The sequence below is a fragment of the Haemaphysalis longicornis genome, unplaced genomic scaffold (genome assembly GCF_048455015.1).
Source record: "Haemaphysalis longicornis isolate Haplotype H1 unplaced genomic scaffold, Haemaphysalis longicornis Haplotype H1 scaffold_7, whole genome shotgun sequence".
Taxonomy (NCBI): Eukaryota; Metazoa; Arthropoda; class Arachnida; order Ixodida; family Ixodidae; genus Haemaphysalis; species Haemaphysalis longicornis.
In genome coordinates, this window is record NW_027526422.1 from 165,027,448 (window position 1) to 165,171,626 (window position 144,179).

At 45.9% G+C, this 144,179-nt stretch overlaps 1 protein-coding gene across 3 annotated transcripts; it reads left to right on the forward strand.

The window, feature by feature from the left end:
• The first annotated feature begins 20,820 nt into the window (after nucleotides 1–20,820).
• LOC144147188 (cytochrome P450 3A31-like) lies at nucleotides 20,821–109,845 on the forward strand. Of its 3 annotated transcripts, none has more exons than XM_077679259.1 (14): nucleotides 20,821–21,120; nucleotides 34,655–34,760; nucleotides 38,437–38,489; nucleotides 50,970–51,066; nucleotides 55,730–55,855; nucleotides 58,513–58,756; nucleotides 64,754–64,881; nucleotides 70,151–70,241; nucleotides 71,488–71,557; nucleotides 87,172–87,280; nucleotides 88,249–88,337; nucleotides 97,450–97,590; nucleotides 108,048–108,213; nucleotides 109,626–109,845. In XM_077679259.1, the coding sequence occupies exons 1-14, from the start codon at nucleotides 21,068–21,070 to the stop codon at nucleotides 109,758–109,760; spliced, it is 1,608 nt and encodes a 535-aa protein (XP_077535385.1). In that variant the 5' UTR covers nucleotides 20,821–21,067; the 3' UTR covers nucleotides 109,761–109,845. The 3 variants fall into 3 exon arrangements, with proteins under 3 accessions (XP_077535385.1, XP_077535386.1, XP_077535387.1); XM_077679260.1 differs by lacking the exon at nucleotides 20,821–21,120 and adding an exon at nucleotides 29,528–29,584; XM_077679261.1 differs by lacking the exon at nucleotides 20,821–21,120 and adding an exon at nucleotides 31,456–31,769.
• Nucleotides 109,846–144,179: the final 34,334 nt, after the last annotated feature.

Here is a 144,179-nt window from a genome sequence, read left to right on the forward strand (position 1 = left end):
GGGACTTCTTTTTGATTGCGGCGTTCGCAGCTGGGGTCTCATAGGTTGTCTTAAGAAAAAAAAACATGAAGTCCTTGTCGACACCAGCGTACATTTCCCTACGGTAGCTCGCCACTTCATACGCGCAGATGATTTTCAAGAAGGTTCAGAACAAAATCTGTCAAAAGAAACGAAGCAACTGGTTTACAACATGTACGCCCAAGTAAGAATGATGAAGCCGGGTTTCTCTGTCGTTTCCGCATTTCGTTCCGTTAGCCGGCTTGCCAGAGTGAGCGAGCGTACTGCCGCACGGCTCAAGGCGAAGGTTCTTAGTGGTCCCCTGAAATCCCGAAAGCGTAAATCGGCTTCGTTTGCCGATTGGAGGCGCGGAGGTTGATGAGGAACAAATTTTATCGCACACGGTGCCATGCGACATTAGATCTTTAGTGTAGTAGTTCATGTGCCGTATTCGTCAGAGCAGCTCTTCTTCACCAGAAAAGCCTGGTCAGAAAAATGCGAGCTAGGCAGCATAATCTGCCACTTCTTCGTGTAGGGGTACGGGTGGGGGGTCCTTGCCCTGTGGGCTGTCCTTGCACTCCCAGATAAGGCGAGGTAGTGTGCCTGGTTGTTCAGGCACACTCCATTTAAGTTACGCCCAAAGTTACGCCTAAACTTAGGGGAAGACAAGAGTGAAGCGGTGCCATAGTTACACGATTCAACGCCGTCAACGTGATACAAATTTGATTTGACATCGCGCCGTAGTATGAGCGTGCTTTTCTTTCGGTATACCACGCCCGCGCTATTTGAGCACGCTACATCCGTCCATGGTGCTACCGTTTTTTCAGTTCCAGAGGGCTTAGTTATCAGTAATGCATGCCCTCAAAACTGCAGTGCTGACAAAATTAGTCCTTTCAGGACGATACAACGCTATCCGGTATAGTAATCGGTATAATTTATAAGTCGGTGCGAATCCTCCAGTAGAAGCATAGCTTGCTTTGTCAAACGGAAGAAGAGTATACAAATATTCAAATAGCCTGAGTGATCGGTATTCGTGGTTCAGCGCACTCAAGCGCGCAGCACGAGCCAAGATATGGTAACGTGGCGGCAGAGCAAATGACTCGAACCATGGTTGAAGATGAAGCGATGTATTAAAAGGTAGAACAATCTATGTATAGTATTTACGTGGAGGCCATTATTAAAGAACCAGCCCGGCCTGGCTGTGCTGCGCACACAGCTCTTCTTCGTCGTCATCCTTCGTGGTGGGCCATCGCGCAACAGGGATTGTTCTGTCCCGTGACAATATGAACCGTAGCAAATGCGTATATATCCAAAGGTATACCGAAATTGCAATCCAGACCAGCTTATCGGGAAATACTTTGGCGCAGTAAGACAAAGCAGTTAACTCCACCCTCCCCTCGTAGCTATGTCTTCGTCGCCATAAAAAGTTGTTACCGAGTATACATATTGTACATAGTTGGTGTCGGCTTGATTGCTCAGCGCCGGCTGGGGCATCTGTGGCTGCACTGCAGCGCAAGGGAACCATGTGGCAAGCTGAGTGATTAAAGACTGGTTTCCGGGCGCTTGTTCTTTCAGCCTCGACATTGATGGCGCCCCGGTTGCGCTGTCTGTGCGTGCCCTTCACCGCAAGCGAAAAGATGAATACAATAATCGAGTACAGCCGGTAAAACGCTTGTCTATAACAGCGATTTCAACTTCAACCGGCTACATCCGAAAACTGCCGAAACATACTCGTTCCAAACATGTCGGAGGCAAAAGCGAAGGGCTAAGACTTAAGAATTCCGCAGTAGTTTTATTCAAATCCCGCTCCGGCGGGGCAGGATAGGGCTGAGAGTACGAACGCTGTGTTATAGACAACCCTTTAACCGGCTGTACGTATAGCTAGACACAAGCTCCGAAACCTAGAGCAACCCCAACTTTCACGCAATATTATTTGCGTAGGCTTTACTTTGCCTCATGATAATTATGTTTATAAGGGTGAAACCTGAGTCGTTTTTTGATCACCTCGCACTTGTAAGGGCCTCCTGCGGAAGTTCTAGCGCAGACGCCTCGCGGAATTGTCAGTCAATATGCAGTGCCTTGCAATAAACGAAAAAATGGCGTAGAACTTTTGGCTTAGAATAGTATTCACAGAAACCTAGCACGAGGCATGTTAGGGCGTAATGTGAGCGGCCGACATGCTTTTGTTGTCTTCCATAGGTTCTGCTGCCGACGACTCATATGCCGTGGTCAGCATCCGGCACTGTGTCACTTCGGTGATCTTCTCGATGAACGGGACGGCGGTGCGAGTTGTGCGCTGGCGAAGATGTTGGCAAGCAATACTGGTAGGCATTACTTCGACAGCCGTGAAAATCCTCCTGAAGAAACAGCCCCAGATTGCTTCGCGTATGCCTGAGTAGTACTTCAATACGTCGTGAGTGACCTTTACAAGTACGCTTTGTCGGTGGGAAGCATTGCACTGTCATCAAAGTTGCGAACGACCATACTGTGCCCGCCTTTATTGATCCATTCTATCGCTTCTACAAATCATGGTTACATATCTTAGTAACCTGATAGTGGCATCATTTTCGTTCAAAAGTTGTGATCCGATAATAGCATTGACAGAGGTGCCCACCTTCGTTAAGTTTTGTTTTACTGGGTAAGGTGTGGTACGTGGTATGAGGTGTACTGTCGGGTGTGGCGCAGCACAGCATTAGATATTTGGCCGAGCAGGGTTGTGGTACAGGTGCGAAATCTTGCCGCGCGAAAAGTTTGTGCCTTCATCGAGCTAAATACTACGCGGAAGATGAGGAAAAATACAAGAATAATACAGGATGAGCTTGTCCGCTCTTCCCGTACAAGTGCATAAGTGCCCCGTACATTGCATTGTCAAAAAAAAATCGCGCCAATCGACCCGTGAATGTGGTTGGAAAGCAGAGCTGTAAACGGCACCCATAACGATTACCCAGGGGACGTCACTTAAATTCACTCACATCGCTCTACAAATAGTAAAACCAGAGAAAAGTGAAATGCACTTAACCACACCATTTATTACTTCAAAGAGATATTCTTGGTAAGGTTAAATCAATGCATGATGCATGAACGGTGTTTGGTAGAGTAGTATTGGTGTAGCACAAGAGTGGAAACTTTTTTTATTAAAGCTCCAACCCGGTTTTAGACGATCTGACTTCGTCTCTGAGCTGCGGACAGAGGCGACGAGATTTGCGGCAGAGAAGGAGCAGGAGGAAGGAATACTTCTGTTCAGATTTCTGAACGGGCCAGAGTGCAGCCCTGGGGCGTGATTCCTTCTTCTGTGGGGTCCATATGCAGTCCTCGCGGCCTGTGTTCTGTCCACCCGCTGAAGCTGGGTAAATAGAGACGGCCTGGACAGCCGCATTTCCCATTGCTCTTGTTGGGTAGTTGACGGAAAGAGAGGAGGGTGCTCAAAGGTTAAGTCGCACACCCCGATTACGTAGGTACTTTGTTGTTCTATGGAAAGGTCAGGGTAGGGCGAAGGTACGGTCTGTCTAAGAAGGCGATAATGCTGGGTTATCTACCTGAACGTGACAAGCGGGTGACTGTCCTCGTGCAGCTCCATAGCACAGGAGGTTAAAGCGCAGGCTTGTTGGGTGAGCGTATTTGTTGCCCGCCATTGAAGCGTGAGATGGGTGTCCAGATGAGCTGAATGGAACCGTTTGGGGAGTGGTTTTTTAGCACGCGCAGTGCAGGTCAGGACACCCAACTCGACTGGTAATTCCAGTAGGCTTGCTGGGAATCGGTGACTCCCCTCCGAACCCCTGTTTGAGTGAAACCCAAGGTGATGGCTGCCTGTTCTGCTGCCGTCATTTCTCGGGTCCTAAGGTACACACAAGGAGGTTGGTTCTGGAGGTAGCCACGATGATGGCGTATTGCTGCCCTCGATGTTTGGAGGCGTCCGTGTAGATAACTGCATGATCCCCACCGAGGGTGGTGTTTAGCGCTTGAGGCCGTGCTTTTCCTTGACCCTCGTCATGTGAGGGGTTCATATTTCTAAGCAAAGGAAGCATCTCTAGTTTTAGTTGCCAAGAGTGTGGGAGTACTTCAAGCGGAGTGACATTCTGGGCTGCCAAGCCAATCTGGTGAAGCATGCGGTTACCCACGCAGCTCTGAGTCAGACCTTCTGGTTAGAAAGATGGCCTTCTATCAGCTCTTCCACCGTGTTGTGGAGCCCCGTGCTAAGCAGCCTCTGTGTGGACGCACCCATTAGAAGACCAATGGCTTGCTCGAACGCCTTTCTAATCATTACATAAAGCATCTCTATGTCTTCCTTGTTGAGAAGAAGACAGGGGGTTGACGTAAGTGACTATCCAGAGGACAAAAGCTTCAATTAATCGAAATGTAGCGGATTCCTTTAGGCCTCGCTTCTTCGTGGCAACTCGCCTGATCATGTGTATGATTTGATTAAAGCTGTTTTTGAGACGCTGCAAGGAGACGTCACTCTTGGTGTTAGCCTCGAGATGTAGGCCCAGGATCTTGATGCTGGGACTTTGAGTCATGGCCTGGCCATCAAGGAGTATTTGAATGTATTCCTTGATTTGGCGTGAGGGCGGACGACAAGGAGCTGTGATTTTTTACGTGAACACTGGAGGCCTCAGGCGTTAGCACATTGGCGTACCAGAAGTGAGATGCCATGCATTGGTGTGAGCTTCCTTTAATTTTTGTAACTCTTAGCACGTGAGCAAGGTGCGCACAGGTCCGCTAGACGGGCGTGAGTTGTCGCGTGACGCTTTCACGTGGCATTCAGCGAGAACGCAGGGGGTAAACCCATAGATGTGGTTGGTGAATACACCACCTGTCTTCCTCGTCTTTGCGTGGACTCGTAGCTAAATCGGCAAGACAACGGGCTCTTGCTTTGTTAGTCTATTAGTTCCAGGTTCGATTCCCGGCGGTGCCATTGAATTCTTTTATTTGTTCGCTGGAGTTTTCTGGTGACACCAACGGTCGCGAAAGAACCTTTGGGGGGTAGAGGTAAAAAGCTTTGCTTTAAAAATGAGAAGTTATTTAGGCAAGCGATTGTGAACATTCCCATGACTGATCGCTTTGTTGTCATTTGCTTTGGTTCTACGTCTGCCGACAGCGGGTTTTATTCTGTTTTTGCATATGTGGCTGTTTTGCAGCCATCTTATCTGCCATAACGCTGCGTCAGAATGTGGATTTGGGTGTGAGTTTTGTTTCCATTAAAATTATTTGGAACTCAGTACTTTTTGTAGCCCCTCTTCGTGTTGTACCTAGTCCTTTTTGTCGCTGTAAAGCTCATGGATTACCTACTAGCCGGTATCCTCGCTGTTTTAAATCTCACTCCTGTTTTGCACCATTTTGCTCTCAGTATTTCGTCCTTTGTCATGCACCAACTAGCCAGAAAACAAGTTTATTGTTCCCCCTCCTCATGGTTCTTCAGCTGGCACTTCCCTCTGCAGAGCTTCTTCCCTGATGACAATGGCTATTGATACGTTGGGTCGTGACACCTGATCCTTAAGCGTGCTAGTAGGTATTAGGTTATTAGGCTAATAAATATTCCTCTGCTATTCACTTTTTTCGGACACTGTCTTTTCGTTTCAAGCTCAACCTGGCCCGTTTATTCGTGATCGATGATTCTACACCCACGAACTGCTCCTTGCAAAAATCAGCCCAGATTTGTGGTTTAAAGCACATCAGCGCTGATTTTTGTGGAGCAGCGTAGACGTGGTACAACTCGAAGAACTAATGCAGAACTTGCTGAACTTGAAGAACTTCGTAAAAGAACTGCTCATTCGAAACATTGAACGTGAATATGCGCTCAAACAGATCTAGCCATTCCTCGTCATAAAAGCATTTCACTTCTCAGAGCTGGTGAATGACGTACTCAATGGCGTGGTATTGTCAGAAGATAATGGCGGACTGGTGTCTGTTTGATTCAGTTTAGGTGTTCGATGAAACTGGTCTCAGTACGCAATGTAAGTATAAGTGAGTGGTGGCTTGTCGCTGGTGAACGGGAGTCACTTAAGTGCCTTGACAGCTGTTAAAAGACATTCTTATTCAGATATCATGTATGATTCGCCTGCACCCCTTGTGCCACGGTTAAAAACCGTACCAAAAAATTGTTTACATAAATGGGAGAAACTGCCCCGCCAAGCAAGTTGTCGTCTCTAGATTAGACCAATCTTTGGATGGCGCCGCTTGTTTTGATTCACTCTTGGGTGTGCTGCGCAAATGATTGTTGTTAAAATCTCCTTGTGCGGTAGTTCTCCCCTAATTATGCACGCGCTGTTGTAGTAGAGGGTTCTGGTGCTTGCGTGTTCGTCATTGTAAAAATCAAGTAGGAATGTTTGTTTACTGTTATGACGGTTTTGTTTTCGTTGCACAGGACAGAGTCGTGTCAAACTGTTCCCGCTTTGTGTTGTTACTCGGTGTACGTGCTTCATGAACCACACACATTTTCAACGGAGTGTTGTGTAGTGTACATGTACAAGAAAAATAATGGGCATTTCGTTAGCCCAATTTAGAAAAAAGTACTGATGAAACGAACATTTTAGCAGGGAGGAGGGCTCTGTTAGGGGTATTCTCATAATAGGAAGGTGGTTGTATATCAATATATATGCCGCCTGCAGTTAGAGATTGAGGCAATGGGAAGTGATAGCTATAAACACCTCAAATATTATGGTAATTTTTTTCTCTACCTAATTTATTGCGGGTGTAAGCTCGCTCAGCGAATAGTGGGGCTCGGAAATACGATTTCGCCTGAATCTGAATCTTAAGCCTAAAAAAATAATTGCAATATACATAAGGCGCAGAACGGAACTATCACTGTCTTAGCCGTATTTTGTAAGCGTAGGGTGCCATGCCGAGCGGTAAACAAAACAGTACTTCAACTTATGAGTTTCCCTGCACCAAAACACGCAGATTAATATATGCGCCATGTGTAATATACCATTAGAACTTTGGACTTACAGAGGTCAAGCATAGTTGAAGACAGACAATACGAAAACAGTTTCTGCGCGTTGACGATGTCACTTGTATGTGAAGCACAGAGACCCGCAAGTAGTGCTTTGGAATTTCAAGCCCAAAGATGCCTTGTTGTAATAAACCTCAAGTAGAAAGCAGCAATACCGAATCATACTCTCATTAGGCGATCGATAAAAGCAATAAAGTGCTAGAAGTTGCCAAATTTATTCGTTTTGTCAAATTTTTAGTTTTGACACAAACCACGAGAAAGAACTGAGGCGTTGATTTTATCCAAAGGGGGGACTTGCGGGCGAGGGCTAAAATAGCAGCAGGAGTTATACGCAAGCAGAACCTAAAGGGCCGTACTACTTTTTTCACAACACAAGTCACAAGCACACTGACTTGGCTATTGCTTGATGATGTCACTATTCATACGCATTGAACTGCGGGCACACACGCACCATACGATGCAAGACACCGTGACGTAAGACTAGGGTTAGGCAGCTCCGTCTCTTACATAGGAAAATTCTAACTCTCCCGGGAGTGGTTCAAATTTTTTTCCGTAGGCGGAAACGTCTTTGTAACGGCAAAAGAAATATAATATTTTAACTTAATTTTTGGTGGAGTGCAGAGCTAACATTACACCAAGCACGCCAACCTGTTGTGTTTCAGGCCATAAGTTGTCAAGAGTGATCAAATCGATGAGTACCGCACGCTCCATAAAGACGAGATATTCGTTACGGGAACTTGTGAACGGAACGAGCGTTTTCAGCTACTGCAAAGGAACTGTGTCCCTACCACAATACGAATGCGGTACGAAATGAGGCCTTCGCCTACTGCTTCTAAATCGGCATGCCCTAGTGCAGAGTTGCGCAGCGTTATTGACAGCTGTGTATACTCAAAAGAAAACAACCTGGTGTATGCAGTTCATGCAGAAGTCTGATAGATCAGGGAACCATTTCACGACTTTGCTTGTTGATTGTAAACTTCTTTATTCAGAAATATGAATAACTGAATAACTTCTTTATTATAAGCGTCTGTATAACTTCCTTATTCAGATTGTTAACCGCTTTTTGCTTACAGTAAAGCCCCGTTAAACAGTACATAACGGAGACGTAAAAAAAGTACGTACTATTGGGCCCTACGGTATACTGGAAAGTGAGAAGTGGACAATTACCTGCTCGTAAAATCAAGCATATTTAGCACGAAAACCATGAAAACGTTTTCTTCTCGGGTAATAAGCCGCCTAAAATCTCTCACTCTCATTTGCCCCTTTTCAGACCTCAAAGCGACAAGTGCAGTTTCAAAGCCATCCTAGCGGGAGGCCAATGTGTTCATCATTCCCTTTTTTTTCAGCAAACAGCCGTATCAAGTCCAGTGCTTGCGCTGTTGCTGCAACTGACGGACACCGCACATCATCCAGCTCGGCGTTCTCGTCGTCGTCCTCAGCGTCGCTTGCGCTAGATACCTGGCACTGACAGAGTTTAGAATATAACTGGCAGGCAAATCTTCACGCTATTCGACATCACCAAAGGAAGAAAGCGGCGCTCTGTCGCCGCTCCCCTTTCGCACCATAACTTCTGCGATTAGCTCCTTGCAGTCGCTGTCATCGGTGGTTTCTTCGTTTCCATCACAAGAGGCTGTGTGTGCATCCGCTTCACTTAATCGGATTTGTTGGGTAGGTACAACGAACTGTGCACACGCGAAGCAGTTCTGAACAGTCGCAGCTTTTACTTGTTGCCTAGAATGCGCCAGAACATGGATTGCGGTTAGCATGTTGATGTACGTCTTGCCACTTTCCATGGCAAGAAGCATTCTGAGCAGGAAGTTTTTTCGGTACAGATGCTTCCCACATTGAATAACCTCCTTCTCAATGGGCTGGGGCTGCGCCGTTCTATTTCCTTCCAGGAACTCGAGTTTCAAATTGGAGAGGTTCTCAAGTTCCACGTGAGCCGGTGCGTTATTCAGAACCATCACCCTAAACGACGGTCTAGCAGTCGCACATATTTCTCAAATAGCTTCGAGGTCATCCTTGGAGTTGCTTCGATACAACACGCCTGTGGGAAGTCAACGACCCTTGAAGCATCTAGGCTTCGTGGACTTGCCAATTACAAGGAGGGGCAGTTTTACAGCCTCTGTCATGTTGACCGCAAATGCGACAGATGATATTTTCTTTGCTTGCTTACCTTCCGTGCATGTTTCCCCTTTTTAAAGTCAGTTAGGTTCAGCAACTTTTTAGAAAAAGCACCGATTTGTATATTTTAATACGTCTTCTGAGGCATACTCCCGCAAGATAGGTTGCAGCTTGCGGCGTCTTTGTCTTCCCTTACACCTTCACCCGAAACATGCTTCGTGGTTATATTGTATCGCGTCTTAAATCTAGCGAGACAGCCGCTCCAGCAGGCAAAACAGTCGAGGGCTGTCTGTGTGGCCAAGCACTGGCAAGTTTCTTCCTCTCGCATTTTTCAGTCATCGCACTAACGCCTCCACGATTTCCGGGTAGCTTGAACCACTTACGCGACAACGCTCGAAGTTGTACGGTCCGCCATTTTCCAAATGCCGCAAACTGGTGACAGTGGTAAGCCTCTCTCCCATGCAAACACGGAGTTCTCTCCATTTTGAATGACATTCACGATGGTGAGTTTTTCCTGGATCATTAGCACGCGATGCTTCGCTTGCCTATTCGACATTGTACTATCCTGTCACAATGACACCGCGTCCGGAGATGCGCAATTAATTAAACTGCACACAAAGCTCAGCACCAATTCAACGCGGCCGACGATTATCTTTGATATAGTTTGATGTGGATCTCTCAGTAGCCAGCCCGATATTTTGAGTCGCTATTTTTGAAGAGCGAGTGAGCCATGGCTCAGTAAAAGTGCTCGGCAGTTCTTGTAAAAAGAGGTAGCTCCTTCTCGTCCGCTCCGTGATCGTTGTCGAACCACCCCACGCAGAGCAGTGCCAGTAAGCCCGGTGTCGCCGAGTTAGGAATCAATTTCGTCAGACGAGCAAAAAGTCGCCAACAGTAACCATTTTCAGCTTGCCACACCAGATATTTACAGCAATAAAAAAAATTTCATTGCAGTTTTTATTACCCTATGGAATACACAACCACCCAAAACGACAGCTTTATGGATCGCGTGAATAAAGCACCAGTAGCAGCAGTGTCCGAAAAAAGTTGGGCTTGGGGGGCTCATGTGTTTGGCCGATAATTGGACGTAACAAATACCTCCGATGGCACCGTCCCTTGAACGCCAACACTAAAAGAATTGTCTCTGGTTAGATGTGTTATGTTACCCGTATTTGAATTCACTTTGTGCTCTTATTCTTGCCATTAAAGGCGTAACTCATAGCTGGATTAAGGCCTTATCCGAGCATCGTTAGAATTTCGGCGCCGCGCTATATATGATTTTAGGTTGCCACGAGCCTTTCAAATTCTTTACTTGGGCGAAAAGTAGCCACCAGTGGCCGCCCTTACTGAGCAAACTGAAACGGCGTTTCAACTGGGCCGAAGAGGCGGATCGGTAGCCTGAATAATCGGCGTCTTCGGTTCGAGCTTGGCGCCATCGATTATTGGTGCGAGGAAACTCCACCGCCGGGCCAGGTGCTGTTCATTTTACAAATTCCTCTAGCGCCATCTCTCGCGCCCGTCACGTGAACAGACAGCCCAGTCAGGAGCGAGCGGGAGGTTCTTAGGCGCTCATTTGGAGCGCGGCTCTCAGCTCTCGCAGTTCTTTGAGAAACCACTCCTAGGATGTGCTCCTTTGTGAAGAGCGGCGCCCCCAAAGAACAACGCTCAGCGGGCCCTTGCTCGATGAGAGAACAGCGCTGAACCAGGTGGCTTTAAATGAATTGTGTCGGCACGTTCCGGAGGAGTCAGTAGCGGCGTATCGGCTGACTCAGCCGGGTCTTGTGTGCAAGTGTCGCGTCATCTATTATAGGTGTACAAAATTGCAGCTGTCTCACTTGGGACAAAGTGAGAAGAGTTGTTCATAAACGTAAACCACAATCTACATTTCTTGTAGTAAAGTTACATCCTTGTACCTTGTTTTCAAAAAGATTTTCATATCGCGTACCAGCCCACTAGTAGAAGGCGTGTTTGTGAGCTAATGAAGCTGATAGAAAATTTCCATTTTTTGTTCGTGTTTCGACTAGGAGTGACCGAAAATACTTTAAAGAAATTTAAAAGTTTCGTAATGACAACAAAGGCAATTTTTATGTACAAATGCAGCGAATGCTGTCCCAAAACAAAGGTGTCAATAACAAAGAAAAGTTGCCGTATTTAAATTAGTATAATTTGCAATATGTGTAACATAGGTTGCAGACTTAAATGAGCTGCTGAGGCGTTCAAACGAACCGGTTCACTACAGTAAATGGGCCGTTCTGAGCAGCTCACTGAAGTGAGCCGTTTTCTCCATCTCTAGGTATAGGCCATTGCGAAACTCTGAAAGTCTGGTCGTCCAGCGCGGCATGTCGGAGAGTAAGGCTCCGCCGCCTAGAAGGGCAACGCCAAAGCAAACTGTGTATTTACTTTTGTCTTCTAAAGATGGCGCCACTATACGGTATCACCCAAACCAGTGGCGCAATGTAGTGCGGCTTTTTGACTCCGTGCACAATTGGTTGTCCTTTGGAGCGTGAGCCCTGCAACTGAGTGCTGTGATTGGCAGTAGCGAAGTGAATAGTGCACATTAAACGACATGTACACGATATACCCTGTTCCCGAAGAGGCCTGCGGCAACCCAACGGGAAGTCTTCGCTTATCTGCTTCAGTTCCTCGAGACGACCGGCCTTACGCAGCGGCTGTAGCGCGGAGTGCAGTGATTGACGGATGTGCCCGGACTGACCGCTTTCTAGGACTGACAGCTCTCTTTATACGTTTCTCTCTCTCTCTCTCTCTCTCTCTCTCTCTCTCTCTCTCTCTCTCTCTCTCTCTCTCTCTCTCTTTCTACTTTATCCTACTTTATCCTATTACTCCCCCTCTATTTCCCTTCTCCTGCACTGGGTTGTAAGCAGGTGAACCCTCTGCCGAGCTCAAAATATCCCCATTGAGTTTCCTTTCCTTTTCCAGTCGCAAACCACAACCACCACCACCACACGATATAGCACTACAGCTTTAGTGGGTAATAAATGCATCAAGCTAAGGGAAACGGATTCGGCGATTCGTTTTACTACGTATGAAAATAAACTACGGCTTAGGCGTGTACGGTTCAATGGGCTTTCACTGTTTGTCAAATCACCACAGCTAAGAAACATGGTAATTAAATAAAAAACAGGCTTTCATCTCTTGCCTGCCACCTTTATTGTGAATTTTAAAGGGTTTTTGCCGCCCAGGATTTATTGTTTTCGCAGAAGCAGAGCAAACGCTCCTGAGGCAAGCGATCACAGCTGCATGTGTTTGCTGCAGGTACTGCTGTTTTGCTCCGGTTTTCATTCTACAGAACCGGTGTGTCGCACTTAAAACGTCCACCGGAAGCGATGTCACTGTTTTGCTTCCTGCTCGTACGACAGCTGATGCCACATTCTGCCTCGTGGTAGACCTGCTGTGACGCGAAGAGCGTCACAGTTCTGGAATTCAAGCTTTTAGAGAGCTTTTTTAGTTGACGAGTACGCAATAGAGTACATTGTTACAATTCGATAGCGTTACGTAAACACGTTGGTCAATTTTCCCAAAAATACAGCCAAACGTTCAAAGTCTCTGTGGTAACTTCGTCTCTAAGGGCTCCGGGAGTTTCTTTCTTTTTTGTATTTCTCGTACAGACATGGGCACGTCACCGGCCTTCACCCATTCGTTCATGCATAGGGTGGTGGGGCGGTCTGCCACGTGGCAGAAATCCACACGAAAGCTACGATTACACCATTAGCAATAGAAAATAGCAACGTGTGTCCCCGCTAAGTCACGTCTTTTTAATGCGAATGCGGATGTGTTCTCATTCATAGTAGCAAAACAAGACAAAAGACGCAGGAGGCAAAAAATAGTGATAATATTGAGAGGGCACATGAGTGTTTTGCAAAGTGGCACTCATGCTTTCACTATCCCCGCTTCTTAAGCACCGCGTAGCTACCCTCGTATTTTTTTAAAAGCATCAAAATTTTCATTAGCAAAGGTATACAGAGAGTGCTCGTGACTTCTCCATGATTACGATGTGTAGCGTAATGAGCTGGGCTCTACTCCCCCACATGCAGATAAGCTTCGACTTACATGTACCGCACACGCCACCATATTCAGCAGAAAATCCTAAATTTGCGCATTTTCGGTTCGCCAATGGTTTAAATAAGCCAAAGAAAATATCAGTCTTGTCTTTGAAGCTTTCCTCTGAACACGGGACAGGACCATCATTCAAAGGGCCATCGTTTTCGGAATAGGCGGGAGACCCATTTTCTCGAGATAGTGATGCGTGGTTTCCAATCTTTGGGGCAGAACATTTGTTTTCGCGTAGCGAGCCACCAGCTGACAGATGGGGGTATGTTTGGCGTAAAGGGTGTTATATATGCCTGAGTAATGTTGAGCGTGGCTGGGAAGTTAGTAATGATTGTATTCGTATGAATTGCAACAACAATGCCTCCTGTGATGCGCCTATTGGGTTTGCTGTTTTTTTTTCTAAGGGAAAGGCGCTCCTTGACACGGGCGCTTCTTTCATACGGGAAAGGACGTATGAACCACCGGATCTTCCCAAAAGACGTCTAGATATCCTTCTCCTTTCAAGATCTCTCTCTATATTAATTGCCATTAATAATATTTGGTCGAATAGCATACGGCTTTGCTGCAGCTTTTGCAGCAAATATTGATTTTAAATTGAACTACATTATTTCCATCCTTGTTTTGATTAGTATTGTTACGGAGCAGGATTGCGTTCAGCGCTAAACATACAGTATATTTACGGTAGTTTTACAATATGGGTTGCGGCAGTCTATCCAGAGAGATACCCGGCACGGTGGCTCAGTGGCTAAGGCGTTACTCTGCTGAGCACGAGGTCGGGGGTTCGATTCCCGGCCGCGGCAGCCGCTTTTCTGATGGAGGCGAAAAACAAAAACGCCCGTGTGTATGATATTTCGGTGCAAGATAAACATCTCCAGGTGGTCAAAATTAATCCGGAGCACTCTACTACGGCGCGCCTCATCGCCTGCGTTACGTCGGCGCGTTAAACCCTACAATCAATCAATCATTTTTAGAGAGAGAGAGTGAGAGAGAGAAAGAAAATGTGTGTGTGTGTGTTGTGCGTGCGTGCGCCTGTGTGTGGGTGCGCATGTGTGCGCGTGCGTGTGTGTGCGCGTGCGTCTGTGTGCGTGCATCTGTATGTGTGTGCGTGTGTAGGCGTGCGTGTGTGTGCGCATGTGCGTGCGCGCATGCGTGCGTGCGTGCGTACGTGCGTGCGCGCGTGCATCGCGTTTTTCGGAGGCTGTAGCAGGGGGTTGTCGTCCTCTTCCTGTTTGGCCGGCTGTCATTCCCACATGTTTTACTGGACGCGCTTTCTAACATCTTTTCCAATCCGAAACATCGCAACAACCAAGTTTTCCCAATAGACTATCACTTATGTATCGCTATTTTCCCGAAAAGGGCGGACAGTTGGGCTAATTGGTTTAAATTCGTGATGGCAAGAAACAGCGCTAAGTTAAGAGGGAGGAGCGACGGTATGATGGTGAACTGAGAACTGACAGTTTATTAGAAAGAAACATTTGTGCAAGAACCCATACAATCCCGTGTAGACATGTTGTGGCAAAATTGCAAAGTTACCCGTAGCAACCCAGCAAAAAATAGCAGGGTGCGATGCACTACACCCGACAACTGAGTCCACTTGGTTGGAAGCCGAGAAATTAAGTTCCCTTTCGAGTAGCGACACAGACAGAGCACTTAAGCTGTTACCATCATTTCTCTTAATATAGAACGCATCAATTATCATGCTGACTATTCGTTTTGCTGTCGAAGCAGATACACTGTTAAGGGAAAGAGTATCTGAGAATTACACGTGCCATTCGTGCTTGTCTGCATACCTGGAGGAGAAATTCAGTTATTTGTAGGGAAGGACCCTGTCGGTCTGTGGAATTTTCGAGCAGTTGTAATATCGCAAGGAACGTAATACTGCCACGGTCGAGATGTTACGCGTGGATTTCAAAGACCAGTTCTACGTCATCACGCACCAAAAAATTTCGGCAAATGTCAAGTCTTGCATAAAAAGTAGACAACGCGGAATTAAAGTTCATAAAGATTTGTATAAGTCAGTGAGCAGTTATTGTAAAGCTCTCATTTTATATAAACTCAATCATTGAAACCGCCAAAGTAAATTGCTCAGGCAGAAAATTGGAATATACAGAGTTTCAAATGTAGTAGCCGCCGTGAGTAGAATTTTTTGAGCCAAGGTTGTCGGAAATTGGGAGAGCAGCCCTCGTGGATTGTGTGCTATCGTTAGGGGATAAACATGTTGTTCTCGTCACCAAACATATTATGCAGAGACTTTAGCTTTGTTGGTAACAAGTTGCAAAAAACAGCTACGCATGTTCTGTGGAAGTTTAAACATGTGTCGCAATAGGTGCCCTGTAATGTTGCTGTGGTGTATTTGGTACCATTTTTGTGCGGCAGAACTATATATCGCTCAAACGGGCCGACACCTGAACATACGAAATATGAAAACAAGAGTTCTTTTCAGTAAGAGCAGTATTCGCATATTCCGGAGCATCGTAGATAGTTTGGTTCCTTTTATGTTTGTAGAGACATACCCGCCACGGTGGCTCCATGACAAGGCCCTTGCGGTGCTTGGCCCAAGGACGCGAATTCAATTCCCAGCACCCGCGGACGCGTTTACGAAGGAGGCGAAAAGCGAATAACGTCCGTGGGTTGGAGATTGAAGTTGATGTTTATTGAAGGGTAAACATACAAATAAATGAACAAATAAGCGGAGTACTTGAGGAGGTCCTAGAGTAAACGCTGTAGGGGGGACATCCTAACACTTCGTGGATTAGATGATGCATAATTTGCAGCAGACAATGGGCGTTATTACAAAGCTTTAAATACCATGTGTAGCGTTATCAAAGGGAACAAAAACACTTAAAACAATTTTCGAAAATAACAAAGATAACAAGTAAAGTACTTATAAGAGCCGGACTTAACACCATATATAAAACAACGTTTCCGTTAGCGGTTGTGTATATCCACACTTTTCGCAATAGGAGCAGCGACACTCTTAGTACACACATAACATACAACTCAACAAAACAGTGTGAAACAAGCAGAAAGTAAAAAAATGAACCAATTTCATTTTGTTAATTACGACTATATATAACATGGTCTAGTTCGTTCAGTAATTAGGTATTTTTTGGTTCGTCGGCAATATGAGCCCACGGTAAAAGACTGATTTCAGGAGGAATTGAGTTCCACACGGAGAGACCAGCGAATGTCGCAGTCATTTTCTAGTAGTTTGTGCGAACTTTGGGTAAAAGGAAATTCTCACGCGCAGAGAACCTAGTTCTATTATTATTGGTAACTAGTTTAGGGGTGAAACTTTCGATGCGCACATTATGATGAATCACGCGAAACATGATGACTGTATACTTGCAAGTAAATAATTCAATAAGGGAAGTATGTTTAGGTCAACGTATAGGGGGATAGATCGACAAAGGTAAAGACTGAACGTCATAGACGCACAGCTTGGTTTTGGAGACGTCGTAGATTATCTAGATGTGCGTTGTACGTGTTTCCCTAAGATGATAAGCAATATGAAAGATGCCTGTGAATGTAAGAATAGTATTGGCCGCGAGTTCCACCACTCTAGAGGCCGGCGCTGCGATCATTTTGACGTCACTTGTAGGATCATCGTTCCTACCTTCTGACTTGCAGCGCGTGACACTTCGTTTAGGACACGCGTTCTAAATTATTTTTGGGTTAATTTCGTCGTTTCAAGTTCATTTTTAGCGCGTCAAGCGCAGTGTGCCCTTATGGGGACTTTATAACCGTATTAACTGATGTACATTATCTGGAAACAACTTGAGCGCGGTGGTGTATGACGTATGTGACCGAAGCGTAAGCTACGGCTTGTTTCCCCGATCAACAATGTGTAGTACGAAAATCGCCGAGATAAGTTTGTAGAATTCCCTTGTTTGCAAGAAATGTAAAGCAGGAAATCATGAAGCGTTTACTGCCCGCAGAAACGCTCCGCACACGCACCCGCTGTACCTGCGCGCACGGCCGACGGAGCGGCTCGAACCGACGCAGGTAGCGGCAGCAACAACTTCTCGCCGCTATTTAAAATCACACAAGTTGTTGAAAAGAAGTTCCAGATTGCTGAAAGTCGATATTAGTGTGGTGAAAAATTGTGCTAGGTAGTGTTGTCAGCTGTTGTTTTCAAAGCGATGCTCTAATATCAACCGCGACTTGTCCCAACACCGCCGGCCTGTTCACGCATGGTGTGGAGAGTGGACGAAGGATGGCGAAGACTGCGAGCGAGAAACGCCCGAGGCCGTGGCAAGCATCTTGATCATCGATCGCTGAAACGGCAATAAACGCGGATACAGAGTTTCACATACGAGAAGGGGGGTGGCAGTGCGGTGAAAAGTTGTGTTAGGGACTGTCATTCGCAACTGAAACGATAGCGGTGATGAAATACCTGCCGCGACTCTAAGCCTAAGGTTCCCAACACTCGATTACGTGCATACGAAGCCGGCTGCGAGCTATTGAAGACTCGGTCGTCGCGCGCGCGCGTGTTGCGTTTGGGTTCCCTTAAGTTCTTGGGTTCCCCCAATGCTCAGTTCTCCTATTCCAAAACTCCCCATTACCCCAAACCCTGAACGACGTGTTTCGCCTTTACACAGCCGCGCCTTCGGTGAATTCCCACGCCGATGTCGTAAGAAAAACTAAATATAGCCTTCTCCAAACCCGTTCGAAGGCCTTGAAAACTCACGTTCATACCATTCAAACATTGCGGACAAAAAAAGTTGTCGCGAAATGTAAACAAATCAGCCGTGCAAAGTAGAGGCTACGGCAATGATCTTTAATCAAAGCTGGGCATTGTAGGGTAAATAGGCACTGTTTAGGCCAAACTGCAGATCATAACATAACTTTCAAGCATGTGCGGCGAAGCAATCCGATCACCGTTCTCGCGTAATCATTCATTTACAAGGCAATGCGAGGAGTACGCGCGGTGAGATCACAAGTGAGAGACGCGTTTCCGTCGCTGTTACAAGGTGTTTCCGTGCACACACAGTCTCGTACATGCCCTGTGCGAAGTATTTCATAAAGAATTTACAGCGAATTTTTTTCGGCATCAGTTTCATTGTGCTTGGCGTTAGCTGGCTGAGTACGAGCTGTGGGTCGCGATGGTAGCAACTACCTCAATGCGGCGGTGTCGCCGGAAACAAGTGAGTCGTTGATTGCTTGGCCGGATTTTCCGGGCTGCAGACCACCTTTTTTGGGTAATTTGCATCAAATCCACAAGAAGTCACATAAAAAGAAGAAACACGCGATCGCACACGCACAGAAAATTTGTTGTAGCAGACGACAACACGACCCGGCGTCTTTCAAGTGACGCCATTCGTAGGTGGCGCCACGGTATGTCCTCAAGGCCCATAGTCACAGGTTAACATGTTGTGGAAAGTATGGTCGGGCTTTCAGAATGACATGAATACCGAAAGAAACCTTTTTAAGAAGCGACTGCGCATAGGCATGAAACTTTAAATGTTTATTCAAAATGACGCCAAGAAACCGAGTGCTCTCTGAAGTAGGTATTGTGTGATCGCTTAATACAACCGAAAGAGAGAAGATAACCGTTTTGTGTGGAGAATGAAATGCCCTAAATGTTGTTTATGTAGCATTCGTTTACAGTTGATTATTTACGTACTTCTGGTGAAGGCGGATAATGCCCGTGTTTTGTGCATTTTGAAGTGCGATTGGATTGCTGCTGACGTAAATATAGTGGTATCATCCACATATAACAGACATTTAGAGATTTAAAGCCCACTAGGCAAATCATTATTAAATAACAAGGAAAGTAGCGTACCCAGAATTGAACCCTGAGGAACTCCCCTGGTAACTGTTTTTGAGGAGGGAAGGTGACCATTATTTACACTATTTGACATGGATCGATCAAATAAGAGGGAATGAGTTCAAGAGGAGGGCCAGAAATTCCAAAGGATTCAAGTTTCTGTAGTAGGATTGAGTGGTTTATTATATCAAATGCTTTAGTGAGGTTAATTTTTAAATTTTTATCACCCTTTTGATTTTGCGTCATTTCTATCTCACATTTATGACCGGGTACCCCACCAATCTCCGTTGTTAAGCCTACATTTTATGTTCAATTGAGGCAGCCTTAGCCTTAAGCTCAACAAGGTGCGAAGCAACGTCACCCATTGTTCGCCAAGGTGACGACACTGCATCTTGACTGGAATCAACAGGGCGTAACGTTAGCCCTGCCGTCAGGTCGGCGCACAGGGCCTCCCCGCTTCTCCTCCGATGACATCAGTTGGGATTGCTACATCAACACGCATCCCACGAAAAATTGTTCCTATTTAATCTCGCGATTTGGCAGCCTGTTGACTTCGTAAATTATGAAAGGGTAGCGTTCCCGAGGCCTGCTGGGCTGCCAGACGTTCGGCTGGCTTATGAAAACGATAATCATGTCACTAAGTGCCCAGAATTTCTAGCACCATTTCGCTGCTACCGACGGTACCGTCCAACATTTCCGCTGAGCATACAATAAATTTCTCTAGCAATTAGAACACATTTCTGTTATCACGTTTTCTTGTTCAGGGTGTGTCGTACTCATACACGCACCTTTCCGGTGCAAGTAGCACCCGCTTAACGCAAAATAAAATTCTTTAGCAGTTTCGAGCTCCAGGTGGCCACGACATTCCGGACTAGGGAAGCCACCCACCATGGATGACCGACCACCATCCCGCGCTCCTTTTTTCCCGTTAAATGGGAGCAATAAACGTTTTTTTCCTCCTTTACCAATTAAAAAAACTACTGTTATCACGTTTGATTAGTCAAGGTTTGTTGTTGTCATACACCCGGACTCTAACTAGGAGCAGATACATTTGTCTTCATTTGTGCGGTTTTTCATAGCCCGTTCTGGTATAACAGGCTCTTTATCTTCCATTCGAAGCTAGAGAAATGCGTTGTTTCATCCAGGCAAGGCAAAAGGTAGCAATGGATGACACGCAGAAATTTTTCATGAGTGTTCCTCTCCCGCTCAGATATAAAGAGGGAATCTCGCTCGCACGTGTCCATGCAATTACGTCCATAAGTAGAGTTTTTTTTCTGATGTACAACAAAAATTGGTTTAGTGGAAACTTCAGAAGACAACGTTTTACCACAAGTATAATGATGCTTCAAAAATAAATGATTCCTTGTGGGGTAGCTGATAGTCAGCCAAAATAGACAAAACAACGTAGAAAATGTACGTCCACCAGCAGCCCTTTTCTTGACTGTCTCATCTGTCAGTTTACTTTTCGAACGTTCTCACTTGGTTAGCTATCAAGCGTGTGCATGAGTGGTTGTTTTTTACCCGTACTACCACGTCCTGTACGAGTTTGTGTTTTAGATCATGGGCGAGACTTCAACAGCAGAAACGTCATTTGAAATTAACCTAAACGCAATTTCTCAAGCTTAACCACCTACCTGTCGTGTGCTGTATGCGGAAAAATAGAGCAAAAGCGGGAAAACATTGACACGGAAGGGTGTGCCATGCTAGTTCGTGAAATCCTGTACAGCTCGAATGGTGCGCATGGTGCACACCGGATGGGGCGGATATCGTCCAATGGATACGGCATTCCGACAGATAAGAAATAACATCACCTAGGACGGCGCACGTGCCCCTCGTTCTGTTCGTTCGAAAATACGGGCGAGAACGTGGTAAAAGCAATAAACAAGTGGCAGGATGCCTCGTGCGAATATATAAACCCATCTGGCTACAGCGGAGCGCTGCGTAGAGCTCGGAACATTTGTCGGGATAAATCTGTGCCGCACCTACGTAGTCTGCCCTATATGAAGGGCTGTTAGTGGAATCAGCCGTCATTTCTCACAGAAATATTTCTCGCGAAAACAAGTTTTTGCTAAGTTTCTGCTAAAAGAGAATCGTATTTTCTATTACGAGAGACAATTTTTAAATCCACCTTGAACAAGCTGAAATTTACAGAAAGGCAGCCTATGGGTCCTGTATTCATCGCAGTCGGAGTGGTACTTGCCACATTTTTGTTCTGGTGAGTTTTGAACGCTTTGCTGCGCAATACTATATTTTGCAAAATACACTGGGTGCTGCAAAGTCATGTACATTGCAGACTACCAGACCTTGGTTAGCAATTGAGAACGATTCTTTGTATGTTTTCTTTCCAAGCACCTTCAACCAATTCACCGAAGTAGTAAAGGAAAGTTACAGTTTGCATATTGTCTTTTTTATGATGACGCAGTGAAGGTGATTTACAAAATGTCACCCTTCGATGAGAGCCCAAGAGAGTAAAGTAGAACAGGAGACCTGGTGTCTAACGCCAGTAGAGGTATACATCGTTTCACAGCATCTATATTTGGCACTCAACACGGTTAACAATTTTTTGTCTTTTTCACGAAGAAACATATTTCAGAAGACATTATTTCCCTAAGCGTTCTTCGTCATAAATGTCTGGTAGGCGTCATTGCTTCTGGGTGGTAAATATTAACTCTTTACCTATACTTTCGCTTCAGTTAAGGAACCATTCTTCTTCACTGCTACTTTGAAATTTCCAGCTTACACATTTAGACGGAGTATTCTTCACGACAGCCCAAAATGTTATTGACATCAACATAGCTATCAATGGGTAGTCTGAAAATGCGTTAGTTTTAGGTTCATGCATGAGTCTATGCAACGAGGTTCACCTTCTTAAGTTGTTCACTCTAAGCGACTATTCACAATGTGCTGATTTGATTGATATTCAGTTTTGCTGTGATTTTCTATCGGAAAATGTGATTTTCTATCAAAACATTCTCGACGCTGCAATGTGAGCCTGTCTGAAAATTTGTTGGTGCGGAGCAACATTTTACGATTCCTTAACTGATTGTTACTTTGTTAGTTCCCGTTTACATCTACTTTCAAAACGCACCGCAATCGTCCCTACCTTTCTCAATAACCCACAGTTTAGCGAGGTACGGGAACAATATATGGAGGAGTCTATTGACGTGGTTCAACGCGTGAATGCAAGTGGTTCCTTGATAGAACAACTTTGTACAAACACATATAAATGCGAATAAATCTGAGTGAAGATTAAGTGCGAACACTCGTGAGTACAGATTGAGTATGAATACCAATAAGTACAGAATTGGTGAGTCCAATTTAGTACAGATTGAGTACGAGTAATGGTGAGCACAGATAGAATATGAGTAAGAGTGAGTACAGATGAGTTTTGCATGTGTGAGTTCAGAGCGAGTACGTTACTTGTGACTACACATTAGGTGCGAGTACTCATGAGCGCAGATTGAGTGTAAGTACGAGTGAGTACAGATGAGTTCAGTACTAGTGAGTATGGTTTGAGTACTAGTACTCGCACGGACATGTAAATTTTAGTATAGGGCAGTAAAATTAGAAATTATTTCATTGTGATTTAGTGCGAGTTGTTTAGACTAACGATGAGCTTTTTGAGTCTAAGTTTGAGGAAATACATCGCAAAGTAAAAGAGTGATGGAGTTTCAGCAAGTTGTTTCCGTTTTGCCGACCCATGCAACCACCATGCAGGTCACGCTGATTCCCTCCATACATGTAACCTCACATCTAACTCGACCTTACTTTAAGGTTACGCGGTTTATTCATTGATTGAAATATTAGTTTATTATAGCCAGCATAATACAGGGATAAGTGGCTGTAACACAAAATACGAAGAAATAGTATGCACTGAAAATAACATGGCCGTACGCAACTTTTCAAATAACACACGGCGGAAACATAAGAAGTATACCAGAGAAAACACCGCTTGTTAATTTGCCCAGTAACTGAATATAGAGTCAACAAAGAAGCAAAAATACTAAAGTAATTGGCTAAGCTAAAATTAGAAGTTTTATTCCAAAGATGACTTCGAAATGATCTAAGCAAGCATAGGGCAGTGGCGAAGGCCCCACTCTCTCATCGTAATTTCTGGCTTCACGCAGATGCACGGACGTGGTCGAATAACTACTGCATGTAATTATAGTGCGTAAACTTCTTTGCCGATTACCCCACGGACGCAACCCTGGTGCCCCAAGCATTTGTGAAAAAATACAGAATTTTTAGAGCTCACATCTTAATCATTTTGATAGGGGTAATAGAGACAATCGGTCGAACAGAATTTTCACAACATAAAACCTAAATGAAAACGAAAATATTATAACGAGAATAAACAAGTCATGTTATAAAATGACGCCTGAAAACCAAGGCAAAGTTTTAAAACAGCTAGTGGAGAACGACGTCAATACAAAACAAAAATCAATACCCCTTTCTAAAGGAAGGATGGTTAAAACGTGAAGCTGCTTCGACTGAGTAGGAATGGCGGAGTCGGAAAGACGCCGGCTTCATAACGCGAACGACGCAGGTTTGATTCCGGCCATGGGAACCGTTCTAAAGCGAAACTTTCGTGCTCTTATTGATGGCGGTGTCGTAACAAAAACTTACTGCAGGAAAGCACACGTTACACAATTGCAGGGCAAACGCTGATGGCGATGATGATAATGGAAAAGGAAAACACGCTTCCCGTGGTCAGCATCAAAGCTATGTCCCTCGCGTTATGAAGCCGACGTCTATGCTGTTGCGCCATCGTCACATTTTGGTCACTAACCGTTTTCTTTCGGTTCGTTCTGCGGGCCTTGGACTCTCTTTCAAATTTTCGATGACCACGATGGTTTAACGACAAAGATTGGCAAGGGGGACGCTCAGCTTTGTAAGCTTTCTCGTGTTGGAGTCATTTGCTGTAATTTGAGTTTGGACATTGACTCGTAGGCAGTTTGAACTTTGATCGTTGACGCTGGGACTGTGACTCTCAGGCAGTTCGCACTTTCATCACTGGCACTTTGTCTTTGGCCGTAGCGGCTTTGTTGTTGGCACTTCGCTACGTGATTTTCGCCCAAAAGAAAGTTTGGCGTTTCAGCCATCGTCATCTTTAGACGGAGGAACTTCATCGCCTTGACTTATCATTATCGTTCTGTGAAACTTATTGTTTAGACTTGGCTTTTAAGCAGTTGGTTATATACTGATATCGTAAGCCACCAGCGACGCATAGAAAGAGTTACATTAATAAAGCAAGCAGGAAAACTGCCAACCGCGTCGTGTACTACATTTCCACAAAATGCCAAGTTTGCGTGGTAATGAACATTACCAGCAGAGCGGCCTAGACCAGCACAAATCGCTGTCGTAGACCGAAAATCCCTAAGCGCCGAGAAAAATTGTGGTTAGGGAGGTTTCAGTAATCGAAACCGGTACGTCAACGCCGCCAAGCCTACTTGCAAACTAACCACTGGGAAAGTGCAAAGTCCCAAGGGGTACGGGTTACCACAGGTGGGGAACAGTATCATGTGCAGACAGTAGGAAACAAAAGCAATCGCTTTCCGTGGTCGGAATCGAACCTAGTTCCCTCGTGCTATAAAAGCGGTGACTATCCGATTGAGATATCGTCGCATTCCGGGTACAGAGGATTTCCGTTGTGTTCGTAGTGCAGCTGTTCGTAGCGCATGCCGCGGGTTTAGCGCGTGCTAACGCCGTCCACTTTAGAACAGCTGTGACGAAAGAATCCATGATTGCAAGTAATGGAGAACTTTCCGCTGGAAGTACGAAACTAAATCTGAGGTATTGCCATATGCAGCGCAAACGTGGCACCTTACTTAACAACTTGCCAGCAAACGTCGGCCGGCTCAATGTGCCATTGAACCAATGATGATTGGAAGAACACGTAAAGACCGGAAACAAGTATGCTGGATCAGAGAGACACCGGGAGTATAAAATATCATAGTTAAAATAAAAATAAATGAACTTGGGCTGGCCACTAAATAGGTGAAATGAGAATCGGTGGACTGCCAGCGTGACAGGCTGGACACTGACAAACAGGTCTAGAAAGTAAGGAAGGCTAATTACTCCATGTAAGAAAAAAGTAAATTCCCAGGCAAAGAACAGACTGGAGCGCCGCGGCACAGGAGCGGTTGGAGGCCAATGGGAGATGCCCCCGCCGTGTTACAGTGGCTTGCCGTGCTGTGCATAGAGTTGAGAAACGCCATGGTGCTGTGGACCTGGTGGGCTGCTTCTAAAGATGACGATGCAACAGCCTGGTCTCCCACGAAAGTAGAGGGGCCGCCAAATCTGCTGTTTCTCCAGCCTCATACCACTTGTGCATATTCGCCAATTTTTCATCTTATATTAAGTGCGAATGCACTTCATAAGCTACCCTGAATTCCGTTGACCGCCGTCTGTCCACAAAGCAACAGCTGTAGGTGCGCGCGCTCCTCCTCTTCCTTGGCAACGGGGGGAGATGGGCGCGCGCTGCCTGGCCGCTGACATGGCACATACCCACGTGGGGGATTGGCCAGGAATCGGGCGTGATAAGGGCTAATGCACCCACTTAAAGGAGTACTGACACGAAATTTCAAAGCTGAGATCCGCTCTAGCAATCAAGTACAACGACAACACAAATAGGTGTCTGTGCATGGCACATACCCACGTGGGGGATTGGCCAGGAATCGGGCGTGAGAAGGGCTAATGCACCCGCTTAAAGGAGTACTGACACGAAATTTCAAAGCTGAGATCCGCTCTAGCAATCAAGTACAACGACAACACAAATAGGTGTCTGTGAATAAATGCATCTTTCTTTCTTTGTAGTTGTGTGTGTGTGTGTGATCTCTCTTTCGCGAACATTACCGAACCGCGCAAAATCAACTTCTGCATTCGCACTTTCACATTCTTCCCCTCGGGGAAATGCGGGGAAATTTTTCAAAGAAATGGGGACAATTAGTTTAAAGAATAAAAAAAACCAATCCAAAACAATAATTACAAAAATACACATTGAGAAGAAGGTGACAAAGTGAAACGTATGTAATTTATACTCCGCCCCCATAAAACGCTGACTTGAAAATCGACATTAACACGTATAAACAATTCTACAAACGAACCAGCCATATAACGAACCACGTTTGCCCAAAAATTCCGATTAGCCTGAGTTAACGCATTTCTTTGTTCCAACAGCGCAAATATAAATGTTTAGTCATCAATACAAGAAACATAAATCTTAAACATAAGAAAAGAAAGCTAGCAAGAACGAAGAACCCAAATAAAGAAGCATTCTAGGCACGATCCCCAAAAGAAACCGAAAATTTGAAAGCCGCGATAAAAAATAGTGAACTGCGAATGAAAAAGAAAATAATGAGACGGAACCAACCCTACAGCGCTTACTGCGTGCAAAAAATTGCTTTTTGGTGGAGTGGCCGATTTATTCGTTCCCAACGCGTAAGTGGAGATAGTTCGGCAGAACAAACGTTTTTCAGAAAAGGAAAAAAATGTAAAAATAAATAATTAGAAGAATGGAGCAAAGAAATACAAATGAGCAACGAGAACTCAAAATAAAATAGGATCCACCAAATCACGGTGATAACAACATAAATAATCGGCAAGACGGACTAACCTTGGAACGCGAGGCGTTTGCAGAGAATACACAATTAGGAAAGCAGCACATTAATTTCTTACAATAGCATGAATAGAAGTTTTTTGTCAAAGGTTTGTTACAAACACTGCAGCTGTAGAAGAGAAAATTTTGGTCGAGTGTAACTTTATATTGTCCAAGTTTTATAGCTTTAGCATGAATAAGACAGAAAACTATAACACATAAAAGCAACGTACATAGCTACTATAGCCGAAAAAAAATATCATCATTTCGCGATAAAGACACGCATCATAAGAATGCTTCAGCATTGGTCGACGTTATGATAATTGTGTTTTTGCCTCTACCTTGATGCGTTAATCTTACATGGCTCTGAGGCGTGCTGTCCCCATGACGTGGAACTATTCTAGTGCTACCTTGAAACAAAGCAAGAACAAAATTATTCTTGGTTTACGTACATCACATCAACGCAATTTTTTCCTTTGATTTGAATAGCGTGTTTTGGTCTTTCTAACTCAGTTCTTTTCATGCCCCAGCCCTCCTTTTCATGAAAGAGTGTGCAGGGGTGTCGTCCGTCTCTTACTACAAAATCAAAGTTTGTACATGCGAATGCAAGGTGACCAGAAATCGTATTTATGCAGCGTTATTATTGCAGGTTCAGGCAGAATGTGTGATTGCAGGTTCAGGCAGAATGTGTGATGCTAAGGTTTTCACGAAGAAAAGAAAGTGAACTCTTCTCTAATTCATTTGAACCTCTGCGGCAACCCCAAGCTCACCCTACATCAAACTGGTCAGCTGAGCTTTTGGTCGAAAACACGAAATAGCTCAGCACATCCTAGCCTTTGCCGTAGTCTCAACCTCGCCTCTTCTGGAGATGTTGGAATCCGTTTGAGGTTGAAGTCGCCCTTATTAGGTACAAGCCTCATAAGGTTGCCCACCCCTGCTCAAGGCTGTGCCTTCATGGTTGCAAGAAAAGCAAAAAGCAGCGAATTTCACGCATAAGTGCTATTGCATTCTGTAGAAGAACTGCGGCTACCGCTCCTTTAGTATACAGCGACAAATTCTGCGTGCCGTACGGGCGAACCAAACACAATGGCGGACCCAAATAAAAAATTGTCAGGTTTTTGTCTGGATCAGGAGGATTAAAAGCTACGGTTGCGGGATAGCGGAAGCTAACTTTGTTGCGCCAGCGCGATTTGTTTGAAGACGTTCCGGTGTAACACAGACGTTTCGCCTAAAGCCTTCTGTTCAAGGGTGATCAATAGAAGTTCGGACGCTATTATTAAGAAAAAAAGTGAAACCCCGCAACAATACGGATAGAGCAGTCGTTTGTTCGAAATCTACACTGTTCGTTAGCTGCCAATGCAGTTACACAAAACCGCGGCAACCGGGAGACTCTAAAAAGGTTATGTAACAGTGTGGCGCACACACGCAATCAACGAGGTAGTATAGAAGCCGAAGGTGTAAAATAAATTTTTGTGACTTGGAAATTATACACTAAAAGAAAATAATTTATTCAGTAGAATCACACGAAGTGTAAAAAGCTTCGAGTAAGTACACAGTTAAACAGACTTACACAGAGGTGCCGGAATACGTAAAAATGCGTCAGCCGTTTTATATTTCATAGAGAAAGTGTAAAGTTCCCAATCCACAATCGTGTCAGGAAAGGAGACATCATCGTTTCAAAGTTTTTGTAGCTGGCCTGAATTGGGTCTTCATGAAGCTTGATTAAGAGGTAAAGTAATGTGTAGCAGTACACGGAAAATGTTGGAGCCTTTTGAAAAAGGCACGGAGCGTTTTTTTTTCAATGATTGAAGTAAACGCCTGCAAAAAATGCTAGAGAGAGTGTCCTCAAAAAATTCTTTGATAACTTCAATACTGAATGAGTCGAAACCAAAACTTATGCTAAACCGCCATGAAGAAACATTCCACTCACCTATTCCCCAGGTTATATTGTCCTTCAAGTGGTGAAATGTCCTACCTTCCTTATTGTCTTTAAATGCTTACACAAAGCAGCGAGAAACATCACGCGTAGAATTAGCATGATTAGGAATGAGCTCGCCAAGAACATTCAAGTAGGGAAAAGCATACCAGTGCTGTGTATGTAAGCATAGGGAACAATAGCATACTGCCCATCATTCCTTTGAAAAATAACCCTTGTTCCAGATAAATGTATTTTGAGAAAATGTAAGTGAGCCTAATATGGCACGCGCCAAAAATGATACAAGTGACAATCAGTGATAGGAAACACGCGCAAAAATATGCAGAAAACCTGAAGGAGCGCATCATTGCCGAAAAGGAATAAAATAAGTGGGCATGGCAGAGTAGGTAAGAATGGCAGCGATGGCCGGTGGAGCTTACGGGTCACACAGTAGCTGGCGAGAGACGGGCTAGCAGTAGAGAAAAAAGTGCCTCAAGGGCGTGATTCCTTTTAAAAATGCCCCCAAGAATGAGTTTGGTTATCGAAAGCATGTGGGGTTAGATGTTCCTGGGGGAAGCCTGCCGTCGTCGTGTGGTGGATTGTGGTGGATTTTGAAATCTCTAAGATAAACTTTCCTCGTATTGCAGCTTACTGATGGATGGCAATGTATGGCTCAATATCTTTACAGCGAATCTATTCATAAATATGTATGGGTTACCGAATACCCCAGTGTGGCGTATAAAAGTAGTTGCTAACCGCTGGTAAACATAGCAGTTTTTTAGCTATATTATTGATTTGCTCCAAAAACCAATGAGTAGGTTCAGAGTGAGGGCAGGAAATGTTTATATTTCTTGAATATATTTTCAGAATCACTCGATACACGTTTACGGAAAGTAGCGACCGTCTTCTTACAGCTGGTTACATTACACCTCTCAAAGCTCTAACCGCCTGTTTTGTGGCTTGCTCATGTATGTCGATACCGCGTGATGTGCCTTCCCTTCCCATGTAAGGTTTAAGAGTAAAGACTTACACTTTGCAAAGAAAACCATATTCTGGCCTGTTGATCTCTGCCGTCGTTCCTTTTAAGTGCCTTTACAAGTAAGGAGTCACTAGGGTGTATTTGCGGCGTCTGGCCTGGAACTCTGAGACCTTCGAAAAGTAACAAGAGTACGATTTCTTGGCAATTCCATAAATGCTGGTTTGATCAAAAACATTTGAGATACGACTGATTTTAGCTACGAGTGACGCCGGTCAAATAAGTGCTGTGCAGAATACGTGACATACGGTTCGCAGCTGAAACTAACGTAGGCCACCATGTTGAAATTACAATTTGTCTTGTGTTCTTTTTAACGTTTTAAATTTTATTGGGAGACTACTCTATTAGTTTTATTCAACAAAAAAATTCTGCGTTATTTTTGCTGCAATTTAATTCATTGGTTTATGTAAAACGGCCTAAAACAAATATTTGTCTGACCCTTGAGGAGACTTTTGACTGTGGAACCGGGCACTTTTGAGTCACGGTTAGGGTGGCGCTGATATTGAAACGATAGTTATCTATCCCACAGTAGCGTGGGGATGATGCATATCTCGCAATTTCATTTTGTTAACACGAAAGTGTTTCAAGACCGGGTACACAAAATCTCACTGACGTCATATCTGTCACGGAAGTGACGTGGCCAGAAAAATGGCTCTTGACGTGGCAGAGCCCGGATTCAATCCCCCGACTCTCTCGCCACAACAGGAGGTACGTGGCGCTCTGCCCACTGCACTATGAATAGCGACGTGGACAAGCTCGACGAACGCGCCTTATGTCCTTCACTATGAGTCATCCAGGTGGTGCTGCAGCATAGGAGAGGCGAAGGGAAGTAGCGCACCATGACGCTAATGAGCGCCGACAGTAGGCTCCTCGACGCCAGCGCCTTCGTGTACCCGGGACGCGCGTGAATTGAGGCACCCTCCGCTGTCCCGTTGTTCGCATGACCGTTATGTTTGTCAAGCTGCTGTTTCTGTGCATGTCATTTTTGGTTTGGTTGTCCCGGAATAAACCAGCTATTTTCTGTTTCTTGCGTGTCGGCGTGACCACGGAGCAAGATATAAAGAGGAGCGCCGACTGTGGCCCAGAAAAAATCTTTTGCTCGGGCCGATAATATCCACGCGCCGCCGGCCGCCAAGCTTTCCCTTTGCTCTCTTCCTCCTTCGTTTGCCCTCTCGTTGTGTGCCTCTGTACATGGCTCTTCGCTTCTTCGCTCTCCCCAGAGGCGTTTTTTAAGTGCGAATGCACTTTATAAGCGACCCTAAACCTTCCACCGCCGGCTGCGGCGGCGGCGGCGTCTGCAGTCCTCCTCTCCCCTAGCAACGGCGCGGAGCGGAGAGGAGCGTCCCTAGCAACGGCGCATGACGTCACTCACCCATGTGACGCCACGCCTCACCGCTCCTCGCGGTGCGGCGGTGTGCGCCGCGCGCATCCCTCTCCCTCCCCCGCGCCGTGACGTCACGCACCCCACCTCCTCTGCCGGCAGCTGCCGTGTGCCGCTGCGCGCGTCCCTCCCCCTTCGCTCGCTCCTCCGCTCTCCTCGCTGGCTGCAGCTGCGCGCGCACCCCTCTCTCTCGCGCGCCCGCCTCCTCTCTCAGCCACCTGGCTCGGCGCGCTCGGCGCGGCGTACCCCCCTATATATGCAGCGATAAACCGCCAGACCTCCGTGGGTCGGCTCGCGGGCGCTCACACACGGATCACACGGGGGAGTTTACGTTAACTCACTGGCGAATGCCAACGGATTTTTACTTTACCCCCCTCATAGCATCACCCCGTGCATTCGCACTTAACCATGTTCACCCTCGGGGAAATGCTTGGGAGTTTTTTCTTTCGCAACGACGTCTGTCGTATGCCTGTCCTACTATGCAGGCGGAACGCCTGCACGCGCAGTATTCCAACACCCGTGTGCAGAAAATAGACGGCGCAGATTATCGCACGCCACCGCATACGTGGCGATCGCTTATTCCCTATCAGGGGCCGTTTATTCCGACGTTATGAAGACCCGCTAAATATATTGTACTAACCCAGCAGATCTAAGACGCAACTGAACGACGACGACTTCAGAAGCACCAAAGAATGAGCAAGAGTAATATGAAACGCCACAACATGCAGTCTACCGTGATTCTGCTTACGACAAACCGATGAAGCGCAAAAATTACCCTCTGTTGTTGGCCCGCTCTCCGGCCGCCTGCTTAATTATTTATGCCGCTTCTGCGCATGAACAACGCTTACAAGCGTCGCCCGGAGTCTCCATCGGCAAACGGCAATGAGACACACATTTCTGTGCCAATGACTGAATTGGGCGGCTGCCCTGTTGTAGTAAGTATACAAAAACACTGTCATCTTAATTAGGCACCCAAGAATATCAAAGGCAACCTTCATTGTAACTCACACCGCAACTTACCGCCCGATGTTCACTGTCGCTCTACGGTTGTGTTATCTCGTCGATAACGTAGTGGACTCCAAATAAAATGCTGCGATTTGTACGGCTGCAATTTTCGGCCTACGAGGGTTCCCAGCGTTTTTTTTTTCCTTTAAGCGGCTGACCAGCAAAACAACCGGCTCGTCAAACCTTTTCTTTTAGCGAGTCATCACCATAGAGATATAGGGTCCGAACGAATTCAAATATCGTGAAATGAAGGCTTGTGAAAAGACCGCACTGGCAGGACCTCGATCTTGAGCAGATTGCTACGTCGCGGGCAGTCGCGGGTGAAGTTATCGCGTTTTTGTTATTTTCTGATGAGTGTGTGAGTGCCGGTCCGTGTTCTAGGCACACTCTGTTTTGGACGTAAGTTGGAGAACGGCGATAAAGCTAAGGCAACTTTTATAATCGCTAGTGATCAGAACCAGTTGCTCCTTTCGCCTTTTCTAAAAGCTGTTAAAACACACCGAATTGGTGTTCACAAATTTACAAAACGGAGTCACATTTTCGGAAAGCACTGCGGAAAAGGTAGTGTTTGTATAGCAGCCATATGTCTATATGTGCCCTCTACATTTTGTTTTCCCGCCATGCAAACCAATCCTTAACGTACCTTTGCCGTGCCGTACGACAACTCAATTCCTTCGGGTTCGGGTTACCTAGAAGGTGCTGTCGAACAAGTTAATCAAGCCGTGCGAAGGAGGAGCTCAATGAACGCGAAGCGGCGCCAACGCAGGCCCAAAGCACTCCGTGCCCAAAACTACCGTCACCGAAGCAGACGACAAAAGCCGACGGAATGCGTTCCGTCAACGCGCCCGCCGGCGCACGGGGAACGCCGGCCCCTTGACCATTCGCTGCGCCATCTACATTGTGCTCGGCGAGTGATGGACATTAAGAGCCCGCAGGAGAGAGCGAAGTCGGCGCTCCTGTTTATCTTGCTCCGTGCGCGTGACTTCGTCTGGTGGGGTCAAGCCGCGAACCCTTTGCACATGAAGGTGGTTCCTTTAACATTTACTGCTCCTGTGAAGGCAAATTTCACTTTCGTGTTTTACCAATTCCTATGAAAGAGGGATCAACCACAATTTTTTATATTAGTTCTGGATTCATGGTAATGGGGGTTTTCTCAATGCAGAAGTCCCTGGGCGGTCGGTGCCAGGCGGGCCCTTTCAACCAGCCGAAGCTGATCGCCGGGGTCCGGGCTGGCTAGCATGCCTTCCCACTGCTCTTTGTTGGGGGAGGGGATAGGGGGAGGGATAGTGTGTGGGAGCCGGCCCAAATGATATGATAAAGTTTGCTGGGTTGGGGACAGTACTTGCAGGTGACGGAGTAGGAGATGCGGTGTATGGCAGGGAATTGGGTGCCGTGCCAACTTCCAGTCGATGTTGGCGGTGCGGGTATGTGTTGCTTTGAAGGCGGCGGTAGGTGGCGGAGTCTTGCTTTGTAGGAGTGTATGATTTTTTTGAGCAGGAGGTCAATGGAATAGCGCTCGCAGTGACATTACACATGTAAAGTGGGGCTCTGTGCAGCGATTCGTTTGGAAACACCCGCCCCGGACAGGGGCTTCGCAAGTGCTTTGAAGGCGGGGACACGGCCGCTCGATGAAAAGGGGGTCCGCCCAGCCGAATGCGCCTATCCGCAAGGATGGCGCTAGTTTCCTTTCCCGCAACAGCGTCAGCCCTGGCGATGTTCATTGGGGAAAGACCTAGTATTTAAGGGTAGCACAGAGACAGTTAGTAACAAAGGGTGTCGAGGAGACGAAAAGAAGATTAAAATGCCGGTCGACGAAAAGCAGATATATTGCCTGGGACAGCTACCTCCTGTAAAAGAAAAAGTATTTTTGTCAATTTATTTTAAATTTCTCTTATCTCTTATTGTATACTTAACCAGTGGCGACAGGTTTGTCGCATTTCAAAACTCAGCTAGATGATCCTCTAATTTTGCGTACGTAATTCTGGTTGTGCCTTCTCATGTCGGAAGACTTTCTCGGAACTTTTTCTGGGATATTTTTGTGTTTCTCGATATTGATTGGTTTAATCTCATTTCAGTATTGAGACATTTGTGGTGAGATTTAGGCCGATTTCTCAACAATCTCTGATTGGGATTTCACAATATCTTCAAGTTTCATAATGATTTTGCTAATGTTTTGTGCGTGAAATCCACAATTGCTTGATGTGCTGCCCGTGCAGCCTCATATTCCCCTACGAAAATTCCGGGATCTTTAAATATACCTATCCTAGAAATCCAGGAAAATGGCCGGTATGATTGATCCTGGTCTGTATATAAGTGAGTAGTGATATTGTTGCCACCACAATAAGGAACGTAACAATCTGCTGGAAGCAACACAGGATCATCACGCACCGTATTTTAAACAAGAAATGTGGCTTCACGGTCATCAAAAGCAAAAACGCCCGTGTGTACGAGATTTCGGCGCACGTTAAAGATCCCCAGGTGGTCAAAATTAATCCGGAGCCCTCCACTACGGCGCGCCTCATCGCCTGCGTTGCGTCGGCGCGTTAAAGCCTACAATCAATCAAACAACTTCGCGGTCATCGCATGGCAGGTGGGAACATAAATAAGGTTAGGTGGGGACCCACGTGGGGATTGTGGAGATTTCTGCGCATGAAACATGGCGATACCAAGTACGATCTCAAGGAAGCCGATTCGTAATTTTACACAGTAGAAATTTGCATAACAATGTCTTGCAGGCCCGTCTAGCAGTGTCTATATTTTTTACGTTGATAGCACGTTGGTTGCAAATTAACACCACATTGTGATTTTTTTTCAGGTTCTTCATTCAGCGTGTACGCACCTTTACACTGTTCAAGCGGTTGGGAATTCCAGGACCTCCTCCATGTTTCATTTTCGGAAACCTTCGAGAACTTCAAGAACAGGTATTTATGAGGCTTTGTTTTAGGGCTTAATTATCCTCCGTCCCGATACTGAAAAGTAAATTGCACACGAGGGACCCAGGTTCCATTCTGACCACGGGAAACGTATTAGGAGCAGGGCACTTTATTGGCCCGGTTTGTCGTCGTAGCTCGTCTGACGTCACGCTACCTACCCACCGCATTCGCGGCGTCACAGACCCAAACAGAGTGCCGAGCCGTAAAGCACCCACACGAAGGCTATGAGAAGATACCCGGTTGTCCCTACGTTCAGCCTTCCGGCCAAAAGTGAAGGGTATTTTTGAACAAGACGTTTGTCTCCGCAGAACCACGCGAAACTCATGTAATCGCTGGCACTTGTCATACATGTCCTCATTATTTAGTGCAAACAAAACTGCAGGTACATTCGATGCAACATAAATGACATTAACCGGCAGTCCACGCGTGAATTTAGTTAGGCATGCCCATTTGGTTGGTTTTTAGGATAGTAAGCAAAAAAAGAGGCTGCCGAAGAAAAAAACCTACGCGTTGAAGAAACGCGTTCTGAATGACGCAGGAAGGCTACAGTACGTGCGAGATGAAACCAAGAACAAATACAACAGAACTGCCTGTCATGCGGTTCTAGAGATGAGAAACATAAGATAAAGAAAATGGTGCGAGCAGTCCCAGGAGGAGGCGCGCGAGCACTGTGAAGGCGGGAAAACTGAATTGAATTGAACAAAGCTCTGTTCAGCTTATTATGGGAGGCGTGAGACAGAAAGGGAAAGAGCGTGAGGTTTGGTACCAAAATGGTGGTGCAGCCCCGGTGGTTCACCACTGCTCTGTGCTTCCGACAGCTTTTACATTGACTGGAACGGCTTTCACTCTTTTTTTTTTTGTGCGCACTCAAAAAACGTGCTGGTGAGCCCCTTTCACCCTCGGGACTTTCCCTTACACTCCGCGTTTTCAGGGTGCGAACGGCAGACAAATCTCGGCGTAAACAGCTGCGCTGTTAAAAAGAACCGGAAACTCGTGCATCGTCCTATTGTACTAATCCCTTGCTCAGCCGGAAATCTCCCACGTGAGCCGTTCACAACAGCGGAAATTGAGCACTCGTGGCAGACAGAAGTGACTAATGTCCACAATTTCTCATTTCCAGATGGGAAACCATAAAATGTACAGCCCAAACAATGAGCTGCAGGGTAAAGCAATACATGTCACCCAAGGAACCCGGAAAAACGTGATGCCGTATCATGAACAGAAAAAACTCCTGGAATAAAAGCTGTCGTAAACAATTCAATACGTTAAAATACCCGTCAAACCGAAATCACACGTCATTTCATCGGCAATAAATATTTAGGGAAACAGGGTTTTTTTTAGAAACTCGGGGAACCTTTGCAATTGTAATGCTGGCCAATAATTAAAGTTGGTTTTAGAATTTTCGTCTCAGTCCGCGAGAATGACTGGTTTGACAGGGACACGTTTTATACACTCAGGCAAAAAAAAAGTTGAAGTTTTTAGTTCTCTATGGCATCTCTGGAGGTGTTTGCAGCCGAGAAGTCTTCGACATGACCACTCGGGATACCGGGCGTGTTGCCATTGTTTCACACACCCTGCCAAACGTTGGAGCTAACTTAGAGCTAACTGGAGCTAACTTAGAGCTTGGAGCTAACTGTTCACTCTGTAATCCGCATCATTACGGTTGTATAGAATCTCAGCAGGCCGTTATTGTCTGCTTACCAACTTTATTCACTCCAAGGATAAAAAACGTTCAAACAAAGACATATATAACAGACGTATTTGAGTTAGAACTTGTGTTATATTTGTGCTAACGATACGTTATACTATATGTCGCGACTTTGACAACGATACGTTATACTATATCGAGCAGCTCCACGCCACCTAACTGAAAATAACAAAATTCTGGCTCTACGTCGCACTTCCCTGCGATTGAAAACAAATTTGGTGGTACTATTTCAAGCTCAGGAGCACATGGAAATATGAAAATTTCTGGATACAAAGCGTCCACCAAGAGCGTTTTGCTGCAATCGTGAACTGGCAGTCAGGGCAAAGGTTCCTTAGACAGCCAGTCATATCCTTCTATTATCTGGCTGTTAGCCTCGATTTTATACGCACTGTGCGCAATGTTAGGCGTTTTTGTGTTTACTACTTTCATTTCAATATCTGAACGTTACCATTATACATTCCCCCACAAGCACATAAATATCAGCCTGTAAGATATCGAGCTGCCTGGTTTTCTTTTTGAATGAATCTTTTCAACCCTAAATTGAACCCTAAATTGAATCCAATATTGAATGAACCATACAGGAGGTTAGTATTTCATATTGATTACACGTAACCTACTGTTTCTTATTTTTTCCTTTCCTCGGTTCGTCATTTGTGTATCAGCATTTGTATAGCATCGCCATCCTGCAGGTAGAGAGTAGGCGTGTCAACTGCCCTCAACGTGTGTGTCGTTTAAAACACATCACCTGTTGCACCTTATAACTAATGGTGGTTTCAAATATATTTATTCTGATTGTGGCCGTATAATATACCCAATGTTTATTCTTTCTTCATTCACTCGGTTTTCTTTTACAATTGGGCATCAGGTATCACGCCATATTCCACCCGGTCTGTACCCTTAAACTTTTTTTGGCGGTATTGTGAATAATAAAGGCTAAAATGAAGGCTTTTTAGGCTGTGTGCTTTGCAATGCTAAGATCGAAAAGGAAATAACATGGGCGTGCATACACGTCTTGATGAAGTGTAACTCCCTGGGATCACATGTCCATTGGGAGAGAGAGAGATAGAGAGAGAGAGAGAGAGAGAGAGAGAGAGAGATAATGAGGGGGAAAGAGGCCAAGAAAGGGGGTGCAGGACTGCATTTGATTTGTATTGTTGGGCAAGCAAAGCATGCGACCCGAACGATTTTCAGCCTCTTCCATCATCCCCATCAAACAGCGCATGTGAAGTAGGCGTCGTCTTAGGTTTGCGCACGACCCACCACTAAAAAAAAAGTTTGTAACCGGAGCCGTTTGGAATCATGAATGTTTGAACGTCAAGGAAGAACAGCCTGTGCTTTGCGGCAGAAACGGCATATTTTTTTCTAAAAAAAACTTGAGCTCATCGAAGCATGTCAGACGTTGAAACGGACGCCAAGGCTCCTAAATGCGCTCCGCGCTTGTATTGAGCGCGTAATTTGAAATAACGGGTGATTACTCCTACGTGGAGCTGTGTGAGACCACATAGTGGGCAAGGAATGAGTCAACTCGCAATTTAGTGTCTACGCCGTGTTTTCTTAAATCTACGACATATTGGAGGAAGAGCGCATACTATCCTTTTGTGAAATTGAATTGTAGTAGGTCATGGAGCTCAGGCAATCAGCACTCCTGATGATAGTTGATGGTTATGATGCGTAAATAACCAGCGGGGAGGGGTAGTTTTGCAATTCATGTAGCAAAATATAACGATACATGCGTGCATGAAAATTTCATACTTTTCCTTGTTTTCCTTGCTTCAGAAAATAAAAGCCCCGAAAAAAGAAAAACAGATAAATAAGCACGACATTTCTCGTTCTCATTGCTTGTTGCAATTCCTGGCAAGTCTTGGCATTTCTAAAACTAAATCACGTAGACCACGATAAAATTCCGCAAATATTTTAGTAGATGATACAAAACACTAATATATAGAACGTTTGCAGGGCATGGCTGCTACGTTTGACAAGTGGATATCCAAATACGGAGATATTGTTGGGTGAGTGACTATTTCATTTTTGCTATTGTGGGGTGCGAGTTAAGAACACGATAGCTCATGTAGTGTATCACTCCGACGAAGGGAAAAACCTGTCTACCAAAGCGCGCGCTTTTTTAAATGAGATCATCCCTAGTGCGTGATATCTGAGTTTTTCGAACGTAGTTTGTAGTCGCTGCAGTAGAACAAAACCAGATCAAGTCCGAAAAATACGCAAACGACTCGTGTCACTTCGAAAATAATTGCAGTGACTCGCCTTTCTGAGCCGCGTTGAGGAGCAGCCAGCTTCGGTGATGAGGTGCAGTGGTAACTGCCATTTTCGTTTTCAAGTGGCACCCAAGACTACGCTCCTTTCCAATGTAACAGAATTCCTGCCCTACCACCCAATTTGTGTGCGTAAAGCGAGCTTGGTGAAGTATTAACTGTTTATGCATTGTGGCGCTTACCGAAAAATTACACAATCTTACCGTGGGGAGCCATGAGCAAGATGCGAAGCATCATGGTTTTTCCGTGTAGGTTCCATTGTGTTGCCGTTATGTTGTTTCATTTATCGGAGCACGAATGGGAGCGTAGTGTGAACTCCCGTGTAGAGACAGAGAAATGTATAGAAATGTAGATAATGCGGAGAGACCAACACCCGCGTTACCTGATTGAACACCTCCTGGTTCTCATCTTTATGGCGTGCTCGCGCTCCTACCCCGCTGCCCACCCTCTTCGTCCTCTTCTCTGGTTGAGCTGCAAGGCGCGTGGCACTTCTCGCCACAGCTTTCCCACGGGAAATTCCACATCCTCCTCTAACAATTTTAAATTCATCGTTTCCGTTGACGTTCAGCTTCGCGTGCCTTCATTGTATCAGTAGCTTCTTTACGTAGTTTGAATGAGTGAAGGACATAGGCGCGTTCGTAGCACATGCTCCGGTCTCGGTTTGTAGCGCAGTGGGAAGACTGAGCGCCACGTACCTCCCGTTGCGGCCAGAGAGTCGTGGGATCGAAACCGGCGCCGCCTAACTATTTGTTTTCATAGTGGACTGCGCTGACGTCAGCCCAAACGCTGACGGGGATAAAGAGAAGCGCATGCGCAGTAGAGTGCGAACGGTGGACAACAAAGGAAGAAGGGACACAGCCCCGAGCATGAGATGCTTCGTATCTAAAACTGTATAATTTCACTATTTAGCGCAACTCCACCTTTTGTTTAGCTACAATCCGGTGTTATCAAGTAAAAAGCGTACACCGCGTCTGGCGGCCGCAAGAGCTGGAGCAATTACCTTCGTTAGCAGTGTGGTTAAAAGTAATCTCAGCAATTCAAATATTGATTTTACCATATTGTAGGGCTTATGTCAGCTGTTGGTACGAACATATCAAACCAGAGAGGAATCGAGGGGTACAGTGTTTTGAATGGAGCACTTGATGCTATCGAAGCCATTGTTTTCCACCTTGCTACCCAAGCTGAGAAATACACGAGCCTAGAAATTATTCATAAAAAGCCGTGTGGAGAGTGCAGCGTGCCGATATAGTCCACCTCGCCAATACTTTTCAACGGTGAGGGGCTGAAAGTGTTTTCTCACACGCACGTTCTTGGCGAAAGTTTGTGTACATTATTCTAAAAAAGACATAACACAGCTCATTGATTTCCATTTCGGGATGTTCAGTTAATTTGACGATGTTTTCACCGCCCTTAAATTCATCATAGTAGGCAAGAAAAGATAAACACTTTTCGCAACTTTATATAGAAAGAGATGGACACTGATAACCGTCGTCCATCCTCATATGGATACAATGAGATACGCCGAGAGCGCGTTTTCGTTATTCTGCATCCCAATTCTTTTAGCTGCACAAATCGGTGAAGAGAAAACTCAAAATAGGGACGTTTCCTGCGCAATAAGACGCTCCATCAACGTCAAAAGTGGCCCGCATATTTTAACATTTTGCTGGCCGCTCTTATGCTAGCGGCCCGTATAAACATTCGCATTAATACCCCGTTTTTCGGGCCGCACTTGCTCAAGAGAGTGACTCTGCCAGAACCTGTAGTGGCGAAATAGTGACATATACTTTTAAGATTGTAGAAGGGACTCTCATTAAATTTGCAAGGTTTCGGAAGCATATTACCGGTAGCGTTCTGCAGTAAAAGGACACAACTGCATTTTTGGGTAAGTGTTCCTAAGGCTAATTATAAACCATCGGTCGTTGCCTCGGGTTTGCCTGAATTAGAATTCGTAATTTGTTTAACAAACTGGAATGACTAGTGACGCCCGCTATACTGATAATGGCACCTGAACTAACAACACTACCAACAACAGAGTGTTTAACTGACCGTTTTACACGGTTCGCCTCGTTATTGGCGGCCCGCTCAGCACATCCGCAGGGTCAGCAGCAGAAAGGCTTTTAGGTCAGCGATAACCGTACCTTCCTCGACAGGGAATCATTCACGTCACTGGTCGTGCCCTGTGCGTGTGTAAACAAGTACTTCATCCCAAAGTAAAGATAACAATTGGTATTTTGGTCACTCACATACAGTAAAATACTGTGTTTTCTGCCTCAATTTTAATTTTTAATATCATGTAGTCGCTGACACGTCATAATGGTCTTAAATATTCTAAAAGAACCGTTGAACGTTCGTATAGCCAATAAAAAGCTGTCTTTCTCGGCGCTGCATAGAAGCACGCTAGAGCTTCGTCAACATTTTCGACGCCGTTGTAAACCTCGTTGAGGTGTGTGACACCTTTGCCTACTCGTAAGCTCTTTCACGGTTTCGTCGCTCGTGTTTCGCGGTAACGGGCTCGCCTCCCGGGGGGAAGCCATGTCGGAATTACGCGCGGTAGTGTTAGATGCCGCGACCGTCCGCTAAGAGACCCCAGCTAGTGGAGGGGGTCCCAGCTCCGGTATCGCCGCTAGCGTTTTTAGGGCGCCACGCTTGCGCAATGGAGCTCCCGCTTGCTGTCAGAGTGGAGCGGACCGACAGAAGCGTCAGCTAAAACTCTACAATGTGCATTGTTGACAAAGGGCTCTAAAATGCTTTACGAGACCGTTTGTTTTTTGTGTGTGTGGACGTAACTTTATTAGGGTGCTGCTTTGCACTCTGAGTCAGAGCCTCTGTTTTCACATCTTCGATGATGCTCATTTTTCTTGTGAGACATACTGCCGCATGTTCGTGCTGCGATGTGTGCAGTTCTTTGAGACCAGCCTTGGATATCCCTAGAACTACGCAGGCTATAAGCAGCGTTTGCATTGTTAAAGCTAAACATTTCACAGTGGGGCCGTAGGCATCCAGTTAGGAAAGTAATGCATTTCCCCTAAGACCGTTTGGTCGAACAAAAAGCCGTGATAATGACTGTGGACACATGACGTGTCCGTTAAATGGGCCTTCCATTGTGTCAAAACAGATACTTGAAAATCGCGAAAGAGGAACGGTTCTAGATAACACGATACACACACGAAGGCAAGAAACATCGCCGCATGGGTTCCTTCATAGTTTGAGAATTGAATCTCTCAAGGTGTTAGGATTTATTGGCCGCAATTTTAGGGGAGATTGTACGCACTTTTAGCTAATGTTTTGACGCACGTTTGACGCAGTGTTGATGTGGGAAAGTTGTCGAGACTCTCTAAACGTCAGTTTCGAAGAGATGGTAGAGTTTTAGACTTTCTGCCCACTCTTTCTTTCACTTTACTTGTTTTGTCGTCACTGCTCTCAATGATAAAGTGCTTTTTCTTCATAATCAACCACACTCGTATTTTGTGGTATTTTATACGCACATTGAAACTATTGAAAGGCTGCGAGCTAACTACACCAGGCTATTTTTAGGTCAGCCAAAGCAGCAAGTATTCTTTTGAAATGGAATCGTGCGTAAACAACCGCGGACAGAAGAAAATGAAGTGAAATACAGCAATCTACCCAGTAGGATCGACATCCCAGTATCACCAATTTCGTGGAGCTCCTCAGGGGTCAGTTCTTTATCCTGTTATTTTTCACTTACTTCAAAGTTCTATCCCAATGAAGAACGGCATATCTACTAATGTGTATGCCGATGATATTGCTTTTTTCTTGCCTGAAAGGGATATACAAGCGTTGTATAAGTCACTGCAGGACTATTTGGTTGTCCTGAATAATTGGCTCAGCACGTTACACCTCTCACTAAAGTCAGTAAATGTGCAGTTATAGTATTTCTCTGCAATAACCCTAAATCATTATGTTTAACAAACCGGTTGAAATCTATCCCTCAGGTCTCGGAAATTAAATATTTGGGTGTAACTTATGACGACCACCTGAAATGGCGTCCTCATATTTCCCACATTGCTGCCAAAGGTGAAAAAGCTGCTGGGGTGCTGCGTAGGCTTTGCAATCATAAATTCGGTATGCGTAGAGACGCCCTGCTAATGATTTATCGTTGATATGTTCGCCCTGTATTGGAATTTGGTTGCGTGTTAATTTCTGGCTGCGCGGCGTACAAACTCCATCCCCTATTTCTGATTCAGAGATTGGCTTTGCGTTTATGTTTAGGGTTGCCAAAGTATGTAGCTAACTCTGTATTGTACTTTGAGGCACGGTCGCCTTCACTTCTGTATCGATTTAAATTGCTAACTGTTGTAACATTTCCAAAATTGTTTGAATGTCTATTGTATGAGGCTCAACCCGGTTTACTCTTGAGGCCTGACCTTTTTAGAGGATTTACGTGGCCCCGATTCCAGCGTCCTCAATTGAATTGCGTACAGGCATGGCTGCAGCCTCTTCATGCAGATCTTTTTCTACTCCAGCCCTATTCTGATAATTTGTCGCCTGTCGACATAAGCTTGTACAACATTTTTTCCTCGCATGTGAAATTATTGCCGGCCCGATTACTCAATAATTTACTTGAAGATCATTTGGCTACTCTTCATACTCATGTCGTCATTGCCACAGATGCCTCGCAAAGTGATAAGAAGGCTGGGGTAGGAATATATTCTCAGTCTCTAGATTGGTCCTTCTCAATCAGGCTGCCAAACTGTACCCCGATTTTTCAGGCAGAATTATTGGCGATAATCTTAGCCCTTAAACTACAGCATAGATTTGCGGGGGTGGTTATCCTTTCGGATTCTCTCTCCGTGTGCACCACTCTAACAAGTGATAAAGACTCTTCCCTTCTCCGATCATTCGGTTCATTCGTTCCTTACTAGCTTCGTGAGATCAGATTAGTGTGGGTCCCTGGTCACACAGGGAATTAGTCAATTTGGCTCTTGGGGGTCCTGCCTTCGTGAATTGCGCAATTGACAGTTTTCGTTTGGGGGCGAGGTGCAGGCGCCTTCAATTTTTGCAAATTAATCGGCAGGATGCCCTTCGTTCATGCTCCAACTATATTCACCCATCTCACTTATGGAAGCCTAAATTCTGCGAATCTCGTAAATGTGAGGTAACAATCACAAAATTGTGCTGCAGAATCCCCCCTTTAAATTTTTATCTACACAAAGCTGGTCAAGCTTTATCTCCCCAATGCTCTTCCTGCAAGGCCCCCCAAAGTATCAAACACTTTTTTTAACTTGCCGCAGCTTTTCCTCGATGCGACGCACGCACCTTGAATACACGTTTAATAGGCTGAATCTCCCTTTATCATTAACCGTTATTCTTTCCCTGGGTGCTTCCGTCCTAGGATATTGCCACAGGGATGTTGTGATCGCCTTTCACTCCTTTGTTGCGGCGACAGGCCGGATGCTCTGCTAGACAGCTGTGTATACATGCGCAATTTTTATGTGCGAATGCACTTCTTAAGCGAGCCTGAATCGTCCGCCGCCGTAGTCCGCATAGCAACAGCTGCGGGTGCGCGCGCTCCTCTTCTTCCTCCTCGTCTTCCCTAGCAACGGGGGGAGATGGGCGCGCGCTACTCTCCTCCTCCTCTCTCCGCTCAGTGACTGCGGGTGTTGGGCGCCTCCTCATGGCACATACCCACGTGAGGGATTGACCAGGAATCGGGAGTGAGAAGGGCTAATGCACCCGCTTAAAGGAGTACTGACACGAAATTTCAAAGCTGAGATAACTATGTAAAACGCTTCCTTTTAAGTGCGAATGCACTTCTTAAGCGAACCTGAATCGTCCGCCTGAATCTTCCGCCTGAATCGTCGTAGGCGTGCGCGTCGACTGGGGTAAGCTCGAGACCTTCGACCAAGGGGACGACGACCGAGTTGACGAAGAAGGAGAAGAGGCGGTGGTGCGGCCGTCGACGACGGGGACATCGAAACCGTCCCGGCCGACTTCGACTTGGACGACCCGCTGCAGCTGGCGATCGCCCTCAACGCCGTGTCCAAGACCATGTTCTTCAACGCGGAGGGCGACTGGGGGCCGAGGCGAGTCGAACTGGGCAGATCGGACGAAGGAGGAGAAGGAGCGAAGCGACCGCGCGTGTTCGTGTTGAGCGACGACGGCAGCGAGCGGAGGAGCGACTTGGACGCGGCCGACGCCGCGCTCAAGTTGGTCGACCAGTCTCACAGCCTGCACGTGGCTCCGGGCGAGAATCGCGTTCCCATAAGTGCGAATGCAACCGTGCATTCGCACTTACACACTCTCCCCCTCGGGGAAGTGCGAGGGAATTTTTTCCTGACTATCCTGCTCTACCCAATGATTTGCTTTTCCTTCTCTCAACATTTTTCTCGTACTTCACTTTTTTTCTCTCTCTCTCTGAAATAAACCGGGTCACAGCCTAATCGTTAAAGGCAGCTTCTTGGCCGATCTCCCTCGTGGGTACGTGCCATGACTTAAGGATCAAACCAACCAACCAACCAAACTGCTATCTGTTCTTCCTAATATCAGCACGGCTTTCATAAACGCTTATATCTTGAAGGTATTTAAAAACCATAAAAAAAGAGTGGATTCCAAGACAGGAGGGTAGCGATGAAACGGAAAGCTTTGAAGCCACACCGCACGTCTTTCATCGGCGCTGCGAGTTGTTGTTCAGCTGCGCGCTTCTAAGCGTGTGGCTGACCGCGCTTCTATTTTTTTATGGCGTCCACCAGTCGTTGCCTTGTCTCACGTATTCCAGGGAACACACATTAGTGGTGAGTGCCACGTTCAGCTCCATGGGGAAGACGTTCTTTATCCTGGCAATTCTTGCTGGCCTATGTTATCACGGCCCGTCATGAACGCTCCGGAACGATTTTCCTGGGGCGTGTTTACGAGCTTCTGTTTTATTCCTGGCCATCACGCTGTTAATGCGCCAGGTGCAAGTGCACAGCACAAGCTATACAATCGATGTGATATGCTCACCAGGATGCGGGGAAGCGAGAGCCATCCGGTGCTATTTTAGGAAGCTTAGCGAGTGTTAGCACGACTGAAACAGTGCTCTGAAAGTGACGAGAACAGCCAGGGACATTGTTACGTTTCTAAAACCATAGCAAATAGCAACAACCCGAAAACGTATCCTCACCAGTGTACCTTAACTATTGATGAAAATATTGTCGAGGAGTTTGTGAGCAAAACATATCCTCAACAGCATAATTTAAAACTAATCAGGAAGTCTTAGCCATTTGTTGGCCAGATGGGACCATATAATGCTTACATGCGAAAACCAAGTTTCCGTCATACACAATGGCCGCAGGAATGCGGGTACTGGAATGAAGATATAGTAAAAGCTTTAAGTTAGTGGAAGCGTTATTTTGTGAATGATACTGATGGGGTTGTAATGAATGGTGGGCCGGGCCGCATAGAAAGTCACGAGACTTGACTACTGTGTTCTCGCACACGCACACACATTATATTAGCTGGATAGTGGAGAAAGCCTGAACGGACACTGTAGCACACGAGCGAACTAGATGCGGGAACATTCGAGTGCGGAAGACAGTAAACAAAGTCTTGAAGAAAGTCACGCGCTCACAGAGGCCGATCGCGCGACGAGGCGATCGCTGATGCGACGACGCGGAGACGTACTTCTCTGGATGGCGACGGGGCAGACTAGTGAAGTCGATGAGGAGTTGCCCTCTCTCTGGCAGGGACGTGACGGTGGCCGATGGCTAGCGGCGGGACGGAAGTGCTTAGGCCTGCGCCATGGCGAAGCCTCCCTGTCCGCGCTCCATGCCACCGGAACACCGCTCACGCTGACTGGCGCAACACCTTCTTGTGGTCTCGTCGGCCGTCGTCTCGTTGACAGTCCGGGCGGTGGCTCAGACGGGAGAGCCGGCGACGGTCCTCGGGCCTACACCGCGAGGGTGGCCGTCTTGCTGCCTCCGAAACGAACACCTTCCGACGTCCTTCTTCTTCTTCCCGGCTTCATTATCTTTTCCAGTCCGGCTATATACATTTTGATGTGCCGGCGAAATGCGAAGAACAGTAGTAAGTCTCCTCTCTAAACTGCGGATCCTGGCAGGCTCGCCACTTTTGTTGCGATAGGATCGTGCAGAACTCAATGACAGGAATGCCGGACGCACACCCAGGACGGAATGTATTTACAACATATTTAGCCACTCAAGGTAATGAAGGAAACTTAAAAAATGGAAATGTTCGCAAAGCAGGTTCGGTTAGCTTTCCACGGCAGTGGCTGCCGCTAGGCCCGCAAACAGTTGCGTTGAGCACGGCTCACAGGTACGTCTTGTTGGGGCGCAGTGGTCGTCGAGTGTGAGGGTCGCAGAACTTGGCCGACCGCTTCACCGACAGGTCACCAGCGAACTGGTGTGACACGCTCCGGAAGCCTCCGCGACCAAGCAGACCAGGCCCGTAAGTCGTGGCCAGGACTCAGCAAACCGGCGGTCCGCGCAGGAGCATGGGGTCGCTGACGCACCCCGAACGTCGGCCTCGCAGCAGCAGAAACCCTGGCTCGAGCCGGAACGTGACGACGCGGCAGAGCCTTGCGATCACTCGTGCCCGAGCCGCACCCAGACGGAAGCTCGCCTTGGTCACCGATGGCGACGGTCTCGTAGCGGACGGCACGTCGACCGGACGTCTGACGTGGGAATGCTCAGTCCAACCGTGCCCTGTCTCGGTCGCCCTGCACTTCCCGGGTTCGCAGCGCGCTTGCTCGCACCACCGCCCTCGTCTTCTTCTTTTCCGTGGTGTCTTTTTGCCAGCGGCCACTTGGTGTCTCCCGCGATGTGAAATCTTCTTTCACTACTTTCACCGTGCCCCCTCCGAGCCACTCATCACAGGGGTATTTCCCCAGTACATGTCTGCAATTTCTTATAAAGAAAGCTTAGATGGACGATAGTTCAGGCTTGTTCTTGCTGCCCAGAGAAAGGTGCTCTCTATTTGCTGAACTGGCAATATTCGAAGTGACGGTTCCGTTCCAGACATAATTCTACTTGAACAGAACTGTTTCGTTTCGTTCAAGAAAAATTGTGTTACGCTAAAAAGGCTCTTTTTTAGGTTTGTTATTCCGAGGAAACGAAATTGAAAAAAAAAGAGTGTGGTTAGGTTAGTTTTATGGACGTGATGCTTGCATATAATACGGCGGAGGCTTATCTAATGCTGTATATGCAAACCGACGCTCTACTGGACAAGAAGCAATTTACTGGACAAGAAGCAAGGAAGCAACCTTTCGTATAACCCGTATCCACCATGCCGTAGTCTTTGAGTGTGTCTTACACTGATGCGGCAAAATCGTCAGGTTATCGTTGAGCGTGCTTGTTGTTACACTTGTTCGGCGTGCAAAAGAACTGTGCAACAAAGCAAAGTTGATCATGCAAAAAAGCAAGAGTTTTTTATCTCCTGTAAACTAATATCTACCATTTGTACACAGTCGTGATACAAAACCAGTACTGAAATATTGAAGCATAATTAAAGTGTGGCTAGTCCAACGTGAATTACACAGGGCAAAATGCAGTAAGAAGAATCTAGGTATAGGGTAAATTTAACAGCAGACTATCGTTATTTTTATATCTGTAGGCCGGAACGACAAATAAATAGGCAGTTTTGTATTTCCTGCTGTAAAAGAGTCACACAGTTACAGAAGTACAGTGGGAAAGAGGGTACAGCTGTCTTTTTCATTAAAATATGTCCTCTGATGTACTCGATGCTGCACCGTAACTGAAATTAGTCCAAAATCTGCCAATTTTTCAAATATTTTCCAAGTATGGTTTCTTGGAGTTGACTTGGCCAGTCATTGAGAATTTCACAAAGAGCACAGAATAAATTACGCTGCGTGCAGGACTAACAAGTGTTGCACTCAGATCACAAATACAGTTCTCGCGGACTCTGGAATTCCGTCAGCTGAATCTTGCCCCAATCAAGTCGAGCTGCTGAACAAAATATGCTGCGCACCCTGCTTCTCGTGATATCACTTCACCCAACGCAAATACTCCAAGTGGCATAACAATCTTAGGTGTTTTGCAAGTGAAAACACTGTCAAGCTATTTCTTTACGCAGTATTTGCAGCTCCTTGTGTACCACATGTTTTATATAAACGGGAGTCTGAAATTCTTTGTGTGTAAGGCTAGGGAGGACTGCAAAGGTGTCCTCAATGACCCATATATTTTCAGCCTTGTAGGGTGACTGGGATATAAATTTTAGGGCATGCTGGTTGTCTTCGTCGACATTAGGAGGACCTTCGCATTTGAAGCAGTTGTCAACATTTTTGAATGGTAGATTGTTGCGTGGCTTGTCAATTACTGTTTGTATAGAACCCGAATCCCTTCGCGCGCTCGCTTACAATCGTGTCCTGATAGTATTCGTGATGTTTCAAAATCATCTGTCCCACTTGAAATAGACTGGTACCTGAAACTTTGACACATAGAAAAAAGTTCACCAAGTCCAACTAGTATAAGCTCACACCCATCATAATATTCAACATGACGATGTTTCTGCTCACTTAGCTCACTGTGGAAGGCTAAACTAAGTTTCCTTGAACTAGAATTGCGTTTGTATTCCACAGCCTTCAAATGTTTTTCACAAAATCACCACAGCTAAAAACCTTGAAATTTAGTTCAACAAGATCGTTCAAACTTGGTTCTACGGTTCCCGCGGCCATAAGTCTTACTTCAGCAGCCTGCGGGTATTTGTACCATGTTCCCATAGCCGCTATTTATTCACAAACAGCAACAAATATTTTTGGCTGCGCCGCTAATTTTAGCAACCGTTATGAGTTCAAGAGACGTCGTAGGGCATGGAACATATGATCAAAAGATGTACTAGGTGTTCAAGTGAAAAATTCTCGCACAGTTTTTTATGTAATGTCTTGTTTTACAGCCGAGCGTTTAGGCGTTCAAAGAAGTTGAGCAATTTCGTTGTAGAAAAGAAGGGCCAAATGTCGGAGGCAAGAAAATATGAGACGTTAGAAAAAGACTTTTGCCTCAACTTTCCCTCATCACTGTCACGTGCAGGCAATACAAAATATACAGCTATTCACTTGGGCTGCAGAAAATACCCTGATATTTCATGCATTTCATGGAGCGTTCTAGGGGGAACCAAACAATAATGCCCCGAATAAGAGATGACCAACAGGATTCGTACAGCGAAGTCCAGCCCTTCATGGAACACAAAAAATAATGCATAGGTGTAAATTGGAGCCATAGTGGCAGAAAAAATTGTTTGAGGGGCCCTTCTTTATAAAGGCTGCAACCACAGCGGTATCCCAGAGAAAACGTAAAACACGTAAATAACCACGTTGAGGTACTCTAGGCGAAGGCCAGCAGCGTAACCCCGGTGAAAGGTATTGTCCTACTTTATTGGCTTCGCAAAATATTTCCGCTGCTTTTTAAAACAGCTAAGCGTAGACAAAAACGGAGCGAGAAACGCGGTCTTCTGCACTTTGAAATTCACGTCCGAGTAGCGTGTGCACGCGGCCTTGCCCTGATGTCAATTCTCTTGCCTTGGCGTGCCATTCAGCTCAGTGGCTCCCGGCTTGGCCCATAGCAATGGCGAGAAACAGGTTTCACCGGTGTGGCCTTTCTACGCGCACTGGCAAAAAAATGTGACTTCGCCTAAATTGCCGCCTCCTGATTACCTTTACGGACTTAGCCAGGCAGAGGTTCTATCCTGAAAACCTTCAAACGGCTTAGTGTACTACATTTTAGGAAACAATTTCCAAGGCATCCAAAGCAAAAAGCCTGCGTGTGCAACTGAACCATCTCCTCCAGAAGAGTTCCATAAACTAAGGCGTTTTATAACGTCATTATAAACTTGGAAGCAGGTAGGAGTGCCGATCCACTCCATAACACCGCTCATCCAAATAATAGCCTGAAACCGCTGCTACAAGCTGAAAGTGATAAGAAGATAAATTCCTCATCGTTGTGAACTCTCCCGTCATCAACAAGTAGGACCCACATGGAAGCCTTTCGAAAGCGGAATGGGGGATTACAAAGCAAAGCGTTTGAAGCGCAACATTGCAAAGCCATGCGACTGCGCGAGGCATAAGGAAGGCTTTCATGGTGTTCAACTGTACTTCCCTGTTTCCGCATTCGCAGTCCACACCATACGCGTGGGTGACGTCGGACTTTTTTGGTAGTGTGCACAGACGGCCATCGGCGCAGGAATTTGTATGTAGGGTGAGTATGGATTGAAGAATTCATGCATGAAAAGCGTGTTTTTTTTGTGTTTCAGATATTTTCACGGGTCCATTCCAGCTGTCCTGACAAGCGACACAGAAATGATAAAGCAGGTGTTTGTGAAAGATGGACATAAAATAACGGAAAGACAGGTAAGCGCGAATAATTCTAGCATACTTGCTAAAACATTAGCTGTCAAATTTACTGCATAGGTGTTTGTGTACATTGAAGAGAGAGAGAGAGAGAGAGAATAAATATATTTATTTGTCTAGCAGAGCCTGGCGTGTTGATGTCAAGGTAGGGTAAATCCTCCGCCAATATAAGAAAAGTTGATGCATCTTTCATACAAATCGCTGATACACGAAAGTGAAATGAGCCTTCACCAGCGTATTTGAATTGATATTGTGCATCGATATGAACATGCACATCCCTATCGCGACGCTAGACGCGTGAACGTTAGACACTGGATTCCACGCGCCGGAACATTGTGTAAATCCGGCTGAACCCACAGCAGCTTGAAAACCGCGCGAACGAATGCCAACGTGTTTTCAGCGAATCGTTTGGTGATGAACACACGCTCCGCTGAAACGAAGCGAGCATGTCTTGAGAGTCGGCATCTGTATAGCGGATGTGTTTGGCGAGAGACGTCCCGCTGGCGGGTTACTTCGGCAAAGGTGCTACTACTTCGGTCCTGCTGCATGACGTCTTCGGCAGACTTGCATTGCGACGAGCTCAGCTTGTGGAACGAGATAGGCAGAGTTCGTACCTTGGACCGTTAATGCGTGAACGCGTTCCACTTCATGCTTGCGTGTCTCTCGTCACGCCAAAGCAGTCACGAGCGCGACATTCGGCAGTCAGCGTCGTTGCCTTTCTGCGGCTCTTAATGCAACAGTTTTGTTACACACGCACGGACCGCGTACACATAGATGCTGGCATCGATGCTCCAACTGTCGGTGGTAATTAGCGTGATGGTGCTCTACTTCGCGTCGGTTCTCCTAGATGGCAGCACTATCTGAATGAAGAAGGTCACAGAGAGGGATATAAGGCGCGTTCGTAGGCCTGTTTCCGCGAGAGTTCGTAGTGCTGTTGCAAGATGGCTTCCTACCACCCGTTGCGGCGAAAGAGTTCGTGGGTTCGATTCCTTGTGCAGCTGCGTAAATGGAAATTATTCGGGCGATGTCATTTCCGTGACAGATATGACGTCAGGGGGATCTGGGTGTATCCCGACACAAAACACTTTCGTGTTAATACCATACACAGTGGAGCTGATAAGGGAAACACAGCATTATCCTGTCATTACTTAAAAAAACCTAAGATATTTTTATTGAGCTACTCGGCATAAAGTATGTCATTATTCTACAGCTATCGCGCAAGACCTCCAACCAAAGTAAACAAGCATTGCACCAAAATTACGCGTGAGACAACTAGTTGAAACCCACATGCTTTGCAAAAAAGTTGAGGGGATTGAACAATTATGTCGAGCAAAATGAGACATTGGGAAGGCGTTTAATTGGGTGAAGGACATCCGAAATAAGGTATGCAGCTACCACTGTCGGCTTTTGTTTTTTTTGTGAAATCTGAAATAAAAAGCATGGTTTTGCTATTGGTTTCACATTTTGTTTGATCCCGTTAACCTTAGCCAACATTTCGCACTAATAATGTGCGTGTGCGTATATTCCTGGAGGTTTTCTATGACTACGAGTCTTTTTATTAAAATAACCAACTCTATAAAACTTTAAGGCCCGGCCCAAACAAACGTGTGGGTCAACAAATTCATTTACCACGTGGCACCTGTTTTGGTTTCGGTTTCACAGCCCCGGGAAGTCGCTGCGAACGCTTCCGAGACTTAATAGGTTTCGGTAGTTCACTCATTTCGCCACCAGGGGGCGAGAAATCGGGCATTAAAAACGGCGCCCCAGCCGGCGCGATCACGCTAGCCGCCTTGAAGATGAAAACTGGTATTTCTTCTTGCTATTCTCGTATTTTCTGAATAACAAGCATAAGACACGACTTGGAGGAATTCGAAAAACACGATCAGCTAAAAAATACACCCGTTCCCTTCTTGTGCGTTACGTCATCACGCATGAAAAATGCATCCACACATATGTGTGGGCTGGGCTTTCGTCGTCACGAAAATTTCGCTGGGCGTTACAAGGTGGCGGGCTTGTGCACTGTTGCGCTAGCGATAAATAATTTGTTTCTGGCTTTCTTGGTGTCTCATTTATTCGCGGTTTTGTACTGGCTCATTGGGAATGTTTTCTGGCGCCTTAACCTTGAACTAGTTCCGTAATTACTTGTGATAATAATATTAATTATAATTATTCATTATATTAATTAAAACTTCATTATTATTTATTTTCACAAAATCCCATTTATATTATACATACTCCTGAGATCAATATAAAACTTGTAAATAATGCGTAAAAATGAATTTTTTCGGCGCCTGATGCCGTTTTTAGTGTATTTTTTCTGTCCGCAGATCATACGAATAGAAGCCCAGCCCACACATATGTGTGGGTTGGTTTTCTGTGTGAATACTCTGAGCTTTCCATTTTTACTTGTAGAAGCAGCATTAAGAAGCGGTAAATACGCAAAGTTTAATTACTTGTGGCCATTTTTTCTAAAATCATTTTGTTGGGCAGGAAAGGGATATATGATCTGAAGAACGAAGCAGGTAATTGAAAATAATTGCTTCTGAGTGGCGCTCAGTGGGCTGAGCGAAACGCTGTACCTTTAGCGGGCATAGGTTCTAAGGAGACCGTTCAACACCCCGCCTGGATCTAGGACACAAAAATTCAGACCACGCAATTGTAACCAAGGCGAAAGTGCGCAAAAAGGGATGCATAAATGGCGTTTGAAGGTGTTCTCATCTTATTTCGCAATAATAGCAAAAAAGGCTAAAAAACCCAGAACAGTTTGGGAAGAAAGAAAACGACGAGTCGTTCCCAGTCAGGAGTTGCCAGATATTTGAAAATTGTTTTGTCCTCCTTCGCAACTTTGGATTTCATTTTTAGCACCGAATAATGCTATGCATTTCTCAATTGAGGCAATAACAAGGAAGATGAAAGGCATTGTCTGCTTTCGGCACAGAAATGCCACCGGTGATGCAGTACATCCACGAAAATTGAAGCAGCAAACGGTACAGAAAAATTGCTGCAGATTCGTGCAATAAAATCGGAGGTCTGCGTAGAGTGTGCACTGTTTTTCCTTCAATGAAATGCGTATGCAACTCACACGCACATGTTTAGTGCTATAAAGTTAGATACCACAACAAGAAACACAGAAAAAAATTCTGGGATGATTGCACTTGCGGGCAAGACTTGAATGCAAAGCTTTTTTAAGCAAGCGTTGGCGGAGATACATGTAGTTAGGTTACAGTACGATTGTTTATTTGCATAGATGTGGTGCTTTTATTCGTCGTTATATGCATCGAAGAGGACGTCATCTTCTTCGCCGCGAGGGGTGGATGCAAAGTCATTCTCAGCATTGTAGACTTTAGAAGAACGGAAAGTTGGGCTAGTTGGTATGTGTTCATCGTGGAGGAATACAGAAGCGCTCTTCTTCCTTCTACTTCTTCCTTCGTCCTTGTTTTTCTGAGCGCTTCTGTATTACACCACGTTGTAGACTTTTACAAGCTCAACTGGCGATGCTTGCACTAAGTCGCGCAAGGCTTGACCTGCTGCGAGGCTGCAGGATTTCGTTATACGTGATCACTCAAGAACGCATCACCCCGCATTTGTAGAAGTTTGAAATTGTTTATTTGCATGTTCCGTCGTTGCTTTGCAGTGTGCTAGTAGCAGTCATCGTTGTAAGTATCGATATCATCGTGTTCCTCATGCCAAACATTACGTGCGCGGTAGCGCTTGGCGACAGTGCTGGAGTTTTTTTTTTTTTTTGCTAAAGCCACTGCACAAGCCGAGGAGTCGGTGGTTGCTGTGAAGCACGCGCTCACGAGCGCTCAGCATTTTTTTCCCCTCGTGGCTTTTGCCTGTTCGTTTTTTTTTTGCTAAATCCACTGCGCGTGCTGAGAACGCTCGGCGGTGGCCGCGAGATACGTGCTAACGTGCGCGTTTCCAGTCTGGTAAGCTGAATGATGAACGAAGCTGAGGCGGAACAGAAATTAAACCAAAGCTGCAAATTCCTGACAGAAGTGGTGGTGCGACTAGCCGTTCCTCGACGTTTATTCATCTCGTCAGATAGCCTCGACTGAGGCGGTAGGTATATTTGCTCGTACTAGAGGACTGGCGCACGGCACATTAGACCAGATGCTGCACACAAGTGTCGCCCGCTTAAAAATATACCGTTTTTTCGGTGTGCCAGAGTCCCGAGTATAGACTGCCTCCTCTTGCGACAGAAGACTAGGAAACTTCAGAAAGAAAAACGCTTGTTGTCGAATTAAAGCAATTGCGGAGCCCTATAAAAGCAAGCAAGCACGTAAACATGCAAAGAGAAACGCAGAGACAGGAACGATTTAGGCAACGGAATGCCTGACGCGCGTAAAACAACAAACTGAATTTTATTGAAGATCCTTGCTATAAAATGCCTGGTTCTTTACGCATGAACCTGAGGAGCTCAGTTGTTAGAGTGCAGATTTTTTACCGATAAAAATTCTCTGAAGCGTTAGCCATGAAGAGGTTCGTCGTAAAACAGTGGCGAAAAGTATTACACATGGTATTTGTAGAATTTTTCTGGGCGGGAAAATGCACAATAGCTTGCATGCAAAATGCGTTTTATGCTGTGGAATGGAGTAGCTACTGCCCGCAAATTACCCCCTGGTCGGCTGCACTTTACAAGGCCACTCCTCCTTTGCTGCAGGTTTTTACAGCGGTCACAAAACCGCTTCTCCTGAACAAAGTGCGACTCACAAGAACATTCGGCCAGGACTGGAAGGAGTTGCGAGGCCTGATCTCTCCAACATTTAAGGGTGGCAGCATGAAACAGGTTGGTTGAACAACATAAAACATTATTGTGATGTTTTGGGGCCAAACACGCTGCCGCGTCAGAAAAGTTCGCTCAGAAAATGTAGACTTTAAAATTGGAAAGCCTTCCTTCCGGAATATTCTTTGAAGAAGGCCTTAGTGCAAGTAAAGTAATGGTGGTGTTTTGTCACCATTTCTTTGCCCAACAGTAATTTGGGCCTAACGTAAATGTCAAAGCTTTTCCTAAATCGTCCACAGGCTTAGCTGGAGCATGAAATTTGACTGTAGCGTGGAATATCTCAAACGTTTCTAACAAAAACGGTTACAATGATTGTGGTGTAGTTAAGAGCCCACATCAATGTTAAAGAAATGGAGCAGTTGTTACTAAATAATATTACACCAAATCACGAGGAGACGATGGTTTGGTAAAGCGTTGCTCTAGGTAAGGTTTTGGACGACTTTACAGCTCAAAAGTGAAGGGAGGGCTTAAACAGGTCTCCTTAGTTATAATCATCCGAAGAAAGGAAGCCCATCTAAATGGTATATAGCACCGATAAAATATAAGCAATATCAAGACATGTTTTCTAGCTCAGAAAGAGACGAGAACACAAGCTAAATTGACGAACACGGGATATTCTCGTTTACATTCTTTTGTGTTCGCGTCTTTTTTTGCGCTTGCATGCATGCCTCAGTTATCTCTGTATCAACGTGCCGAACCTTCCGCACTAATATGATAACAACAGTTAAGGGGAGTTTAAAAACGCGAAAGTTTTCCTTCACCGCATGCGGTGTGCACTGATATAATCATATTAAAATAGCTACAGCGCAAAAAGGAACAAAAACACGAGAAAAAAGACGGGACGAGGGCTGGCTTAAGAATGAGTTTATTATCAATCAGTTGTGCGTGAGTTCTGTATTGCAATTGTGTATTATGATCTTTCTTGTAAAATACATATCCTTCTCTTCACGTGGTTCAACTACTTCACACCGCGACCTAGAGCATGGTGAATAATTGTTACTCTTAGAATGTAGTCATAATTATGCCAACGTGCCCGTGCGCCATATACTTGGAAGAGATAGGCAACTGTCTCAATTAGATTATTTCATGAATCGTGTAGTTAGTTTAGAAAAATGAGGTAGATGTTAACGGTATTTATGTGATCAAGCTGTTTTGCTAAGCAATAGCTTATGGCGCCAAAACTCAAGCTTGCAACGTTAAAGATTGTGTGGAAAGTGTAAAAAGTGGCGTAGCTTGCACTAGTACTGAAAGGCTGAAAAAATAGCAGAGCTGGCGGCCTCTCCCCTTTGTCGGAGACCCGGCTGTTGCACCCCACATTTATTTCCGAACTTACCTCTGAAAGTTCTCCACAACTGGCAGGACGGGATCATTTCGTGCGCAACGTTTCGCATCTCTCCCATAGTGGACGTCGTTAGCACGTGCTCGAACCCGCGGCCTAGTCCAAAATCAACGCCTGTGCTACGAACACGACGGCAACGCTCTGCGCCCGGAATGCGACGATAGCTCAGTCGCCTATACACTGGTTTTACACCCTGAGGGAGCCAGGTTCGACTCTGAACACGGTTAGCGTTTGTTTTGCTTTCAATTGTCTGCACATGTTATTGTTCGTCACCGCTGCTAACCCCGTACACTTCGGGCCTTCAGGGTGGGCCAGTTAGGTTGTCGCTTTCACGACGTAAACATCCTAAGTTCGATGTTCATAACCCCATTGTTTTTCTTTTGGCTTGGAGGTTTCTTGGCGCGTGGTGGAGGAAGGCTCAGGCTAAACAGCTCTGCTGATAATAAGTGCTGATAAATGTAAGAATAGACAGAAACAACGGGCACAATTGCCTGAATTTACCGAGTTGTAGGTGGGATTCATGCAGTGCACCTAATATCGTATGCACAATCATCAGATACTCCACAAGTGGGAGGTGTAATTGAACGTGCAAGCGCATGCGGTGTACCGCAGTGCAAGGGGTAGGGGCCAAAACATGAAAATAAAGAAGCCAAACAAGCTTTCTTCCAACTGAATTCTTTTGGAATCTCTAATAATGGGAAATCTACGAAAACTCAAATCTCCTTTCCTAAGAGAAATATGGTGAATACCCTAAGGTTTCTCCAAGGTAACCTTGGTCATATTCAAAGCCCTATATCCAAACGGATTCGACTGTGTTGGAATGGCGCCGTTGGATAGATGCCGGCTTCATAACGCGAAAGACCCAGGTATATGGACTATCACGGGAGGAGTTTTTTTCTTGAGGCACTTGATGCACTTCGTGTAAACTAATTTTGTGAAATTCAATGTGTAAAGTTGGCGTTTCTAGAGTGCACTGTGTCGTAACGCCAACGCCATCAGAAAGGCATAAGAAGCTCTGCCTAAATATAGCGTATTCTTTTCCAACATCAGTTCCAACCAGTCGCTCTACATTTGCGTAGTGCTCAAAAACATGCTATGCATAAATATATAACCCCATTGAAAGAAGAAAAAAGGACCCACAATTACGACCATTCCGGGCCTCCATTTATTAATTATTTCTCGGCGCTCCTTGACAAGGAGCAGATACCATTTGCACGATTCTTTATAAGAAACTGAAACTGAAATAACTCGTGTGGCAAATGTTTCCTCGTTGGCAACTGGTAATATTGTTGAATGTCATTGTCTTCCCTTCTCTCGACAGGCCGTTGTTATAATGAAAGACCGTGCCAACTTGTTCACGGATATGGTGGAGCTTGCGGCAACCAAGCAGGACGGGGTGGCTAACCTACACACGCACGTGCTACGCCTGGCAATGGACGTAGCCGTTGGAGTTTTCCACAGCATCCAGACCGATGTCCAGCGAGGGGATGAAGCGGCGTGCAAGCTTCTACAGAAATGCCGACAATGTACTGGAATGTTCGGGGACAGCAAGATGGTACTGTGGAGTAAGTATTCAATGTGCTGTTAGCCTTACAGCAAACCTTTAAAATTGAGGCTAAATATAACAACTTCTTGGAGGAAATTCATTTGAGGGTACTAATGCTTCGATCTGTAGTAATTAACCCTACTTAGACATTACCTTCTAGCGGGTACTGAACGTTGTGTATGAGAAATTCAAGCACACAAAAGCTCAGGAAATACAAGGCAATAAAACGTTTTAAAAGCGAAGCTGTTCAGCAAATCACAAATTTTCGTTTGTGCAGCCAAAATACCAACAGTGCCTCGCGTCGACCGCCTGGAAGTTAAAAAAAAACAAGAAAATGCATAGCGCTCATTTGTGCGTGAATTGCCAAGGCCGCCCCGCGTCCCCTGCGTACGTTTGTCAAGCCAAGCATACCCACCTAGAGAGATTGGCCAAGATGGCGCTGACCATCCAGCAGGAAACAAAACCAAGAAAATGTCTAGCGCTCATGTTTGCGTGGCTGGCGATGACCGCCATACATCCCCGGCTCACGTTTTTCAAGCCAAGGAAAGCCGCTTTCGGAGATTACCTAAGATTTCGGCGGCCGCCCGGCAGTCACCAAAACCACGAAAAGGCGTAGCGCTTGTGTGTGCGTGGGCCACGGCGACCTCCCTGAGTCTTCGGCGCACGTTGTCAAGCCAAGCTTAGCTACTTCGGCAGGTTTGCCAAACAACTCCAGCGTTCACCGTAATCAGGGCAACAGTTGCTGAGAAAAAAAGAACACTCCAGCGCTGGCCGCATTCGCGGCATTTTTTGCTTATAATGAGAACGGGAGAATATAGAGCAGGCCCCTGCAAGGTGATGTCCAGTGATTATCACTTTCAAAGACATGAAGGACGCTCACACTTATAGCAACAATGATGGTGGTTGCGGCAGCGAAGCAGAAGCAAATCGGCGGCAATCGCTAATTTACCTGTCGTGATAGTCGTGAAGCTTGTGTACAGCTTCGCTACCACCAAGGGTTACGCGTCAGTGTGAGCTTCCTTTATTTTTTGGCTACATATACAAAGGCATACTGCCAAACAATGCTAGAAATAAATTAATACAAGCACAGTTGCGCGTTCAAGAGTGTCAACGGACTACAATAAACCGCGAGGGCAGAGCTCAAACGTAAAGTGAAAAATACCGACCCTACAATTTCCATTTTTACGGCGCCAATAAGTAGTAAAATTTGGCTAATCTTTTCAACAAGGCTAGGTTTGTTCGAGTGATTAGTAATACTGTGCATGATTGGATTTGAGCACTGCAAGGCCCAACAAAAGATACCTGCTTGTGACGCCAGACAGAATCATAAACAAAGTTAAAATTAGCCAACGTTATGTGCATTGCAAACATCCGGCTGGGCACTCTGAACAGGCGAGGTGAAGCACTGATCGGGTTTGAAGAAAAAACTTTCCGGAGGATAATGAGTGGGAACTGAAAATAGAAGTATAACCCTATCTGTAAACCATGATAACTTAGCCAAGGAGAAAAGTATCATTCTTGAGAAAGTAAGAATGCTGATTTTAATCACCCAACGAACAATAAACTTCGGAGAAGTATGACCTTGGTTGCATTATTCAATTATTATCATATCCTGACCAGAAAGTCCGTTTTAGTACGATAAGTGCTGGTATACCACCAATGTTTGTTTACGATGATGACACATGAGGTAAGAAACTTGGGGTCGGTGTAAGCACTTGGAAAAAAACCTAAATCTGCCCAGCAGGCCATCAAAATACAAAGTCTAGGGATAACACCTACAGAAACGAACAGAGCAGAATGAAGAGGTAGACAGTTCGGGGGAAGTCATACTTTCTCACATTAACAGAAACAAGTTTGGTTGCGGAGATAGTGCTATGTGGATATGTTGACTGTTTAGTGAAAGCTCTGTATTTGAACTTCAATTAAGGAAAATGATCGGGCATTCCAACTCTACGATTTAGTCCTGCCGATTCTCTACAGAAGTATATTGTCACGAACTATGCATTGGGTTTGTTTATTTATGTTTTGTGTTTGCGGACTGGCTGCACCGGGCACTTTTATCTGTGCTATTCGTGGGCCAAGTGACGTGCATGTTCCGTTCTTTATGCCGCAAGTGTTATCTCCTTTGATACGGAGAGTTTTTCGAACTAACGTCACCAGCCTAGAGTAACCTTCTTTGATCTACAGTGTCTTGGATGCAATTCGACGGTCGACTGCTGCTTCCCCGCCTCCGTATTTCTTGAGTTGTTAGGGGAGCACAAGTTCGCTCTAATAAAACTGTTTAACCTTCAAGACAACTGCGTCGTCTTTGGCGTCGTGGCAATATGTACAAAGAAACACAAATATTTCAACCTCAGTATGTTACGGCACGGATAATGCGAAATACGCACCACCACATGCTTTGGTGCCTGGCACACGGGTAGATTAGCGCACCCTTTGTCTACACCCCAGCCTGCCTAGACCGGAGAAGGCAAGTAGGGTAAAGCCATCCTGAATCCGACATGGCGAACGCTTCAGAAGACGGGCTCCTTGCAAACTAGGTCCACGAGGACGACGGTACAGTGGTTTGGGTGCTGCGCTAACAGATCATGGCATCATATGTCAAGTAACAACACCGCAACTTATCGCTGCCAATGACGACGAGCAGGACAAGGACAAAGCTTAGAGCGCCACCCGCTGAGAAGTCATTGGTGAATAGAATGCCGTTTTGTATTTCGTTCAGTTTGCAATTAGGTGAAGATGAAGCTTTTGGCTAAGTTCATTTTTTAGAGAAACGTCTGCCCACTTTAGCCTTAGGTACAAAAGGAAGGCCGCAGTCACAGGCGTTTCAAGTCTGAAAGTGTTAAGATGTCCTTCTGCTTCCGAATTGCAGTGTACTGTACTTATTATTCACTTTCTTTAGTTCATACCTTCAATAATTCCAACTGATATGGCGTCCTCTGGCAGTTGGAATTAGCAAGTTTTCACCGTATGTTCAGCAAATGGTTGCAAGACTCGGGGAAAAATTGGGCTAAACACAGCTCGACGGCGAAGAGAAGAAAATTCCGTTGCAAGGTGTTAAATCGGATAGGGAAAAACATTCAGGAGTAAATGCGGGGACAGTAAGGATGTTGTGAGTCTTGTAGAAGAAAGAGAAAGGTTTTCGACACGTTGAGGCGCAGTATCTTGCTCGTGCTGGATCCATTGCTGGAATAAATCGGGTAATGAGAGAAACATTAGGGTTACAACAAAGTGAGCGTTGAAATGTGCCCTACGATTTTTTGGCGGGGATCTACTCGCCAATTGCGATAATTAACCTAATAAAGTTGGGACCAACTTCCGGAAGGCGGTAGAAATGAGCTGGATGGAGGACGGCCACGCTGTCCAGAAAGCATTTTAGTGGCACAGCTTTCGGTTTCACTTGCATAATTGACATTAGCCATGCACTTGTTGAGGAAGCCTTCATTGACTTGTAGGAATCTGTGTAGAAAAAGTAGAAAACAAGGTAAGGTAAGGTGCTTCAGCTGCAGTTTTGTTATTTTTAACAACCTAGATGCACTCCGGGTGGTAATAAGGCTTAAAAGGCTGGCCAAAATGGAGTAAACAGCGGATACACAGTATCGCCAACTGGCGTGTCGAGGTTTATCGGCCAATATTTTTTAATGTGGACATATTGATCCTCGTGTGATATTTACGGCGAGGATGCCAGTTAATACGTCTGATTTATTACCCCAATCGGAATTAGTTAAATTCCAAGCACCTGCTTTGAACGTGCAGTTGAAATATTCCGGTAGCTCTGTAGTGTCCGCGACTACAATTAAATTTCTGGTAATTAGCTACAACATTTATCGCACCAAACTAAGGAACGGGGAAAAAAGTTAAGAAAAAAATGTACTTCACGCAACGCGGCCGCGGACGCCAGTTTTATGTGTACAGCATTCACAGCTTTCGTCCCCGGGGTAACGAATGGCCGAAGTCGGCCGCTGGTTAAATGTAGAAGAATGTTAGGTATCTTCTCTACTCTGTCATCAACTGGATTAGTATTTATGCGTATGCTCCAACGATAGCAGTTAAAAACCGTCATATTACGGAACACAAATTATATTAACTTTTCCGAGCAAAATATCCCAACCAAACGTTTCGTAACTTTTATATTTTGGAGCATCATTGGGAGGGTGCAACAAGCATTACCAAAACTGATTGCTAATCCATAAAACGTGATTAAATATTTACTTGAAGTTTAGCTGGCAACTAAATGTTGTCTTATTTGGTGGGAGATTTAAATTTAATATTGATGTGATGCCCTTTCTTCAGACGTCGCGACAATTGACAAACCAGCTTTAATAATTGCAGTGTCTCACTCACTAGTACTGTTCACACGAATCATTATTTATGATCGCTGAGACATTCTTCCCAGGCTGACACGGTCTTTCCTCTGAATAGGAACAAAACGGAAGTGAGTTTGAAAACGCAATGCCCACATTTGAGTATTTAACCGCAAGTGGTAATTCGTAGTGCTCTTAGTGTTCTAAATGGTTCTTTTTAGTACCCAATTGTTTTGAGTTCTTAGGAAATAATTCGTTGCGGCAAGTGTACCACTTTAGGTTTTTTGAGAAGATAAGCACGTTAGGCCCGAAAGTAATTTCGGTAGGTTGGGTTAGTAACGAAATTTCGGGGTAGTTTTAATTAGCAAAGACATTTGTGCAGAGTAATGAGTGATATTTATTGTCGACATGGGGCTTCAACACAAAGGACTAGAATGCGCTGTTTTGTGCTTTTTCATTGCTTTTGCAGTAACAGTACCTTAAAACACGAAGATACCAGAATAGAGTCTAAGCTACAGAATAGTGTCCTTACTAACCTAAGGCATATGAACAGCGGTGTCGTAGGACGAAGTTGTCGGGGTACTGTAATTGACTGTGGCTTTTTGTAGCTAATATTAAGTCAAACTACCAAACTGAGACCATAAATTATGGTAATAATTTATCCGCGAACAATCTTTCTATTGCGAATATATTTCGTAACCACCTGCGAGAGGTTTCGGCGGCATATAAGAACAATTACTTTGGAGCAAGATTACCGGGCTTTTATACAAAATTCTTCATGAAGAGTTGACTAAGAGCCTTGAGTAGTAGATGATTGCAGTTGGCCAAACAATATCGGAAAGGATCGGCATTGTGCGACAATATGCTGCAATGAAATACATCAGAATGCGTTTACTATTATTGCACTAAAAGAATTTCCTCTCAGAACACGTAAAGTATTATATACCACTTTCTGAATGTCTCAGTTTGAGCCACCTTTAAACAAAGATCGTATATCAAAACTTTTTCGATCTCTTGAAATTTTTCCTCCCTTGCGATTCTCAAAAACACGAGGAATCACTGGGCTTTTCGCAGAAATTAGGATTTTAATAACAGTTTATTATTTACTCTAACTCAAATATCTTCTTGCGATCGACGCTTAGCAAGGAGTTGATCACATTGTGTTGATCTGGGCTCCCGGCAAAAAAGTCAATGCTTTCTAAGTACTCATGCTAATGGCAGTTTATTTCGCGTTGCCAATCGAAAATGTCGAATAAGCAATAGAAGCTCATGATATAGCTCAGAATACTAGCAGAAGTTTTAAGAATAGCTCGGTGCTAACAAATGGAACTGACGGTTTACGGAAATCTTACAGCGAACAGTTTTAAATGAATTCTAGGGTGCTGCTAAAATAACAATTTCGAGCAACCTTATTCTTGGTTTATATTTCGGGTATAAGAAAACGCTTAGGGACGCTGAGCAACACTACTGTGCAGTACTTATTTACAATGAATGTTTGAGAATGTGCAGAAGTCGCGTCGTAAACGGGGTTTTTCAAACGTGCGCACCCATCGTCTACGCGCGTCAATGCTGCAGTATCACTTTAATGACGTTCTACTTCGACTCCGCCACCTGCATAGCCTCTTACAAGGGTGAAAAAAGCATCGTGACCAATAATGAAGCTGAGGATGAATCGAAAATTACTCACCGTGCTTGCTTCTCTCTCGCTGCAGATTTTATCTCAGAGCTTCCCTGGATTTATGGGCCGGTGCTCAAGTATGCCCTGTCCCGTGGTGTTCCCATGGATACCGTACTTGCCTACTTCGGCCCTATTTTCGAGGAACGAAGACGGGCGAATGGCGTAAGTAATCATACCGCAATATAACGGCCCACAAACAGGAGTTACGAATAAGCAATATATTTCTGTGATATGACTTGCTGAAAACGTTGCCAATAAGGATCAAAGGCAGTCGCATTTACGTTTGCGAGAGGCGCAGCTTCTAGACGTTATTCGCCGAGCCCGCCTACTCTGCAGCGATCGTAAAAAAGAACTAATGCAAACAACACAAAAAGGGAGCTGTAATCAAACAAGAATAGCACCATGCTTCGGTACCCCAAATATCCACGATTGGACTGCGAAAGTAAACATGAGATTAGATGAATTGCATCCAAGCGAAACGATGTCTAGTCGCAACTCCTCCATGTAGTTGGCGCTAAGCAAACTCGTGCTGCCTATAAAAACATTTTCTCGGTGTCCGTAGAGTCTGGCGAATTCTCGTTTTGCTAGAAGGTTTACAGTCACTAAACTTTGGAAGTGCCTGACATCCATATACAACGCTCCAAGCGAACGTCAGCGCATCATGATACACAGAAGGTGTGCCTGTTGCATCGGTACACACGGTCTCTCTAATTGCGCTTTAAAAACATGGCGTCTTCTACGTTCGTCTAAGGCTCCGCGTTTAGTTCGTCGGCAGAGGTTGCAAACGGCCACAGGAAAAATTGCTGAGAATGGCTGAATGAATCTTAGGGTCTGCAGTGTCGAGCAAAGAGTGGGTTAATTCCTAGTCGAAGGCTGGCCGGTGTTCTTAGAAACTTGAATACTACAGACGGTGTACAAGTTCCCATAATCGCAATCATATTTCTTCTACCACTACTTAAAATTTATTGTGTGCAACCCGTTGTTGAAATATATTGGGCGCTTCATCGCACTGCCAAGAGCTAGGTTGAGCCGAGGATGTAGGAGATAAGTGCATATATGCACCACAAAGTAATTCCTAATATAGTTTTTCCTGCCACTGGTGAGCACCTCTGCCTAACTATCTCATTCTGTAACCAATTGGAGTTTGGTTGGTGTGCTACGCCATAACACCAGCTTCTGCTTCGCTGCCGCAACCACCATCATTGTTGCTATAAGTGTGAGCGTCCTTCATGTCTTTGAAAGTGATAATCACTGGACATCACCTTGCAGGGGCCTGCTCTATATTCTGCCGTTCTCATTATAAGCAAAAAATGCCACGATTGCGGCCAACGCTGTAGTCTTTTTTTTTCTCAGCAACTGTTGCCCTGATTACGGTGAGCACTGGAGTTGTTTGGCAAACCTGCCGAAGTGGCTAAGCTTGGTTTGACAACGTGCGCCGAAGACGCGGGGAGGTCTACGCGATAACACCATCATAAAGGTAGCCGTTTCCTTGTTCCGAACGAGATAAAGTTAATATGCGAGGGCTACTTGGGATGACTCCTGCGAAAACCATTGAGGGAGAAATTTAGGATTGAAGCATAATCCTCCACACAAAACTAAAAATTCACTGCAGCCGCTTAGCATGCCAACATTTCAAATCTGCAAATTCGCGATTCGTGGGCGCAAGGTTATTATTGTGTATTATGTTGGTGAATTTTGCAATTAGCAGCTTTCTTAATTTTCTGAGCTTGGTTGTCAAGATTGTGCTACCCAAACACGTATTTGTCTCTTCATGAAAAACTTCTGCAGATCCTTATAACTCTTGACGAGTGGTAGGACACAATACACGGTCCACGTTACTGTAATGTTCTAAAGTTCCACTGTGTTACGGCAATGTGGTGGAAGCGAAACTCACCAAGCAGCCACAGAACACCGTGCAATTTGGCATATAATGGTTATTAAAATGCGAAATAATTCTTTCACTTCGGAGAAGAAAATGTGTCGTAGGGACGAATCATGGTACAAAACTTGGCGAGGGCCCAAAAAGAGCAAAAGGGGAGTAAGTCAGCGGAAAAAAATGAGCGCAGCGTGCAGCTTTTATGCGAGGCTGGAGAAACAACAGAGATGGTGGTCCACCTAGCTACTCCCCAAACTGACAGCGGATTATAGGAGAGAGGGAGCAGCCGAACCCCAGCAGTACAAAGCCGTTTGGGACGTCACTGTAAAACAACGACCATTAAAGTATGTACATTGTTTTATTCATTAGCAATCGCCGCAATCTCTTTTATCGTCGTATTGAAACGGCAAAGCCCCGTACATCAATCCTCTTGTAGTGCGTCCTCGCCATGGTAGACCTCCAGTTCATCATTTGGTTCAGTGGCCGCCAGGACGTGTGGATTCTAAAGGAATGGCTTTACAGATTCGTCGCCATCGTCTTCAGCGCGGGAGATTGGTGACGCGCAGGTTGCTACACGACGACGATGACGAACGCGGGGGCTCTCAATGTGGCGTAAGCCCACGCACATCTCAGGACGCCGCCGGGCGGTTGCCGCAATGCACACCCATACGTGAGGTCGGAGTTTTCGGTCTACGCCGGACATATTTGTGTCGGCATCAACAGTTCGCTGTTAAAATGCACAAATGAGGGACTGCATGGGAATAAAAACCAGAGCCTACGTAATCAGAGACGGGCACGCATGCCCGACCCCACTACGGGCAGATGCCTGTGGCTGATAAAAAGCGGATGCGACAGCATCATAGGCCATCCGTCAAAACCAGCCATTAGGCGGTGTTGCTACAAATTGCGAGACATTGAGCTCAGAACGTGGGTATGTTCCAAGTCAATGCCGCCTGTAAGACGCAGCCTATCGCCTAAGACGAAAATGGCCAGACAGACGATTTCCTGTTGCTCTGGCCTGACCCCTATCACCCTCTATATTTTTTGTGTGCCCCATTCTCCAGAACTTACCCGCTCGGTAGCGACACGTTACGGGGACTGTAGAAATCATTGTACATCGTTTGTCGATCCTTCTCGCGGTGGTATTCCTATGCGTCCATGGTTCCTCGAGCGTTGTTGTAAGGCGGACCACCCGATTCCACAGGCCACACCACAGATGAGCGGATGCACTAGGTGTCCCTTCTGTTCCCGTCATGAAGCGGGTGGTCCCACCGACACTATTGTTACGGGGTGGCAGGATGCAGGTGACAGAAACAATGGAAGATGTACTGATCTATTAAGTGCGAATGCACTTCTTAAGCGAGCCTGAATCGTCCGCCGCCGTTGTCCGCATAGCAACAGCTGCGGGTGCGCGCGCTGCTCGTCTTCCTCCTCGTCTTCCCTAGCAACAGGGGGAGATGGGCGCGCGCTACTCTCCTCCTCCTCTCTCCGCTCAGTGACTGCGGGTCTTGGGCGCCTCCTCTCCACTTCGGGCGGGAGAGCTCTCGCTCGCGTAGCGGGCGCTCCGCATTCCGACGCGTGAGGGCGCTCGTGTAGCCCTCGCCGTAACGGCGGGCGCTACTCTCCTCCTCCTCTCTCCGCTCAGTGACTGCGGGTGTTGGGCGCCTCCTCTCCACTCCAAGATCACGATATCCACCGTAATCGCGCAATCAACAACCGTGCATTCGCACTTACACACTCTCCCGCTCGGGGAAGTGCGAGGGAATTTTTTTAGAAATTATGCGAGGCGGCCATGAGCCAGACCAGCCAACGCACTGTGGCCCACACGGTTTCGTCGTCGCCATTGATGCTCTGGTGCACCAAGCTACGCATTACAGCCGTCTTCCTCATCTTCTCGTAGAGTGAGAATAATGCACAGGCAGCGTTGCCGGGTAGACGTTACGCCTAGCGATATGCTTATAGCTCTTGCATCGAGAACCACTACGGGCAAGTTATAGCGTGCAGTGAATTTGGCATGGGAATTTCAGTTATACGTCAACGTTACGGACACTGCTCATTAGGACTATATAGAGACCTGACAAGGAAGATTGACCGCCTCTCAGAGAGGGAAACGTAGAGGGAAAACACCTGAATAGAAAAAAATGACCATGATTACTGAGATACACAATATTTTGGCCCGCACGGTGCGCCACAGTCATACCGCTGCTTGTACAAGCAACGCCGTTGTCCACGGCAGGTCTGGGCGTTCTGGCGCCACCCACAATATCAGCACATCTGTTGGGCGATAGACACTAGTGATTTTGCATTCGCTCCATCACGAGGATTGCACGGCCATCCTAGTTATTTATAGATCTATAAATATTGTTTTCTGCATTTTCAATTTTGTTACCACCAAACGTTTCATAAACCAGCCACACAGGCTTAAATATAAAGGGGGCGCCTCATCAAAAATACGTTTTTATTGAGTATCAGAAGCGTAGAAAAATCAATTAGCACAATTACGATGCATGTTATCAGCGATGACAAAATGGCACAGTTTAACACTTCTAAGCCTAGCTAATAACAGCAGAAGCAAACTCCATAGACACAGTGTTTCGTGAAAGTTTGAGGGCGCTTAGCCGGCGCAGGGCTGAGAAGCGCCGTCAAAGCAACCATTTTACCTTCGCCTAGCCATATGCTACTGCGCAGTGAGACTATGACCGAGAAAAGCGATAATAAACGAAGGCGCAGCTTTCGTGCCGGCAGATGAAAGCCACTTGGAACGTAACAAATGACCTTGAAAGATGTCGCGAGGTAAAACATTTCCCAGAAAAATACCGCATTTCACAGTCCACGTAAACATTTATTTTTTAGACGGGGAGCCGCTTATGGTGGCGTCTCTTCCCTTTGACGTTGTGCTCCCGCTGTTGTGCGGCGTCCACACCCCCACTGCGCATGCGCATCCTCCTTCCCCTCCTCTCCTATGCTTGTCTCATATCCTCTCTTCTCCGGCATTCCTCCTCTCCTCTCCTCCTTTCCAAAGTTCCTCTCCTCTCCGTGATCACCCAACGAATGGCAACACCTGCGTCACCGCGAGCGATAATTCGAAGCAGCTTAGGCTTAGAGGCGCGACGGTAGGAGCTGCATACTCCACTCGTGGCGCCACTGCAAATGACGCGCGCGCGCTCTGCTCCCCTCATTCTCCTCCCGCAACTCCGTGATCGAACTGAAAACTAATGGGAACTTGAGTCGACCCCATGGCTGCTTCGCATACCACTCAGGGTTCCCCTACGGGAAGATGATGATTTTGTTTTGTTTGAATGCACTTTCCTCGGTGTTTGATTTCTTAAAATTTTGCAGATAAAAGTAACAAACCTGTCGGCTAACCCTCAGGTTTCCATCCCCATAAAAAAGTATGAAATGGCCGAGGGATGCGCATTTTATTTGTAAAATCCACCATCATTGCTTTTATCCAGACATTTTTTGTTTCAAGCTGCCATTTTTTGCCATAAAGGTTCTGCTTAAAGAACATGACCGGTGGCTTGAGAGTTACAAGTTTTTTTTTTTCTTACGCAGGCAAACAAGGCGGACCTTCTGCAGACACTACTGAAGGCCGAATCCGAAACCAGTCCTTCAATCAACAACGACGCCGTTCAGAAGCCAGCATGTGAGTGAAAAAGATACGCTATTTCAATTTCTTGTATCTTTATAACGCGGCAAACAAACTTCTGGCTGTCCCATCCGGTCTGTGATTTCGAAACCGAGTTTCTTCCTTCTGTGGTGAGGAGATAATCCTAGTATCAGATTATTGTGTATCAGTCTAGGAGGAGAATGAAAGCACCATTGCAACCAAAATGTTGAGGGAGGGGAGGTGGCAGCGGCGGCAGGGCCTCCGTCACTTCTAGGGCCCGGGTGGTCGCCATGTCCTGGGCGGCTAGGTCCGATCTCCCCAGGGCTTACTACCAGTTGGGAGGGGAGGCAATATTCCCGTTGGACATACCGCAAATATACTAAAGGAAAACCAGATATTCGTACATATTTAAAAAGCCACAGAACAGTGAAAACCTGTTTAACGCTTATTGGGCAAAATCTGTACTACGCAGGCATAGGGTACGTCGAGCAGACCGGATATGAGCATATGCTCGGCTATATACACTCGTAATCTGGACCCTAGCATAGTAAAACATACACTTGGAGACGCACATACACACCGAAGTGTACTTAACAACGGTCTAAAATTTTCGTTGAGACCGAGATGCCCATGCAAAATGAAAGAACCCTGGCTCATTCGGATAATATCAAAGAGATTAGCCAAGCGCAGCTGGTTGCGCACCGAGAACGGAGCTTCATTTGGAATAATTCTTTGGAGATCAGGATAATTCTTTGTGACAACAAAATGGAGGTTCTAAAGCCACGTGCCCCTGATTTTTTCGCTCTTGCTTTATATCTATTTTTGTGCCCCATAGACCACATTTCGAACTAATAAAGAAACAAAGAAGTCCTGAGATCAACTGATACATAGGCCGTACAAAATATCTATTGCCGGTTTTAAATATACGGAGATTCTTTGTAAGATTCGTTTGAAGTAAATACGACAAACCTGTCCTCAAACGGTGTCAATTCATTTTTAGATTGCGCTCACATTTTGTTAAAACCATGCCCAAAGTGGTTCGTGGGTTGTTTTAAGTGCTACCTTTGCATTTCCCAACGCTTGTTTATAGCATCGGAAGTGGAATTGAGTCACCTCGTGAAAAAAAGCATTTCGCAGTGTATTTTTAAACAAATAGATTCCCGTGTTAAGCTTGCAAGTGTCTAATAAGTGTTCATGTTTGAATTTCAAGCGCTGTAGTATGTCCGAATACAATCTGTTATTCAATTGCCGATTAAACCAGTTATGGCTTGCTTTGTTGCAGCTGACAAGAGCGTGCACTTGACATGCCTCACACGCACTTTGGCAAACGGCACTCTATTCGTTATCGCAGCGTAAGTAGAATCCTGCAGCCACAGGTCGTACACTGTTAAATCATTCTCTCGTGTCACAACAAGATAAAACCATGCCAGCTTTCTCTGTGGTTTACCTAAAATATTCGGAATAGAATAGGCTCGTGTCCACAGTATTATAATGACAAGATGAATGGTGATTTTTGTATTGTACAATTTTAGGCCTCTCACAATGAATTGAAGGAATTGTTTCACATATGTAAATGAACGTCATGTATGTAAGAGGCTTTCAATGAATGACGGTTTGTGATATCTACGGGTGTGTCCTTGGCTGAGATTTCAGCTATAAAGGCTAAGTGTATTGGGGCATCCAGAACATTTTTGAAAGAGCAGGTTCCATTTTTTACTGTTATAAAATAAGCCCTAAATGGCTGGCCAAGAAAATTTCAAGGCATTTTTACGGGGGCATACTTTATGGTGTATTTCACGCTGAATTAGAAAGACATGTTCATTTCTTGAGTAAATACACGCAATTCACCTCTTTGGGCCAAACAAGCGACCCCTGTGCGAGGGGCCGGTCAGAGAGCAGGCTGCTTTTCCCGACTGGCCAACGTTAGGTGACGCCGTATTCGTATGTTCCGGCGCGGCGGTGACCGCTCAGACTGAAGAGCTCAATTAGTTCCCGTTCAGAAATCGTCCAGAATGTCGTCTGTGGAATGGAAGACGCACAAAATCCTTCCTTGCATTAGGGGAGCCTGAGGGAAACAAACGCTCCAAGTTCACTATCGATGAGATTTAGGAGGGTTTTTTTACCCAATGACAACCAATCGACATTGGTTTCGCGGATGAAATTCGGTTGTTTCTTTTACTTTCAACTCTCTTCACTTTTCATTAGCACAATTTTGCAACACACCATCATCCCCTTGCTCGGATGTGGAGCTTTATTTTTACATTAGGCAAGCGGCAACCAGCTGGGTGCATCGGCCTGAGTTGATTCACGTGCGCAGGCAGCAGTGATGCAGCCGCTAGTCGCCTCGTCACGCGTAGAGGATGTCGCCGGGTCGTCCCGTGGTCCGTCAGCGTAGAGAACGTTAGGCTTGGAATTGCGACACGTACACAGCTTTAGAATGTGGTAACCGAGCGTTGTGGGGCCCTAAAATGTTACAGGAACCTAAACGCACCAGACTCGCAGCGACAGGTTTTAGAAGAGCGTATTTCCCAACAGCTCGCAGGAGGCGTGGGTGCTCGGTCGTTGGAGCCTTAGGCTAACCATCAAGGCCGATATTTGGTCGCTCGTGTTACTAGAATTGTGAACGACAGTCTTTCAAACTGTTTTTCACAACACCATCAAGTCATCAGTTTTTCAAAACCCCATCACCCTCTTTCTCGCATGTAGAACTTTATTTTCACCTTGATTGCCCTTTAGCGATCGGCGCTGTGTTGATCCTTCCGCGCGGGTGTTGCCATCCTTCGGCCCATCGCCGCATCACGTGCTCGGGCACGTGCTGGGGCCGGGTCGCTTACCAGTGTCCCCGGTCCGTGGGCGTATAGAAGTGTGGGCTTGGCATCGCGGCACGAATTTGATCACCTGTTTCAAAATCCCCTCAGATGGCAATCCCTAGTACGATATTGCACCTCACTAGCATCCACACTCCTTTCCATCCAGGAAGTAAACGTCCATGTTTACGTCCTTTTTCGCGATCGCTTTGATTCTAGAAAACAGCGACGAGCAGTTGGTGCGACAGCCTGCGGCGGTTCGTGCAGCCTCGGGGTCCGTACGGCACGCACGAGTGCCGTATGTTTTTGGAGGTCTTTCGCGTGCAGAAAACGCTTCATGATATCCAGCTGAATTCATTTCCTGCTAACGGCGTGGTACATCTACCTGCCTAGACAAGCTATCGTCATAGCCAGCAGCATTCAGCGAGAATGCAGGGGTTATACCAGTAGATGTGCTTGGTGAGTGCAGCACTTGTCTCCCCCGTGTCCGCGTGTGCTCGTAGCTAAATCGGTAGGACAATGGGCTCTCGCTTGGTTACACTATTAGTGCTAGGTTCGATTCTTTGTGGTTCTAGTAAATTCTTTTATTTGTTCCCGGGAGCTTTCTGTTGACACCGACGGTCGTGAAAGAACCCTTGGGGATAGAGGTAAAAAGCTTTGCTTTAAAACAGTAGCTATATGGCCAGAATTTCGCGCCGTTGCAAGTGAAGATAAAAAAGGCAATATACACTCCAGCCTAATTCGAAACTTTGCACGGAAAGTTGGGGAACAACAAAGCGGATTCGCGCACGAGCGAATGTGACTCGCTGTTCGGGGGTGCAAGAGTGAGCAGTGGTTGGGGCGTAGGGTAAATTTTATCGATGAATACCGCTCCCTCCAAGCTGAAACTGCCGAGAAAAAGCTTTTTCAGGCATAAACTGATCAGCGTAAAAATTGTACAAATAAATTTTTACCCTAATTTACAAGCACTTCAGTAGCCCTGCATAAATATGCACCCTTTGCCGACGTACGCAAAATGTTGAGCATAAATGTGGGTAATATTTTAAATAAATTCATTTTGTATCGGAGATGTGAATTTAAGGAGTATAGCCTAAGGTACAGCGCACATTTAATGCAGAAGTTTGGTCGACAGGTCAGCAATTAGTGAAATTGGGTCTGCGAGTGCCATACGTTTTGAAATACACCAGACTTTTGCAAAAACCTGAAAAGGCCTTACATCTGATAACGCTCGGCTGAATCAGCTGTTGAAGTTACTTCTATTAGTGAGGGCGATAACGCTGTGTCTTTTTTCGCCAGGTGAAAGTGCTCGTTTTCGAACGCGTATATGGTCGTGTTAATATTCGACATTGGAATTTTGTAAATGCTTACAACTTTGTTGTACCCTTAAACAACTCAGAATATTCTCTTCAATTATAAAAATTACTTTGACAGCATTGTTGTGGGACACGCCTTTACCCGCCGCGGTGGATCAGTGGCTAAGGCGTTGCGCTGCTGAGCACCAGGCCGCGGGTTCGATTCCCGGCCGCGGCGGCCGCTTTTCTGATGGAGGCGAAAAGCAAAAACGCCCGTGTGTACGAGATTTCGGCGCACGATAAAGATCCCCAGGTGGTCAAAATTAATCCGGAGCCCTCCACTACGGCGCGCCTCATCGCCTGCGTTGCGTCGGCGCGTTAAACCCTACAATCAATCAATGGGACACGCCTTTCTAGACGTAAGTTTCACTAGTTAACCTGGAAATATAGATGAGCACTTATTCCTTTGGGTACTCAAGTTTCTAGGATTTCCCTTTCCAGCCACCTATTCCGAATGAACACACTACATTTTCTTGCACTCGTAACGGGCCTCATTGAAAGGTTGAACGGTTTGTCCCCAAGGTAGTAGAATGCTGGCAGTAAAAGCAGCGTGACGCTAGCAAAAGGCGGGTAGAGAGAGAGAGAGCTTGTGAGCAAAACCCTTTTACCAATTTTAGGGATTATTTACGGGCAGCTGTGGTTAGCCTACCCCAAGGCTGATGCTGCTTGCAGTATAATCGTTGTAGCATTAGGACTATTCAGCCGCGTGCGAGGAAAATATTCCTGCGTCTCGGTGTGACTTGCATACAAGTGCGCCTTTCCCATTTTTTTTTTGTAAATCGGTGAATCTTAATCCTTGTCTACCTAGACTACGAGGGTGCGAACGACTGGGATTTTGAAATTTTAAGTATTTTTTCATCGCCTGTATTAAAGCCCGTACTATACTGGAGCAATAAAAATTGAAGGCTTATCTATTCTTTAAATACCACTGAAGAACACATGTCTTGAAAGCGGTGAGCACAGCTTATATTAGGCCGATACATATTTCGCAGAATATTAATCCGTCCCTATAACATCAATGTCAAACTTTGCCGTATTATATGTAAATATATATATATATATATATATATATATATATATATATATATATATATCTAGAAAGAAGGGTTGTCATTAAAGAAAATCTTGAAAACCAAAGGGGAGGATGTGGTAGGTCATTAAAACAGATAAAGAATTTCGAAAGAGAGAAAGAAGAGGAGAAAAAATGCCCACCGGGTGGGATCTTAACCCACAACCTCCAGAATACCGGTCTGGTGCGATGACCACTACGCTACCGGCGGGGCTATTTTCCCTTCCACTTTCTGGGGTATTTATGTCCAGGTATTTTTGCTTCCTGCGCTTGGGGGTGGTAGTCTTGGTGCCATAGGGAGCTTAAAGGGGCCCTGAAAGGCGCTTTGAGCAGACTAAATGAACTTACATATGCTGCACATATGCCGTTGGCACGTATGCCAACGGCATATGTGCCAAGTATTACTCTTTTACGCGCAGCGGAAAGCTCACACTTCTGTTGCAAAGTTTGTCGCTGTTTTCTCACCCTTCCCTTCGTGTTTTTGTTCGCCGCCATCTTCACATGTCTACGCCATCGATTCCTAGATGTTCGTCATGAGCTAGACATCCTGCTATTGGGCGGCTTTTTCACGCACTTCCGTCAAAGAGATGAGTCGTCTGCTCAGCGTCGGCTCGCCGGCTGATCTGCCAGCGGAGTGCCGGAGTGCTTGGACAATTTACGACAAATGAAACAAGTGTAAACAAATGCTTAACCGTTTGTATTAAATGAAACCCGGCCATAACACTATGTGGATATTCTCTTACTTGAGTACGTTCCATAAAGAAAGCGTTGAAGCCCCGTGGCACTTCTTTCGTGCAATCGCAGAGAACGCCCTGAGCCGAATGCCCAGGTTTGGCGCATACATTTTACTCAACTTCAAAACAATCCAGAGATGCGTTTCAAACGACCCGAACGTCACAACATGAGTTGCAAGTCTGAACCGCGATTGACAGACGATGGGTTGCCTCCTCCTTCGCGTCGTAAACTCGGCACTCAAATCGCGCGTGGTTTGCGGGGACGAACCGCAAGTCAGATAACTCTGGCGCACAATCCGAGATGACTTTTAGCCACGCACACTGCACATTCCCCATGCGAGGTTGAGTCGTACGTCGTTCGAGAAAAATAATCCAGACAATGGGATGCACTATCCACCCGCAGAAGCACAACGTCGCATTTTATCGCGAAACAAAGGCGTCCACAACACACACGCCATCGCCTCCTGTAATGCCAAACGCACCTCGCACTTCCCGATGAGAGTGAGTGGCACGCCTGCATTCCCCACATGTCGCGAGGTGGGGCTCCAAGCTCAACCGGGATCACGCAACCGTAACTGACTTCTAGAGCGGTTTGTGCCTTGTTGCCAAGGCACCGATGTTTGACCGATGTTTGAGACTGTCAAAGAAATGGCGCTTACTCCACCGCTAGAAAGCTCAGAGTCGCGGCGGAGCATGTTTTGCCAACTTTGCCGCTCTCCACCACGCGTCGCCCCAAGCCGAACTGGTCACTTGATTGAAGCGTTTTGTGCACGGGTTCTGTATCAGTTTAAAATGTCTTTTTGACACGCCGGCGGCCGGAATTACCACCGCCGCAATATAAGACCCGGCACCATCGGGGTCACATCTGATACGGCGCTTTTTGGATAAACAGTGCGCAGTGCATCAAAGGGAACGAGCGCACGATCCTCCGCGTGCGGCTGCGAGTTCGCCGCCGATAAAGAGTTACGTGCCGCCGATAGCAACTGCAGCAACGCACGCAGCGAAAGTACAAGGCCAGGGTGGCGCACACATGCGGACAGATTTTTCGTTCGCTTTTCTAGCCTTGAGCGGAGTGCGGGATTCATGGTTTCAGCAAAGCTTGCCATAGCAAACGGCAGTCTGAGGTTCGTAATAGCGGAATTACGTCACCGCTGAGGAGCGCAGCGTCATGGTAGGGAAGGCTCGGCCGCCGTCTAGAGCGAATAAGTTGAAAGGAGGAGAAAACGCGGCGCGACGATAAGGCGCGGTTTTGGATTTACGACTTCTCAGCTAATATTCATCGCTGTAACAACATTTTTGAAGGAAGAGATTGCTGATGCATTGCTTTATTTGGTTACATGTACATCCATGCATCGGCGGAAGGTATTTCAGGACCCCTTTAAGAGGGTTCAACGCTGCTCGACCACTCTCGACATGTCGTAGACACTCCAGTCATGTCCCGGGGGATAAAAAGAAGTTTCCCTTCACCCCGTTTAGTCCGAGTGGCGCTGGCTACCACCCCCAAGCGCGGGAAACAAAAATCCCTGAACATAAGTACCCCAGAAAGTGGAGGGGAAAATAGCCCCGCCGGTAGCGTAGTGGTGATCGCACCAGACCGGTATTCTGGAGGTCGGTGGTTCGGATCCCTCACGGCGGGCATTTTTTTTCCACTTTCTTTTTCCCAATTCTTTATCTGTGTCAATGACCTACCACATCCTCCCCAATGCTTTGCAAGGTTTTCTTGACTGCCAACCCGTATTTCTATCTTATTTCAACGCCCGCTAAATAATTCCCTATATATATATATATATATATATATATATATAGAACAGAGACGTACGGGACGAGGGATTCCGTAAGGACACATATCAAAGTTGCAGTTCTTATTGCCAGTGCTGTTTGGCGTTTTAACAGTGTTTTTACAGTGCCGAATGAGGTATGATTGCCTTTTTTTATAATGCAGGAATAAATAATTGAAAATTCAAGTCGAGAAAAAATGCGCCGTTTTTTCCGGAAGCTGGAATCGAACCCACAACCTCCGCATAACGCGTGCGGTGCTCTACCATTGAGCTAGATCAGCGGCGACTCCCCTTTCGACTATGCCGCGGGGTTTTGCATTTGCAACTTCTCAGAGCCCGGTCAACTAGCGCCGCCCCTCGACCACCCCGAGAAGACGTAGAACGTCTTTTCCCAGCGGCCGCACCTAAGACGTGGTCGGAAGTCGGCGATAGCCAAAGGCATTTCAGACTGCACTGTAAAAACACTGTTAAAACGCCAAACAGCACTGGCAATAAGGACTGCAACTTTGATATGTGTCCTTACGGAATCCCTCGTCCCGTACGTCTCTGTTCTACAAAATGCATTACGAGGGTTCTGGCTTCAGCAGTCTGAAATGCCTTTGGCTATCCCCGACTTCCGACCACGTCTTACGTGCGGCCGCTGGGAAAAGACGTTCTACGTCTTCCCGCGGTGGTCGAGGGGCGGCGCTAGTTGACCGGGCTCTGAGCAGTCGTAAATGCAAAACCCCGCGGTATAGTCGAGAGGGGAGTCGCCGCGGAACTAGCTCAATGGTAGAGCACCGCACGCGTTATGCGGAGGTTGTGGGTTCGATTCCCGCTTCCGGAAAAAACGGCGCATTTTTTCTCGACTTCAATTTTCAATTATTTATTCCTGCATTAAAAAAAAGGCAATCATACCTCATTCGGCACTGTAAAAACACTGTTAAAACGCCAAACAGCACTGGCAATAAGGACTGCAACTTTGATATATATATATATATATATATATAGATATATACACAGCTATAGATTTCTTTCTCCACATTCTTTCTTTCTTTCCAAATTCTTTATCTGTTTCTGTGGTCTACCACATCCTCCCCTTTGCTTTCCGATGTTTTCTTGACTACCAACTCTTATTTCTATATATATATATATATATATATATATATATATATATATATATAGGGAGTAGTAGAACTTTGAAGATGGTAGAGAACACAAGAGAAGAAAAACTTCGAACAAGGTAAAAGCACGATTGTGGCCTACGTTTCAGCAAAGAGAACTTGCTTTCCTCAGAGGAAAGCAAGTTCTCTTTGCTGAAACGTAGGCCACAATCGTGCTTTTACCTTGTTCGAAGTTTTTCTTCTCATATATATATTTATATACGGTCGAAGAAGAGAAGTTTCCAATGGTCTAGAAGAAATATCAAAATGTAAAGTCCGACGCCCGTCTCAAAAACCAATAACAAACATGTTTACTAACGTTTCGACTGGAGGTCCAGTCTTCATTGGAGTAACCAATCGGATGAAGAGTGGACCTCCAGTCGAAACGTTAGTAAACATGTCTGTTATTGTTTTTTGAGACGGGCGTCGGACTCTACTTGTTGATATATATATATAATTAAATACATATATATATATATATATATATATATATATTTATATGTATATATATTACAACGTACTTCCAAACTTTATATGTGTGGGGTAGAAAATTCAGTTTTGTTTTACTAGAAAGACTATGTTCCTGGTCGAGCCAAGTGGAGGGGCTACTATGTCCTCAGCAGTGGTACAATAGGTTTCCCAGGCCTTGCGAGTGCAGTTGAACACCGGTGCCACAAGATCTAAAAAGGGAGATTCATGACCATTTTATGTCATAGACAAAAGAATGCAACAACTAACAGTTAAATAAATAAAATGGGCTAGTTTCAAAATTCTCATGTTATTTAAAGCAGAACAGGCATACACAGGATAAAAAAGGACTGCAATATAAGCAGCAGTGCAGATGCGCATACCGAAAGCCAAAAAAGTGGCATAGGCTCTGGCGGAACGATGTTCCAGAAATATTTGTATGCATAAATACCACAGTTGTAGCTTATGTGATAAGAACACGGAATAGCAAGAATACAGATGTATGTTGATAATATCGGTCGGAAGTAATCGGCCCCACTTACTTTACCACAAGCTATAGATGCATGTATTCGGCGAATATTAACAAATTAGTCAATACACAGCCACGGAATTACCATATGTACTGTCCCAACCCGTTTCTACGAACGTTTGTCAGCAACATGTTAGTTTTCAAAACATTGTTGTGCATCCTTTCTTCCTCCTTGCTTTATGTTTAGGAGCAATTTTAGGAGCTAATGTCATTGTTTGGTTCCACAGGGCATTTACAAGGGTTCATGTAGAGACGTTTGTCTTTTTTGGGCTACTTATAGGGGAAATGTCGTTTCTCCGTCTTCCGTCCTGTCTATTGAAGTGCACAGCCAATGTTAAAAGAACATTTCAACAATGCGTGCATGTAGGCAACACATCTTCACTCTACTAAATCTAGACATTTATCTACATATTTGTCAAAATTGCTCAGCAGGAAAATCATTAGGCATATTTCATAAATATATCTACACATTATTGGTGTTTCCATTGTCCTTTTGTGGAAACGTACCTATGCTCAATTTTTGGTAAAGGAGTACTGACACGAAATTTCAGAGCTAGGATAACTATGAAAAAGACTTCCTTTATATATAGAGATATCTCCCATTAGTATTAACCGTAAGCGTTCAGTATAACATATATTAAACCCATTTTACTCTTTACGCGCACGAGAAAGCTCGTAACGAACGCCCTTTCGCAATCGGCATGGGGTTGACGCCATCTGCTCCTCCAGACGCCAAACTGCTGACCACAGAAGTCCCATGAGTTGGCCAACGCGCTGGCTGTAGCTGGCGCACGCTGTTTCACCGTGTGTCACGTCACGGTTTTAGGACAAACGTTATGCTTCCGGCGCGTGGAGTTGGTGGAGACCACTGCCACTCTGGGCGTGGCAGTAGCTCGACGAGAACGATGACGTCATAAGCACCATCTTGCCATCCATGCCACATTAATAAACTTTGGGGCACGGTGCTGCTGCGTCTTCGAGGCCCTAATTATAATGGTGATAGTTATGATGATAATCATTCCGCTTTATTATGCGTAAATTTTCAAAGCCCATGTTATGCTCTTTAATCAGTGGTAAATTTTATATTATTTTACAGTTTTTGGAAACTAATTGCCTTGTTTGATGTATAATATTACATAACGGATTTTATGAGGCGTAAATGATACAATCGCTTGATTGCCGATCCATCACAAATTCATAATTAATTTAAGTGCCGCGTTGGCCTGCACAAGCCATAGTACAGAATAGCTCATTCTTACAAGAAGTACTTTTTAGTAAGCGTTAAGGTTTTAGTTTTATACGCGTTAAAATCAACACGACGTATGTATTGCCGCTAGTTGTAACCAGTCACGTTTTGTTCCCGGAAGTACGGCGTCGATGAGAAACCCAATCGCCCGGTTGTAGCTGATTTGGCCGGGGGCTCAGCATGTAGATGATGATGAAATTTTTGGAGATTGTGACCGGAGTGACGAACTTGAGGTGTTTTTTATATGATAAAGAGAAGTAAAGAATCTATATATGTACAACTATATATGTTAACATAGCTCAGTACAGGAGTAATAAAAGAAATACTTTAAAACTGCAGTTAGACTCCAGCTCCAAGTGCGTGAGGACCCCTTGTGCGCCCCAAGCTCCTACTCTCCTCTCTCGTATGCTCCGAGTGCACACAAACCACCCGAGCGACCACGGCCGGGACCCCCTTCCGGCCTCTAGATCCGCCAAATTTCCCGAACACAGTATTTTTACATCCGATGTCATCCTCAATCTGCGCCACGCTTTGCGGGCTAATAAATTCCAAACCTAACATCAACGGTCGCAACCCCAAGCCCGGGAAGCTGTCTAGCTCGAATGCTCTGCCAAGACCCTTCTTTATGGCAAAATCTTGGCATTTATTTGTTGCAACAATGCCCCTCCAGTTCTGCACCTGCACACATAGGAGGGCTCAAACACTGCGCAGGCAGCTGTGCCTCACAGACATCTGCTAAACAGGTAACCACCACGGCTTTCGGGCCAAATCCTGTTGGTTACCCTCGCAGACGAGAAAGCACGCAAATGTTAGAACAAGCGTCACCTGTGGAGCAGGTTGAAGGGGGGGGGGGTTCAGACGTGCCGCGCAACGCAACCATTCCTATCGCAGCATGATTAACACGAAGACGATACGCAGAAGTAATAAGCAGTGGCTTAGCTCGGCTATGCCAGGATTTACGTAGCGTGAGCTAAGGGCCAGCAGGTTATTTTTAGGTTTCGTGGTTGTTTAGGATTAGCTGGTTATCACGCTTACTGCTGCTAAAACGATTTCTAATCCACTCCAATCCAGTTCAGTCTAGTCCAATCACTGCTCCTCGTGCATACGGAGCACGGCTGTCCAGGAGCCACGCGAAACGGCTATCAAGCGGCTCCGGCGGAGCGTTAGACTTGGATACTGCGCAACGGAGGCACACATCTGGGTACGCGCCGGCGCCACTGCGTCTGCCGCGGCTATGACGTCACTCTTCCGGAATTCGCAGACCGGCGAATGTACAGACCCAATTCTCTACATACCCGCACTCCAATTGGATTGCATTTCCAAACCAACAAAATACAATCAAATTTAATCCAATCCAATCCAACCCAAACCCAATCCAAATTAATCCAAGCCAATCCATTCCAGTCCAGTAAAGTCCAATCAAATTCAATACAATCCAATGCTCCTCGAGCTTGCGGAGCAGGGCCCTTCAAGATCCACTTGAAACTGCTCAACCTCGGCCAGTGTAGCTTACGCTCCAAAATGTCGCTTTGTTAAAACTGGGGAGCGGTCCGCTTCGTGCGTGGGTTTGCACATGGCCGTCGAGCTTTCAGTTGCGATGAACTTAAGTTCCGCCGCTGTGATGGTCTTGCTAAGCGGCAAGCCGTTACACATTGCCCGTCCCCTTGGGGTTGGAGATAGACTCGTAAGTACGAGGAATAGCATCAGAGAGCAGTTTATAAAAACAGAATGCCCCTGCTCACCCCCGTGCTGCTGCTCCCGTCGGTGCCTCACAGCAGTTACAGCAATCAGCAGTTCGTTGTCGATCGGTCGGGTTGTCGTTCGGTCGTCACTGGCAATAGAAACACGCTGAAGCTCCTCGTCTGGCTTCGGTCTCTACGACTCAGGCGAGCCTGGGTCGACCTCTCGCTTTCGAGTCGTGAACGAGTCTGCAGGGTCCACTGTTTTCGCCGCACTCCTTCAGGTGTTCCTGTCCTCCTGCCGCCGTGCCCAAACGGGACGAGATCTGCGGGATGCCCTTTGTTCCGCACCCTCCGCCGGTTCATTCCAAATCGAAAAGCGCCCACGGCGGACAAACAGCTAACCGCCGCTGAGTCGCGGCAGAGGGCCGTTTCCAAGACGGCCTCAAAGGAGGAGCAAGCAGGATGCGTTTTAAGTGGACGCAGCTTTCGTCGTCCCGTTCGTCTGGCGTCCACGCCTGGGCTCTTCACGCCGCCTAGGCCTGCTGGCTCCCCAGCTCGAAGGGAGCTGCTAGGGACGGGCTGGCCTGGAAGACTCTACGCCCTCACGTAGTGGGGGCTCGAGATAACGCTACCAATTGAGTCGCGCGGATGTCTAGCTTCGCAACGCTTGTTGCTCAGACATCCTGCAGAGGCTACACCACAGAGGCTCGGGTTAAAGCCGAACCACTTCGGGAGTGGTTTACACACCTTTGAACATTTAAATAACCATACGCTTACCATTACCGCATGTGCAAGTGCATTCCAACATCCATAAATAAACAGGTTTTGGGCAGATCACCTAGCGAACGCCAACGAGACATCTTCGATGCGTTTCTCATTGCGAAGATCGAAGGCGACCGCTGTGTCAGCACCCCTTCCGCAGCATTGTACAAAACAGGAGTATGGTTCCTCAATCGCAGATTAACATGAACGTGCACGCGTGTAAAATGAATCAGGCTTCTCCTTTTCTCTGTGATGTTTAGGGATTTTTTCTCCTACTTTGTGTGCCCGCTCCGACACAGTAAAGTATAAGAGTATCAAGTAAACAACTTTGGCATCTCTTTCTCAAGAACGTTGAGAGAAACGCGAAAGCTAAAAGGGACTCCATCCACCTTTCACTCAAAGTGCGTCCAATCGATAGTTGAACCTCCAAAGAACAATATAACGAACTAAGAATGGAGCCATGCGACGAAGTTTCGCGCACTAAATGAACGCTCCTAGAAACGACCTGAATGTACACCGATGCGTGGCTTATGTGAGAGAGGTATACTATCGCACTCCTTCACGATGGATGCGGGTATACTGTTTTATCTAGAAACCTTCCTTTTTCGAGCTTTTCAAGTAACCATTTCAACACAACGCAAGCCCGGTTTCACGCACGCGCCACGTGTCCAGAGATATTATCAGAGCTTTTCAGCCGTCCAAACGGTCTATGGGGAAATGCGTTAATTTTTCGACAAAACGCCACCGGTCATACCAAAAAAGCTTTCGCGTTAAAAAAATTCCGTTTAAGTCTCGCGGTCGCCCCGCGCATTTTCTGCCATATCCCGTCCTACAGCGCCAACAAAATGTACCCAAAATCATTTACAGTGGTTTCACGTTTTAATAAAATTGTTACATTCTGTACGATCAAGGAAAAGAGTCATGCCAGACTAGGTTTCTTTCGATCGACATGAGGGATAACGATTTCAACTTCTTGACAATAGTGGAGCCCAAGCGTCTTTTTTAAAGAACAGATTACAAAAGATGTGCTCCAGTGCATGCTATGGAGCACTCAGCTTTATCTAAAGAACATTGAAGGAGAGCCCTCCCGTATTCCTCTTTCGGCGCGTTATACCATTTTCAAAATGACACGATCACTAGGGGAGACATCGAGCCCCTTTTCCTGAACTTTTTGAATGACACAAACCTTTGTGACTCTTGATTTGCCACGAATAGTTTTACAAGGAGTCACTGGGGCGAAGTATTCACCGGCCCAACTCGCAAGGTTAGGTGTGCTCGTTTGCTCACTCACTCACTCACTCACTCACTCGCTCACTCACTCACTCACTCACTCACTCACTCACTCACTCACTCACTCACTCACTCACTCACTCACTCACTCACTCACTCACTCACTCACTCACTCACTCACTCACTCACTCACTCACTCACTCACTCACTCACTCACTCACTCACTCACTCACTCACTCACTCACTCAATCAATCAATCAATCGGTGTTCAGTCTGCTAGTTTGTTACAGGAAGATTAGGCATAAATAACAACGAAAACAATCTTTTGAATGATCATTTCGAGAAGATCACTCGCGATTGTGTCTTGGAAACTGCAACACTTCAGTAGTGCAAACAAACTGAACCACGCCAGCGAGAAGTATCGAATGAATATGAGTCATGCGATTTAACTAATTCACTAGCTTTATGAAACGGGTCGTCAGGGCAATAAACTTCCTTATCAAGCGCTATACACTGAAATTCTGGAAACGGTGTACGCTGATAACAGAGCTCGTAGGACAGGGCTTAAGTTGTCAACAATTACATTTAATGTCCCTCACGTTTAAACAGTTTACAATGTTCTTCAGAAATCATTTCATTATTCGCATTGCTAACCCTTTCTTATACCGAAACGCGCACTCGCTGAAACATCTGCGTACTTGGAGGTCCGTGTACCGAAAAGACTACCGAAACGACCAGTACCGAAAAACACCGCAGCCGACCTCGGGGGCTTTTTTATGTGGCTTCTGAGGCCGGGCCAAGCTGTGTACCCGCGACGTTTTTTGTAGACGTCTTCTCAGAAACCTCGAGAAAAAAAGGAGGAGGAGAGAGAGAACTAAACTGAACTGAAATGGACTCTCAGGTTGTCAACCAAAACGTGCGGAGACCTCCGCTCCTCACCACCTGTCACAAGTCAGTCAGCTTCGGTGTGAATGTGAGGTTGAAGCTCCTACCTTCAACTTTGGATGCCGGCAGAAAGCACGCTCAACAAGTTTTTTATATGGCTGAGCGGGGTCCCTGACAGCTGGGGGCCCGAGGCTATTGCCCCGGAGCACCCTTCTCCTCTCCTCCCCCCCCCCTAATCCCCTTATTTCAACCCTGCCTGCCACCCTGACCCCTCAGTGTTCGTTTAGTCAAAACCGAAACTGGCACGAGTAAATGATGCTGTAGACAATTATTTACGCTGAGATCGGCCGTATAATGTGCCATTCTATGATACTGGGCTGGGAAGCGCTCATAGCAGTGAAAAAAAAAGCACGGAAGTTGCGTGTCAGTACTCCTTAAGCAAATATCAAAAAGCGTTGTAAAACTGTTTTAACAAATAATTGCAACTAAACCTCGTGCCCGAGAATCGTGCTTTTGCCTGGAGTCCCCAATCGATCGAGCGCAAGGAGTACAAATGCGGGAAATTTGGATTCAGAAAACCTGCAGTGAGTTCACTTAGAGAAGCATTGCAGGATGTCGGGCGAGACAGGAGAGGCAGATACGAGGGAAAAGTTGCAAAAGACCTTGCCGTTTTCTATTTTAACCTTTCTATTCTATTCTTTTCTATTTCTTTTCTTAACTTTGTCTTTCGAAATGTGCAGCGGCGCGAGCGAATGCGCGGTCAATTTTCATTCTAGGTATCAATGAAATTCAATTCAAGTTATGTGCTTGAGTTGAAATTATGGAAACGTCCTACTTGAACCACAGTATTATTGTCGCGGTGATAATGACTGAGCCTTGCAATACCTCGGTCCGAGCACGTTGATCACTCACTCGGCATTGTGTAACCTGCCTTTGAAGGTACGCACCGAGTATCATAGAACACCGACCACAAAGGGACGATGGCGAAAAATTGTGTGCTTCCACCCAAGTATGCCTGCATAAGTCAGCCAACATTTCCGTTACGAGCCCCACGTGGAATCACGCCGACAGGCCAGTGTATTGCCAGGCCCTATAAGTAGGTGTATTACTGGCCTGCGGTTTACTACTGCGTCTATTTGGAGGAAAATAATAGCAAGTGAGAAGTCAGAAAACGTGTCATTGACTTGCCTCAACTTCAACATCCGTCACAAAAAAAAATATGCTATGCACATTGTTATTATTTTCGTATACTTTGAGGATGTGAATTAACCTTTTTTTGTAGCATTGATGCAGTGGCAACACCATTGTCCTTTGCCACCTACTTGCTGGCGATGCACCAGGATGTCCAAGATCGCGTTCGAGAGGAAGTACAGCTCGCCATCCGAAAAGACGTGAGTGGCAAGGTTGTTTTGCTTTGTTATACCAAAAAGGGTTGACAACAAAGACTGTGATATACAAATACCTATGTTAAGCATAATTTATTGTTGCAGTTGCAGTTTTCGTTTCACACAAGTTGTCTTTTGCATCCCGACATTTCTACGAGACTTACTTGAAACACTAGGCGTACGTTCAATATTTGCAACAGTGTGCAAGCAATTACGCACGCGTATACGTAATTTGTAGAGAAAATTTTTTGCACATGGCCGACACAAATAAAACTACTCAGCTTGTTACGGTTGCGCTCCAAAAATGGCAGGGGCCACAAATTACGAGCTATGACTTCGTTCAAAACATCAGGTCGCCTAAGCTTCATATCTAGTTGTATTGTGCGATGGCCGAGGTTAGAGCGCTTTCCGCTTTCCGCACTGGTAGAAGAGAACCAGTCGAGATTCCTTCCGCAATAAATAGGCAACAGCACATTCATTGCAAAATGCTCTCGGCCGGGAGCGTAATGGCTGCCAAGCCCTGGGTACGCATCTCTCACCCACGAACAGTCACTTAAACATTGCGCCACCAATCGGAGGCTTCCACAACGGTCCGACGTTCCCGCTCCTCCAATCGAGCAATCAAGATATGCGCGCCACGCCACCGACACCGGCGTTTATCTGACACGACGCTCATTTCTCGGCCGTTGCGAATGTGTATATGTAAGGCAAACCTGCTATCATTCATTGGGAATTACATAGGGCATCACACTCACGAAATATTTGCAACGATATACTGACTTCATTGCCATGGTTGGGTTAACGTTGCGAATAGAAGTTTTTTGGGGGTGGTGTCTTTTTAACTTCTTGTTACTTCAGATATTTTGCGCTCTATACATATGCAAAAAGCTCATTCAGATTACAAATGAAGAAGATTTTCTCCCAGTTACATATCCAACAATCCTGTGTTGCCACTTAATATGTACTCTTTGCAGGGTGACATCACTTACGAAAACGTATGCGGGATGGAATATCTCGGGCAAGTCATATCAGAAACGCTGCGTATGTTTCCATCCCTCCACGGGTAAGAATATTTTGAAAAAAAAGCGGTCAATTCCTCTGTGATATGAATCAGTAAAACACGAATGTGAAATGTGCCGCGAAATTTGCCGCGAAATCATTTGGGCGTTGGCGGCTGTCATGTGGTGGGCTTGGCGAGCGAGGTCCTGCTTCAGGATCGCTAAGGCAAAGGTGTACTGGCGTTATTTCTTGCTTGGTAACAGCGCAAATAAAACAGGACACAAAAGGAAGAAGGAACGGACACAGCGCTGTCCAAGCAAGACAATGTACCAACTCGCCCAGTCGTCTGTACTGGCGTTATTTCTCTGGCGGATATGACGTGAGTGAAATCTTGGGGTATGTCAGCATAAAACACTGACGTGTTAAAATATATAACCTGAAAACGAACCACCCTAATTATAACGTACTCGATGATGATGATGATTCCTATTGGTTTCCCCTTTGAAGCCGGGTGATGACATGTCATCTTACCGAAACGAACTAATATAACCATGTTTTACACTCTTGGTTTAATACTACCGCGTGCTTAGGGTGGGCACTAAAGCTTATTAGGCCCCAAATACTTTCTTTTCCCTGCTACAGGTGGTAACTGTCCTCGGCAATATTCCCCACTCTGCTCTTCGTCCACCAGCATTCTAATCTTCTTTTCGTCCCCTCTACAGCCTTGAATTAAACTTCCTCTCTGATACCCTTAAATCCTAGGGCTTGTGAAAGCCCAATATTCCCTTCATATAGATTTGGATGGGTACCCTCACATTCTAACACTATGTGCCGCACAGTTTCTATTCATTTTCCGCAGACCACACATACCTCATCATTTTGTGAATACTTCCTCACAAAACTCTTAGTTCGCAGGCAACCTGCTCTAGCCTAAAAAAGCAAAGCACTGCCTTGGGAATTATCGTAGAAATTTTCCTTTCTGATGTTCATCTTCTCAGCCCTGTACATCTCTAACGACGTTTTAGCTTCCATTTTTTCCCTCCATTTATTCGTTTCAATCTGCCTTGCCTCTTTTTTAATTACCTTGGCTGTTTTGGATTCTCCACTGTTCTTTCCGTATTTCATCGGTAGCCTTCTAGTCTTTCTTAACCACTGCGTGTCCACGCTTTTCAAGTATAGTTACCTGAAAACCTTAGCTGCCCACCTTCGTTGATCCATTGCCCTCAACCTCATCTCAAAACATATTTTACTCTGAGCTTCTCTAACTTCAAACGACGCCCAGCCCATATCTCCCTGAACTGCTTCGTTAGTTGTTTTTCCAAGCGCGCCTAAGGCCAAACGTCCTACCGTTCTCTGGTGTACTTCAAGGCCTGTTAGAACGTCTGATTTTAAGCAGAGTACAGCATTCGCAAACGTGAGACCCGGAACCAATACTCCTTTCCACATTCCTCTTTCTACTTAATATTTGATATACCCCAACAGAGCTCTATGCTTCATTATAGCTGCGCTTCGCTTTCCCTTAACCTTAAGTTCCTCCTCGTGAGTACTTAGGTAATTATCCCCTTCGTTTATCCACACTCCCAAATATTCATATTCCTTCACTCTAGGTAATTCTCCTTGCTGGATAGACACTACGTTGGTGGTAGCGTCATTGAAAACCATTATTCCTGATTTTTCTGCACTGAAATCTAACCCGAGGTCAGTGGCTTCCTGGCCGCAAATATTTATTAGCCGCTGCATATCGGTTTGGTTATCAGCTAAAAGAACAATATCGTCTGCGTATAACATTCCCGGAATATGCTGTTGTACCACTTCGCCTTGCAGCATATGGGTTAGGCTAAACCCTACTTGACTTTCTTCCAGTTTCTTTTCTAACCCTGCCATGTAAAGCATGAACAGTATTGGGCTCAAAGGGCATCCCTGTTTCAGTCCCCGATGGATGTTGACTTGCTGGGCGCATTTCTGTCCTTCCCAAGTAAGGTGCACTCTATTGTCTTTATAGATTGCTATAAGGAACTGTACTAACTCGTCATCTAATCCCTGAAGTTTCAGCATTCTCCACAGCCGTTCTCTGTTTACGTTGTCATATGCCCCTTTAATGTCCAAGAACGTAATCCATAGTGGTCTATTCTGTGCCTTCGCAATTTCAATGCATTGCTTTATCACAAACAGATTGTCATCCAGTCGCCTTCCTTGTCTAAATCCATTCTGCAGTTCCGCAAGTATTTCATTTTCTTCCATCCATGCTTGAATTTCTGATTTTATCGCCTGCATTACGAATCTATACACCACTGACGTAACTGTGAGTGGTCTGTATGAATCAATACTGGCTTTGTCTCCTCTGCTTTTATATAATAAATTCATCCTACTTTTTAACCAGTCCTCTGGTATTTGTTTGGTTTCTATCACCTTATCTATTGCCTTCATAAACGATTCCTCACTTTGAGTTCCAATTAGGTTTATCAGTTGCATTGGTATTCCGTGTGGGCCCACTGCTGTCTAGGGGGAAACCTTTTGCTCTGCTTTTTTCCAATCAAGGTTGCTCAAACTTATTTCCCTTTCCGCAGTTATTTGTGGCGCGGATGTTATGGGTGCTAGTTTCCCTACCACTATTCTCCTAAACTTCTCACTAATCACTCGATGAATATGAAACAACGCGTGCTCTCCTTCTAAATGTTCTTCCTCCTCATCAATCAGGAATTTTTGGTGGTTATCTTTTTTTGAGCTTAGTGATTTTACATGGTTCCAAAACTTCTTGGATGCACTTTTGTCCTTCTTCCGTATTTCTGCCATCCATTCTTCGCTTTTCTGCTCCACCTTTGCTTGCACCATTTTGTGCACTTCTAGTTTTTTCCCACGGTAGACATCCCACTTTTCCTTCACTACCTCCGGTTCCATACCAGTTCTTTTTGCTTCTCTATGTTCTCTCGCCACCTTTCTTCGCTAGTCAATAGCCTCTTTTATTTCATTATTCCACCAGCTTCTTGGCTTTCTCTTTCCTTTCCATCGGTTTCGTTCCTTTGCTTCATTCATCTTACCCTTTATGTACGCGATCATTTCGTCGTGATTGCAATTTTTGCCTGGGTATTTATTGATTTCATCTTCCAATCTATCAGCGATGGTCTTGAACTGCTCATTATTCAAATTATTTCCTTCTATTGTACCTATTTCTGCATTTGTTCGGGTTGCGCCTCCAAAGTGCAAGCCATACCGCTTGTGGTCGCTTCCTAAGCTGTCTGTTCTATTTTCATCTATCCTCATTTCCCACAGCCTTCCGTATACTGTCTCGGATACTAAACTGTAGTCTATGCTGGACTGTCTGTTACCGCTTTCCCACGTTATTTGTCCGTCACACTTGCTTTCCGTGTTTACTATTACAAGCCGGTTTTCCTGGCATAGATGTATCACTAGAGAACCGTTGTGGTCTGTGTATCCATCCAAACCTTCTATATGGGCTTCCATATCTCCAACTATGATTTTTTCGCCCGAATCTTTGAACTCGTTTATATCTCTTCTCAAACAGTTTTTCCATTTCCTTATTTTCCTCCCTAGCACTACTTCCGGTCCACAGATACACCACTCCTAACCATGTATTTTTCCCCTCTATGGTGTCTCTAACCCATAGATGCTCTTTACAACTTTCATGCACTCCCTGCCAGTCGGTCCCTTGTTTAATGAGCATGCCAACATCTCCCCCTTTTTTCATTCCTGTGGTCCTGTTACAACCTTCCCAGACATAATTGTCTAGGATAGGTGGGGCTTCTAGGTCCCGGAGGTGAGTCTCGGCTAAAGCGTACACGTCTATTCCTTCCCGTTCAAGTTGCTTTTCAATTTCCACCCACTTATCTGGCTTTCTGCCTCCCTTAATATTTATGTAGCTGATTAAATATTTAATGCATTTGTTTTCCCTTTCCGCTTACGGGGTCTGTTTTTGTCTTTTACAGAATTGTTTGCTCCATTGTTTCCACTTAAATGGCTTCTGTCAACGCTCTCAGTTACGTTCGTAGGTTCTCCGTTTAGCTCTAGGCCTGGCTGCCTCCCAGCGTTGAGTGTGCATGTGTCTCTTGCTTCCCCTTTGTCTCGTAGTTTGCCTTCCTTAGCTGCGCGGGGCCCCCTAAAAAAGCTACCGCTCTCCCACCTAAGCGCCACCCCACCTTGTTTCCTAGCCTGGGGCTGAAGTGAATCCCGTCCCACTGAAAAGCTTGCCTATGTCCGATGCTGCCCACTACCCTGTTCACGTCTATCACTTCAAGCCCAAGTTCCCTGCCGCACCTCACGATCTCGCTGTTAGCAGCGAGTTCTACCCGTTCGGTGTGCACGCCCTGCTTCATCACCTCCGGCACGGTGCAGACTGCAATGCGCACATTTGGGGCCGTCGCCCGCAGGTCCTTTACCCCCTTCGCTATCTCCTGGCCAAGTTTTCCCTCCTCTTCCTTTAGAACATCGTTAAGCCCCGCGGCAATCACCACAAGGTTTCTAGCTTTACTAGACAAGGCCAGCTGCCCCTTCGCTGCAGTCATCACCGTCTGCATCGTTTGGCCTGGGAAACACCCCACCTTCACACGCTTATCCCCCTTTACCCTTTCCACTATGGAAGCGCTGCTCCTCTTCATGTTAGAGTCACCCGCAATGATTACCACGCTATCATTTGCCACGTGCCGCTCTTTACTGGTACCCGGGTTATCGAATGGGTTTGCTGTCCTATTTCGCAGCACGTGGGAGAAGCTGTTGCCTATTGTTGCTTCCACCCCCGGTGTCACCTCGGCGCATGCCTCCGCTTCGCTGCATGGGTCGAGGTGGTCGTCATTGGTTGGCGAAATGACGATCCTTTCTAGCTTTCTCTCAGCTGCTTCTAACTTTCCCTCAACGGCCCTCCGTTCATCGCGTTCGTTACTTAGCTCTACTTAGTTCGTTACTTTGTTCGTTACTTAGTACTCTATAGTATAAAGTTTGCTTCCCCGCAGGATAACACTGTGCAGGGGTGCACCAATTACAGGCCGCTTGCTTCGTTGTACTGGCGTCACTTGCGTAACAGCGATGACGTCATCGATATCTTCGTGTATCCGCGAATAAAGCACTTTGGTGCTAAAACCAGAGAATCCTTATCCCTGCTTTTCCCTGCGCAAAAAAGAAACGCGAGCACAGGAGAAGGTGGTGGTGGTTGTGGTAAAAATTTATTCATCCAAAGGCTCGGAGCGCCGGCACACTACAGTCCTCTAGTAGACTCTAGCCCGTGGGTCCTAGCGGCGAGTTCGGCCAGATGGATTACACTCTCTTGCACTTGTGAGTCGGAGCTGAGCAGCGTAGCCTCCCATTGCTCTAGAGGGGTAATGGGCAGGGACACAGTAGAATGGAGAGGGGGTTTGTAGGGGCACGCGCCCACTATGTGGTGGAGGGAAGCAAAAGGCGCGGCGCACCATGTGCACGTGTGGCAGTATCGCGTGGGGAAGTGGAGGTGGTAGAATGCTGGGGGCGGGAAGGTGTTAGTTTGAAGCCGGCCCCACTGGGCAGACTGTCTATGCTTCAAGGTGGGAGTGGGGCCGGGGAAGTGCATCCGACTAAGGTGGTAGTGCTGTGTTATATCCTGATACGTAATCAGGCGATCCCTCCCTTCCGCCCGAGTAGGAGAGGCAGCATCCGAGGCCTCCCGGCAGCAGACATCTTGGGCTACATCGTTAGCCAAGCTCGTTACCCGGAAGGAACGATTGGGCCTACACCTTGGGCTTCAACGAGCTCTTCGACGCTATTGTATGCCCCGCTGCGAAGAAGCTTGTCAGTAGAAGTGGGACGAGGGAGACCCATGGCCAGCTTGACCGCCTTGCGGATGATGCATTGGAGGCGTCCAATGTCGGTCTGGGTAAACTTTAGAAAGGGGGTGGCGTATGTGATGTGACTGGTTATGATGCTTGCATCAAGCGAAGTAGGTTAGCTCCTTTGAGGCCATGGAGGCAGAATTCATGTTCCGCGGGATGGGGGCAATGCTTAACCGGGCCCGGAGAGAGTCGCTCAAACTGAATTTATCTCCGCGGTCGTAGCAAAGGAGATGCCCAGTTTTGTTAAGATTGCGGACGGCACAAACGATAGGCATCAACTGTGTGGATGTCTAGAACCTGTCCATTCGGCATTAATTTTCTGTGTTCGCGCTTAGTTCTGTGCACTAAAGGTATGCCTCAGTTATGCCAGTACCGACTTGCCTAACTTTCATCTCTACTAATGCACCCCACCCACAGCAGAACTCTTCCCATTCATCTAGTTTTAGGATCTGCCATCCCACGTTGGCTTTTCGATCAGTGGAGCGGTTCATTGGTTTTGTAAAGAAGCATATATCATTACCACAGCGGTTTTCGCCAGCGGTAACAGTACCAAAGAAAAAGCGATGCGTACCCCTGCACCCAGTTTTAGGTGAATATAGAGCAGTGCCATGAAATACACGATTTTTTATCACACGTCGCAGGCAAAACGAATGTAGGTCTCAAAAACAAAATCATGCAACCAACAAAAAATCCAACCAATTCAAAAGACTTGCTATTACCTAGCCAAGAAATAGCAACAAGCGGGTTTGTTTTAAGGGGTTTCCCAATCACTAAAGCCGTTGCTGTGCTTGACGAATATTTTTTTCTTGAAAGCGGAACTGAATTGATTCGGGGTGGTCCCTAATTTGAACCAGTATATGATCTTCTAATTCGTCACTTTTTACTGGAATGCCAACAAATGTAACCTAATGGCAGACATGACTGTCCCCAAGAGGAGTGCCATGATGGTCCATAATAGAGGTTTCCTTTTATTAACAGATTGAGTCGATATTTCTTCTGCTGCCTCTTGTTTCAAGTGACAACGGAGTTCATTCGAAAAAAGTCCACATTCTTTGCCAATTCAATGCAATTTACGCAAAATTTTATAAGACGTCCAGTTCTTGGCAGCCACCCCCCATGGTGACTCAGTGCCTTAGGCATTGCGCTGATAAGCACGAGGTCGCGGGTTCGATTCCCGGCCGCGGCGGCCGCTTTTCTGATGGAGGCAATAAGCAAAAATACCCGGGTGTATAAGATTTCGGCGCACCTTAAGGATCGCCAGATGGTCAAAATTAAAACGGAGCCTTCCACTACAGCGCGCCTCATCACCTGCGTTGCGTCGGCCCATTAAACAATACAATCAATCAGTTTTTTGCAGCCCCAATGTGAGTGGCGCCTTAGTCGTGACCTATCAGTAATTCGCACTATCCCAGCACGCACCAAAGCAGCCCACAGAGACGTCAGCGCGTTGCCACTGATACCTTCGAGAGGAAGGACATCTGGCGTGGCACCGTCAGCGGACCATTAGCAACAAACGACATTTGTGATATCTCCGCAAAGCAGCACAGCAAATCATAAACTGCACGACGCTGGTTGTAGCCTATCACAAAACAACAGCTCTTCCACCCTTGCGATTGGGGGAGGCTACAATGGCAGCAAACCGAAGGTATATGCCTTAACAGGAGGATATCATGGCCAAAAAGGGCAATTTAGTAATACAGAGAAGCGTACTCCCAATTCTTGCAGCAGTGGTACTCGCAGAACTGCTATCATTTGCGTTCACTCTATTCAGAAACCACCTTACTCATACTAAAGTATTTATATCGTGTAAGAATACAGGCATCTATGCCTGGCTGGTGCGGAGGGTATTCACCAAAGTCGCAAAGTGAGTCCTTCAGGTTTAAAGGGAGTCATAGGATGTAAATAGCGTGCGTACGTGTTATGTACGACCAGCCATCCCATATAAAATTCGTGCATACTTGTTATCATGTACGATCAGCCATCCCATACTTTGTAGATCGTAGCATTTACTCCGAAAATTTGCGACGCCTCCTATACTTACCAACAGCCCTGAAGTTTGGTTTTAAAGCCTCTTTCAAGGTATTTCGCAATGTTTTGATAAGACGAGTGGTTTCTATCTACGTTTCCTACTTCATCAGCTGTTGAGAGCACGCACGCCCCTTCCATATTTCGGAAGCATCTAAAGTTCAGCATTCACAGTTAGTGTTGGTTACATTTCACACTCTCCATCTTGTGTTCGTTCCATTGACTTGTCAGCCAACCAAAAGGGTGATTACTATAAAGAGAAAGCTTGTCAAGTCCACCTTCAAAATTTCACATTTACCGTAATTCTAAGTGTGAAATTTGAGTCCGGCCAAGCTCCACAGAAGTCTATGCATACGAAAAGCCATTTATTCATACGCGAGTGGCTTCCACCCCGAATATATCTGACTACGCACCCCCATTGATGGTCTGGCGCCTGTCTCGAGACCAGAGAAGCGCACAGCAAGCTTAAAATCCTGCTGAGTTGCCCCCGGTTAAAGAGGGTAAAAATGGGTAAACGGGGCAAATGACAATCTGGAACCATCCTGAAAACGTTTCAGAAGACATCCTCTGCGGACTTTATCGTTGTATACGCGAGGTCAGTGGGTTATGGTTCCTCGTCAGAAGGGGGCGTTACTGGTCCGGTGCGAAGCGCAGAACGTGTTGCGTAAGGGACAACGAGTAGGAGAAGGATAACCATGAAGAAGAAACAGTGGAGCAATTTTCTTTGAAGTCATGGCTGGAAGGAATGCCGCCATTGTCTTCTTCAGTTCTGAAAAAGGAGAAGAAGAAGCCACCGGCTACATGCGCTTGTTAGTGAAAAAAAGTACTGGCTGTTGTATTTTAATGCACGAAATACAGGCTGCGATTGTGGTGGTTGTCAAGCACGAAAGTGTTAACATGCACTTGGTCGTATGAGTCATCCGTGAAGAAGTTTTAATGAGTATTATTCACCTTTGTTGCCGCGCAAACTCGCTGGGATCGAAATGTAGTTGTTGATATTTGTTGACGATTTCTTGTAGTTGTCTCACCATTCTCGAAGCTGGCTTGATTTCCGTAGACATAACCTGTTGGAAGTGGTTATAGCTGCGACGAATTCCAAAATAGAAACACTGCTGAAATGGAAGGTCAGGCCTAAAGAGAACCTGCAATCAGCCCAGCTTTATTCACAACTTGAACAGAACCCGCTGGTGGCGAATTATAGTTGTTGCATACTGGGATGGCATTTGCTAACTTGGATGAGCGCTGATTGCTTTAGGAATGCCTGTCATTGTTTTGTACGCAGATAACAATGTGTCAGAAATGTTCACGTATATTATGCTGTGTGGCAACCGATTTCAGATTTGTACAACGAGCCTGTGACGAAGACTACGAGTACAAGGGCATGCGATTCCCAAAAGGAACCGTCATTGGAGCGCCAGTACTCCGGATGCACTATGATCCTCGCTTTTGGAAAGAGCCAGAAAAGTTTGACCCCGAAAGGTATTATTCTTTGCAGTGTTCGTCACGTATTTTGAGTTTATTGAGTTCTAAAGCTTTCCTCAACGCAGGGCGTCTCGGCTTGGTAGCGGGCTGTGCAACGTGTTTCGCACAAACACTTTATTGAAGCTGTCTTACATTCACTATTTTTTCCGCTAGCATGTTTTTTCCGCCGAATGTTTTTTTTTTCATTGAAAAGTTCTTTGAAGTACTATGACTTCAATCGCTCAGACTGTTTTCACGCCTCAGGTTGGTGGTACAGAGGACCACTTTGCTTGGCACTGACCAATGCGTGCAATTAATAAAATTATTTTTTTAAACCAAAAATTGAGGCTGCTTTTGTAAAGCGCCTTCGTATTTTATTTATAAGAGAAGCGATTACGAAAAACTACTGCCCGCAGGAAAAAAACGGAATCATAAAAAAACAATTTCCTGGCGTCGTTCTCGTCACCATTACCTTTGTACAACGACGTACTGGTCATTATTACCCCAAACAATAGATCCGTCCTCTGCTGAATGTGTTTTGTTTAATGAAAAGCCAAAACAATCGCAGCAACAAATACAATAACTATGAGGGCAAATACAGATGAACAATCAGTTGGTTTCCCCATTACAATATTTTTATAGTTCCCAAAGCACAACTCGGTTTAAAAAACAAAAATTTTTGGTGAAACCGCGCCATTTTATTTTAGTACATTTTTTTACACTTTTACTACATCATACGGTATGTAGATGCGGATGTTCTAATCCATTAAGCAACAGTGATTTAGAAAGAATTGCACCGTTTTTATTTTATAGCAACTGATTGTGCAGCAAACATTTACAGTTTGCTGCACAAGTTTTTTTGAAACGAATCATGATTTTTTACAGGAATGAACCGGTCTTAAATTAGGGGCGGTAAATATGGTTTTGCGGGACATCAGAAATTTACTCTAACGGACGCAGCTGTTCCTGGTGGTTATCGAGCTGCGTAAATGAGCAAGCTGCTTCCGCTGCGTCAAGGCTTGTTCTCTAGCATGTGGCTTGGAGTGTGAGCCGAGGTCAACGCCGCTTCCAACAGTGTCTGCTGTCGTGGCGTGGTAGAGGTTTTGCTACAAAACAGGAAGTCCTGAAGGAAATACGCCGTGTATGTTGTAGTGGTACTTCATTATCTGCACTAGGGCACTGAATTCGTAACTTGCATAGGACCGCCTATGTACCAAGCATGCAAAAAATGCATCGCTCGGTTCCGGCCAAGGCAGCTTCTTCGCTGCGGCGTTTGCAACTAGCGTCTCTCAGAAAAAAAAATTAGTGCCCTTCCACTCTGTGAAGAAGGATGACCTGCAAAGCTGGACGCAGTCCACGTAGTGCATGAAACAAAACACGTCTGCCGTGATCTACGATGGAGCATACTTCCTAGCCAATTGGCTTAATGTACCTCTGTTGGATCGCAGCTCTGTTCTTGATGACAAACATGGAGCTGCCTGTGTTCCTCCAGAGTCGCAAGCATCTTACTGTTTGTGTAGCACACACACCCAATTCGCTCTACCACCAAGGACTCCGGATAGGTCCTATTGGGCCGTTTAACGTCCGTATTTAAACATCGCACCAGCACAACGGACATGCCATCCCTTAGTAGTTGCATAAAACCTGTAGCTGCGCGTGCATGCCTCTCTCCCTCCTCCCTCCCACTATTCTCCACTAGAAACCTGCGTACGCATAAACCGGCAACTGCTCATGCAGGGGTGCTTAGAAGTGACAGGCGCGGTCGAAACTGCAGCCTGACAGCCCTCTGAAGAAGTGATATAGGATCACGCCCGCGTTCCAAGCGGGCACGTTGCTGTTTATCCGGGAGGGATTCACCGCTACTCTTCGAGCTGAAGTTGAGGCTGTAAGGCGGCGCCAGCAGCTTTTTCTTGTTCTTGCGCAGGTTCGCGCTTGTGTTTGGTCCGAGGCTTCAATCCTTGCCCTTCATCCTCCAAACAAACGGCACGCATCCGTACCATACCGATTAAAACCTGCAAGCCCTTGAACTCTATTCTCGTGCACAAACATGCGGCTGTCCGTCTTCCTTCCCACTCGTGGACATCCTACTGTCTGTGTAAGATGTCTGTGTAACATATAAACCCACACCCAAACCACTCGATTAAGAAAAACAGCGGACTAAGCGCATTCAGCCATGTACTTTTGACATCTAAATCTCCCACTGGCACAACCGGCATTTCATATGTAACGGCGTGAAGCCTAGCTGTGTGTGCACGCCCCCTTTTCGCACCCGCAAACTTTGGACGCATAAAGCGGCAACCGGTGTTGGCGCATACATAGGCCTGAAAGGCACCAGCGAAATCGTCGCTCGGTACCCTTCCAAGCTGAAAAAGAATTACGGGCTCACGCCACCATTCCAACTGGGTTAAGTTTTTCTTCAACCGGGAGTGATTTGTAGCTACTTGGCGCAGTCAAATTTGAGCGGAAACGGCGACGGCGTGTTTCGGTAGATTTAGGGGGCAGCGCTTTGGCTTGGCTTCGCGGGAGCGGCGTCCATTTATGTCCGCGGAACCGAGTGAGCGAACGCAGCAGCCACGAAAGAAATAAAACAGAGAGGAGCGTCTATCAAAGGGTAACGTGGAACACGACACTTGGGGGTACGGCGCAATCTCTCTCACTGCCTTTCCACATGTCTCATGCGCCGCCCCCAAGGAGCACGCTCCGCCTGACACTTTCCCCACACGCTGTTATTCTCCGCTAATCCAAAACCACAAGAAATTTGTGCGGGAGGTTCAAACACGATTTGTAACGTACTGGCCGGTGGTGCTGGCACGCTGCTAGGCAGCAGATGAGTAGCACACGACGCCGTACGTTCGCTGATCATGGGAACACTTCCTGAGACGCAGCAGGAATGCCATGTGACCGAGAAGACTCCAGCTTGCGCGCTGCACAAATTTCTTATTAGGGAGTATAGTAATCGTCAGTGTATTTTTACGGCCATCCGCGCTTCTGTGTTTATTTTCAAAATCATCTGATAACCACACAACCGCCGTTAACTGCCGACTGCGCAACTTGCCAAAGGGGCATCGGGGGAGGTGAGGGAAAAAATACTTGTGAAAGCGGTGGTGAGCAGGAGGCCCAGAGCGACGCCCAGTAAATCGGTGACACCGGAATAAAAACTGCAAAATAGAAGTATTTTATTGTAAATTGCAAAACATGCTGGTTTGCAGTAAAAAATGCCAGATCCGACGCGCTTGGGTGCATTGACGTAAAGGGAAGCTTTTAAACCTGGCTGCACCACCCCCTTGTTCCTAGGCGGTTATAGTTCCACTTGTGGCTCTCTTATTAGAGGTAAGAAAGCTCGTAAACATTCTACAGTGAGCGCTGATTGTTGTTCTCTTTGCCCCGCGTCTTCGAACTACTATATAATCGAGGTCTGCGCGGTGTTTGACTCCGTAACAAAGACGTTTCTGTAAAAGACCAGCCTCCTTTTGGCTCTGGTGTCCTGAAAGCTTAGGGAGCAACTTGGAGCATTTGTCCGTGCGGGTGAAATAACACGTCCTCGTTCTGCATGCTCGTCCAGCACTCTGTCAAGAAAGTGGTGGTCAGCGCATGGCATGTGACATGCGCAAAAAGTGCGAAACGAGGGCCTAGATGCAGCAAAGCGAGCTTCCTGTGGTGGTGGGTTAAGACCTTAAGGAAGTGGGGACCAGAACCCATCTCCAGGATTGTCGCGAGGAGAAGTAATGGAGGCTTTACATTAAAATACTTCTAAAACCAAGTTGATCAGTGTATATGTGGTTGTTTCGGCTATTCCGGTTACAGTTATTTTGCAGGCACTGCGGTTCTTTCCTATGTATTTACTGCGAGTACCCACTCTGGCTCAGCCCGAGAGAAACCTAGCGGCGTCGGCTAAACAAATCGTAGCCACTTGAACAATGCATAAAAGCCCGACTCTTCCGGCTTCGATTTCTTCAAATGAGGCTACTCTGGACTGCGCTTTTCAGGCCAGTGGTGGGCACAGTTGCCAGTAGCTTTGAAGCATCTGGTCTTTAAGGCGTCCGTCTTATATCTGGCGGCAGGCTGTATTTAGTGGCCATGTGGTCTTCTTCAGATCGGGGTTTCCGTATAAGCAACGCGTCATTTTACCGAGATCTGCCCTACTTCTTCAGTAGACCCCTTAATGAAGAAGGTTCCGGTTGGAGCTGATGACAACTGCTTGCTTCGAAGCATGGAGCTTATAAGGAAGGAATACGCTGTAAATAGCGAAAATACCGGAAAAACGATATACACGACTAAGGGCACGACGAAATACTTACAAGTGTAAAACTGAACATTAGAGAGTCGTGTGTATCGACAGACTCGCCGATACGGCCGATACCTGGTTCCGCACTTGAGTGCCTGGAGTAGTAGTCTTCTGTCTGTGTGGCAGCTTTCTTGTAAAATTACTGCGACGCCCCCGATACAGTCTTAGCCAAAAAGGACGAAAAAAGACTAACTACAGCTGTCAGTCCTCGCGAGCGACCGTTGCTTCTCAAGAGGAATAACTGTGGGAGCGTGGGTGCCGTGTGCACAATTCGTGGAGTAATTGTTCGTCCCCGGCTATCTATAGAGAGCAACGGGAGAACCAAACGCCAAGCAGTTACACGCCCCTGTAATGGCATCGCTGCTATGTGACCTGCCGCATATGTGTGTTCAGTCTCATAATATGCAAACAAACATACTGCCAATACAGAATCTTTCATATAGTGTCTTAGGAACAAATTTTAATTTTTACAATTACAAAAAAGCGCCTTGTTTAAGTGAAGAGGCGGCTCGTGGCACGGTGTGACGGTGTGCGATATTATCAACGCCTCTTGTTCACCTTACTTCGAAGTGTCACGCGCCTACGGCTCGCGAGCGATAATACGGGCAAACGAAATACTCCGCGCACATGACCCAGTGAGGCAGGTGTTAGTGAAAAATTGCTAACCTTACTCACTAAGTGTAGTGAATACACATGTTTACACCGGCCGACGAACGTCAACAACGACTACAACAATAGTAAATCGTAAGCGCGCACTACAGGTGAGCGCTTTGCTTTTAGATTTCATTAGCGGGAAATAAATGCCTTTCGTCCAAAAGCAATGACAATACCTCAACAGCCGTAAGACCCGCAAAGCGCAGTAAGGCCGTAAGGCGCAGAATAGGTATGGACTGGAAGAAGCGCGTGCTATTATTAGTGGACGGGACTCCAACTGACGCAAGGTATGAAGGAGGCAGAGAGAAAACAAACTGTTTAGATTACCGGCTCAGCGAAGGTTGTAACGGAAGAGCAGTGGTCCAGCGCGAGCTCCAGAGCTTGAGAGGCGGCCAGCACTTGGCTTGACTCCTTGAAGCTGCTCAGGGCCTGCTCGCAGTGTGATGACGAGGGGAGTGCGTTGTATGGGTCAGCAGGACACTCGCGCAGAGAGTAATACAGAGTATGCAGCTGACTGCACACCGTGTCATTACACTTGCGAATCTTCACAAATTTTGCTCAGCAACAACCTACACTTTTACCGATGGATCAGGAATATTTGAGCGCAGTTCTCCCTGAGTTTTTATTCCGTCAGCTAATGAATCACTGTCCCAACGGCTCGAGCGACCGACTTCGTCAACCCTAGCTGAGCGTTGTGGTATCAAAAAAGCCATCTGCCGTATCCTACATCCTTCGTAGGCCACCGACATAGTGCACCAGTTTCATATTCGAAAGCCACCCTAGAGGCCTACAACGAACCAGCTGCTTGAGCATCCACGAACAGATGCAGCGCGAAGTAAAATACCACCACCATCTCGAGCACGCGTCTGGTCATCGCGTAACCCTTCAGTGGCACCCCGGACACTGGGATGTAATGTGAAATCAGATAGGAGATGAGGGTGCTTGCAGGGGCCTAGAAATGAAAAAGAATAGGAAGATTCTCTTTAACAAAAAAGTCTGCCTCGCCTGTGACCAAGGAAACCGCTCCAGCAGAAAGAAACCGCTTATAGAAATTTCCGGGTTATAATATGATTTCTGCTCTCCACTCACCAACACATGAGACTGAGGCTGCCAGAACGATTACCTCGCCGGCTGGAAGCGTTGTTTCAATGACTGCCGCTCAATGCGGCGGTCACTAATGCCTACTTACATAGCATAGGCAGAGCCCAAGCTCATATTGCGAACCCTTTGGCTCCCCTGAAACCGTCGATCTCGTCCTCCTAGAGGCGTGCGCCTACACCGACGCGAGTGTCATTTTTAGCAGAAGATAGAATGTCTTCTCCCTGGACCAATGTCGCTAATCGTTTTATGGAGTGGATAGTTTGGCAAGTGTACTTTGTAATGTAGTTGAGTGTGGGGAGCGTATATCTGTTGCGTGTGATAGTAAGATCCAAGATTCACAGCTCGTGAGTGGGGTTGTCACTCGCAAATAGTCGTATTAGGGTTGGGGGGAAGGGCGGGTTTTGGGAGGTGTCATGGTGGATATCGCAGATTAGGCAGCCTAGCATATTAGGCCAAGGGGCTGATGTGAGGACGTGGGGTAACACAGTTTTTAAGGTGTCTTTTATCTGGTTGTCACTACCGTGTGGCACCCATTGGTTTTGTCTTCTTCGTAAATGGTGCTCCGAAGTGCCGAGGTGTTGAGGAGGTGGTGAGCAAGTGGAATAAGAGTAATATTAGGAAGAAGTGGTGAGAGGATGGTCCCTTGCGGAAACCCGCGAATAGGCAATTGGACAGGTGTCGAGTGGATGGGACCGAAATTGATAGTGGCTGTGCGTTGGTAAAAAAAGTGAATGTAGGTATGGAATCGGGTTCCCAGACCGAGGTTGCTGATGGCTGCGAGGACCGCCTCGTGCCATAAGTAGTCACAAGCCTTGTGCAGATTAAGTCAGAGTACCGCAGAGTTATTTTTGTCCGGTGTGTGTTCTATAAAGTCGTGGTAGAATTGAAAAAGGCCATCCCGTGTGGAGAGGGCGCGGCGGAAGCCAACTATATTGGGAGGATATAGGTATTCTAGATAGTCAGAAATCAGGTTACAGAAAAACTTCTGCAGTAATTTTCCAGTGATGGAGGTGAAAGATATGGGGCGGAGGTTGTGTATAGAGAATTGTTATATGTGGTATTAAGAGTGAAGTTCGGGTGTTTTCAGGCTGCTCCAAGAGTGCGTGAGGTCCAGTGTTCGTTGCAGAAACCGGTACGTTACGCGATGATGTCGTCCTTTAGATGTCTCAGTACCGTATTCGTGACTTTGCATTTGCCCCGGGTTGTGAGCCGCTGTAGGGTTGATATGACCGATTTCAATTCCTCTATAGTTACAGCGGAATTGAGGGATGCTTCCATGTAGCCCAAAGTGGGATTTGATGGTTAATGGTTGGGGGATGTACAAGTCTCTAAGTGTTTTTATGGTTTATTGTGGGGGTGTCTAAACGAAGTATAATAACTGGGTTGTGTGGTGTTTTGATTGTTGTTTAATTTTTTTGGGGGGGGGACTATGATGCTGAAAAGTTATCTGCCACGCCCCTTTGGTGGAGAGTGCTCTTTTGAGGTCGTCGCAAAGATAGTTCCAATTTGATCAAGCGATAGTTTGGGCGTGCTCTTGTATTCGTGGTCTGGAGTGTGCTAGTTTGAGGTTGAGTGCTGTTCTGTATTTGTGCTTGCGCCATTGTTTTTTGATGCTGCAATAAGCTTCCCACCGGTGAGTCATGTGAGGGTCTACTTATGAGGAAGAGATTTTGGTGTCCGTGAGAGAGTGACTCTTTTCTTTGGCATCAAGATAGATGTGATTAATGTTTTCAGCTCACATTCTGTGTTAGTTGGCGAGATGTTTAAGGTATTGGTTTGGAATTGGTCCCAGTTGGTAAGTGTGTGTTGATTTCGTGTGTGCCGTGTATGAGCGCTGAAGATAATTTGTGTTTCAGCGGTTACGTGGTCGCTTCCTAGGGATTGTGGAAGTGGGTTCCATGTGGCATCGGATACGTTTTTAGTTATATTTAGGTCGGCAGCTGTGTCCTTTTGGACGCTATTGCCTAATCTGGAGGGTCGTTTTGCGAAATGCGTTGGAATTACTGTATAACGTTTCATATTATTGTACCTTTCAGGGTGGGGCGTGTGCATTTCGTTGTTATGTGCGGCGAGTTAAATTGACCCACATTGAGCAGCGGTGGGTTTTGGCATGGTGCCCGGCTTGGTGGGAGAGCGCTTGGAAATTAGTATCGGTGCGTTTGCGTTGGCTGTAGACATTTAAGGCCTGTTATTGAGTGCTAGTTGGTTTGGCGGGTAAAAAAGTAACGAATGTATTAGGGATGTCAAATTTGAGCATGTGTTATTGGAAAGCTTTATTCCTAATAAAAAGTGCTTATTCTTGGGAAACGAGTATCCTGATTTGCACTGTAAGGGAAAACATTGGCTGGCGTGTGTGTTGCTCGTAGAGCTATTAGAAGGGATGTTTCGTCGAGTGTAGTAAGGAGTGCCTGAAGCTTAGAGCATTTGGTTTTGCCCTCTGCAATTCCATTGTGATATCATTTGCGCCCTAGGGTTTCTGTCATGTTCTACTGATGAACCTAGTGCGGTATCAACTGGGGGAGGTGGGACGCCCTGTTGAATGGCTGCCTGCACCCTGTTCATCATTGCTTGGTGGAGTTCATGCACACTGTCTTGGATGGCTTTGACTTCTTCCGTGGTCTCATTGTTTAGGGTGGTAAAAGCGGACTCGATTACCGGGCGTAGGGACGTAATGGTGTAATACCGAGGAGGGGCGTTTGTAAGTTTGAGCAGATGTCCGTCATTTGAACGGGGCAGATTGTGAGGAGTAATTGAGTACGGGGGGCTGCGGATTGTTAGGGATACTTGTTTGAAATCGGCGTTTGCGCGTGGGAGGCGTTCGTTTTCCAGACGTAGTTCGGTGATTGTATAAAGGAGTGCTCGCATTTCACAATGAAGTGCGGCCATCTCCACTTGCTATTGTTGTGCCGTGTTTTGGAGAGCGGATAGGGAGGGTGGGGTAGAGATTCGGCCCTGGGCATTTAACGATCGCTGGGCAGCCTGGCTGGCTGTAGGTCTTCTTGTGGAGGGGCTTGAGGGATGAATAGGCTGTAGTGCCTGGATTACGAGGTGGTACAGTAGTGGTAGTTTGCAGTTTGCTTGGAGGGGTGGGGGTTCTGCGCCGTGATTGGAACCGATTAGGCCCCAACGCGGTGGCTCAGTGGCTATGGCGTTGTGCTGCTGAGCATGAGGACGCGGGTTCGATTCCCGGCAGTGGCTGCCGCTTTTCTGATGGAGGCTAAAAGCAAAAACGCCATGTGTACAAGTTTTCGGCGCACGTCAAAGATTCTCAGGTGGTGAAAATTAATCCGGAGCCCTCCACTACGGCGCGCCTCATCGCCTGCATTGCGTCGGCGCGTTAAATCCTACAATCAATCAATGAAACGATTAGGGCTGCCAGCCGCACCGGTGAGGCGGGCTTCTCTACCACGGATGCACATGAGTTTGCAGAGTTGGTGGGGTGTGGAGCTTGGTTTCCGCTGGTGGTGCAGTGGGGCGGTGGCGAAGGGTTGGGGCATAATCACCCTTGTGGCCTGGTTTCCGGTAGGCCATTCAGGCCTCCGCCTTCCACTTAAAAAAGATAACACCTCTGAACGACGGCACGGTAGAGAACCTAAAAGGGGATTAACGGACCGGGAAAGGGCACTTGAATGATTCCTGTGCCACGGATTCGTTTGCCTCAAGGACAGAGATTGTAGGATTTCACTGGACGAGACTGCCCATAATGGTAGTGTCATCGTTGTTGCTAGTACCTGAATGTGCGCTCCTCTTACGGTTGTACTGAGCGGAGGGTTATGGTTGGCCAGGACGTAGCTTGCGTTGTTCCATGCGAGTGTGGGGAGGTTAAAGTACTGTTTAGCGCGGGGTTCAGGTGGCGTGCAGATGCTATGAAGTTTGACCGTTTGTCAATGCGTACTTGGTCTTCGTCAGGCTTGGTGAGGTTGGCCGGTGTAAATAGGGTGTCGGAGAAAAGGGCTGCGTTCACTTGCGTGAGGTTGAGACCTCCTTGTGGCCGCAGCACAATTTTAGCATCATCCGTTCACATGCGGTCGGGAGGGGGGTGAGGTTCGGCTTACGTTGTTTCCTTCGCATGGGTTTGTTGTTGTTCAGCGCTAGAGGCTGCAGCCCGTTGGCAAATTTTCTTATATCTTGGCTCATTGAGGAATTCGGGGTCGATGTTTTCCTTAGAAAGGGCGTATTCTGTGCCAAAGGTCGTCTGGGTTAGTGAAGTGCCGGGCAACTTTTTCTGTGCTGGCGCGTGGATGTAGGGAAACCGAGCCACACAGAGAGGTTCAGTGCAAAAATTACGTACCTCCGTTGCCACAAATAGACCTAGAAAATTGTGCGACAAGCGTTCAGTGTACTTGAAAAATAAGTATCGGACTAGAGTTTTTTACTGCATAAAACAATGGTTTATCTTCGTTTTCTTGATATTATCTACCCTGGTTGCAAACAGGTTCAGCAAAGAAAACAAACTGAAAATAAACCCCATGGCATACCTACCATTTGGGGCCGGCCCGAGAAACTGCATTGCATCGCGCTACTCGGAGTTGATAATGCGGGTTTCATTAGCCACGCTAATTTCCCGCCTCAAATTGTCGCCGAATGAGTGCGAACCGAAGGTAATTATTTTGTCACACTCTTTTTCGCATTTTGTGGAACATAGCCTTTGCATTGTTGTCTATCGTGGCCAGACAGGTATGAAAGCTGAAAAACAGGTTTGGGCGTGCTGAAAAGTAAGTCGAAGTTGTTCTACTTCCGAAATTATGTTTGATATTCTTTTTATGTGAGTTATAACGTCGGTGAAAAATATTTTAAGAGATCTAGACATTGGATAAAAAAAGTACAATCGCTTTTTGTTTGAGTGCATAACTTTACGACAGCTGTTGAAGACAAACTGGTGCGCACAAACACATGCAAATTTATCGTGAACAGGCTGATTTACAACCGCTAAGAAAACCTGTTGCGCGAAGAATAACTCTTTTGCTGCTGTGGGTGTTAGATTCGACGCTCGAAAGATGGCGCAGATGAGCCGTGGTGCAGTTTTGATTACTTTTTTTCTGCGTATTCAATGAAATACGAGAATAATTTGGTTATCTCATGCGAGCAAGTTCTGGCCAAAGGGCGCATGGTCGCAAGAGACAGTTGGATCGCTCTGCCCTGGGTCTGGCAATACTTAGAAAACATGCCCGTCATTTACTGTGATCATCAACAAACTAATCTTGGAGATAGCTAGTTGCTTCCCAACCTAAACGCAATTAGCGCCGTATCAGGAATTTGAAAATAATTAACCGCCTTCTGTGAAAAATTATCATGCAGGAATAACATCTTCTGGACTTAATTCACGAGAGCCCTGTTGCCACAGCACTCTTGTTTGCCACAACTGCTGGTCGAGAACAGTTTGATGTACTTAGATCAGTTACAAATATCAAGGGTGCAATATTTCACACGAAGTGTTGCAGTTTTAAATAAACGGTGCGTAGCCTAAAAGTGGAGTTTGAAGAACACGTGTGTTCTTTGCAGGGTCTTGGCATCCTGTTTTTATTGAAAATATACACCTCTCAAATAATCTTTTTCCATATTGTATTGATATCCGCGCATCAAAAACATTTTATCGTTAACAACAGATCATAAACTTGGTAAAGCAAAAAATTCTAAGAATATCAGGTGAAATATTGTGATACATTAAGAGCGAGAAACCGCTTCACTACAGAAGTACAGATACCGGGAGAACGGTTTCGTTTTGGTGGATAAGTTACGCTGAAGGCGTTATTTTTCTTCGAAAAGGTAGCTCAAAAAATAAGTTATCATGCTTGCCAGCCTATCCATGTATTGTATGAGAAGCCTTATACAATTTCGTTTATGTGAACAGGTAAGAACAAAACAGTGGCATTAAACGTTGGCGGCTCCAATACCTTCAGTTGCGAAAGGAGATTGTTAAGATGTGTAGTAGTACTTTCTAACTTCCTTGTTCGATTTCGTTCAGTGTAACTGCATACCGAATTATAAAAGACGCCAATATCTCATTTTTCAGACATCTGGATGCTTTCGCGCAAAATTTATTCTGATGGTCCCGGAAAACGGCATATGGTTGCGGGTGGACAAGCTTCCGTCAATGTCATCCAACAATGTTGATTCCCTCAGCAATGACTCTTGTATACACGTTTGACCCTTTCGAATCTTCAGGTGAATGACTACAGTTGAGTGGAAGAGATGTTTTTATGTGAAAATAAAATTACTGTGTTATTATTTTACATTTTCTTGGAGTCTCTCATCAGTCTATTTTGCCCATGTGAAGCGTACTCAAGTTTTGTGCTCTTGTAAAGCACTGCTTTTTGTCGCAGTTGACATTGTGGGCTGGTTTGCGTTCGTATGGGGCTAGTATTATTCTGGTTTTTTATATACGACTATTAATGTTTCCTTCTTGGTATTTTTTGCTTCCATACAAAGTTAACCTGTATAACACATTTCTTTCAGTGTTGCCCTGGAATCCGGTTTGTAAACAAAATGAAGCAAAAATTTAACCACAACGTACGTTTCATTTAGAAACATTTTGGCTGGTCCTACATTTTGCCGTTTGTTGAGTTTGTTAATACTACTTCCTTAATAGCGCAGCGCTGATGGAACTGCAAAAAAACGGCTATTTATGGTTGAGAACAAAGTGTGGTGAGTAAATCCAAGTACAAGTGTGGTGCACACACTGTTCATGGGCAATATAGGCGTTGAACGAGTATACACTCCCCAGTCAGGAACTGCGTTCGCAGCTGCCACCTACATGCCAAGTAACAAGCCCAGTAAGTGATGGTAGTCTACATCGGCATTGCTCCATACGATGTAAAAACTGGCTTAAAAAAACTAGAAATCATTGCTGTTATTTCTTTTATTGCTTAGTCATTGCACAACTGAGCTTATTTTTACATACAGATGAGCTCTTACAGCGAAGCTGCTGTGGCTAGGGGAAACCGTCTGCGTGAAACTACCAGAAACACTTTCGAATCATGGGGGGCACATTCACAAAAGAAGCAAAATGAATAGAGTCGTCGTTTGTCGTTTTTGTCATATGTGGTGAACTGCAAAGTGGTAAAGAACTCCCTCGCAGCAGATCATGCATCAATACCAGGATCGACAAGCCCTACCGGCACCACCGCGTCGCCAAACCGGCGGTCAGAAGCAACCCTGCACCCACGCTGAAGATTGTAACTACAACCGCTGGGCCGCCCCAGCAGCCCGGGAAGGAATAAGGGGAAGTGACGTCGAGTGCAACCATTAACGTCGCGGCGATCCAGTCTCGCGGAAGGAAGAGAGGGCCCGGGACGCCAAGCACATCAGACGGTGTCCAGACGACGATGATGCTTCGTTGGGGAAAATGATATAAAATCAATGTATATGCACTCATACAGTCGGGTCGCCTATACAGTTCCACTGGCCAAACACTTCCGCAGAATGGAATCTCCAAACAATTTGTTCATTGATGTCGCTACTTGGAAGAGTTTGGGTTTGGGCTAGTTGGTAGCGGTAATCCATGACTTTGTGTAGCGCAAAAAAACGGACAAGGCCAGATGGAGCTTCCCGTCGCCAGCCTCTGTCCTTGTCCGATTTTTTTTTGCGCTACACCAAAGTCATGGCGCCTTAATTGGTTGCCTTAAAATACGTGGGTTCACCGGTCCTGCTTTCTGGTTTTTTGTATGTGTCCTTCCGAAATTTGTTCACATTTCTATCAAGCAATTTGTTAAACCTGCTGATGCAATCCGTTAAGTGATAATCAGTAATTGAGGCGTTTCCCGTGCGGGCAACCAGGTGACCTATTGTTACGGGACTATGGTTAGCCGTGCGGGTCTCTTTGAGACATAATCATTGGCAAGCGAAGCGATTTTGTTACATTCAGCCTACGGACGTTAAACTTGCAAAAATCAAGTTCGGAGAGCTGAAGGCGGCTTTTGTCTCTCTTCCGTACCTTCGAGTACTAACCGAAAACGCAACATCAATACGAAAGGCCTTCAGAGGCTTGGTGTGACCCTTGAGGTGAGAGATCAAACCACGTTTTCGTATTGTGGAGTTCACGTAGGATTTTTATAATCACGCCGAACCTTCCACAGCCCAAATTTTATCAAATGCTTTAACAGTTTGCATGAACAATATCTCCTTCAAGCTTTATTAGAAGATGGTTGAGCTAACAGAATGTGCTTGTGACCCACAGCATTCCGAAGGAGTATGTGTAATAAAATAGGTCAGGTGTGAAGAACTTGAACTTGGAAACATTCTACGCGTGAACACTATCTAGGGAGGGAAGCTTAGTTGTACTAGTAGAGGAGCTCTCGGACATTAGGTGGTATGTCATAGGGTTAAGTGAGGTTCTAAAAGCAGGAGAAGACCTGGTGAAGATGATTAGAGGGCATGTTCTTTTATACCGAGGACATCACGAAACGGAAAAACGCGGGGCGGAATTTTTAATCCGCGGACATAGAAGGCAACGTAGAGGAATACTCCAGCATTAGCAAAAGTGTCGGAATGGTTGTGATCAAACTGAACCAGCAACACAGTTTATAGATAGTACAACTTTATGACCCGGCAGGCAGCTACGATGACGAGGGGGAAGGCAGTTTCTAAAAAACGGCTAATTAGCAAAGAAGAATTGAAGAACAGATTGATGGTTGACTTTACGGAAACGTAGGTGGAAAAACAATAAGAGCAAGGTCAGTAGGATTGGAATAGGTACTCAAGATTTTCACGGAGATGCACTGTTTGGATTTGCGAAAGAAATAACCCGGCGCTAATGAAGACGTTGTTCCACAATTGGAAGAATAGGGAATGGAATGGACATAGAACAGTCTCAAAGGGAGAAGAAAATATGCAATTGACTTCATTTTAAGTAACAAGGCAGGTATTGTGCAGGACGTAGTGGTGCTAAGCAGAATTTGGAGACCTACCAAAGCACAGTTAGGTGCAAATTTGGTCTAAATATCAATAGAGAAAGAGGAAAAGTAGCGGAATGTAGAAAACCCACCATGTAGTCAGTCAGTACCAGGTCGCACGAGTTTATAAATACCCAACCGAATAAATTCCCGCTTTTAAGTGATGCGAAAGACCCCGGCGTTGACACGCTAAATGACATCTTAACAACAGCAATCACAGCAGGCAGCATTTTTGGGAGAAGCAGCTTGTAATACACATAATGGCAAGCTAAGGCAGAAAAGAAGACAACTTATTGCGAAACGTAGGAACAATAAACTGAGGAGTACGATGGATCTTATGGAATTAGCCTAGCTGTTAAAATCGATTAATATCACGAAAACGAAGGATATTTGTGCGTAACACACGGCAGTGACCGAGAAAACGCTGGAGACAGGAGGAAGCTTGAAGACAACAAAGAGGAAGCTGGCTATTGCAGGAGACAAAATGTACGCGCTCAGAGGCGAGCAGGGTAACATTACGCGTAACATAGACGAGCTAATAACAGTAGCAGAAGCATTCTACACAAGGACATTCCAGCGACATTGCACACGGGAAAACTACTGAATCCGTAAGCTCATCATGCGATGTCTCACTAGTGACGAAGAGAATGTAGTAAAGCCGTTCAACTGCATGAAATGAAGAAACGCTGCGGATGAGGATAGTATGATCGTGTACCTTGTAAAAGACGGTAGATATATTGTACTGGAAACGTTTTCAGAACTATTCCCAGAATGTTTAAGGACCCTAAAAGTGGCCATAGCCTAAAAAAATGCAACATATTTCCGATTGACAAGAAGGGATATAACAAAGATCTAAAGAATTACAGACACATTAGTGTACTGTCAGTTTTTTACACAACAGGCAACCGCATAAGGTACAGCGTAGATTTTCATCAACCCAGGGAACGGGGTGTGTTTAGAAATTGATACTCTACAATGAATCACATCCAAGCCATCAATCAACTAACCGAAAAAAGTGCACACTGTAAAAAACTTCCTTACATGATATTTGTAGACTATGAAAGCGGGTTTGATTCAGCAGGATCAATATTTGGGCAAGTTGGTACTGGTTAAACATCTTCTAACAGCAGCATAGATACACAGACACTAGGGGAATAAAATGACCGGATGACGGAGTACTCACAAGTAATTTTATTGCAACCGCAACACCACATAAAAGCCCACAGAATCGACGTCCCGTTCAGGGCAATAGTCAAGGAAAGAGATATGTGGCAGCTTGCAGTGTCAGAGTATCTTTAAAAGCACCTGCAGTCATTATTATTTGTAGACCCTCTTGTAGTAAAAAAATCGAATGGTCTCTCCCATTTCCATATACAGTCAAACTCGCGAGACTGTAATGTATTAAGTATTGATATACGAGACTTATATTACACCAAACCACAGTAGAAATAATGAAAAGTGTGAGACAATGTATAAGAGAAGACAAAAACGAACAAATCTTTGTAGCTGTAGTGGCGTGTCGGTTAGCAGTTTTCTAGAAATTCTTTCTTTTTATTAGCGTCAACTTCTGGGGAACCGGGCGGTTTAGTGTGTGCATTGGGTCAAAGGGTGCACAGGCTCACAGCGACATTTTTCTAGGAAGAATGGATGGTAATTTGGAAAGTAGCGTAGACGCCAGAGTATCAAAGTGTTAACGTACTTAAATAATTTTCTTGTTTTTTTTGTGAAAAAAATGGTTAACAGGTGGTAAACAGACACTTAACTGCCATGCTTGAAACCTTCCATAGGTGCCTTTGGTCCAGTTTGATCTCGGAAGTTAACACATGAATTACCAACTAATATCCAGCAGCAGTTTTTTTATGTAAAGCTTAAAGTGACGGGCACGCACGTGTGGTGAACCTATACGATGTATTCACTGGCGTGGTGCGCATTCCGGTAACCATGTCTATCGCCTTAGCAACGGGGAAACGAGGCCCCCACCCTGGCAGCACATGCCTCAGACTGTCCCATTACCTTGCGCAGAAACATGCGTTTATTCCTTTCATTCTACGTAAGGCAAGTGTTTCTCTTCATGGCAGAAGGACCCTAATTTCTCACGTGGTTCCACAGCATGTATTCGATTAGGGAGCCAGCGGGTAGCGCGTAGCATTTTTTCCTTCGCCGGATTCCGGCGCCGAGAAGTTGTAACAAGGAAACGTGCAAGCTGATGTTTCTCTTCTGCGAGATGCGGGCGTAAAGCCCATGCGGAGGAACCGTGGCCACAGACATGGCGGTTTTTAATGTTGCCGAGCGAAGAAATCGCCCACTAAACCTTTTCAGTGAATACCACCTATAGCTCGAGATCGAAAAAAACGATACTAAATTTTAATTTCGCGCACTGAAAGGTTGTAAAAAATTGGTATTGCGTTCTTGTGCTTGGTATCAGCACTTTATAAGTTGTGTTTTCACCAGGTTTGAGATAGTTTATGAACGCAGCTGGCACGGTTGAGAATGGCAGGCTTTCCGGAGTGTGTTCTATGTGCAACAGCGCAGGAGCTTGTTAGGCGGATAAAAGAATTGACCTCCGAAAGATGAAGGGATGGTGAGCCTTGCGAAAAGAAAAAGGTTGCCGTTATTCTGTATAAGTTCCAATTGCCACACGGTCTCAGGAACGTAACCAGCTCTTTCGGATTTTGCTTCTTCAGCCTCCAATAAGGCGGGAAAAATTTGTGCTCACGTAGAAAAAAAATTGCTGCCATCTGATCTCGAATTTAAAAAGAAAAGCTGTATTCCTAAACACTGGTTCCCGTTGTGGAGTGTAAAATCTGGGTTGTTTATCAAATTCTTTTGATTGTGGAGACGTGTATGTCGGTCAGACCGGTAGTTGTATTATTATTTGATTATTAAAACACAGAAGCTAACACGACGTATACACATATCACTAGGCATTGTTCTGAAAGTGGGTGCGCCCCTATGTTTTAAGATACCATCACCCTTTAGGTTCATAGCAATTAGCTAACTTGGGCAGTCATCGAGGCATTCCCCATTAAAAAACGAAGCGATTCTTGCCTTCTCAAACCGTCTGCAGTAGTGCGTGAGAAAGAATTTTTGTTTTTGGATGGGTCAGTTTGGCATATATATGATCTGCTGTGTGATGATGTGTGGACACGTGGGTTTCAGTTGCAGCACGTATGTGGTGTCGCGTTTACAATAAAAATAGCTGTGAGTACAGTGTCGTCCTGTCGTTTCGTTCCCCTTTTTCCGGTGTATCTACGCTGCTGTTCTAATATGCTTGATTCAGTCCACACCGAAGCAGTTTTAGCAGCGTTAAAAAATGACCGCATATCTGCTCCTTTGGTTGCTAATGTCGACGAAAGACGATACTCGGCTGTGGTGCACCTGCCAAGTAAATGCCTCTCTTCTCTTTTCCTCTCACCTCTCATGATGTACCTTTACTGTCTCGTTCCTCCCAAGATAACACGCTAGAGGTTTGCTTAATTTTAATTTACCGTGTTCTACTGCTGCAAGTCTGGTGCGCGATGCCAGCGCTGCTGTACGGTGGAGACGGGCGTAAATTGCGGCGCCCTGCTACAACGTTTATAGAACCATGTTGGCCTACTCCACGAGCGTTCTAAATTGAACGCGGATCCTATTTAGTGGCACCTTTTGTTGCTATTGCTGTTTGATTTCTTAAATACCGCCAGAAGGTGGTTCGGGCCACAGCAGGCGACCGTTTTCGGCCGTTTATTTGGTATTTCATATGCTATCGGAAATTTCAAGCATCTATAATTTTTTTAATGAAGGAGCAGTGCAAATATATCTTATGTATTGATTTTCTGCCCTATATTTCCGTAATGTCTTGTTCTTTTTCAAAGATGTTGACAAGTATGAAAATTGACACCGGACTTAGACGTTTAGATTTGGCTGACCATAGCGCAGGTTCTGTTTCACTTTGGCCTGACGGCTCCATCGAGTGACAGAGAGACCGATAGACAGACAGACCGAAATTTCTGCTTTTCAGTAGCCCAAGAAAAACTATCGTTTTTAAAAGCGAGGGAATAGAAGAGACCTGTACAAGATTCCTAGGCGACATATATGCGGTAGGCACGGGCAGGAGAATCCTTCACAAGTGAAACAAAAAGTTGCCGACCAAAAAGGGAGTAGGACGAGGAGATACCATCTCCCCAAAATTGTGCACAGCACTTTGGAAGGGGTATTCAGGATGCTTGACTGGCAAAAGGCAGGTTTAGGGATACACCGGGTGTACTTGAGTCACATGATATTTGCAAATGGCACACAGTCTTAGTGAATCGGCAAAGAAACCGCATAAAAGATTGAAGTAGTACAATCTGAAACCTTCGCAGTGGGATTACAAGTAAATATGAGTAAGTCTAAAGTAATGATATATAAACATGCTGAAAGCGGCCTGTTCTGCATTAGTACACCTTTACACAAACCTAACTAACTTGAACACACTGTCCTCATCATTGTCACCCGCTATTCCCGAAGTGAGATATGCCGTGCCCCATACGTTTGTGAGGAACAGGAGGAAGAGCAGGGTCGGAACTCTCCAGCAGACTAAGAGCGTTCACTCTCATGGCCTATCCACGCAGCTTCATGAGCTGAAATTTTGTCGACGATTTTGCACTGATTTAGCAGCCACGCGAATACAATTTCTTGAGCATTCAGAAAATATTGGGAAATTTTTGTAGAATCTGTCACCAGTCCACTTGGTTGAGAGACCATTGCGAATATGTTGAGAGGAGCATATGTGTCAATGGCCAGTGACAACACAAAGGGGGGGAACAACTATCAGGATCAGCAATACAGTTTTCTTAGGCTAATAGAGCAACAAAGCTGCTTCCACTGCTATATATTAGCTCCATGTCACATACTAGAAAGCTACGTTCTATGCACACACATATTTTCATCGTCGATTTTGTTTACCAGTCTTTTGCAGCGCTGCCTGTTAGGCGCCACTGAAATCCCCCTACAGCCCGTTTCAAAGTAGTGGCGGGAGGCTCCGTGCTGCTCAACACTGTCACCGCTGCTTTTACGACACGCTCACAACTGTGATTTACCGTTTCTATGCGTTGGAAATACATATTTGTGTGGAGCAGTCACCTTGTTCGCAAATGTGGTGTATTTACAAAAGCGGCAAAGTAGGCGAATTTGCAAATGTTCATGGTTAAAACAGCGCATTAAAGACGAAGGCAGGAGGGAAAACGCGAACACGGAAATACCAATACAGGTGGAAAAGCACAAACCCAGCTCCGTGTCTGTGTGTTCCCTCCTCTGCCTTCGTCATTTATGCGCTGTTTTCACCAGGAGCATTTTCGAGAGTGCAAATGTTTCTGATGTGAACTTAGTGCGATGCACTTGGTCCGTATATGCGCCAGGGGTGTGTCACAGGCCGACGTCACGACACCAACAAATGCGTAAAATTTACTAACAGTATCTCCGTTCAGTTTCAGACGGTCATGCTGCGGCTGTAAACTACGAAGGTTCTGGGTAAGTTGGTTTTGGTTGCTTACATAATATAGGGGAGCACTCATGCCTGACCACGGCAGTTAATCTCCCTACCTCAGATATCCATCACTACCCAAGACAAGCCATTCTTGCATAAATGTTACAGCATTCTGCCAAATAAGTATGATGAATATTGCAAAACTGTAAACGGGAGTGAGCACACGACAAAAAAATAAATGCTGGGACGTCTTGTCGCGACTTAGCACTCGCAATCGAGCATCTGCTACATATGTCTTCCTCGAGCAGCGCGGAGACAGGCTTATAGAGTAATACGCGTCCTCGACTAAACGCTTCTTGGAAACATCGTCATATAATACAGGGAGCCTGCAGAACGCTGTACAAACTGAAATCAGACGTCCTTGCCAGATACCACACCCTTCCAATGACACCGTTTATGGCTTGGCAACTTACTGTATACTTACTTCTTTACTGTATACTTCCCAAACGATGGGGAGTCCAAATAGCGGCGAGGCTCACTCTCCCTCACTCATGAGTGGTGACGGGGCTGTTTGTGTCCTTGTGAGTGGGCCTGCCCACCTATGCTAGAATGTGAATGCATCGACAGTCACGTTGCTTTACGATTAGTTTTAAAGCAAACTTTGAGATTTGGCTCACGATTGATCACAGCGAAGGTGCAAGGAGAACAAAGCCATCAGTTTATTCCCCTAAAAATGAAGTGCCACGTTTAGTTATAGCGTTAGTGGGCATAGATAGATATGCGTTGTGTTGGGATTAGTGCCTAGGCTCACCATGGGTTTTTTCTTCTTTTGATTTAAATAGTTGCATTTTTAAATTAATACATATACAAGTTCAAATTTATTAAGCACTTCAGCTTTGCTGGTAGAGGCAATAAACGAACGTTGAAGCAGTAGTTAAAAAAAATGGCAGCATCTCCACTCCGTGGATGATGGCAAGGGTGCGGAGTACGCGGACTCGAGAGGACATCCAAGCTGCGCCCCGAGTGACATCCAATTTCCGCCCCGACCGTCATTCGATTTCAGCAGTGAGCTGTACCTTGATTATTCCACAAATGAAACTGCAACTCGGGGCTCAAATTGAATTTCACTTGATTTTTCCTTGATGGTGGTGTGCACACGTATGGACGCGGATGGACATTGTGAGGTCCCAAGGTACTCCGAACCGTTACATGCGAGGGAGTAAGCCGTTTGACTTTCGGGTACTACTGACACTAACTCTGTCTTGTCTACCAGACACAGGCTCGAATCCTGCCTGTGCCTGTATGATTGTTCTGGATTGTAATTGCTATGGGCACGTACGCGGACGTACACTGTGCGGTCCTATGGTACTCCGAACCTTAAATGACGGTTGATTCTCTGCCCTCAGCAGTTGAGCCGGACGGGGCTAGACCTACAAAAGAGACAATTTTCTAAGCCCAGGTGTTCCTTTCAGAAGGGCTAGCGACGGCGCGGGCAAGCCTGGCGCTAGCTGCCCTCAGCGGCGGTCGCCGGCGCTCTAGTCCAGAGGTGTGCATGAAGACAGGTCACGTTAACAGCGCCGCTCACAGCTGAGGCCGTGCGAGAGTTGCGCGATGCCACAAGTGGTTTGCTTAAACCCAGATATCCTATCAGAAAAGCCTGAAGTGCAGGGACCCGTCCAACACTCGTGCTCCCCAGTCGTGGTGTCCCGTAACGTCTACGGCAGATTTATCTTGGGGGAAAAGCCTCCCCGGGCTGGGGCGCACACCTTGGCTACACAAAATCCCCATTTCCGTATCCTTGTTTGTTTCCCCCTGGCGTTGTGCCTAGTGACATTTATCACTATATTACGAACTGTTCCAAAGACAACCCTTTCTGGACGAACTGTTTTCGTGATCACCTGAGGTAAGGCGTTACCTGTTGTTTCTTCGGAGGATATAAAGTGTTCAAGGGGCCACTAGATTGTTAGAAGACAGGTGTCTGGTCTCCTGCCGCCATCATGTGGTCGACAGGAATAAGTGATCAGTGGTGACCCTCCGGGGTTCTGATACTATAATGGGGAAAATTAGGCGCACCAATCGACGGCAATTTTATGCAACTGTAAATCCGCTTCATAAAACAACACATACCTCTACTACCACTAAACTGATTTCTGTTTAGCGAACTCTACAACCGCGTGTCTCTAATGTTTATACTGAAGGTAAACACTTCTAAAACAAGAAAGTTTTGTCGGAATGCCGGCGGGAAACTATTGAAACGTAGTAAATAAAACTTCATAAACGGAATATAAACTCCCCAAGCACCGCCAACCTTTATAAAACAGCGCGCTAGTGCGTAGGTGGTGTATCCACGTGGCTCGAAAGCAAGCAGAGGTAGCAAGGAGATCGTTACAAAAACAAGGACACGCTGGATGAGGAGGATATTCACAAAGCTGAAAACATCTGTGTTAAAACAAAACCTAATGAATTGCTGTGGGAAAGCAGTAACAAGCTCTGTGACTGGTGAATGAAAGGAAGCTAAATCTTTCATTTTTGTCAAAAACAGCGTCCACCTTACACTGAATAGCTGTTCTGATTGCGCAGCATTTCAGAATGGCTGATGCAGCTATGGCTATAAACGTAACTGCTTCAGCTGTCAGATCCACACGGAGTTTTTCACTGAATTGTGAGTTTGGTTATCCTGAAGCGCCAGCGACATGATCGCACGTTTGTCTCTTGCTTGTTTGCATCTTCTTGCCAGTGCCTGTGAAGGTGGAAACATGCGGTGGAAGTGCTGCTCCACCATGCAACGCCTCGTTGGTACGAAAACCTATGACTTGTTGCTCAGAAAAAAAGGCGGGAAAAAGCTGTGTGGTACCGAGAGGGATAGTAGAAAACGTCATAGAAATGGAGGAGAGCAGAATTAAACACAAACAGCACTGACCATCAATGTGGCTGTTTTGGCCGGTTCAGCTTTCCCGGCACTGCTCAGTGACGTATTTCGTATCTTGTTAGGTGGCCTTGCAGAATGCGGAGCGCATATCGGCAGGGGCGCCATAAAACCATAATATTATTTGCGTAGGTTGGGGTTTTGTTTTGTCCTACTGTTTCCAGTAACATTCAACTTTATGGTCTGTCCTACAGAGGCGCCCAAAAAGAGCGTCAGCATAAACCTTTCAAAGTGGCCATTGACGCGTGGTGAAATTTGTCTAGGCATGCGTAACTTTCTTGTATGTCCTTAATGAAGAGAACTATTGTTGTCATTACAGCTTGCGACATCCAGCGAAGCGATATAACGGTGATCCCACAAAGAAGAAGGGCCGCATACCTTGTTTCTTTTTTGGGACTCAGTTTTGGGGCACAGGTTTCTGGCACACGTTAAGGGGTGACACCTTGCTTAGTGTAATGGGCTATCTTGTTACCGACATGCCTTACAGCCCAGGGGTAGCTTCAATACGGTCCCAATCTCTGAAAAAAGATTAGGCGCTCTTAGTGGTGGAAAGTCTTTTGACTGCTGCACCAACTTTCGCTGCAGTGCGTGGTAGACCACCATCGTACCCCTTAAAGCCTGCACGCAATAATTTTAAACAGATAGAATCAGTGACAGTTTTCTTATTTCGCTATGCGGAATCGATGCCCACAAGAAACGCATTAAAAACGTACAATTTTAGGCTAGTGAGCTTTTTCACTTTATAAAACACCGCTTTTAAGCTGCTGCCCTTGTCCTCAAGCGAATGACCAAGTACGTTTTCGACATGTTACCTTACCAACCGAGAAACCTGGGATTGTGCTCGGGTGAATTGTGAGGATGAATAACTCACACACATAAAATAAGATGCAGGCACAATTTGAAGTCGGCGGTGGCAAGACCTTTGGAAGGAATTGTTTGTTCCTGTAAAATGTAGCCAAACGGCTACCAAAGATCTGTACGCAGCTTGCTTACAATATTAGCTATCTATTAAGGTTCGTTCTTGACCCCAGTAGAAGCTTTCCCGTGCAGACGTTGTTGCGATGCGTAAAAGGCAACCAGCGGTAGACCTGTTCTATTAAACCATTGCTTCGCAGACGTTCGACAGCACGTGCTGCTCACAAAAACTACCTTTCGGCCCGGATTGATGAACAATAGTTACTGTGATGCGCAAACAAAAATTGAAAGTATTACACGCCTATCCTTCAATGGGTACTTGAACTTTGAAGACATTGACACCTTCTGTGAGCATGCGGCCGAAACATATGTCAGCCTTAAACTGGATACTCGATTCCAATCGGCACGTAATGCAAAGTTACAAGGTGCGAAACAGACGGAATAACATGCTGAGTGCAGGCCCGAATGCAACGGAGGCATCGTCCACTATGCGGACAGAAGTACACTGTAAACGCAAACTAGCCGGAAATGGAGTTTTAATCAAGTAATGTGCCCTGAAAAGTACCTATAGCAAAAAATGTACTCCCTAGGCATGATCTAAAGAAGTGAACGAACCTCCATGGTAGTACCGTTGCCCATCCGGGTAGCAAAAGGGAGGATTTAGAACGACTTAACACCATTTGTGAGATGGCGTTCCGTTCTTTGTATACTACCACGTCCACAATAAACGCCCTATCTGAGGTAATCATCTCAAGCGGGCGGTCGCCATGTTAGTCTTCTGTTGTCTCCGTGCACCAGCACTTCAACCGTGGCCTAATGCTAATTAGAACGAGTAAGCAGGACGCGACGGTTGCACGCAGCTACAAAACCAATACCGTACGTATACCCGTATAGATGCTTCAACCAGCGCGATCACAGGCAGAGAGCGCGGCCGTGTTGTCTCAATCTGTTTATTTTGGCGATAGGTGTTGTCAAACTCTGCTGCTAACGAAGAGGCAGTTCTCGCCGTTGCAAACAATTGCAATGTTCATCTGCTTCGCTTGCTTGCGCATACATAGACGATTTAAATTCTCGTGCCAGCGCGCCAACGCACTCGACTGCAGCGACTCAACTTGCCCTGGCGGCACGACTGGCTGCCCGGATGTAAACAACCTCTGTGGCTGTGCTATCAACGCAGCGCGGCCGGTGACTAGGCGCGGCCGGAGCTTCAAGCCTCGCCTTGGGCCGTCGTTTTTTCTTATTTGTGAAGGACTAGTAGTGCCATTTGGTGGAAAGATTTTCATGTGCCCCTGTCACACGAGGAACGGCCGCAAACAGCATTTGGATACGGCGACAGGTGTGGACAGCTCGCTGGTAAGTGGTCTTTCATCAGTCGATGCGTTTGTCAAACGTTTGGATAGGGTTAACAGCGAAGTACCCGGGTACCCGTGCCGCTCACAGCTCGTACACGCACGGGTAAAAAAAAAAGCGCACACTCGTATTATTTTACTTGTTTGTGGGTTTTGGGGTATGCGTTCGCATTCTTTTGTAGGCCAGTTTGTAACAGGGCATTCGAGATAAGATCGTTTGTCGCGCGCGGCGTCGTTTCAAAGCAACGTGACGGTTACTTCGTGCTGGCGAAAATCAGCGCAGTCAGACGGAAGAGGGAAGGAAGGTAGAGAGATCGGGAAAGAGGGCGCTAATATATAAAAGAAAGCGTAATGCAAGACGGGAAATATAACACAACCCGCCTGCATTTCTCCGAACTTCAGGACAGAGCCGCACACGGGTACGTTGTCACAAACTCGAGCGTACGATGTCTAAAAGTACCGTATATATTTTTTCATTTTTCAACGTGACCTGAGCCACTTATCTTCTCATTGCCGCGCATGCAGACCTGATTGTGTCCCTGTGTTTGAGCGCACAGCCATCCTTTCGCGACATAAGAACCAGCAAACGCGAGAAATTGTAGAAGCCAGCCACATCAGAAAAGCTGGTTCCGAATGTATCAGTCATCCCTCTATCGCCCTGCTTAATCGAGAAGTCGCATATTTAGACGCACATTGAGGGCTATTTCGGTGCTTCTTCTGGGAATGCGTGCTGGGGGTGGGAGGGGGGTCTTAATCCATGTATGATGCGGTTATCTTTGCTGATTTTTCGCCTTTCGTGCGCCTCAAAGTTCGTTTTGCGGTTTTGTTGTTACGGTTTTTTAGTATTTTCGGCTGAGTGCGCCGAGAATGTGACGCATTGGGGGCGCGGCAATTGGGCGCTTGGGCATATAAAGCTTTGAATTGTGCAATAATAAACTAGTTGCGAGTGTGCGCTTGTGCCGTCTTCATGTGTTCTTGTCCTCGTTAATTTGCGCGCAGTTTATTTTTCGCAATGCATAATTACCAACTCGCCCAACTCGCAACCCTTTTACAGATCCTATACTCCGTAAAAATGAGTTGCCTGTACTTTTAGGCACGGCAAAATCTCGCGCAGCGCATCATTCTGCCAGGGGGCCATATCCTAATGTCAATGCAGACACTATGAAAGCAGCTTGCACTTAATGCGTCACATTGTCTGCTGATAAGCATTTTAGATTCGCCCCTCTCATCATCATGCACTTCGTGGAGATGGCGGGATTTTCTTTCATAGCTTGTTGTCACTGCAGTAATTAATAGCAGAATCAGTCCTATAAATCACAGAAACGGTTCGTTTCACGTTGAAAATACTCACAGTAACACACTTTGCACCACACCGAGGAACAATCGGTTGCAGTGATGAGGCATAAGGGTAACTTGTTGTTAAAGGGGCATTGAAGGCAACCAGCAAGTTGGTTTCAAACGGAAGTCGGACCTCCGCATAGCCATTTCATCATTGATTTAGTGCCAAGATGCCTTAAGTGCTGAGAAATCGCTGTTTAAATGCTCATCAAACGTGACGCAAACACGACTGCAGTCGCTGTTTGCATCAGGATAAACCGGAAGCAAGTGAAGCAGCGGTGATTAATAGCAGTATACAAGCAACTGAATACAACATTACCACGTACCAAGCAGTTTGGTCAGTTCCGGTCAAATCGCTCATGCTTCCCCAAACTTCCCTGTAATTTGCCGTTCGAGACCACTAAGCAAAATGTTTCTCCATTGGACCTGTGATCAGTATTTACGCTTCACTGAAGAAAAACATTGGCCTTTTGAGGCCCCGCAAGTTTTGGCGTCGAACGATTTTCTCATGCGTAGCTCGCATGCTCCCTTGGAAAGCGGTACTGCCACCCCAAGTATGGACGAGTAGCACCATCCAGCGGCAGCCAAGAAAGAAGTTGTGCGCGTCAGGCCACTTAAGCCATTCCGGTGAAAACGTGTTTTTGCTAGTTTCAACCTTATTTTAAAAAAAATGCCAGGTGTAAGAGGGGTATAATAGTGTTCTCCGTGAGCTAATCTATCAACCTAGAGAGACTTGCATTTTAACTTCACTGTCATTTAAAGTTGTGCTCGAGTATATTGTGTGGAAGTAATATCTTTTTTATTGCTGCAAAAGCCACGATGGTTAATGTACTGGCAATTGGTTTTATGAAGCCTTTGCATTCCTAATTTAAGTACTGAATCTTCGCAGGGAACCTGGCATAACAATTTTATTACTGTACCGAATTATTAAGTTCATTTAACCATAGTGTCTGTTTTGAATTTTACATGTGGGTCATTTTTTTTTTGCTTTTTCAGGTAGATGTTCCTTTGACTCCCTGCCTGCATTCCGCGAACGGGGAAATTAGCCTCCGCATCGATGGCCAGAGTGTCTTCACTGCATCATCTTTACTGGGAGGACTGTGTAGTCTGTTTGCATCGTTCTGGGTTTTCAACATTCAATATCCCAAGAAGGCACACAGAGCTCTAACGTTTGTGGAACATGCCTTTTTGGACCTTGCCAGCACCAAACCACGTGTGAAGGATTTAGAACTAATTAACTTTTATCGCATCAATATCCCTCACCAATATTTTATTTGTTTTCAATCCTGTAATCATTGGATAGTAGTTTAAAGAATTTCGTATTATGTTTCTGACGTTTTCTTTTTTTTACTGAACAGGGGATATTTGATGGGCCCTTCTGTATGCTGATAATACAGCTATCTTTTAGTGAAGCAATAATATTAACCAACTAATATAACTTGAAACAATTATCTAAATAATGTTGGCAACTGGTGCCAAATGAATCAACTTAAAATTATCGGAAAAACACGAATTACATGGCTTTTTCTTCTCACTCTGAAGAAGCTGTCGCGATACCACCCATTCTGTTCTACATCCTTGCAATTAACCCCTCAGACTGGGTCACTTTTCTTGGCGCATTTGTGTCTTTATCAAAACGGACTGGTATTTTCCGCAGCATATTTCTCGTTCTTTATATTACTCATTTATCCATAGCCTACTCATTGCTGTCTGTCTCCTACATCATTTATCTCTTGTGCCTTTACCATCTACAAAATGCTCGTTACCTTTCAATATCAAATCGTTACACAGCTCTCGCTCATTTCACCACCAATTGAAAAAATGTTTTGTTGTTGTAAACCACTGCAACCATTTTTTTCACTTTGTGTACTGAGTACTGATGCGTACTGATAAGTACTCACGCGTTCTCAATCCTCTAGTATTATATAATGATGTCACTTACCATGCCGTTGTGTTTGTGCCTATATGTTTTTCGCGTATTTCCAGTTCTTGTAGTAATATTGTTTCTACAGTTTGTTCAAGTATAGCACACAGATCGCTCATTTAACCACCAACTGAAATTTTTTTGTTGTTGTAAACCACTGCAACCATTTTTTTCACTTTGTGTACTGAGTGCTGATGCGTTCTGATAAGTTCTGATAAGTACTGACGCGTTCTCGATCCGCTATTATTATATAATGATTTCACTTACCATGTGGTTGTGTTTGCGCCTATCTTTGTTTTTCGCGTATTTCCAGTTCTTGTAGTAATATTAATTCTACGGTTTGTTCAACTAGCATTCTATTGCTGTCTTCCATTCCTAACTGGCGTGTTTTTAGCAATTTACCATTTTTGCTTTCTTATAGGAGGTCGCCCTGTGTTTTTATTTCGGAGCCTCCTTGTGTACACCATGTACCATGTAAACTTGTATGCGAAAGTTCGTTTGAAATAAACCTGAAACCGAGAAAAACCGTGTGAAATCAGTACTCCCGCAGGGAACTAGAAACTCTCCCTTGTGGCCTTGAAAAAACTCCTTTCGGAAGGCCTACAAAACCGCCCCAACTTTGCAAAACTCCATTCAAAAGAAATATATGCTTCCCTTGAACCTGCTAAAAACTCCCCTCGCGAGGCCTACAAAACGTAAAACTCCATGCAAAAGAAGTAAATGCTTCCCTTGAACCTCCTCAAAACGCCCCTAAAATAACATAAGTACTTCCCAAGGGAGCCATAATAGGCTCCTATTCAACCGCCTAAAAAGTCCATAAACATCACTTAAAAACGCCTTGAGGAAGTAAAGAATACTCCATTTTGATCTCCTTAAATTCTCCCTAACATTTCTTTACACTCCCTAACTACCTCCTTTCTATCACCTAAAAACACCCTGTTTTGAGGAGGTAAACAAAACCTCCCTGTGCCATGTAGTAAAAAAACTCCTACAAGGAGGATCACTAGAGGACAGGCGAAAAAGAACCTCTAGGGAGTATATGGGTGGAAAAAAAGTTTAGAGTGTAGCCGGATAAGATTTGATGTCTTCAACTGCTATCGCACCGATAAGAATGAAGTATAGAAGGCACACCCAACAAATGCCACCTTAAATAAACCTTTCTGATTTGTAATTCAGCTCTGACGTATGCTGAAGTGAACTGGCGCTGCACACAGAGTCCCCTATTAGGTGGGTACGCCTGTGTTGTCAAACATTCTCGCTACGGTTGTCAGCCACGGCAAAAACTAGATTTTTTGTGGGTAGTACAGTAATCTTTAAGAGCAGCATAATTTTTTTCCTAATTTTATGGCAGTTGTAGCGATTCAGCAAAAAGCATTTCCAACTTGTGTTACGTTTCTTCGTTCATACACATTAATAGTCAAAGTAAGAAGAAACTGCGCTTGGTAGCATTACTCTATTTGTGTGCACATGAGTGTCGCAGGTAGGTACACTTAGTGGTTCTTAAAGTGAGAAACATTTTCTTGGCGTGTATTAAGAACCAAAGACGCAAAATGCTCAATTTTCTTACAAGGGCAGCGATGGAATGAGATGTAGCGGTTTACCCTCTTATGGCTTGTAGAGGTCTGTTCAGTAGCATTTTGTTTTGTTTTGTGATATCTAAGACGGGCTCGCTTCCGATTTACGGGAAAATCAAAATTCCTTCGGTTTACGAATAAAGGTACTCATAAGAATTGCGCAACACAAGCACGAAAAAATGAATGTCTTGACAAAATACTTATTCTGCAACTTCCGGTTGAAGTGCTATTATAGAGGAACACCTGCGGACGTGACACTGGTAGCAAGTTCAATGTCTTTACCGCTTGAGCGAAGAAAAAGCACGTCAGCACTGGTCTGTTTATGCCCAGTGTATAACTCCTCAAACTTCATTTTTTGATAATTTCGAAACAGCTTATTGTTACGTGCTGGCAGAGCAGATGAGAGGACGCATGATTGAGCACGAAGCCATTTGTCGCAAAGAGATGCGATGGTTGTATTTCCAGTATGTACACGGCGGAAATTACCAATCCCACGCAAGTGCAACGCTAGGACAACCTAAATTCTGGGTGAGAAAGTATGTTTTAAATCGCCGCCACTTCAGCTGTTTTTGTAATATATCATAATTGTTTAAGGTTGGCTTTGCAATTGCGCCACTGCCCTTGGGGAACAGCAGCAGTTTTAATTTTTGTTTGTATTATGATTTAATTCTCATTTTAAACTACTAAATATTTTTTTTCTAATTTAAGTGATAATTCAACTCATCGAACCGGTTCGCGAACAGGTTGAAGCTCCTGAACCGGTTTGCGAACCGGCTCGGTACGTGATTTTGTTGAACCGGACTGAACCGGAACGAAATGATTTCGCCTGAACCAGAACCGTAACCACTGACCAATACATGAAAAAACACAAGCCCAGCGCCGTGCTTGTGTGTTCTCTCCTCTGTATTCGTCTTTTATGCGCTGTTTTCACCATGAGCATTTACGAGAGTGCAAATGTTTCTGACGGGGTCTTAGTGCGGTACAGTCGGTCCGTATTTGCGCCAGGGGTGTGTCACAGGCCAACGTCACGAAAGGGACATATGCGTGAAATTTACTAAACGTATCTCCGTAATCAGTTTCAGACGGTCATGCTACGGCTTTAAACTACGAATGTACTAGGTAAATTGGATTTGGTTGCTTACTTATTACAGGGGAACACTCATGCCTGACCACGCCAGTTACGCTTCCTACCTCAGATATTGATCATTACCCTGGACTAGCCATTGTGGCATAAATGTTACAACATTAAACGAAATACGTACGATGAATAATGCAGAACACTAGGCTGGAGTAAGCACACTATCACTCAGCACACTATCACACTATCACTGTCAGCACACTAAGACTAAATGCTGGGTCGTCTTGTCGCGAGTTAGCAGCCGCAACCAAAAATCTTCTACATATATCTTCCTCGAGCAGCGCGGAGGCGGGCTTATAGTGTAATACGTGTCTTTGACTAACGCTTCTTGGAAACATCGTCATATACACAGGGAGCATGCAGAACGCTGCATAAACCGAAAAAAGAGGTCCTTGTCGGATACCACACTCTTCCAATGACAACGGTTATGGCTTGGGAACGTACTGTATACTTACTTGTTTAATGTATACTTCAAAAACGATGGTGAGTGCAAAACGTCGGCGAGGCTCACTCACCCTCAATCATGAGTGGTGAGGGGGGGCGTTTGTGCACTCATGAGTGAGCCTGCCCACCTATGCTAGAATGCGAACGCATGGACACTCACGTTGGTTTACGATTATATTTCAAGTAAGCGTTGGCATTTGGCTCACGATTGAGCGCAGTGAAGTGCAAGTAGAAAAAAGCAATCAGTTTATTGACCCTGAAAATGAACTGCTACGTTTATTTTTAACGTTATTCCGCATATGTATATACGCGCTGTGTTACGACGAGTTCCTAAGCTGACCGTGGCTGTTTTCTTCTTTTTATTTAAATGGATGCATTTTTAAATGACTACATATACAAGTTCCGGTTTAATTAGGCACTTCAGCTTTGCTGTTACTGGAAATTATCGAACGCTGAGACAGTACTTAAATAAAAATGGCAGCATCTCCACTCTGAGGATAATGGCGAGGGTGCGGAGAACAGGGCTCGAATTGACATCCAAGCTGCGCCTCGAGTGACATCCGATTTGCGCACCTACCGTCATTCGATTTGAGGAGCGAGCTGCACCTTGACTATTCCCTAAATGAAACCGCAACTCACTGCTCAAATCCAAGTTCGCTTGATTTTCGCTTGATGGTGGCGTGCGCACGGAAGGACGCGGACGGACATTGCGAGGTCCTAAGGTGTACCGCACCGTTACAGGAGACGGAGTAAGCCGTTTTACTCTCGGGTACTAACTCACGGTCGTAGTAGAACGGGTAACTAACTGACACTAACTCTGTCTGGTCTACCAGACACAGGCTCGAATCCTGCCGGTGCCTGTGGGATTGTTTTGAATTGTAATTGCTATGCGCACGTACGCGGACGGACATTGTGCGGTCCTAAGGTACTCCGAACCTAAAATGACGGTTGATTCTCTGCCCTCAGCAGTTGAGCTGGATAGGGCTAGACCTACAAAAAGAGAGCATTTTCTAAGCCCAGGTGTTCCTTTGAGAAGTGCTAGTGACGGCGCGGTCAAGCCTGGCGCAAGCTGCCCTCAGCGGCGGTCGCCGGCGCTCTAGTCCAGAGTTGTGCATGAAGACAGGTCACGTTAAAAGCGACGCTCACAGCTGAGGCTGTTCGGGAGTAGCGCGATGCCACAAGTGGTTTGCTTAAACCCAGATATCCTATCAGAAAAGCCTGAAGTGCAGGGACCCGTCCAACACTCGTGCTCCCCAGTCGTGGTGTCCCGTAACGTCCACGGCCACTTTATCTTGGGGGAAAAAGCCTCCCCGGGCTGGGGCGCACACCCTGGCTACAAAAAATCCCCATTGCCGTATCCACTTCGTTTCCCCCTGGCGTTGTGCCTGGTGACATTCATCACTATATTACGAACTGTTCCAAAAACAACCCTTTCTGGACGAACTGCTTTCGCGATCACCTGAGGTAAGGCGTTACCTGTTGTTGCTTCGGAGGATATAAAGTCTTGAAGGGGCCACTAGATTGTTCGAAGACAGGTGTCTCGTCTCCTGGTGCCGTTTTGCGGTCGACAGGAATAAGTGATCAGTGGTGACCCTCCGGGGTTCTGATGCGATAATGTGGAAAATTAGGCGCACCAATCGACGGCAATTTTATGCGACGGTAAATCTGCTTCATCAAACAACACATACCACTACTACCACTGTACTGAATTCTGTTTAGCCATCTGAATAACCGCGTTACCACTAAACTGATTTTTGTTTTGCCAACTCTGCAACAGCGTGTCTCTATTTTATTCTGAAGGTAAACAGTTCAAAAACAAGAAAGCTTTGTCGGAATGCCGGCGGGAAACAATAGAAACGTAGTAAATAAAACTTCATAAACTGAATATAAACTCCCCAAGCAACCGCGAACCTTTATAAAACAGCGCGCTAGTGCGTAGGTGGTGTATCCACGTGGCTCGAAAGCAAGCAGAGGTAGCAAGGGCATCGTGGCAGAAACAAGGACACGCTGGATGAGGAGCATATTCACAAAGCTGAAAACATCTGTGTTACAAACCAAACTTGGTGAATAGCTCTGTGAAAGCAATAAAAACCTCCGTGACTGGCGAATGGAAGGAAGCTAATTCTTTCATTTTTGTCAAAAACAGCGTCCACCTTACACTGAATAGCTGTTCTGATTGCGCAGCATTTCAGAATGACTGATGCCGCTATGGCTATAAACGTAACTGCTTCAGCTGGCAGATCCACAGGTAGTTTTTCGCTGAATTGTGAGTTTGGTTATCCTGAAGCGCCAGCGACATGATTGCACGTTTGTCTCTTGCTTCTTTCCATCTTCTTGCCAGTGCCTGTGAAGGTGGAAACATGTGGTGGAAGTGCTTGTCCACCATGCAACGCCTCGTTGGTACGAAAACCAATGACTTGTTGCTCAGAAAAAAAGGCGGGAAAAAGCGGTGTGGTACTGAGAGGAATAGTAGAAAACGTCATAGAAACGGAGGAGAGCTGAACTAAACACAAACAGCACTGACCATCAATGTGGCTGTTTTGGCCGGTTCAGCTTTCCCGGCACTGCTCAGTGAGGTATTCCGTATCTTGTTAGATGGTCTTGCAGAATGCTGAGCGCATATCTGCAGGGGCGCCATAAAACCGTGATATTATTTGCGTAGGTTGGGGTTTTGTGTGGTCCTATTGTTTCCAGTAACATTCAACTGTAAGGTCGGTCCTACAGAGGCGCCCAAAAAAACCGTCAACACAAACCTTTCAAAGTGGCCATTGACGCATGGTGAAATTTCTCTAGGCATGCGTAACTTTCTTGTATGTCGTTAATGAAGAGAAGTATTGTTGTCATTACAGCCTGCGACATCCAGCGAAGCGATATAACGGTGATTCCACAAAGAGGAAGGGCCGCATACCTTGTTCCTTTTTTGGGACTCAGTTTTGGGTCAGAGGTTTCCGGCTCACGTTAAGGGGCGACACCTTGCCTAGTGTAATGGGCTACCATGTTACCGACATGCCTTACAGCCCAGGGGTAGCTTCAATACCGTCCCAATCTCTGAAAAAAGATTAGGCGCTCTTAGTGGTGGAAAGTCTTTTTACTGCTGCACCATCTTTCGCTACAGTGCGTGGTAGACCACCATCGTTCCCCTTCAAGCCTGCACGCAAGAATTTTAAACAGCTAGAATCAGTGACAGTTTTGATATTTCGCTAGACAGAATCGATACCCACTCGAAACGCAATAAAAACGTACAAGTTTAGGCTAGTGAGCTTTTTCACTTTATAAAACACCGCTTGTAAGCTGCTGCCCTTGTCCTCAAGCGAATGACAAAGTACGTTTTCGACATGCTACCTTACTAACCGAGAAACCTGGGATTCTGCTCCGGTGAATTGTGAGGATGAATAACTCAAACACATAAAATAAGATGCAGGCGCAATTTGAAGTCGGCGGTGGCAAGACCTTTGGAAGGAATTGTTTGTTCCTGTAAAAGTTAGCCAAACGGCTTCCAAAGATCTGTACGCAGCTTGTTTACAGTATTAGCTCTCTATAAAGGGTCGTTCTTGACCCTCGTAGAAGCTTTCCCGTGCAGACGTTGTTGCAATGCGTAATGGGCAAGCCGCGGTAGACAGGTAATATTAAATCATTGCTTCGCAGATGTTCGACAGCACGTGGTGCTCACAAAAACTACCTTTCGGCCCGGATTAATGAACAATAGTTACTGTGATGCGCAAACAAAAATTGAAATTATTTGTCGCCTACCCTTCAATGGGTACTTGAACTATGAAGACATTGACAGCTTCTGCGAGCATGCGGCCGAAACACTATTTCAGCCTTACACTGGATACTCGATTCTAATTGGCATATAATGCAAGGTTACTAGGGGCGAAACGGTCGGAATAACATGCTGAGTACAGGCCGGAATGCAACGGAGGCATCTTTCACTATGCGGACAGAAGTAGCCGGATAAGATGTGATGTCTTCATCTGCTATCGCCACGATAAGAATGAAGTAACGAAGGCCCACCTAAAAAATTCCGCCTGAAATAAACATTTTTTATTTATAATTCAGCTCTGACGTATGCAGAGGTAAACTCGTGCTACACACAGAGTCCCCTATTAGGTGGGTACGCCTGCACTGTCAAACATTCTCGCTACGGTAGTCAGCCACGGCAAGAACTACATTTTTTATGGGTAGTGCAGTAATATTTAGGAGCAGCATCAATTTTTTCCAAATTTTATGACCGTTGTAACGATTCTGCAAAAAGTATTTCCAACTTGTGATACGTTTCTTCGTTCATACGCTTTAATAGTCAAAGTGAGTAGAAACTGCGCTAGGTAGCATTACTCTATTTGTGTGCACATGAGTGTCGCAGGTAGTTACACTTAGTGGTTCTTCCAGTGTGAAAAAGTTTCTTGGCGTGTATTAAGACCCAACGACGCAAAATGCTCAATTTTGTTACAAGGGAAGCGATGGAATGAGGAGTAGCGGTTTACCCTCTTATGGCTTGTAGAGGTTTGTTCAGTCGCATTTTCTTTTGTTTTCTGATACCTAAGACAGGCTCGCTTCCGATTTACGGGAAAATCAAAATTCCTTCGGTTTACGAACAAAGGTACTCATAAGAATTGCGCAACACAAGCATGAAGAAATCAATGTCTTGACAAAATACCTATTCTGCAACGTCCGGTTGAAATGCTATTATAGAGGAACACCTGCGAACGTGACACTGGTAGCAAGTTCAATGTCTTTATCGCTTGATCAAAGAAAAAGCACGTCAGCACTGCTCTGTTTATGCATAGTGTATAACTCCTCAAACTTCATTTTTTGAGAATTTTGAACCAGCCTACTGTTACGTGCTGGCAGAGCAGATGAGAGGACGCATGATTGAGCTCGAAGCCATTTGTCGCAAAGAGATGCGATCGTTGTATTTCCAGTATGTACATGGCGGAAATTACCAATCCCACTCAGGTGCAACACCAGCCACTCCCTGCTCACTTATTGTTTTTGTTGGTGTGTCATGGTAGCATGAGGCATTCTCGGTCTATGTCACTGGGCATATCCCATGATTTCATTTCTGAAAAAACTACCACCTCCCCTCGCGGGAACCCCTGTGTAGATGCGACGCATAGGGGGTTCACGTTGCAGCGTTGGACAGCGGAGGAACTGCGCTGGAAAGATGGACCGGAGCGGCGCAGGCACCGCGTTTTATAGCGCGCATAACGGTGAGGGGACGCGCCGGCGCGTCTGCCGCGGCTATGACGCAACACAATCCACTTTAATCCAATCCAAGCCAATCCAATCCAATCCAAGCCAAGCCAAGCCAACCCAAGCCAAGCCAAGCCAAGCCAAGCCAATCCAATCCAATTCAATCCAAGCCAGTCCAATGACCCTCAGGAGAGAGTGTTCGCTATCGGAGATGAGATGGGGTGAGCGGCGGAGAGCGAAGCTGGCGCGGTGAGGAGAATGGGGGAGGAGCGGACGCCGACAACAACGACGCCGACGCCGGATGGAGGGACAAGGCGGGTGAATCAGATGCGTGGCATCTAAAATTATTATATTACGTATTTGCGGGCTACTACCACAAAAACATTCATAAGGGTCGATCATGTACGTGCGTCACAAAGGTGTCTTGCAGTGCCGTTAGCGTTATATGTGCTCTGTGACCCTCCAGTTGTCTTCATTTTGGACTCTATATTTATTGTACACTAAAGTGGCGTCCTAGAAGTTAAATAAATCAAGTGAAATGGAACTGCCGCCACATTCGTATATTAGGTTTTATTGGCATATGTTTATACACAGAGGCTCATGAGAGAGAAAGCAATAGCCATTACCTGTAACATCAATCGAAGGTAGTATTTATGTATCCCCATTTAACCCTGCCCATAGTACCTTCTTCGGGATGCACCAGTAGTTTCAAATGGAGGATGTAGAATAAACACAATTTGCGTGATATTTTTTTTTCGTGATTTGAACACACATGTTTACAACCTGGTGCATTTATCCTGGTCGTCTTGCGAAACGTAAAATGCGACCCATTGAGTTTAACTCAGCCGTTCTTCTTCGACACCTTATTACAATATCACAATCGAGATATAAATTATGTTCATTTTCTGCTGGCGCTAGGACCTACGCCGCATTCGGTACCACCTACCTTGCAGCCATGACACAAAATTTGAACCAGAACTGCGTTTTCTGGGTTCACCTGGAGAAAAACCACGATACCATGATTACCTTCCTTAACAACGACCCGGAAGCGGGAGCATTGAGATCAGTTTGTGGTTTTGATGTGTTGCAGTGCCTTGCATTCAATGCTTCGTTATCCACACACCTATTAGCTCCCAATAACCCTAACGATATATCCTTCAGTGTCTTCTTTCTGTAAGAAAAACATTGTAGTCTGTCGGCAAGTTTTGTGCAAAATTCGCCAAACAGTTTGCTCCACGCTAGCAACAAACTATTCTCTTATAACGTTTCACCCACTATTCTAACGACGGGATGTTTTAAAGGGAACTTTTTTAAAATCCATGGCATTTAAAGATGTAAAACGTGAGCGGTGCCAGTCGAACACTGCCACGTTTATAAGGCACACCTTAGTGCTGGTCTCTCCATAGAATATCATAAGAAAAGGCTGTTCAGACTAAAAGTGAGTTGCTTTGTCCTATTTAGCGAGCCGGCTTTATTACAGCAAGATTGGTCTTTAAAACAGCCTGAAATGCGATATATGTAATAAAATATTGTCTGCCTTCCCCGGTGACACGTTCCATTACCACCCTGTGATTCTGTAGGCGTTGTTCTCATCACAAAACTTGTACTGATGCTATCAGATTAGCGTACAAGACCTTTGCGTTTGAGTTTACCTGATACCATTCATGTCACTATGAACGTTGGTAAGTTCAGCTGCTTTATGGCAAGGTCTCGAAACGGGTCATAAAGCGTATCGCGGATTCTATATTTTTGGTGCAATATCTAAAACGACTTTTATATTACAGGCTGCGTCTGGCACCGCAAATGTCAAAGCATTTACAAAGCTTTCGCTTATGATCTTAATATGTTAATGATAGAACCTCACAAATGTAATCTACAGGCCACAAGAAAGCACTCTCTGCGGAAGTAATGACTTAAAATACCGTAACTAACTTTATAGAGCATAAACTGATCGGTTTGAGCTGGGTATCCGGGTCTGGGCTGGCCAGGGAAGCACTCCATTGCTCGTAGGTGGGGTTGGGAAGTGGGGGAAAGTCCGGAGTACGTTGGCACTCCCAGACTATATGGTAAACCATGCCAAGCTTGAGACAGTGAGCACAGAGGGAAAGTGTTGGTGGGAAGATGAGCTGGATCCGGGTGGGATATTGATAGGTATTCGTCTAGAGCCGCCGTCAAGGTGCAGCTTCCTCTCTGGAGAGGCGCCAGTGTGGTGGTTGGAGGCGACGGCGAGTGAGCCTGCAATAGGCAAGAATCTACGTGTATCCATTCAGTGGGTGGGGTTGATCTTTAGGAGTTCGACATTCGCCACTGTCGGCCAAGGCTGGGTGAATCAAATCGCGAGCCGCGGGTGAGCCGCTTCATTACCGGGGATGGCAGCGTGTCCAGGGGGCCAGAGGATGCGGTTGTCAGGGGTTGTTGAGCAGTTTTTGAGGATGAGTAGCGCTGATGAAGAACTTCGGCCAGTCTGGGAGTTTCGGCAGGCTGTCTGTGAATCGGTGACGATAGCGACTGGTTCAGGTCGGGACGTGGTGGCCAGGACAATGGCTATTTCTTCGGCGACAACAATTGAGCTTGTGGTATAGTGGCGCAATTGACGCTTTGGCCAGTATGAGTAACAGGCTACGTGGCCGGCATGCCCAGGGTAGGGGGTAGCATCTGTACATAGGGCGGTGGGGTCGTACCAGTATCGCGCAGTCATGGGTCGAGCACGGGCAGCCCGGTGGCCAAGGTGGTAGTTGGCGCGCGCATCGCGAACGATTGGGGCCACGCGGATGCCATCTCGCAGGGGGTGAGGAATGCGTTGGTTTTGTTCCCTCGGGGGTATCGGACGGAGTCCTAATGCTGCAAGGACCTGTCGACCTGCGGGAGTCAATTACCGGCACCGTAGTTGATCTGAATGATCGGCTTCTTGCAGCTCTTCCCACATGTTGTGAACTCCCAAAGCGATTTGCTTGTGGGTCGCAGTAGCAGTGAGGAGGCCAACCGCAGTTATTTACGCTGGCGAACCATGGTGTTGCGCCGAGCCTTTTCTGTTGTTTCGTAATGCGGCTAATAAGCAAATCTTCCAGTATACTTAGGGCATCTTTCTCTTTAAACCTGAAAGGCGTTGTGAGATGCTTTGCAGAACGTGTGCAATTTGGACAGTGTTTTAAAGCGGGTAGATTTAGGGAAGTCCACAGCCGTTTTTTGGGCATTGTTATACCCAAGACACACCGGTGCGGGACGCTGGGTATTGGCTCTCCTGCAATGGTGTGCTGAGGTTCAGGTATACATCGAGCTGATTTGTCAGAAGGCAGGGGATGGAGTGTCAGCAAAGCCGAATTTACGGGTGCGCACTGGAGGCCTCGTGTCTGGAGGCAGTGAATGGTAACGGTAACCGCTTGCTTCAAAGCATCTTGCTGCTCTGCGGTGGAGCCAGTAGGCGTCCAGACGGTGAGGTCATCCGCTTATAACGTGTGTTTGGTGTGGGGAATTGATTTCAATTTCGTTGGGAGGACCTTCATGGCGATGTTGAATAACAGTGGTGAGATGGCCGAGCCTTGAGGGGTACCTTGTGCTTGAATGATGAAAGTGGACGATGGAAGACACCCAAGACCAACTGTCGCAGTACGGTCCGTTTACAAAGCCCTGACGTAGTTATACCTGCGCTCTTCCTATCCGGGAGATGCGAGTCCTGAAAGTATGGCGGAGTGTGAAACGTTGTAGAAAGCACCCTTGATGTCCAGGGTGAGTATGCAACGCTTGTAGAATGACATTAGTCGATCAATATTGGCCGTCTTAAGTCCGATCAATAATGTCAGACTTAAAATATTCTGTGTGGACAGAGGGGGTCCAAAGCCAAGCATGGTCATTGGGAACAGATAATTATCCTCGATGTGTGCTACGAAGTGGTTATGTACTAAATGTTCCTACACTTTCCCAGCACACGACATCAGTGATATGGGGTGAGGGTTTCCTGGAGTCGGCCTGGCAGGGGCGTTTCAGTAGGAATCCAAACAAAATTGTAAAATAACACGAGTGGCAGTGATGCTTTACATTGCTGAACACGTCGAAGTCTTTCTGGTAGATCTGGTAGAGAAAAACTACATTATCTGGCCCATTAACTGATTGGAAACAGTAACAATTTAAGGTGGGTTTTCTTATACGAGGCACATTAAATTTTTGTTAATGCGTTGCACAATTTAAAGTTGGCGCGCCTGCTGAAACCACATCAGTTAAAATATTATTCCTCAAAGAAAGAATTCATAGCTGCTCCATCGTTATAAGAAGGTTCATAACAATATGTTCTTGTTGTGCACATGGCGTAAAGAATATTGTTTTTGCTGTTTTAGTGGCCGCGTTGTTTATAGAAATTTTCACTGAATGATTTGCCTCTACATTGCTTTGCGGGATTGCATTTTTGAACATATTTCCAAAATTTTTTGTAGTTACCACGCGTCTTTGCTCTTCTCGGTTCTTGCCGCCAGCTTGGTCTCCTTCTTCAACCAATCACTAGCGCAATATCACTCGCTAAATGATAAACTCGCAATTTCATGCTTCCGAAAGAATGTTGGGTACGAAAAGGGATAGCGATTATTGATCACTGCAGAGTACCCTCCAAAATAAATTGGTATGACAGATACAATACATCGGGGATGTGATTCGAATCTAAAACTACCCAAGAGCTTGCCAGTTCCCCGCCCATGTAATAACCGATTTCGGCGTCTCCTTGATGCCACGCTATCACAGACAGCTCGTGTGCCTGAGAAGGCTGCGAGTGCCTTAATCTGTTGTCCTCCTTTGTGGGTACCTGTTATTGGATGTCTAGTTCCGGTGTCTTCAGCGGCTTCTGCCTCTGATGGCCCGAACATGCAGCTGTCCCATGTGCTGCATGAACGCGAAGTTTATTGTTCGGCCTGGTTATACTCTGGGGACATTAGTATCTGGCTAGCTTTCACGATCAGGTGCAGGCTGTACAAAAGTGGAACTTGAAGCGAATGGATTGCAGAACAAGTCCTCGTCCCCGCCGAAACAAAGTTTGTGCCATACAAACGGTTGTAAGCTAAATAAACATTGCGCCGACAGGTAGTAATTTGAGGTCTAGCCTCGCCCTGGTTTACGTCACCTCGACGCATTCAAGGGGATTTCTTCGAATATTCTGCTGGCGAAAGTGCCTACCCGCATCTGGCTCGCGGCCGGGCCTGCATGTTTCGAAAATGTGCAGGTTAAGCAAAGCTGAAACCGTGCCGCTCTGCCCAAATACTGCGCCATAAAAACACGGGGCTCGTGTAATTATTTAGTATGAACATGCCGTTTGGCATACGAGATAATTTTGAGGAAAACATGCTCGACCACAGCGACGCCAGTAAAGGGCTGAATGGCCGGAATGTTACGTTTGATGAGTGTGGTAATAAGTATTTGATTTGCTCTCGGAAGCGATGCACTATGGGGTAGGTAGCCAGATCTCAGCGAGGCCTCCGGATTGTTGAAGAGCAATGATGTCTGGTTCATCAGATCCTAGAGCGTTCATGTACTGTCGAAGGTTGCCCCATTTGCGGCAAAACCTACGGCAGCTCCAATGCCGTATGCAGCAGTGCTTATGGTTTTTAGATGCAGAGCATCTCATTCACTCGCCTTGCCCCTCCGGCGTCGTCGGCGTTGTCCGCCCCTCCCCCATTCTCCTCGCCGCGCCAGCTGCTCTCTCCGGCTCTCATCCCCTCTCCTCTCCGATAGCGAACACTCTCTCGCGAGGGGCATTGGATTGGCTTGGCTTGGCTTGGATTGGATTGGATTGGTTTTGGATTGGATTGGATTGGTTTTGGATTGGATTGGAGTAAAGTGGATTGTGTTGGATTGTGTTGCGTCATAGCCACGGCATGTTGCGTCATAGCCGCAGCAGACGCGCTGGGGCCGGCGCATGTGCAGTACTCTCTCTTCCGCGGTTTCCTCTCCTTCGGGCGCGCTGCGCATATAACCGGTGTGCCATTCTCCGGCGAAGCAACATCCACGCTTGGCTCAAACACCTAGAGTCCACGCCGCTTTACAAGTACGCCAACGTCGTCATTGAGTGGGACCGGCTTACGCAGTCCCCTCAACGTTATGCGCGCTATAAAACGCGGTCTCTTCGCCGCTCCGCCTATGCGTCGCATCTACACAGGGGTTCCCACGAGGGGAGGTGGAGTTTTGGTCCGGCTCGTTGGCCGCTAGGAGATTCAATTTGCTCATTTCATTCGCCAGGAGAGGGCCTGGAGTAATATTTCATTTTATGAGGACCCCCTCCAGGGACCTGTCTTGAAAGCGTGTGTGAGGCCTTCATATTCAGAATCATGAAATTTAGGGTGGAATGTTGCTTGGTTAGTGTATCTGCTAGGTTATTGATCATGCTTTCCAACAAGGCAAAGCGATCCCCTAGTTTGCTTTTCAAGTCTACAGTAAGGTCCTGCTGGAAAATGCGAGTATTAAATACTCTGCCAGCTTGGAGTTTGAAGGGTGGGGCTATACTTTGCGAAGCGCATGCGATCGGCGTAGCGATGGACCATGCGGGTACTGACAGTGGTACCCCGGACGTACCGAGAGATGAGGTTGGCAGTGAGGCCAATGTGAGGAGAAAAAGAGAAGGTACTGCTGAGGTGCACACCAACGTCTCTAATCTCCTCAACCCTGCAAAGGTTGAGAAGATTGGTGTGCTCTTCAACAGTACCTTCTCTTTTTCTCCTCGCATAGGCTCACCACCCGACGAGGTCTCCGCAATCTTGGAAGTGTGTGTCGGATTACAAAGCAATTCTGTTCCTACGATACATTTCTTAAGCTATGTAGTACAATATGCATCCTTCAGTTAGAATGTGCTTCTTTTGCTTGGAACGGCATCTCCAAATCTAGTAGGAAATTTAGAGAACGTGGGCAGAAGGCGTTTTTATCCACACTTAGGCACCATCAGCACAGTCACAGTACGGGTCCTCATTCCGACTGATCCATAATTCCTTCCCTCCCTTCCTTAAACTGCAGACTTGAATTAAACTTCAGTGAACTTCCTTGAAGTGCCGATCTTACTTTCCTTAAAAATTATTCATAGTGATGCTTCCCCAAGCAGCACAAGCATGTGCAGCTAAGCATGAGCTGTCCATCTCTGGCTGTGTAATTTCTGCTCGGCCATTGCTCTATCAGAGTGTAAAGCCCATACTCAAAAGTGGGCCTTGGCCGTGTGTTGAAAGTTCCCGGGTGTAAGCTGAACAGCTGCTCACCTTTGACCATAGCATCGCCAAGGGGCCCACAACCGCCTTTCAGCCGCCAGACTTTGTCGTCGTCTTGCCGTTCTTTTATTTTGCCGGCGGCCGTTCAACCTTTAATAACCCACGGCCGTTCAACTTTTAAAGACGACGGCTATTCAACCTTGCTTGGAGGCCAGCTGTTGAACCAGAGCCGCTCAGCCATGGTTGAACTTTAGCCATGCAACATACTCGCCCGGCCGTTTCACTGCAGGAGGCATAATTATTGTGGTGCTACAGCTTTCATCCAACTCTAGAGTGGGTATAGTCGAGCTGTTTCTACAGCCAAGTGCAGAATTTGTAACCTCGTAACAGCAATCATTCGTGCTTTTAAGGAAACAATTAAATTCAGCAATTGACAATGACGGTTGATCACTAAATGTCGTGCAGATTTATTTTCTCAATTGCTGCTCCTACAGTGATGCTGCTTCTATTTGATGTAACCGCTACAGTGGTCATGGACAGTGTTCTAATGGAAACCACAGCTGCCCTGCTCAGGAGCACCTGCAGCACAAAACAAAAAGAAAAAAAAAGGACAAGTTACAACTTCGCACAGCTCACACTGTCACCAAACTAAGACAGGCAGTTCGAGGCAGCTACATATATTTACAGTGTTAATATACAATGTATCTTGTTTTAAAGGGACCCTCCAATACTCTTGGAGCGGCGGAAGTAAACCTGCACGACGTTTAGATTGCACTGCCAGGAATACCTGAGCCAAATATTACACGTGCACGTGAACCGATGGGCGCGCAAATCACTATGAAAGACGCGAAAAAACCAACCGCACTCTTTTCAAATATGCTCATTATGCACCCCTAGCATGGCCTAAACAACGTCAATACGGCCATGGCTGTCCTATTTGCTGTCGCTGGTCAACTTTGCCGCTCATTTTTTGCATTTTCGGTTCGTCGGCGCTGTGTCCCAACCTCTTGTAAGCGTGAACCTGTACGTAGAGTTTTGGGGGTCCTGTTGTGTTTTAAGTGCGCACGGAGTTTGAGTGACCGACTAAATAGTCCCCGTTCAACGAGATCACTCGACAACAAACGTTCATTACTGTAAAAACGCCCTACCAGACTGAGCGCTTGCTTGCGAGCAGGCAGGGATGCCTGCTTTGTGGTGGCACCAGACGGGACATAGACCCCTCCACGCTGCGGAGAAAAGAAAAAACTGCCCGACCTGTGATATTGCCAAGCTCCAAAAGAAAACACTGTGAGCCACACCCCGCTCAAGGTGAGAGCGCACAACTTTCGCGCGTTCAGCCGAGGTGCTCCTGAACTACTAATTGGTTAAAGAACAGAAATAGTTTCCAAAGAAACAGAACCCGAGAAAGCGTTAGGAAAGATTTTCAGCCAGGAATCAGGTAAAAATGAAAATGGAAAAACGCTTTTAATGTGAAGCTCACATTTTTAAACTATTCCCGTGTTTCCTTTTTTTGTCAACGGAAGTTTTGGCTCCGAAAAGTTGAGCAGTCGCATACTCTATTTTGCCTTGTTCAAAGTGGCCCAGCTATCGAAGTCACTTGATATTGCGGTGGAACTGCCCAGCCGAATATATAAACAGAGCTCGTGCGATAAAAACCTGCATACGGTACAAAACACCTGCATTCCTCACGATGTCATCAAGAGCACCGGCAATTATTTCAGACTTCATAGCCCCCTCCGCAGCGCCTACCACCTGTCCATCAGCAACGCTACTTCAGCAATTTACCTTCCGCAAACCACACCGTGAGACTGAAGCAGAAGCGGGAAATTGAGCCGTAACACGTCTCTGCACCGACCTTAGTTGCGCAAGAAAATGGCCAGCAAAGATGAACTTACCGAACTTTCTTTGTCCTGGCAGTCGAAACCGCCGCCATTCTTCGATCGTTTGCACCAGCATCTCAGCTTATCCTTAACCTCACGTGTTTCCAAAGTGGCAAGCAGGCTTTATCCACAAAGCGCGAACACATATCACAACACAAGACTGAAACTGTGCCTTTCCAAATATACCACTAGCAAGCCATTATTTTGTGTCCGCCATTTATTATCTTTTATTTAGCGTATTCGGATAATATTTTTGTGTCCTCGTTCATTTGTCCATGAGTGCACATGTATATACAGCACACTGTTCGGTGGCTGGGCGCGTGTCCACGTATGACCTTCGGAATTCCGGTGATTGGTCACGGGCGGTGCTAGACCTGCGA

Bases quoted from the DNA above. Each gene is read 5' to 3' on its own strand.
- LOC144147188 (XM_077679259.1), top strand. From the start codon at position 21,068: ATGGGTCCTGTATTCATCGCAGTCGGAGTGGTACTTGCCACATTTTTG. The intron at 34,761-38,436 runs GTATTTATGAGG...GAACGTTTGCAG, and splicing joins TTCGAGAACTTCAAGAACAG to GGCATGGCTGCTACGTTTGA. The intron at 64,882-70,150 runs GTAAGTAATCAT...TTTCTTACGCAG, and splicing joins AACGAAGACGGGCGAATGGC to GCAAACAAGGCGGACCTTCT.